This window comes from Oryctolagus cuniculus, chromosome 10, assembly GCF_051225735.1.
Source record: "Oryctolagus cuniculus isolate XC-2025 breed Fujian yellow rabbit chromosome 10, ASM5122573v1, whole genome shotgun sequence".
Taxonomy (NCBI): domain Eukaryota; kingdom Metazoa; phylum Chordata; class Mammalia; order Lagomorpha; family Leporidae; genus Oryctolagus; species Oryctolagus cuniculus.
The window spans coordinates 78,135,517-78,278,502 of NC_142876.1; the positions used below are offsets into that span (position 1 = coordinate 78,135,517).

Consider the following 142,986-nt stretch of genomic DNA (forward strand, 5'->3'; position numbering starts at 1 on the left):
AGTGTTTGGAGTGTTTTGCAGTGGCCTTACAAGATGAAAATGCTCTGCTTTGGTCTGGATGGTGGGTCCAGGCACAGAGCTGCTAATGACAATCTGTGTATTTCCCTCTACATAGATGGTACTGGTAAAGTCAGCCTGCTGGTCGCTACCTGTGGCTCCCTTCTACCCAAGTTCCCTCCCCTGAGGTCACTCTTCCAGCTGGCATTTCTTAATGTCCCTTTTCATGCGCAACCTTCACGCCAGGGGCAGAGTCCTGGAAGCATGCCAGGCAGGCACGGGAGGCCATGGCTAGCGAGCTTGGCCCTTCACTTCTCGGCTCTCTCTTCTTCCTCCTACCCTCCGTCCCCTCCTAAGGGAGGCAGCCGGGCCAGCCCTGGAGGCTGCTGCTGCCCCTTGCTAAACTGTTGCTCCTTGGGCCCTCCAGGGTGTGCCGGCCTGGAGAGAACGTGATGTGCTGATTGAGCTTATCGAGGACACAGTCCCTCCCTCCTTTATTCTCTCTGTTGGGAGCCTTTGAGCTCTCCAGGGACTTTCTGCTCCCTGCGGGCTCTCCTGTCCCCTGTGCCCCTGCTTCCCTTCCAGGGCCAGTGCTGAGGACAGCTGACCTGTCTTATCTTTCCTCCACACCCCATTCCCATCTCCCTAGGTCTGGCATCAGCTATAGCCCTGTCCCATCCCCCATCTGTGCCTCTTTTCTTATCAGCCAGGGTCCTCCCCCTGCCATGCCTCCCCCAGGGCCCGAGGGGTAAGAGGACCCGTGACGTGACTCCCGTTCAAGTCAATTTGGCAAGCATTCTTGGAAGTGGGGCAGAAACTGATGGGTACTACCTGTTCTTCAAACATCTCCCAGCGCGGGGAAGCACAGCCAGGGCCTAGCCATACCCGCTCCCTACCCAGTGCCTGCCCAAGTGCCAGGATCTCACTGCGCGCTTTCCACGCATCTGTCTCTAAGGAGAAGGGTTATTAGCCTCATTTTGGAGACACAAGGTTAGAAGGCTGGCCTGAGGTCGCCACGATTTCAATAGCAACTTCCCTAGGGAAACGCCTTATTTAGGCGCCCGGGGGTCCGAGAAGTCAGAGCTCCGCGGCCAGCCCCGGGCAGTGAATTACGCCACACCCTTTCTGCAGAGTTCCCTCCCGCAGCGGGGGCCCCGGAGGGCTGCGGGCTAGCGTCTCGGCGTGGGGGGGGGGGCAGGGACTCCCGGAGAGGCAGCTACAAAGCTCCGCGTGGCAGAGGAACACAAGGGCGCAGGGGGGGCCCGCGGGCTCAGCGAAGCCCCGCGGTCTCCCGGGGCGCAGCAAGCCTCGAGGCGCTGCGGGCGGCGCGGCTGTGGCCAACCCCCACCGCGCGCGCAAACTGCCTGGAACTACTTCCCCGGAGCGGCTGCGGGGCCCAGGGCCGCGCGACAGCCGCACCGGGCGGCCGCGCGGGGCCCCGAAGCCCGTTGCCGGCGCCCGGGCGCGGCCACGTGCGCCCCGCCGAGCTCGCACGCTCCGCCGCGCCGGGCCGCGGGGCCAGCGGCAGGCACGCGCGCCCCCAGCGCGCACACACTCCCGGGCACGCACACCGACGGCCCGGCCCACGTCCGCCACGCCCCGCCCTCCCCCGCGCCCCGCCCCCGCCCTCGCGGCCCCGGCCGCCGCCCTGCCATTGGCCGCCAGGCGCGTGACGCGCGGCGCCCGGCCCCGCCCCTCGTCAGTCACTCGGCGGAGGCGGCGCTGGCGGGGACTAGTCTCGTCCGGAGACTGGCGGCGGCGGCGGCGGCGGCGGCAGCGGCCGGAGCTCGAGCCCCAGCGGCTGAGGGAGGGCGGGCGCGGGGGAGGGAGGGGGGCCGTTCCGCGACGACTCCCCGGACGGCGTTTCTCCTCCGAGCGGCGCGGGTTTCGGCTTGGGGGGGGCGGGGGTACAGCCCATCCATGACCATGGGCGACAAGAAGAGCCCGACCAGGTACCTGCTCGGAGCCGAGGGGCGGAAGGGGAGGGCGGGCTGGGGGCGGGCGGGGGCCGGCGACGACTAGGCCCCGGAGCCACCGGGCGGGGGGAGGCGCTGCTAAGATGGAGATCCGGGGGCGGGGAGGCGGCGGCGGCAGCGGCGGGCGGCGGCGGCGGGAGGCGGTGTCGCTCCTGCCCGGGGCCGGCGGCCGTGCGCGCCGCAGCCATGGCGGCTCCTCCTCAGCCGCCCTCCTCAGCCGCCGCCGCCGCCGCCGCCGCCGCCGCCGCCGCCGCTCCTCCCAGACAAAGGGAGATTTAACCAGGTGGGGAGGGAGGGAGGGCGCGAGCAGGGGAGGGGAGCGGGAAGGAGCCGGCCCACTCCCCGCCGCCGGCCTCGGGCTGCCCCTGCGCGCCCCCTCCAGATCCGGCCCGCGGCTCCCCTCGCGGCCCCCCCAGCCCCGCGCTCGGGTCCACAAGTCCGCCCGCTTCCTGCGCCCGCCGCGGCCCTTCCCGGGGCGCCGCCGCCGCCTGGCGAGCGCGAGGCGATCCGGCCCGGCCCGCGGCCGCCGCGGCCGGCGGGGGCGCCCGGTTCCCGTGCCCGCCCGGTTCCCGTGCCCGCCAGCCTGCTCGCTCGCTCGCTCACTCGCTCGCCCTTCCAGTTCCCGGGAAGGGGGGTGGGTGGGTGGTCGCGCGGGCGAAGTTTCCAGCGCCGGATTCCTGCGAAATTACGGCGGCTCACAGCGCCTGTGTTTTTGCTGTCTCTCCCTCTTTTTCCCTGCTCTCGGTCTCTTCCCTCCCCTTCCCCCGGCTCCCGACTCCTCCGAAGGCCGAAAAGACAAGCGAAACCTGCCGCCGATGAGGGCTTTTGGGATTGTAGCGTCTGCACCTTCCGAAACAGCGCTGAAGCCTTCAAATGCAGCATCTGCGACGTGAGGAAAGGCACCTCCACCAGGTACCTGCCGCTCTGTGTTACCTTTGTTGACGGACTCGGCCCGCGGTGCGGGGACAGGGTCCTGAGCCGGACTTTGCTGCCCTCTTTCCAACTTGTTGATTGCGGCCTTCGTTGCCTTTGGGGGTGGCTGATGCGGTGGTGTGGGTTCCGTGTATTTCGTGTGGGTGCATTGCCTCGTGTTGCCCGAATGATTTATGGGAGGGAGTTTTTCCCAGCTTAACTTCACACAGCCTGCATCTATTTGACACTTGTGTCCATTGGCTTGGAAGGAGAGGAGAGAGCGGCACCATGGCTGCGGATTTGGGACAGGAACCTTTTTATTTATTTTTGCCATGTGCGGAGTGGCTTTGCTTTGCTTGCCCTAAGTTATTTTTCTCTGAGCAGTTTGGTGGTGGTGGTAGTACAATAAGGCTGATTGAGCTTTTCTGGTAGGGAGCTGCAAATGTCTGTTACTTTCTTGCACTTGAAAATGACTGTTGGGGTTTGATAAGGAAAGTGCATTTTTTTCTTTTTTTTTGGCTGAGCTGTTCAGTTTTTTTCCCCCCGTGGTGGTGGTTGTTTTGAGACTGTTTATTTGTTTTTGATGAGCTTACACCGATTTTGCAGAATGGTGAAGAGTGACTGTTGAAGTCTGTGTTTAAACCTTCATTATAATAAAGAATGTTGAAAGAATTCCTTTCCATTTCGATGAGGTGGTAAACTGCAGGTGTTATCAAAACGAGTTCAGCAACTTTAGATTGGACATTTAGATACACTTGGAGAGAATGTCAAGACTGGCTTTGTGGTCTGTTGGTCATCTTTTAACTTCTATCTGGAATTTGTTTCAGTAGTGTTAGAGTTGAAGTTAAACTGTTGGTCGCATTTGATGGACTGACATTGAAGGTGCGAGAGTGAGAGTGAGTGCTTGGTGAATAGAAGTTCTTGGGGACTAAGAATTGATTTCTTTGAGTCTCCTAGTCTCCTTCCACAGGTCTTCTGGGCTTGAATTGGTGGCATTCCTCTGTGACTGTGTAGTAGTACCCTGCATGTCCAGCTGAACATTGTTCTCTTGGCGAAATGAATGTATCCTGTTAAGGTTTCGTTGCTTCATTTATATCTGGTATTAAATAGGATATTGGGCAACCTGAAGGAATGTAACTCTGAGATTAATTGCTCTCATTACTGGTAGAAGAGTTCTGTGAATTCCACTAACTCTAAATAATGGGACCTTTGAATAAAAATACCCAAGAACTACAAATATTTCCCCCATAAGTAGTTTTTAAAGTAAACGCATGTCAAATTTTTGTGTTCGTGGCTTTGTAGGTTTTGTTTTGCTGTCTTCAAAAGTGGGAATTCCATCGAATGGCATGAAAGTTTAGAAATGTATTTGTTATTTAAAGCAATGATGATTGTGTAGCATCTATGAGTAATGTTTTTTTTTTTTTTTTTTTTACGTGTAGAATCCCTCAGAGGCCAAACCTCTTTATTGTGGTTTTGCTTTGAGTGTTACTGTAGATGATGTTCAAGTAAATGACTAGGAAACTCAGAAGAACTTGAAAACCTTATTGATGAAGAGAAACTTAAACCGAATTCCAAGAGTTCATATCTGATTTAATGCTGGGAATAATTGTAACGAAATGCGTTTCAGTTTCTACATGTATTTTTAAAAAACCTGACTCATCAACTTTTTGGAAACATGGGGAAGGCTTTGACTTTAAAAATAACATATATGCTTAAACTTCTTTCGGAGCCACAGATGACAGTAAATTAACATTATTAAACCATTAGATTTTTAAGAAGAATATTTTGGAGGGTTCACGAATAGGATAATCCACCTAACTTACTATCTTCAAGAGTTGTTGTGTAACTTTGATGTCTGTTATTGGGTAGGATTTGAACACAGATCTGAGGACTTATATTTATAATACTCTCACCTGACCAAATTGGTTTCATTTTGGTTACTGCCAGTACATATATTTTGCTGTTTTCAGTTCTATGTAGAAGTTATTAGTGACCAGAACGCGAGTAACATTTTGGTTTTCTTATGTTATAAATGGGCTTTATGTGGAGAAGTGCATTTGACAGATTTTCATTCTGTCCTATCCAGTATGGTGTTGGCTAAGTACTCTGGTACTGCTTATTGCTATGTTTTCTGCTTGGGCCTTTGCCTTGTAATTTTCTTTTTCTTTCTTTCTTTTTTTTTTTTTCTTTTTTGGTATTTCAAAGTCTTGGTATGAACTTGACATTTTCTGTTTTGGGTAGTAGTGATCAGACTTTATTGATGTCAGTAAAAGACATGATAATACTGGGTTTGGGATATTGGGTAATGGGCAAAATTTGTGATTTTAGAATAATGTGTTGACTGTCACAGAAATTGGTTTTACTGCTTGTTTTTATATTTCTGGTAGCCTTGGCTAGTTGGCTAGCTGGTGGTTATTTAGGAAATTGTGGCCATTTTTGTTACTGTTGTCTCATCGTCTACCAGTCAATCAAGGAGACCTGTGCTGAATTAGTGGTAGTCCAGTAGGACACAGAACTGTATTTGCCCTTTGAAGATAAAGTTGATATTCCTCAGTGTGATGAGAAAAAGACTGCCATTCATTCAAACAACATTTATTAAGTTCCTAGGATGTGAGAGATAGTACTGAAGACATTGGGAATGAGGGAGTATCAAAAGGTTGGTGGGACATGTACCCAGATGCTCATTAATTCAATTACAGACATGCTACTGGAGCTATAGATAGGTGCTGTAGAAGTTTGGAACAGTTTGGCTTGGCCAGTTAGAAGGGTCCCCTCCCTCCTATTTCTTATGGACAATGACAATTGGTTTCTACAAAATCACCTGCCAGCTTTTCATCACTGTTGCCATGTGCATCAGATATATAATTATTTGTTGAATTTATTTACACAGAGAGCATGTACACACTTGCTCCCATCTCCTAGATCGCTCTCCAAATGCCCACAGTGATGGGTTGGGCTGGCCCAAAGCCAGGAGCTGGAAGCTCCATCTGGGTCTCCCACGTGGGTGGCTAGGACTCAAGTACTTGAGCCATCATCTGCTGCTTCCCAGGGTGCACTTTATCAGGAGCTGGGACTTGAGTCCAGGCACTCTGGGATGTGGACATCCCAATCCAGTGGCTTAACCTCCAGGCTGAACACCTGCCTCAGCATCAGATGTGTTAATTGTGCAGGTGGAATTGTGAAGGAAATTTAGAATAAGATGAGTTTTCTCTTTGGAACAACTTAAAGCAGGTGAAATGAAAGTTAGAAGGTCCTAAGAACCACAATGAAGGAAGGACACTTAATAGGCTACTTTGAGGCTCAGTGGGTAGTCGAGATCTATATTTTAGATCTGTTATCAATTTTATTTGGGTCATTGATACATTTACTTTTTCAGCTATACTGTCTCATTTTCTAACCCTTGCTGGTTATGATTTTTAGCCTTTGATCATGGAGGGGGAGGGATAGGAGATTGGAAGGTTGCTTCCCCACCATGCCGCTATATATATTCCAAGGTTTTCAAGGTAGAAGATAGGGTATGTATGTAAGATGGCAGGTGGGTGGGTAAGAAATACTATCTCTTTCCAGTGTGATATCTAAAGTAGCAGTCTTTTTAAAAGTTGGTACTCAGGATATGAATTGAAGGGTTAAAGAAACAGTGGTTTTGTGTTTATTCAATAACTCCATGATTCTTGGAAATTCTAATGTTTGATTTTTCCTCCCTCCTCAAATTCAGAATCATGGTTATGATCATGGTTATGATCTTTGCTAGAAGTTTAAAAAACACCTCATCCTGTGATACTTTTCAGATGGGAAAATTTGCTTAAAGGAAAGGAGTTAGGTAACTACCCTGGGAGCAGAGCCAGGCCTGTTAACCTGCATTTCCTGGTATTCCTTAAGAGTGGTTCTGCTCCCCAGGTCCCGCTGGTTTTATTGTAGCGTTTGTCTTTCATAACAGTTCCCTGTAAAATACATCGAAAAATTACTTCTGTCTTCCAACGCATCAAAGCTTATCAAACCTGTCACCCTCAAAGCTGGTACAAAAGCTGGTACAGTTTTAAAGATTACTCTTATCCAGAAGTGAAGTAATAATTTATTTTGTATTTGCTGTTGCATTGGACTTACTGATTTATTGGTACTGACTTGATCTTATGTGTACTTGGTGACCCTAAAGTAAATTACCTGGGTAGTTGTGGTCATTTGACAAGTTTTTATTGAGCATACTGCCATCTAGGCTGTGGATATAGGGTAAAGACAGGTCCCTGTTCTCATGCAGTTTAAAATACCATGGAGAGACAGAGAAAATTAACAAGCAAACAAATAAGTTCAACTAGTGACAAGTGCTGTGAAGAAATGAGAGCAGGGTAAGGTGCTGTAGTGATGTGAGCTGGTGGAGTGACCACTTAAAAGACAATGTTGAGATAGACATTTGGCTTTTTTGGTAAGCAGCAGTGCTACTTTCTTTTGGAGCCAGAGGATAGTTCTTGGCATAGACTTACCTGTGCCATTTAGAAAGCTCATTTGGTTCGGACCTTTAGAGTTAGAGCCTCTGTACAGCTTACATGTAAGCTTAAAGGTTTGATGGACTTAGAGGAAGTAAGCGCATTTTGGTAACTGACACACAGGTTCTTAAAGAGAACCAGAAGCCCCAGTACACTATCTCCACCTCTTGCTATCTGATTTCTAACACTTGAGATTAGTTTCATTTGTTTTTGAACTTTGTGAGTCATACTGTATGTACATTTCTGGGTCTGGCTTCTTTCACTCATTATATTTGCAAGATTCATCATGCTGTTGTGTTGTTTTGTGCTTTGCATTCAGATCTTTATACTAGATTCTGGAGAGAAGATCCCTCTTCACTCTGTGTTCAACAGTTGTCTCCTTCCTCAGTAGCATGAGTCCATACATCTTTATGTGAATGGAATGAAACCTGCTGTGTACAACTTTGTAGAAGTCATACCAGGAGTCAATTTTTGCTTCTCATAAGTGGGATTGTTCATCTGTCATTTCTGTTTCAAGGCATTGGTTAAACACATGGAAAATTCTTGCTTTCAAGGAACTTAACCTGCTTGTTGAAAAGATAGCCAGTGTAATAAAGCACCCAGGGATGTGAACATCCTAGGAGGGATGGAATGAGTGAGACAGGGGAGAACCTTTGAGGAGGTTAGAGACAGACAGGCTGGACCTTTACCCAGGAAGACCTCTCTAGGTCTTAATCGAGGCCTTCATGATTCTTCGATGTAGAATTTATTGTCCAGGCTGATTCCAAGTTAGTTTTTTGTTCCCCCCCTCAACCTCATTTTAAACTGTTCACTCTATTTGGATGATGCCATCTACACCTTTTCACTTGTCCCTTAGACAAGTGATTTCCTGATACGTTTCTTAACCACCCATCCACTTCCTCCATGCATGCATCCATGGAACAGACCAGCCCACCTGCTTCCCTAGGCTTCTCTCCACATGGAAAACCTAAAGACAATTTGAATTTCACAGATTGAAAAATAGTTCATCTATCTTAGTGCTTCTAAAATGCCAAACAGATCCCGTCCCATTCCTGCTTAATTATATCCTGCTTGTTACTGCCTTTAGGATAAAACCAAAATTGTGAGTGTCAGAGTGGGCTTGTGATTTGGTCCTTTATTGTATCTTTCTCTAGAATTTTTGCAAGCAGCCTATAACAGCCCCATACAGCATGTGTGTGTTTTGTATCAAACCGCTTATTGTTTTCTGAGTGTGTACCAGGATGTCTCACTTTCATACCTTCACATCCTTTTTTTTTTTTTTTTTTTTTTTTTTTTTGGTATTCTGAAATGCTTTTGCTTGGTTTTGAGTCCAGGCTGACTTTTATTTCTCCTTCTAGATGTCTCAGGAAATCCATCTCCCTTGAGTCATGCAAACCCCTGTTAACAATACTTAACCTTATTATTATTTGATTTCCAACCTGCCTTTGTTAGGTTGGCACCTCTTTGGAGGGCAGGGACTTTGTTTTAGCTTTATTTTCTTGTGTCTATTACAGTAGTTGGCACTTGGTAGGGTTTCAGAGTGTATAGAATAAATGAATACGGGGGAAAGGAGTTGTGTTTAACAGTTGTAATAATTGTTCTTTCGTATTAGTGCATTTGTCTTGTGTGTTCAATGTTTATGGATTAGAGGAAAGTTTTCTTTGTAAAGTGTGCCCTTAAAAGTAGTATTCTTGCTTTTCTGATTTTTGTTTTTAAAGATTTATTTATTTTGAAAGTCAGAATTACAGGGAGAAGAACAGAGATTCCATCTGCTGGTTCACTCCCTACATAGAAGCAATGGCCAGTGCTGGGCCAGGCAGAAGCTAGGAGCTCCATCTGAGGTTCCCACATGGGTGGCAGGGTCCCAAACGCTTGGGCTGTCTTCCTCTGCTTTTCCCAGGCCATTAGCAGTGAGCTGGATTGGAAGTGGAGCAGCCGGGACTGGAACTGGCACCCATATGGGATGCCAGCATAGCATGCTGCAGCTTTACCACAATGCCAGCCCCCTGGTTTTGCTTTCTAAACAAATATTAGTTCGAACTTAAAAACAGAACCAAAGCTTTGCAGCCTGTAAGCAGTGAATTTAAAGTACTTTTGGAGTGGTTTTGAGCCTCAGAGCTTTGGCAGACTTACCTAAATGACATTGACTATGACAGTTCTCTATTCCTGTTTGGTTGCCCATTTGGTAATTTCAGTAGCCAGAAGTCAAAGTCTGGAAATAAAACAGGGGATCAGTGACATACACAGCCAATTTGGAGAAGTCTCAAGTAAAGTAGGATAAGGCACTAGATTGGTGTGTTTGTAAGCTGACACCTAAGGTGAGATATTAATGGTTACAGAACATTGAGTATTGCTGGGAATGCTAGTGCTGTCCATTGTGTTTCCGTGTTAGTATACTCAAAAGTTGATAGTTGACCTTGTTATACTTAATAGTCCTACATTGGGTACACTACTATTCTGTTCAACTGTTTGGATTGGTTACTTCTGTTAAATCTTGACTCATTCACTTCATTCATTTATTTAGTTGTATTTTTAGCTCCATGCAGTGATTGATAGAGACTGAGGTGCCAAGAATGAATTCTCAGTAAAAGCAAAGCAAATACCAGTACTGTGTTACTCAGAAATCATAAATAGGGGCTCGCGTTGTGGTGCAGTGGTTTAACCTACTGCTTGGGATTCCCACTTTGCGTATCAGGGTCCTGGTTTGAGACTTCACTGTTCTGCTTGTGGTATAGCTTCCTGCTTATGTGCTTGGGAAGGTCCCTGATGCAGTGCTTGGTCCAGAATTGGCTGTTGTGGCCATTTGGGGAGTGAACCAGTGGATGGAAGATATCTCTCTTTTCCTCTTTTCATTCCTCCTATCAAATACATAAATATATTTTAAAAAATCATGACTAGTTGTAATCACAAGGTAAATAGATGAACATTTTATTTTTAAGTGTACTAGCTATGACTTCTCCTCTACCTCTGCCAGTATAGAAAAATCTGCTTAATATCCTGTGGTTATGAAAAGAAACCGAGTGGAAGGGATGTGTAAAAAACAATCTTATTTAAACCTTGCTCAATATGTGTTTCTACAACTTTAGAGCATTTAGAGCATTAGCAATACAACTTGAGATGAAACTTTGGGTAGGACAAGAAACTGAAGAGTGGTATATTGAATTTTACTCAATGCATGGTGGTAAGTAGGAGGGAAAAGTTAAATCTGGTGCCTGCTCTCTAAAAGCAGACCAGATTTTGTATGTATATTTTGTATGTATATTACAAGTTTTATTAACTGTTCTCTTTAATTTTTTTTTAAACAAAATTAAACGTTTACTGCCATAAGTAGTATGAGATTAGTTAAGGTTATGAGACTAGGGATACAACTTGAGCTACTTTAAGCCAAAAAAAACAAAACAAAATTTTCTGGTTTACATAGCCAGTATAATGATAAGTATACCATTCTGAATTTGGAATCAAAGTAAGAACTGCAAGAATCAGAACTCCTGTTTTCTTTTCTTTTCTTTTTTTTTTTTGACAGGCAGAGTGGACACTGAGAGAGAGAGACAGAGAGAAAGGTCTTCCTTTTGCCGTTGGTTCACCCTCCGATGGCCACTGCGGCCAGAGCGCTGCAGCCGGCGCACCACGCTGATCCAAAGGCAGGAGCCAGGTGCTTCTCCTGGTCTCCCATGGGGTGCAGGACCCAAGTACTTGGGCCATCCTCCACTGCACTCCCTGGCCACAGCAGAGAGCTGGCCTGGAAGAGGGGCAACCGGGACAGAATCCGGTGCCCCGACCGGGACTAGAACCCGGGGTGCCAGCGCCACAAGGCGGGGCATTAGCCTACTGAGCTGTAGCGCTGGCCCCTGTTTTCTTGCCTAATCTCTGACTCATTCTTGGTTTCTTAGAAGTTGGGCTACCATGATTGGTGAAACCTAATTCACTAGAATTTGTTAGTTGAAGAAGGAGATGGGTAGAGGGGACTGTGTTGTGGCATAGCATGTTAAGCAGCTGCTTGCAACACTGGCATTCTACATGGGCACCACTTGGAGACCTGACTACTATGCTTCTGATCCAGCTCCCTCCTGGTGTGCCTGGGAAAGTAGCAGAAGTCCTTGCACCCACTAGGGAGACCCGGAAGAAGATCCTGGTTTCAGCCTGGCCTTTGTGGCCATTGGGGAGTGAACCAGTAGATGGAAAAATCTACTCCCCACCCCCAAAACTCTGCCTTTCAAATAGGAAGATGGGACACCTATTAGGTGGACAGAAATTTGCTATCATAGTTTAATATACCATTTTTGTTACCAGGATAATATGTATGATCAGTTCTGACTTTGAACTACAATGATGGGCATTTGGCACAGTGGTTAACTCATCACTTGGGACACCTGCGTCCCATAACAGAGTGCTTGGTCTACATCCTGGCTCCTCCACTTCGAGTCCAGTTTCCTGTTAGTGAGCATCCTGGGGGGCAGCAGTGAAGGCTCAAGTACTTTGGGTCCTTGCCACTGACATGGGATACTCAGATTGAGTCCCTGGCTCTCAAGTTTGATGTGGTTCAGCCCTGGCTGCTGTGGGCATTTAGAGTGAACTAGCAGATGGATACTCTGTCCCTCTGTGAGTCTGCCTTTCACATTAAAGAAAGAAAATACATTTGAACTATAATAAGTTGTTGAAGGTGGGGGAGCTGTATTTCTGTCTGATGCCACCCCAGAATCTTGTAAATTACTTAAAAAGATGTTTATTGTGTGGGTAAAGGAGAGAAAGAATATCATTGGAGCTTGGTAAAATCTAAAGATACTGATGCTTTGAAGATTATTATTTAAAAAAAAAATTTTTTTTATTTGACAGGCAGAGTGGACAGAGAGAGAGACAGAGAGAAAGGTCTTCCTTTTCTGTTGGTTCACTCCCCATTGGCCGCTGCGGATCCGAAGCCAGGAGCCAGGTGCTTCTCCTGGTCTCCCTTGCGGGTGCAGGGCCCAAGGACTCAGGCCATCCTCCACTGCACTCCCGGGCCACAGCAGAGAGCTGGTCTGGAAGAAGTGCAACCGGGACAGAATCCGGTGCCTCGACCGGGACTGCTGGCGCTGCAGACGGAGGATTAGCCTATTGAGCCGCGGCGTCAGCCGATTATTTTTCTTTACATATTTTACTGAAATACAGTACACATACTAAGATACACATATAAGTGTACATATAAATGTAGGGTTTTTTTGTACTTGGTCACAACTCATGGCCAGCGCCCAAATTAAGAACAAAGCATTGGGTCCCATGCCGTAACAAGTGGGTAAAGCTGCCACCTGCAATGCCAGCATCCCATATGGGTGCCTGTTCCAGTCGCGGCTCCTCCACTTCTGATCCAGCTCTCTGCTATGGCCTGGGAAAGCAGTAGAAGATGGCCCAAGTCCTTGGGCCCCTGTACCTGCGTGGGAGACCCGGAAGAAGCTCTTGGTTCCTGGCTTTGGATTGGCCCAGCACTGGCTGTTGCGGCCAACTGAGCAGTGAACCAGTGGATGGAAGACCTCTCTCTCTCTCTCTCTCTCTTTGACTTTCAAATAAAAATAAATAAATCTTTTTTTTTTTTTTTAAACAGTATTATAGGTCCCCCCTCAGTTCTTTGTAACATGTGAATAAGTATACTGTCATTTGCATGGTATGATTCAGTGAAGCACTGTGTATAACTTTATACTGGATGATATGACACCCACACAATTTTTAAAATTTTTTTAAATATCTATTTAAGATTTATTTATTTTACTTGAAAGTCACAGTTACACAGAGAGAGGAGAGGCTTCCATATCTTAGCTATTGTGAATTGAGCTGCAGTAAACATGGGAATGCAGGTAACTTTCATATGCTGATTTCATTTCCTTTGGAGTCAGAGAGCTGGGTCATTTGGCAGATCTATTTTTAGTTTTCTGAGAACTCCCCATACTGTCTTCAAAAATGGTTGTACCACTTTGCATGTCCACCCATAGTCTATTGGGATACTTTTTTATTAGATTTTATTTATCTATTTGAAAGTCAGAGTTACAGAGAGAGAGGAGAGGCAGAGGGAGAGAGGGGTCTTCCATCCGATGGTTTACTCCCCAGATGGCCGTAACGGCCAGAGCTGTGCCGAACTGAAGCCAGGAGCCAGGAGCTTCTTCCCAGTTTTCCACGTGGGTGCAGGGGCCCAAGGAGTTGGGCCATCTTCTACTGCTTTCCCAGGCATAGCAGAGAGCTGGATTGGAAGTGGAGCAGCTGGGTCTGCAGTTGGCGCCCATATGGGATGCTGGCGCTTCAGGCCAGGGCATTAACCCACTGCACCACAGCGCCGGCCGCTTGGGATACTTTTTTCTCCACATCCTTGCCAGAATTTGTTATTTTTTTATTTTTGTATGACAGGCATTCTAATCTTTCTCATAGGTTATTTTCTTTTATAGCCTTTTTTGGTCATTGGTCTTTTGCACTTTAGTTATGAAGGTAATCTATACTTACAGAAAATTTGGGATAAAACAAAACAAAAAAAAGCACAATTTTTTTGCAATCTTGCCACTCAGAATTGTTTTATTCATTGAGCAATGTATTTATTCCTTGGATCCACAAATATTTGAGTAACTACAGGTTTCCAGGTGTTGTGTTTTAATATGCTATTTCATTACATTTTCAAAATGATTTGGGTAGTAGTTCCAAGTAAGTACAGTTCTTTCTGATTTTTTTTTTCATTTGGAAAGGATCAAGATGTTGAAATCTGTAGCATAATTAACTTTACCCAAGTCCTCTGTTAAAGATCAAGTATGAGGGGATCCACTTTTAATGTTTTTATTCTGCATTTGTTTAGAATGATAGCTCTCAACTTTTCGTGTATGTCAGTCATCTAGAAGGCTTGTTTAAACGCGTTTCTGGATCTTACCTTCAGGGTTTCTGATTAAGTGATACTAATGTAGGAGCCGAGACTTTGCTTTTCTAAGAAGTTTCCAGGTAATATTGATGCAACTAGTTCCGTACAGCACAACTTTGGAAACTGTTGGTTTTGATGACCTTAAAATTTTTCTACACATGAAGCTGGCCAGCTTTCCTGATAATTAAGATGAAGATTTTGATATTACAGAAAAATTATATGTTGGCATTTCCAAGTGAACTTAAGAGAAATAAGAAGACATCATTCAAGGAACTATTTTTTTAATCTAGATTTGGCATTGGAGAGGGTTCCTTAATTAATACATTGTACATAGAATAGGAATATCTGTATATTTATTGATTTATTGAAAGGCAGAGAGAGATAGACATATCTTCCATCCGCTGGTTCACTCCCCAAATGACCACAACAGTCAGGGCTGGCCAGGCTGAAGCCAGGAGCCAGAAACTCTATCTGGGTGGGTCTCCCACATGAGTGGCAGGGGCCTAAGAATTTGGGTCATCAGCTGCTGCCTGCCGGGGGCATTAGCAAGAAGCTGGATTGGAAGTAGAGCAGCCAACAGTTGGGTTGGATTTCATATTCAAGTGAAATGTTTATAAAAATCCTATGTCTTTGTTCCACATGTTAGATGGAAACCAAGTCTTATTATTGGTAAACCAATATTCCAGTGAAAAGAACTACAAAGTAAGTAATGGTGAGAACATGCAGTCTTCCCATGATTCAGAGTTACAAAATAAGAGAACTTTTTTTAAAAAACATTTTTTTATTATTTTTTTTGACAGGCAGAGCGGACAGTGAGAGACAGAGAGAAAGGTCTTCCTTTGCCATTGGTTCACCCTCCAGTGGCCAGTGTGGCCAGCGTGGTGCGGCCGGCGCACCGCGCTGATCCGAAGCCAGGAGCCAGGTACTTATCCTGGTCTCCCATGGGGTGCAGGGCCCAAGGACTTGGGCCATCCTCCACTGCACTGGCGGGCCATAGCAGAAGGCTGGCCTGGAAGAGGAGCAACCGGAACAGAATCCGGTGCCCCGACTGGGACTAGAACCTGGTGTGCCGGTGCCGCAGGCGGAGGATTAGCCTATTGAGCCATGGCGCCGGCCGAACTTTTTTTTGCAAATTAAATTTTAAAGATTAAAAAAATTTTAGTGAGGCTGAGGAACATACCTTTTGTGGGTACGTTTAAGTTTATTTAAATTTTATGGAGGACCAATATGGCAGTTGATAACAGGTAACTTTTGAAGTATTTGTACCCTGGGGGCTGGTGCTGTGGCACAGCAGGTTTAAATCACTGCAGTGCTGGGATCCCATATGGGCACCTGTTCGAGTCCCAGCTGCTTCACCTCTGATCCAGTTCCCTACTGATGTGCCTGGGAAAGCAGTAGAAGATGGCCCAAATCTTTGGGCCCCTGCACCCACCTGGGAGACCTGGATGAAGCTCCCGGCTCCTAGCTTCGGTCTGTTCAGCTCTGGCTGTTGTGGCCATTTGGGAAGTGGACCAGTGGATGAAAGATCTCTTTGTCTATCTGTAATTCTCTCAATCAATAAATAAATCTTTAAAAAAATAAGAAATATTTGTATCCTGTAACCCAGTAACATAACTTACACAAATTTGTATGCCCTGCATGTACAAATTTCTGTGTTAGGTATACTAATCACATCATTATTAATAAAAAGGACATTACCTAAGTTTAAGAATTAATAGAGAATTATTAAGAGTTTGAAATAACCATGAGGGAATTATTTTTCAGCTATTAAAAATGTAAAGGGGTGTGGGAGATTCTTGTATTCAAGTAGCTGTTGACTCGAGTTTTGTGTTGACTCTGGTGGGATTTAGTAAACATGCTAATATAGAACGGGCATGAGAGAATAGAGTGGTGGATGATGCATACCAAAATATGGTTAGGAAGAATAAGTCTTAGTATAGTTCACAGAAACTTAACTGAGAGGTGGTATTTGTTTACTGTTGAAGAAGCTGAGGCTCAGAAAAGTAGCTTAGCTGTTTTTATAGCTAGCAGAATAGAAGAAAGGTGATTAAAATTACGTGGCATCAGAGCATTGTAACTGCATTCTACACACACACCCACATCCCCACACCTCCCCCCTTCCACCTTGCCTTCTCCAGGGAGAACACATCAGCCTCTCCCAGGCCATTCAGATTAGAGGAGGACAATAAAATAAAGCAAGCTGAATAGTTACCTGCTCAGAGTCAGCCTGAGATTAACCTCATCAGATCACCTATGATACAGAAAGTGACCATGAGCTTGTTTGGACTAGGTGGTTTATTTTTCTTGTTGTGATGTTTTGCTTAATAAAGTTGAGTGTTTCTCATCTATCTCTTGGATAAACATAGCCATAAAAAAAATGGGCTGAGAATAAGCAGTATTATGCGACTGCCTTAAAGTCAGTCCTTGAAGTGCTGTTTGCTGCTTGGTTTACTCAGAAAGTTGCACAGTTCTTTGAAAGAACAGTGCATGCCACGAAAAATCACTGGTGAGAGGCAGTGAGTTTGTGAACGAATGATTGCCAAAGCGGTGGTGCAATGGAAGGCACTTGTCTACTGGGCGGAATCAGACGGAACCGTACATATATCATTAGTTACTCAGGCTCTGGGTTCTGGATAGGTAGGTTCTGCTTTTGTAGTATGCATTGCTAGCTTTATTTACAGCTCCTCCTCTAGTTAAAATACTGACCATGTCTTATTTCTGAGTCATAAGGGACAAAATGTATGATGGTGAGCTGTCAGCTCCTCTTGGGGAGAGTATTTTTGGTGTACATATTTGAAACATGAGGATACATCAAAAAGTTTAGGAAATATGGAATTTAAAGGATTTATTTTGCTGCAAAAAGTTTTTAAAACTGCATATGAGGTTTCCAGAACGTTCATGGAAAACGTATATTTTGAAAAACTGCATAATCTCAAAAATTTTGCACCAAATAAAGTAAAAGTTTTTATTTTTTATTTTTATTTTTATTCATTTGAAAGCATGACACAGAAGTTTTCTATCGCTGGTTCACCCTCATACCCCCTACCCCCTAAATGGCATTTATTGGTTTGAGAGGCAGAGCTGCAGAGAGGGAGAGACAGAAGAGAAAGGTCTTCCATCTGCTGGTTCACTCCCCGAATGGCTGCAATGGCCAGAGCAGTGCAGAGCTGAGCTAATCTGGTTGAAGCCAGGAGCTTCTTCCAGGTCTCCTAAGCGCTTGGGCCATTTTCCACTTATTTTCTAGGTTATAGGAGAGAGCTGCATCAGAAGTGGAGCAGCCGGGACTTGAACCGGCATTCATATGGGATGCTGGCACTGTAGGCAGCAGCTTTACCCACTATGCCGCAGCGCCGGCCCCAGAGGGTCTCTTCTAGTTTAAAATACTGTGATTTATGTCCATTCTGGCAATTTATAATTCTTTTATTTAAGATTTATTTATTTGAAAGAATTAGAGACAAGAGAGGGAGACAGATCTCCCATCTGCTAGTTCACTCAACAGTTGGCCGGAAACAGCCAGGGCTGGGCTAGCTGAAGCCTAGAGCCAGGAACTTCTTCCAGGTCTCCTATGTGGGTGCAAGGGCCCAATGCACTTGAGTCATCTTCCACTGCTTCTCCTAGGCCATTGGCAGGGAGCTGGATCAGGAATGGAGCAGCTAGAACTCAAACCTTGGCTCCCATATGGGCTGCTGGAGTCACTGGCTGTGGCTTTACTTATTATTTCACTATGCCGGCCACTATATAATAATTCTTACACATCATGATGTCAATTACTTGTTTAGAAATGTACATGGAGGAGCCACTACCTGCAGTGCCGGCATCCCATATGGGCGCTGGTTCATGTCCCAGCTGCTCCACTTCTGATCCAGCTCTCTGCTATGTATAGCCTGGGGAAGCAGTAGAAGATGGCCCAAGTCCTAGGGCCCCTGTACTCACGTGGGAGACGTGGTAGAAGCTCCTGCTCCTGGCTTGGGCTTGGTGCAGCTCTGGCCATTGTGGCCAGTTGGGGAGTGAACCAGCGGATGGAAGATCTCTTTTCTCTCTGCCTTTCCTTTCTCTCTGTGTAACTCTGACTTTCAAATAAATAAATAAATATTAAAAAAAGAAATGTATATGGAAAAATAATTTATTTGTGATGTACTCTTCCCCAGTGATATATAAATAGGAATGTATATGTTTGGAGATCTCTGGAAAACATTCCTCTCAAAAAATTTTTTTGGTTAAGGTTGAGTTTATGTGTAACTGGGCAATTTTCTCATGTAAATTATAGTTTTATAGTTTTCAGTTTTTATTTTGGAATTCTGAATTTATAAATTAATAAGTATTTTCCCATGATCTTCCCATCCTCAGAAATTAAACTCAATACAGATTGGCAAACAGCTAGATTCAGCTAATCTCCTATTTAGGATTTCTTAGATTAGGGCTTCTCTTCAGAACACCTGGTATAGAATAAAAGTGTGTTTTTAAAGTGGGGGTACACTACAGCCCTGTGGCTATTCTTACTTAATCCTTGTTATCTATTACTTAATTTAAAATGACAGTTGCTCTTTTTAAAGTATTTAAAATTTTATTTTATTTAAAAGACACACAAAAAGAGTGGGATAGAGACAGACATAGAGAGATAGATATACCCATTGAGGTTTATTCCTCAAATGCCTGTAACATCCAGTGCTGGGCCAGGTTGAAGCCAGGAGCCCAAATCCAGGTTTCCGCCATGGGGGTCAGGGAACCAATTACTTGAGCCGTCACCTACTGCCTCCCAGGAGGATGTGCATTAGCGGGAAGCTGGGATTGGAAGCAGAGTCATGACTTGGGATATGGCCATCCCAAGGAGCATACCAAATGTATCTCCTTAAAACATTTTTATTCCCGGGGCTGGTGCTGTGGCGCAGTAGTTTAAAGCCCTGGCCTGAAGTGCCAGCATCTCATATGGGTGCAGGTTCTAGTCCCGGCTGCTCCTCTTCTGATCCAGCTCTCTGCTGTGCTCTGGGAAAGCAGTAGAAGATGGCCCAAGTCCTTGGGCCCCTATACCTGCGTGGGAGACCTGGAAGAAGCTCTTGGTTCTTAGCTTTGGATTGGCCCAGCACTGGCTGTTGTGGCCAACTGAGGAGTGAACCAGTGGATGGAAGACTTCTGTTTCTCCCTCTCTGTAACTCTCTCTTTCAAATAAATAAAATAAATATTTAAAAAATTTTATTCCTAAAATATTAATACTGAATCATGCCTCAAGGCAAACCTTGGTTTGATGGAACAGGTGCACATCGGATGTTTTCTTTGTTTAGCATTATTGAACATCAGTTGTCTAGTGAGTATGCTGTGCTGTAAGTGTAATACAGACTCCAGGGAAACTTGATTGTTTAGAGCAGTGGGACTGGGTCGGTGCTGTGGCACAGCGGGTTAAAGCCGTGGTCTGCAGTGCCAGCATACCATATGGACAGTGGTTAGAATCCTGGCTGCTCCTCTTCCGATCCAGCTCTCTGCTACGGCCTGGGAAAGCAGTAGAAGATGGCCCAAGTCCTTGGGCCCCTGCACCCACATTGGAGACCCGGAAGAAACTCCTGGATCCTAGCTTCGGATCAGCTCAGCTCTGGTCATTGTGGTCATTTGGGGAGTGAACAAGCAGATGAAAGACCTCTCTCTTTCACTCTCTTTCTCTGTAACTCTTTCAAATAAATATAATAAATCTTCAAAAAAAAAAAAAAAACAGTGGGACACAGTTCATCAGAGTTCTTAGGTCCTAGCTTACCATATTGATAGAGACAATTATTGAGCATTTAACAATCATAGACACTATGTTAATCCCATTTCATCCATTGTCTACTCAAATACTTAGAAGATTGATATATACATAGGTGTATTCCCATTTTACAGATATCCCAAGTTACATTTAACTTCACAGGATTGCTTATTGTTCTATTTAGTGTTTTTTTCTGATAATGACATTACCTTCTGTACAGCCATACAGTATATAGACATTACTTTAGATGCTTGCCCATAGGTTCAGAGCTATACCAAATTGTACTGATGATTTTATTCCTCTAGTATTCTTAGCTACTACTACCTTAATTTAGGTTCTCATTTCACTTTTTTTTTTTATCAGTATGAACTTAATTGCAAGTTCATACTTGTCACCAGTTTCTGTGCTGTCCCAGTGGCCTTGAAACTGGTCTACCAAGTCTAGTAGGTGTTTCTTAAAGACACCTCGAGAACCACAGATCACGTTGTAGCTATTCTGCTTAAAAACTTTGTGTGCTCCCTTATTGTTCAAGGAGGTCTTTCCTTTCTTAGTGTGTGCGTTCTTGTCATCTTGTTCAGTGCTTCTCGAACCTGTTCTCTTATGCCACTATGCAGGCTGCCGTATGCATTTTTTTTAAGGTTTATTTATTTATTTGAAAGTCAGAGTTACATAGAGAGAAGGAGAGGCAGAGAGAAAGGTCTTACATTCGCTGGTTCACTCCCCAATTGGCCACCACATCCAGAGCTGCACCTATCCAAAGCCAGGAGCTTCTTCCGGGTCTCCCATGTGGGTGCAGGGGCCCAAGGACTTGGGCCATCTTCTGCTGCTTTCCCAGGCCATAGCAGAGAGCTGGATCGGAAGTGGAGCAGCCAGATCTCTAACTGCCGCCCATGTGGGATGCTGGCATCCCAGGTGGGGGCTTAACCTGCTACACCACATCCCCCATATGCACTTCTAAAAGTGCCTGAAGACTTTATCTCTTACTGCCTGGTAACTGCCAGCTTCCACTTAAATAAAGACCCAGCTCATGTTAACTTTTGGGGAAACCTTCCTTGATTCTTCCAGGGTCATTGATGCCCTTTATGCTATATCTCCAGCAGAGAATTATTTTGTACTGGAACTTCTTGCTTATATTTGTTGCTCCATATTTATATTTGAAGCTCTAAGGAGCAGAGGCAGTGACCTACTGTTAAGCTTCAGAGGCGGCGTTTTACTGTGTCCTCATTGTACCTTCTTATACTGCAATCAATCTATTCTCCTGATCTCTTAAGATTTTTTTTTTTTTTCGGACAAGCAGAGTTAGAGAGAGAGAGAGAGAGAGAAAGGTCTTCCTTCCATTGGTTCACCCCCCAAATGGCCACTATGGCTGGTGTGCTGCGGCTGGCGCACTGCGCCGATCCGAAGCCAGGAGCCAGGTGCTTCCTCCTGGTCTCCCATGCGGGTGCCAGGACCCAAGCACTTGGACCATCCTCCACTGCCTTCCCGGGCCACAGCAGAGAGCTGGACTGGAAGAGGAGCAACTGGGACAGAATCTGGCGCCCCAACTGGGACTAGAACCTGGGTGCCAACACCGCAGGCAGGATTAGCCAGGTGAGCTGTGCCGCCGGCCAAGATGTTTTCTTTTTAATATAAATGTGTTCTATGTTAGTTAATCCTCTTTGCAAGTGGGAATATTTTAAAAAAATAAGAACACTTAGTAGTAAATACCTCAGAAATACTTCCACATTAGTTTCCTTCCTCACTTTAGTTTCTAATTTTATTTGTATAGGCTCTGTTACTTTTAAGAAAATTTCCTTGATTATCTTCCTTTGAGATTCTTTTATATATATATATATATATATATATATATATATATATATATATTTTTTTTTTTTTTAAGATTTGTTTATTTGAGAGAGTTACACAGAGAGAGACAGAGAGAGGTCTTCAGTCCACTGGTTCACTCCCACAATGGCCAGGAGCTTTTTCCGGGTCTCCCAAGCAGGTGCAGGGGTCCAAGGACTTGGGCCATCTTCTACTACTTTCCCAGGCCATAGCAGAGAGCTAGATCGGAAGTGGAGCAGCTGGGACTCGAACCAAGTCCATATGGGATGGCAGGACTGCAGAGGGTGGCTTTACCCAGTATACCACAGCGCTGGCTGTATAATTCTTATATGCTCTTTTGCTCACAACTGAGACAACGATTAATTACAAAGTAAGATTGTTCTGAAGCAGTGATTGTTGTTAAAAAGTGAAGACTCTTACTAGGAAAGCTCCCAAGGAATTCTCTCCTCTGAAGTTCTGTTGCATTCTCTGCTTGCTGGCTGAAGGTTTTAGCAGCACAGTGACTGGAGTACTGTAGATTCAGAACATGGCTCAAGGAAGCAAAGGTGGACCAGAGTCCACAAGATCAGGAAGTCTTTTTTTCTCTCTCTCTCTTTTTTTTTTTTTTTTTTTTGACAGGCAGAGTGGACAGTGAGAGAGAGAGACAGAGAGAAAGGTCTTCCTTTTGCCGTTGGGTCACCCTCCAATGGCCGCCGCGGCCAGCGCGCTGCGGCCGGCGCACCGCGCTGATCCGATGGCAGGAGCCAGGAGCCAGGAGCCAGGTGCTTTTCCTGGTCTCCCATGGGGTGCAGGGCCCAAGCACCTGGGCCATCCTCCACTGCACTCCCTGGCCACAGCAGAGGGCTGGCCTGGAAGAGGGGCAACCGGGACAGAATCCAGCGCCCCAACCGGGACTAGAACACGGTGTGCCAGCGCTGCGGCTCACTAGGCTAATCCTCCGCCTAGCGGCGCCGGCACACCGGGTTCTAGTCCCGGTTGGGGCGCCGGATTCTGTCCCGGTTGCCCCTCTTCCAGGCCAGCTCTCTGCTGTGGCCACGGAGTGCAGTGGAGGATGGCCCAGGTGCTTGGGCCCTGCACCCCATGGGAGACCAGGAAAAGCACCTGGCTCCTGGCTCCTGCCATCGGATCAGCGCGGTGCGCCGGCCGCAGCGCTCTGGCCGCGGCGGCCATTGGAGGGTGAACCAACGGCAAAGGAAGACCTTTCTCTCTGTCTCTCTCTCTCTCACTGTCCACTCTGCCTGTCAAAAAAAAAAAAAAAAAAAAAAAAAAGAGGTGGTCTAGAAAATTTTTTGAACTAGTAAGTAATTTAGACACTGTAATTTATTCTTCAAGGGTAAAGTTTTACATCTTTCCCTTTCAGCTGGTACTGTTTTATAAGTAAAGCCTCTGAATTGTTTGTTAGTATTTTCAGAGACTTAATGCTGAACTGCAGAATTGGTTTCTCAATAGATGTTACATAGAAATCTCAATACATAGTTTTTAAAATGTTTATAAACAGGAAATGTTCTTTACAACACTTAGTAAATTTCTTACATAGTTATGAGATTAATCCCTAGATAGGGAAAGTTTTTCTTGTAGTTAACTTGACTAATGATAACTCCATGAATCATTCTGATTCTTTTGTGGTTTTCAAAGATATATTTCAAAATTAATTTTATTACTCATAACACTGCTTATGGCATGTTTTCATAAAGATGCCGCTTTGGTTTTCTTGGTGATCAATATATTTCTTTTAAAAATTTTTTAAAAATATATTTTACTTTTTTTTTTTTTTTTTTTTGAAAGAGTTACAGAGAGAGGTAGAGACAGAGAGAGAGGTCTTCCATCTGCTGGTTCACTCCCCAGATGGCCGCAATGGCCGGAACTGCACCAACCTGAAGCCAGGAGCCAGGAGCTTCTTCCAAGTCTCCCACGTGGGTGCAGGGGCCCTAGGAGTTGGGCCATCTTCTGCTTTCCCAGGCCATAGCAGAGAGCTGAATCTGAAGAGGAGCAGCCGGGACTAGAACCGGCGCCCATATGGGATGCTGGCACTGCAGGCCAGGTTAACCCACTGTGCCCCATCGCAGGCCCTTAAAATATATTTATTTATTTGAAAGGCAGAAATACAGAGGAGAGAGAGAAAGAGAGATATCTGGCATCTGCAGGTTCATTCCCGAATGGCTGCAACAGTTGGGGCTGGAGCCAGGAGCTTCTTCCCGGTCTCCCATGTGGGTGCAGGGGCCCAAGCACTTGGACCATCTTCTACTGCTTCTCCCAGGTGCATTAGCAGGGAGCTGGATCGGAAGTGGAGCAGCTGGGACTCAAACCAGTGCCCATATGGGATGATGGCACTGCAGGTGGAGGCTTAACCCGCTTGCCACAGTGCCGATCTCACCAATATAGTCTTTTAAAGTGCAATTTTTACTATAGATTATCACTGGACCTATTTATTTTCAGTTTAATGATCATGTCAAGGAAGCAGATCCTAATTGTGTAATCCTGTTCCCTTATCATTTATGCAGGCTATATAGTTTTATGTGAAATAATACATTACAAATAAGATTTTTGGGGCCAGCGCCTGCAGTGCCAGCATCCCATGTGGGTGCCGTGTCGAGTCTCGGCTGCTGTACTTGGAATCTAGATCTCTGCTGTGGCCTGGGAGGTTATGGAAGATGGCCCAAATCCTTGGGCCCCTGCACCTACATGGGAGACCTGGAGAGGAGGCTCCTGGCTTTGGATTGGCACAGCTCCAGCTCTTGTGGCCAACTGCGGGAGTGAGCCAGTGGATGGAGGATCTCGCTCGCTCTCTCTCTCTCTCTCTGCCGCTCTTTTCTTTGTAACTCTGACTTTCAAATAAATAAAAAAAAATTTTTTTTTTTTTACAGGCAGAGTGGACAGTGAGAGAGAGAGACAGAGAGAAAGGTCTTCCTTTTACCGTTGGTTTACTATCCAATGGCCGCCGCGGCCTGCGTGCTGTGGCCGGCGCACCGCGCTGATTTGATCCGAAGCCAGGAGCCAGGTGCTTCTGGTCTCCCATGCGGGTGCAGGGCCCAAGTACTTGGGCCATCCTCCACTGCACTCGCGGGCCACAGCATAGAGTTGGCCTGGAAGAGGGGCAACTGGGACAGAATCCGGTGCCCTGACCGGGACTAGAACCCAGTGTGCTGGTGCCGCAGGCGGAGGATTAACCTAGTGAGCCGCGGCGCCAGCAACAAATAAATAAATCTTTAAACAAAGATTTTTATTGTAATTCTTACCTTGTTCATTTGTCTGTAAAATGAAACTCAAATCTATAGTAATTTATTATTTGACTTCATTGTAGTAAGCAGTGTGGTGAGGTGAAAGATCTCTTCAAACTCTTAAAATTATGATAAATATATCTTGAATTGTTTTGTGTATAGTTGTCATTTTAACTTTTTTACATTCTCTTGCTAATCACTCATAACTAGAATTTGTGGTAGTATCTGTTACTCAGTCTTTCATAATAAAACTCTTCTAACTGGCTTATAAACTAAGTAAACTTACCTGGATCATAGATTTTGTTTTTAAGAAAGTTACATGATCATTGTTTTTTGCTTTACAAAAACATGATCATATTTTGCTTTCAAGAATAGGCCTTGGACTAACTGGTTGTTCTTTAGAACCAAGGTATCAATAGTGTAGATAAGTCAAAATTGTTCTATAGTTTTGTGTTTGTATTTTGTCTATAGTTTTGAATTTGACCTTCAGTTTATTAGCAGAATATTTGCATTTAGTTCATGTCATTCATTGTGAAAGGGAACTTTAAACATTTTTGGGAAAGTGTAATTAAAAGATAAACTTACTTTGGCGCAAAAAATTTGCACAGTGTTTTCACAACCCACATTTTCCATGAACTTTTCAAAAGTTTATATATTTATCTGAAAGAGTGATGGGGTGAAGAGTTAGAGAGAGACAGAGACCTGTGACAGTGGGAGAGGGATCTTCCATTCATTGGTTCACTCTCCAAATGCCTGCAACAGCCAGGAACTCCATCTGTGTCTCCCAAATGAGTGGCAGGAACCCAAGCACTTGCACCATCATCTGCTGCTTCCCAAGCCTATTAGCAGGAATCTGAATTAGAAGCAAAGCTAGGACTTAATCCTAGGCACTCTGATACCAGGATATGAGTCCCAAGTGTCAGCTAGCTGTGCCACAAGACCTTTTCCTTCTGTGAACTTTCTGATGAACTCTTGTATATGAATAAACGTATTTTTATTTCTTGCCCTGAACTGTGTTTAGAATCAAAGAAAGTTAAATCTTTTTTACAAATGAAAAGAACCGAAGAAACCAAGGCCTGCTGCTCACTTTGCTTCATTCTGTTTTTACTGCAGAAAGCAATGTAAGAATGGTGAATGCAGAACAGTTAGCAGCCAATTTCACTATCTTACAGGATTTGGAATTTCCTCATTTAAATTAAGAATTTGCTTTAATCATTAGGTTTAACCTTTACACTGCCTCCATCCTGCCCCTGACACCGCCCCCCCCCCCAAATAAACCCAAAATCTCACCCTTAGAATTAAACTTGTTGAAGAAAAAAATTTTTGACTTTTCTTCCCTTATCTCTGTCCTTTCAGGACTCAAAAGTAGTGAAAGAAGTTATCCTTCTCTATTTCTTGCCTACAAAACTGTCAGGTTATGTGAAGCAAGAAAAGAATAATTAGATAATTGAGTTTTAAATGAAGTCAGGCTGGCTGCTTTTCTTTTTTTTAAAGGTTTATTAATTTATTTGAAAGAGTTACATAGAGAGAGGAGAGGTAGAGAGAGATCGATCTTCCTTCTGCTGATTTCACTCCCCAGATGGCTGCAACAACCGGAGCTGTGCCGATCTGAAGCCAGGAGCCAGGAGCTTCTTCCAGGTCTCCCATGTGGGTGCAGGGGCCCAAGGACTTGGGTCATCTTCCACTGCTTTCCCAGGCCATAGCAGAGAATTGGATTGGAAGAGGAGCAGGCAGGATTAGAACCGGCGCCCATATGGGATGCTGGCACTTCAGGCCAGGGTGTTAACCTGCTGCGCCACAGTGCCGGCCTCTGCTTTTCTTTTCTTGTGCTAGATAGAAAACATTTGGGTTAGATACTGGGGTGGAGGTAGAGAAGAGTTGGCTTCCTCTACTGTTGAGAACTTTGGAAATAACATAGTGATAGGATCCATGAAAGATTTATTTCAATGCAAGCAGAGTATGGATAAGATGGCTAAAACAACTAGGGCTGGACCAGGGAGAAGCCAGGCGCTTCCTCCTGGTCTCCCATATGGGTGCAAAGGCCCAAGCACTTGAACCCTCTTCTGCCGCTTTCCCCAGGTGCATTAGCAGGGAGCTGGATCAGAAGTGGATCAGCTAGGACTTGAACTGGCACCCATCTGGGATGGCAGCATCACAGCTGGCGGCTTTACTACTGTGCCACAGTACCAGCCCCTAAGAATATTTTGAAAAACCTTGAAACTGTTGGGAAAAATCTTTGCTGAATAAAAAATTGATTTATTGACAGTATTTCTAGATTATATCTTCAAATAGCACTAACTAGACTTTTATCTCCTGATATAAAAGATGGTAAACAATAAAATTGTCTAAATTTGTAGATCAATGTATAATTTCTGTACTAGTCTCTGTACAGATTTAAGAAAACCCAAAATATACTGCAATTGGAGGAAACACCTAGTATTTTCTCTTTAATTTTCTTTACTTTCATTATAATTGGCATGTAAGAAACTTCATGTTTAATATATCCTGGGGGCTGGCGCTATAGCGTAGCGGGTAGAGCCACTGCTGGCAGTGCTGGCATCCCATGTGGGTGCCGGTTCGAGTCCCGGCTGCTCCACTTCCAATCCTGCTTTCTGCTGTGGCCTGGGAAAGCAGTAGAAGATGGCCCAAGTCTTTGGGCTCCTATATGCATGTGGGAAACCTGGAAGAAGCTCTTGGCTTCAGATCGACACAGCTTTAGCCGTTGGCGGCCAATTGGGGAGTGAACCTGTGGATGGAAGACTCTCTCTCTCTCTCTCTGCCTCTCCTCTTTCTGTGTAACTCTGACTTTCAAATGAATAATTAAATCTTTATAAAAAATACATATATATGCTGGGAAACCACCACAGAGTGAAGAAAATGATCACATTTATCTGTTATAAAAAAAGTTTCCCTTTATCTGTTTAAAAAATTTTCCCTTTCTGCTTCTTTCTGTTCTTGAACAGCCACTGTCTGGTTTCAGTCACCGTAGGTTGGTTTGCATTTTTTGTATTTCATGTATTATTCTTTCTAAGCAGATAATCTAGTGGCATCTCTTTAGGGTTATAACTGCTTGATAACTAATGGTGTGCAGCATGTTTTCATGTACTTAATTTGCCATCTGCATATTGTTTGTTCATCTCCTTTCCTTGATTTTAGATTTGATTGACTTAAATGAATTGTGAGAGTTCTTCTTTTTGAGATTTGGAGGTATGTTTTAAGAGTAACTTGGCCACCGCCGTGGCTCACTTGGCTAATCCTCTGCCTGTTGTTGGGGTGCCGGGTACTGGTCCCTGTTGCTCTTCTTCCAGTCCAGCTCTCTGCTGTATCCCGGAAGGGCAGCGGAGGATGGCCCAAGTGCTTGGGCCATGCACCCGCATGGGAGACTGGGAGGAAGTACCCAGCTCCTGGCTTCGGATCAGCGCAGCACGCTGGCCTTAGCGGCCTTTAGGGAGGTGAACCAACGGAAGGAAGACCTTTCTCCCTCTCTCTCACTCTCTCTCTCTGTCTCTGTCTGTCTCTCTCACTCTCACTGTCTAACTCGGCCTGGCCAAAAAAAAAAAAAAAAGAAAGAAAGAAAAAAGAAAAAACTTTTGACGGGCTGGCACTGTGTGGCTCAGTGGGTTAAGGCCCCAGCCTGCAACGCCGACATCCCATATGGGTGCCGGTTAGTCCTGGCTGCTCCTCTTCCTATCCAGCTCTCTGCTGTGGCCTGGGAAAGCAGTAGAGGATGGCCCAAATCCTTGGGCCCCTTGCACCCGCGTTGGAGAACTCGAAGAAGCTCCTGGCTTCGGATCAGCTCAGCTCTGGCCGTTGAGGTCATTTGGGGAGTGAACCAGTGGAATGGAAGTCCTCTCTCTCTGGCTTTACTTCTCTCTGTAACTCCTCTGTCTTTCAAAATAAATAAAATAATTATTTAAAAAAATAACTTTTGAATGACAGACCTTAATAGTTTTGATAATATCCAATTAATATATTTGTAACTTTGTGATTTGTATCATATCTAAGAAATCTTTGTCACATCCAGGATTTTTAAGATTTTCACATAAATTTACATTTTTAAGTTCTGTAGTTGTTTTTTTTTTTTTTTTTTTTTTTTTTTTTTTTAAGGATTTATTTTATTTATTTGAAAGAGTTGCAGAGAGAGGTAGAGACAGAGAGAAAGGTCTTCCATTCGCTGGTTCACTCCCCAGTTGGCCACAACGGCCGGAGCTTTGCTGACCGAAGCCAGGAGCCAGTAGCTTCTTCCAAGTCTCCCACGTGGGTACAGGGGCCCAAGGGCTTGGGCCATCTTCTACTGCTATCCCAGGCCATAGCAGAGAGCTGGATTGGAAGAGGAAAAGCCGGGATTAGAACTGGCTCCCATATGAAATGCTGGTGCTTCGGGTCAAGGTTTTAACCCGCTGCGCCACATCGCCGGCCCCAGCTCTGTAGTTTTAACTCTTATACTCTTTATACTCATTTAAGTTAGGCTGAATGAGTGTATCTATGAATCTGGTTCTGGATTTCAGCTTTGTTCCATTAATCTATTTTTCTTTATGTCGGTACTTACTTACACTATGATCTTGATGTAGCTTACAGTAAACTGCAGAAATATCGGTAATACCAATATCAGAAATATCAGTGTTCTTTTGCAGCAATTTTGGGTGTTCTAGGTCATTTGCATATCTATAAAAACTTTAGAATCAGTTTTTCAGTTTCCCTGTGGAATGCATTTTGGGATTTTCATTGGGATGCATTGAATCTCTGGATAAATTTGGGGAAAACTGATAGCTGAAAGCATTGTATTCAGTTTTCAAATCTATGAATGTGGTATATCTCTCCATTTGCTTAGGTCTTCTCTCAGCAGTGTTTAATAATTTTCAGTCTTACATGTTTTTACATTTCTTTTGTTAAGTTTTCATTAAGTATTTGATATTTTTGATGCTATAAAATATCCCTAATATCACAATTTCAGTTTGTGGTTGTATGTGGCTAGTTCATAGAAAACTTACGTATTCTGCTAGCTTTTAAAAAACAGATTCCATAGAATTTCCTATGTAGACTACCATGTCTGTGAATCTAGACAGTTTTTCTTCTTGCTTTCCAGTTTGGATGCCTTTTAATTCTTTAACTTGCTTGTTGCTATGTTACGGATATTAGTGTGGGTGTTCCCTAAAGGCTCATGTATTAAAGTTGACAATGGAAATCTAATTCAGTTTGTGGTGTTGAGAAGGTAGGTGGTCCTTGGGTCACTGGGGCCATGCCCTCAGAAGGTAGTTTTCATGAAAGGTTTGGTTATATAAACTGAATTGGACCTAGCTGTTCTTTCTCTTTCGTGGCTTGCCCTGTGATTGTTCTGCTGTGCAGTTGCCACCCTCCAGCTTCATTAGACAGCCGAACCAGTAAGGCATGCCCGATCTTGGCCTGTGAACTTCCAAAACCATGTGCCGAAATAAACTTCCTTTCTCCATAAATAGCTCAAGTATTTAGTTGCAGTGAGAAGCTAATACAGCATTAGAACTGGCAAAACCTCTTCCAGTACAGTGTTGAATGGAATTTTTGATAGTGGACATCTTTACATTACTTCAAATTTTAGAAGTGATAAAGCATTTGATCTTCTACTATTAAGTATGATTATGTTGGGGCCGGCGCTGTGGTGTAGTGGGTAAAGACGCACATAAACACCAGGCCAAGACGGTTTTTCTTTTTAAGAATTCCAGTGCCAGCATCCCATATGGGCACCTGTTCGAGTCCTGGCTACTCCACTTCCGATCCAGCTCTCTGCTATGGCCTGGAAAAGCAGAAGATGGCCCAAGTCCATGGGCCTCTGCACCTGCATGGGAGACCTAGAAGAAGCTCCTGGCTTCAGATCAGCACAGCTCCGACTGTTTAGGCCAATTGGGAGTGAACCAGTGGATGGAAGGCCTCTCTGTCTCTCTCCCTTTCTGCCTCTGTTTCGCTCTCTGTGTAACTCTTAACTTTCAAATAAATAAACAAATCTTTTTAAAAAATGATGATGTTATCTACAGGTTTTTTTTGGTAGGTTTAGGAAGTTCTCTTCTATTTCACTTTGTTGATAGGAGTTGGATTTTTTCAAATGGTTTTTCTTCATTTATATGACAGTCATAGTTTTCTGTGTACAGCAGTTTTTCTCTTTTAAAGTAAAGTTATCTTTAATTCCATTTTCTTTGACCCTTGCGTAAATATTTTATATTGAATAAATATTTTGTTTATTTTCATCTGCTTGAAAGGAGAGAAGCAGATTAAGAGAGACCTTCATCTGCTGGCTCACTCTTAAATACCTGCAATAGCCAGGGCTAAATCGGGCCAGAACCAGGAGTTTGGAACGCCATCTGTGTTGCCCACTTGGGTGTCAGAGACCCAAACTTGAGCCATCATCTGCCTCCCAAGATGCATTACCAGAAAACTCAATCAGAAACAGAGTATCTGGGACCCTTAGGCTACAATGCCTGCCTCTGTAGCAATTACTGATTTTGGAATTTTAGCACAATTTGGGTTTTCTGTGTTAAATCTCACTTTGCCACTAGATATTCTAGCAATAATCCTTATTGGTCTGTAATTTTTTTACCTTGTGTCGCTTTTGTAATTAGGGAAATGTGAGTTTCCTAGAATGAATTGGGAACTATTACCTCCAGTTTTCTAGAAGAGTTTGTATAGAATTGGTTTTATTTTCCTTGATTAATAATTTACCAATATAGGGATGGTACCTCTCATTCTTCATTAGTAGTTTCTTCCTTTTTTTTTCTTTCGGCTTACCATGATGTAAATGATCTCAAAGGTTTTTTTTTTTTTTTTTTTTTTTTTTTTTTTAAGATTTATTTATTTATTTGAAAGTCAGAGTTAAACAGAGAAAGGAGAGGCAGAGAGAGAGGTCTTCCATCCGATGGTTCAATCCCCAGATGGCCGCAATGACTGGAGCTGAGCCGATCAGGAGCTTTCTCTGGGTCTCCCACGTGGGTGCAGGGGCGCAAGGACCTGGGCCATCTTCCACTGTTTTTCCAGGACATAGCAGAGAGCTGGATCGGAAGTGGAGCAGCCAGGACTCGAACCAGCTCCCATATGGGATGCTGGTGCTTCAGGCCAGGGCGTTAACCCACTGCGCCACAGTGCCGGTCCCTCAGCAAGCTTTTGATTTCACTGCTTTTCTCTTTGTTTCTGTTTATTTCATTGGTTTTTAGTTTGATCTTTATTTTCTTTTGCACATTTTTAAGTTTTTTTTTGTGTGTGTGCCTAGTTTCTTAAGCTGTTAACTGGGGCTCTTGATTTGAGACCCTTTTCTCCAGTTCTTCATCTTTTACACTGTAAACTTCACTGTCATGTACTGCTATAGTTGCAACCCAGCACATTCTGGTATTGTGATTTCATGTTAATTTATTTCAATATACTTTCTAATTTTTCTTTCCATTAGTTTTTTTTTTTTTTTTTTTTTTTGGACAGGCAGAGTGGACAGAGAGAGAGAGAGAGAGAAAGGTCTTCCTTTGCCATTGGTTCACCCTCCAGTGGCTGCTGCGGCCGGCGCACCGCGCTGACTTGATCCAAAGCCAGGAGCCAGGTGCTTCTCCTGGTCTCCCATGCGGGTGCAGGGCCCAAGGACTTGTGCCATCCTCCACTGCACTCGCAGGCCACAGCAGAGAGCTGGACTGGAAGAGGAACGACTGGGACAGAATCCGGCGCCCCGACCAGGACTAGAACCTGGTGTGCCGGCGCCGCAGGCGGAATATTAGCCTAGTGAGCCACAGCGCTGGCCTTCAGTTAGTTTTTTTTTTGTTTGTTTGTTTAATAAGTTATTTAGTATTATGTTAGCTTTCAGATATGTGAGGATATTCCAAATACTGTTTTCTAATTTAATCCAGTTATGCCTGACTTTGTTTTTAGGTGCATAAACATTTAAAACTGTTAAGTTTTCTTGATGAATTTGCCCCTTTATTTCTGTGAGATACCCCCCTCCCCCTTTTTTTTTCTTTAAGATTTATTTATTTGAAAGAGTTGCAGAGAATGAGAGGGGAAGAGTGAAAGAGACAGCTTCCATCCTCTGGTTCATTCCCCAAATGACTACAATGACCAGGACTGTGGCAGGCTGAGGCCAGGGGCCAGGAGCTTCTTCTGGGTCTCCCACATTGGTTCAGGGGCTTAAGCACTTGAGACATCTCCCCTGCTTTTCCCAGGCTGTTAACAGGAAGCTGGCTATCAAGCAAAGCAGCTGGGACTTGAACTGGTATCCATATGGGATACTGGTGTCACAGGTGGTAGCTTTACCCAGTACACTACAATGCTGCCCTGAGATAAGCCTCTTTATGCCTGTTAATATTTGCTCTGAAGTGTATGTGGCCACTGTTAATAATGCTATTCCAGCTGTCTTTTGACTAGTGTTAGGATGGTAGTCCTTTCCCCATATTTGTGACTTTATAATAGCTTCTTATAGGCAATACATAATTTTTTCTTGTCATGTGATGGTACCTCACAAAGCTCATGTAAAAATAATTAAAATATGTATATTTGGGGGGGTGTAACATTTTTCTAAATTATGCATAATTTTTTCATAATATGCATTTTTCATGTAGTTTTTGAAGACCTTGTATGCGTGGATTTAAAAAAAATTATGCCAAAACAAGCTTTAGTTTTACTTCCATTTCCATGAATTTTTGAAGTGCTTTTGTATATCAATATCTTCATTTTAGTTGTGATATTTAGTCCATTTACATTTAATGTGACTTGATATGATTTATTTTAAACTGTAGTCTTGCCATTTTTTCCCACCTAGTCTTTGTTCACTTTGTTCTTCTGCTTTTTGTTGGCTTGTTGAATTATTTTTTAAAACTTATGTCATTTCTTATCCTAGCAGCTATAATTCTGGCTGTTTTTTAAAGAAAGTTATTTATTTATTTGAAAGGCAGAGTGACAGATTTTCTATTTGCTGTTGTGTGTTGTGTGTGTGTGTGTGTATATATATATAAGAGAGAGACACAGTGTGTGCATGCCTGTGAGTTTGCTGCTTCACTTCCCAAATGCCCACAACAGCCAGGGCTGGGCCAGGCCAGAGCCAAGCACCAGTAATTCCTTCTAGGTCTCTCACATGGGTAACAGGGACCCAAGTACATGGGCCATCATTTGCTGTCCTTCTGGGTGCATTAGCAGGAAGCTGGATCAGAAGTGGAGTAGCCAGGACTCCACTCAGCGCTCATGGGATGCCAGTGTTCTAAGCAGCAACATAAGCTGCTATGCCAAAATTTCTTTCCCCAATTCTTCAGTTGCTGCCCCAATGTAAGTCTTTCTTCAAGTGATGTTATACTTCATCACATACAAGAACAGTACCTTTTTCTCTTGTCCTTTTTGCTGTCTTAAACTCCTATAATAAGTTGTTCTTAAAGTTGTCATATTTTATTTATTCATGTGTAAAGATTTGTTTATTTGAAAGTCAGAATTACAGAGCGGGGCAAGAGACAGAGAGAGAGAGAAACTTCTACCCACTGATTCACTTCACAGATGGCCAAAACCTGGAGCCAGAAAATTCACCCAGGTTTCCCATGTGAGTGACAGGGACCTGAATGCTTGGACAATCTTCTGTTGCTTTCCCAGGTGCATTAGCAGGGAGCTGGATCAGAAGTGGAGCAGGCAGGACTCCAACTGGCGCCTATATGAAATGCCAGCATTGCAGGTGGCAGTGCCAGCCCTTGACTGTTGTATTTAAAATCGATTTTAAAAGTATAACAAAAGAAACCTTTCTTTTTTCCCTTATTTGCCATTTTAAGTGCTGTTTATTACTTTGTATAGCTCTAAATTTCCATTTGGTAATATTTTCCTTTTGCCAGAGTGACTTCTTTCCAAGTAATTCTTATGGTGCAGGTCTCCTGGTGATTGATTCTTTTTTTTAATACCTTAAGTTATTTTTGCCCCTTTTCTGATACCAGCTTTATTAAGGTATAATTAGAGTATAACCTTCACATACAGTTTGTTCTTTTAAAGTATGCATTTCAGTGGTGATTAGTATGTTCAGAGTTAGGAAACTTAGGAACCATTGCTACATCTTGCCCCCCCCCCCCCCAAGAAATCCTATACCTTTCAGCTATTCCTCCAGCCTTCCCCTGCTCCTTTCTGTACCCAACCTCAGAGAGCATCAGATGGATTTTCAGTCTCTGAAGATTTTTCCTAATCAGAGCACTTTATATTAATGAAGTCATACAATGAGTGGTCTTTTGTGATCTTTTTGCTAGCATAATGCTCTTGAAGTTCATCCATGTTGTGACATTTGCATTATTGCCTCATTTCTTTTCTGGCTGAGTAATACTCCATTGTATGGGTATACATTTTGTTTATTCGTCAGTTGATCACATTTACATTGTTCCTCCTTTGTACTTTTTTTAAAAATACTGCTTATGGGGCTGACATTATGGCATAGTGGGCTGCCAGCATCCCGTATAAGTGCCAGTTTATGTCCCTGCTTCACTTCCAATCCCACTTCCTGCTAATGGCCTGGGAAAAGCAGTGGAAGATGGCACAAGTGTCTGGGCTCCTGCCACTCACGTGGGGAGACATGGATGATGCTCCTAGCTTTGGCCTTGGCCAGTGTTGGCTGTTGAGACCATCTAGGAGAGTGAACCTGCAGATTTATGTTTTTTTCTGCTCTCTGTAATTCTGATGTTCAAAATAAGTAAATAAAATCTTTAAAAAGAGTTTCAAGAAGTAAAAATAATGCTACTTACTATGTTAATGCTTTTAAAAAAATTATATGAGTGACTAGTAGTTGGTTTAATCCCCAAATGCCCAGCTGGCTAGAGCCAGACCTGTCCGGTAGTTTAGTTCAACTCTCTTACATAGGTGGCAAGAACTCACCTATTTGAGCCATCACTGTTGCCTTCCAGGGTCTGAATTAGCAGGAGGCTGGAATCGGGAGCCAGAGGTAGGAGTCCTACCCAGGGCACTGTGATGTGGGACACCAGCTTATGTGTACCCTCTATGTGCCCATTTTTGTGTGAATAGATATTTTCATTTCTTGGGCATATATTTAGGAGTAGAATGGCTGGGTCAAATGGTAAGTATGTTTAGGCTTTTGAGGAACTATCTTCACTGTTTTCCAAAGGGGCTTCATCATTTTATATTCCTGTCAACAGTATTTGAGACCTGTCAATAGTGTTTGAGACCTCCAATTTCTTGCTGTTGTTTCAAAAGATATTTTCAACAAGCATTAAGCCTAGTCCAACCTAGCTGTTGGGGACATTTGGGGAGTAAACCAGTGACTGGAAGATCTCTATTTCTTCCTCTCTTTGTGTCAGTCTTTCTCTCAAACAAATAAATAAATCTTTTCAAAATTTAAAACTAGACCTTGAAGATAATTCTATCCATCATTATATATAAGAATGCTAAAATCCAATGAGGTTAAGTTACTGGCCTAAGGTCGTGGAGAAGGTTATAATAGTGATAGAACCTGGATTAGACTCCTATTCTGTGTTTCATTTGTTCCCATCAAATTGTACTGTCTCTCTGACAAACCAAGCATTAGTAAAGTCAGTAAGGGTTTTGCTGTGAACTCAATGGAGTGTGGCTGCTGCTATACTCTTGTTTTAGGAGTCCTTTACTTCTGACTTTAAAAAGTAGTATGCTTCTCCTTTTGTGTCACCAATTGTTCATCTTTCTGTTTTTCATAACTAGGGTAGAAATGTATATTTCTTTTTTTATTTTTATTTTTTGACAGTCAGAGAGAGAGAGAGAGAGAAAGGTCTTCCTTTTTCCATTGGTTCACCCTCCAAGTAAGTGGCTGCTATGGCCGCAGCGCCAGCCAGCGCACTGCACTGCACCGATCAGGAGCCAGGTGCTTCCTCCTGGTCTCCCATGTGGGTGCAGGGCCCAAGCACTTGGGCCATCCTCCACTGCACTCCTGGGCCAGAGCAGAGAGCTGGGCTGGAAGAGGAGCAACAGGGACAGAATCCGGCGCCCCAACCGGGACTAGAACCTGGGATGCTGGCGCCACAGGCGGAGGATTAGCCTAGTGAGCCGCGGCGCCAGCTGACATGTATATTTCATAATTAAATAGGAACTGTTTTCTTCTCAGTTTCCAGATCTCACATTTCTCCCAAACTCTTCTTTGAAATATTTCCTATCATAGTCCGTAAGCAATGATAACTATTTCATACTTCTAGTTCCTGTTTGTGTTTTGATTTAATATTTATTTATTTGAAAGGCAGAGTTGCAGAGGGGCAGAAGCAGAGAAAGAGATCTTCTATCTGCTGGTTCAGTCCTCAAATGGCTGCAATGGCCAGAGCTGGGCAGATCCAAAGCCAGGAGCTTCTTCAGGGTCTCTCACGCAGGTGCAGGGTCAAGCACTTGGGCCATCTTCCCAGGCCGTAGCAGGGAGTCGGATCAGAAGTGGAGCAGCTGGCATCTATATGTGATGTTGGCATTGCAGGCAATGGCTTTACCTGCTGTGCCACAGCGCTGGCCCCCTATTTGTTATTTTTAAAATGTCTATGATTTGGTTTTGCTTGCGCAAACAGGCAAGCTTTTTGTTTTGTTTGAGGGTTTCAGGGTGTGAGCTTGCTTTCCCTTATGTTTCTGCTATTCTGCCCACCTAATTTCTCCCAGTGTTAAGCCTGTATGTGTGGATTGGTGATTTTTTTTAAGTTACCATCTGTATCACATCCATAGTACTTACGTTGCATTTGTAAGGTTTCTTTTTAGAATTCTTTCATATTGATTAATTCTTGATTACTTTCTTTGTAGATAATTGTGGAACACCTGGGCCATTTTGGCAGGGGTGGAATGCATTTTTACGTCTTTGTCCCTTTTGAAGCTTATCTACTTGGTTGTACCCCATACGTTAGAAACAGATTGTTTAGTAATGCAGAACATTCAGTCTCCATATCGTGCAGAGTTTCTTTGATGAAGCTCATGAAGTGAGACTCTCTGAACACTATTTAAAGTACCTGGTTAGTTTTCATTGGAAAACTGAAATGTTACAGCATTTTACATAAAAGAGAAAATTTGAGAGTGTTTCTTGTCGGATTTATTGAGGTATATTTACATATACATAAATATGTAAAGATTGTCCTTTTACGGTATACAAGTCTGAGAATGTTGATGAATGTAAGTCTTGTCACAATAATTAAGAAAACATATTCCTGTGATCCTAGATATTACCATTTTACCTTCTCAACAACAGTGCTAAATTCCAATTTCTGTACATTGTCCCCAATCTTTGTTATTAACCAGCTTTTTTTTTTTTAATTTTTTTTTATTTTAAAGGTCTTCCTTCCATTGGTTCACCCCCCCGCCCCCAAATGGTTGCTACGGCCCGTACGCTGTGCCGATCCGAAGCCAGGAGACAGGCGCCTCCTCCTGGTCTCCCATGCGGGTGCAGGGCCCAAGCACTTGGGCCATCCTCCACTGCTCTCCCGGGCCACAGCAGAGAGCTGGACTGGAAGAGGAGCAACCGGGACAGAAACCGGCACCCCAACCGGGACTAGAACCTGGGGTGCTGGCGCCGCAGGCAGAGGATTAGCCTAGTGAGCCGCGGCGCCGGCCATTAACCTGCTTTTTAAAAGAGTAGTCATAGCCATGCTAGGCTGAAGCCAGGAGCTTCTTCTGGGTCTCCCATGTAAGTGGCAGGGGCCCAATCGCTTGGGCCATCTTCTGCTGCTTTTTTCAAGCCATTAGTAGTGAGCTGGATCAGAAGTGGAGCAAACAACTGTACTTGAACTGGTGTCCATTTGGGATGCTGGCACTGTAGGCGGTGGCATTACCTGCTGTGCCACAATGCTACCCCTTTTAGTTTTTAATTCATCAGTGTTTGGTTTTTGGTGTGTGGTTTGTTTTTTTTTTTTTTTTTTTTTTTTTTTTTTTTTTTTTTTTTTTTGCGGCATGCAAATATTGTTAGATTTATCCCTGAATATTTTATATTTTTCAGATACTATTCTAAGTGGTATTTTTTCCTTCCGTAATTTTTTTAAAGATTTATTTATGTATTTGAAAGTCATAGTTACACAGAGAGAGAGGAGAGGCAGAGAGATCAAGAGATTGATCTTGCATCTGCTGGTTCACTCCCCAGTTGGCCGCACGGCTGGAACTTTGCTGACTGAAGCCAGGAGCCAGGAGCCTCTTCAGGTCTCTCATGCAGGTGCAGGGGCACAAGGACTTGGGCCATCTTCTGCTTTCCCAGGCCATAGTAGAGAGCTGGATCAGAAGAGGAGCAGCCAGGACTCGAAGAGGCGCCCATATGGGATGCAGGTGGTGGCTTTATCTGCTGTGTCACAGCGCTGGCCCCCTCCTTCCTTAATTTTAACTTCCAGTTACTCATTGTTAGTCTGTAGAAAGAAAATTGATTTTTTATATTGACTTTTGTATCCTGTGACCTTACTAACTTCAACTTCAGTCATTCTAATACATTTTTAAAATAGATCCTTTGGGAATTTTCTGTATAGACATTATGTATACTACTAGTAAAGACAGCTTTATTTCTTCCTTCCCAATATTTGTACTTTTATGTATTTTTTTTCCTGTTATTGTATAGGCTAGGACAGACATTACAGTGTTGACTGAAAATCTCTTTAAGATTTATTTATTTAAAAGGCAGAATTATAGAGAGAGGGGAAGAGCAATAAAGAGAGAGAGATAATCTCTCATCTGTTTGTTCACTCCCCAAGTAGGCACTGTAGCCAGTGCTGGGCCAGGTTGAAGCCCAAAGCCTGCAACTCCATCTGGGGCTAAGGCACTAGGCCCATCTTCCACTGCTCTTCCAGGTGCGTTAGCAGGGACCTCGATCAGAAGCAGAGAAACCAAGACTCATGGGATGATCGAGCTTAACCACACTGTACCATAACAGCAGCCCTATCACTGAATTTTTGTTGATGCTTTTATTGCATCTGTCACCATGTTCCTATATTTTTTTCTTTAGTTTGTTGATATGTTGAATTTTATTCTTTGTAATTGAACCAACTTTGCATTCATATCATAAAACTCTGCTTTATTGTCACATGTAATCCTTTTTTATGTATTGCTGAGTATCTCCCCCTCTGAAATGCTTTGAACCCAGAAATGTTCCAGATTTTGGATTTTGAAATATTTGCAAAAATCTATACTGAAATATTTTAGGGATATAACCCAAGTCTAAATATGGAATTCATTTATCATTTGTATGTGTGTGTGTATTAAAGATTTATTTATTTATTGGAAGAAATAACTCAGAGAACAGAAAGTGAGAGAGAGGGATCTTCCATCTGCTGGTTCACTCCCCAGATTGCTACAATGGCGGGGGCTGGACCAGCTTGAAGCCAGAAGCCTGGAGCTTCCTCCAGATCTCCCATGTGTGTGCAGGGGCCCAAGGACTTGGGCCATCTTCTGCTGCTTTCCCAGGCACATTAGCAGGGAGCTAAATCGGAAGTGGAGCAGCTGGGTATTGACTTGGCACCCATATGGGATGCCAGCTTCAAAGGTGGTGGCTTTACCTGCTGTGCCACAACACTGGCCCTCATCTTTTGTATGTGCCTGCCTTTTGAGTAAAACCTATTGCATGGAGTTAAATGTGGAATTTTCTACATGTGACATCATATTGACACTCAGAAAGATTGAGATGTTGGAACATTTTGGGGTTTTCATAATGGAAGCGCTCTGTGTAATTTTTAGATTCATGTTCTGGATGGAGATTGGTTTGTAATCTCACATTGTCTTTGTCTAATTTTGGTATTCTGGTAATGCTGGTTTGTATCATTGAGGTAGAGAGTGTTCACCGTCACCACCTTGCTCCTAGAGGTTGTGTGGAATTTTTTTTTCTCTTTTTAAAGCTTTATTGATTAATTTGAAAGTCAGAGAGAGAGAGGGAGGGAGAGAAAGGTCTTCCATCCGCTGGTTGACTCCCCAGTTGGCTGTAACAGCCAGAGCTGTGCCAATCAGGAGCCAGGAGCTTCTTCCAGGTCTCCCATGTGGGTGCAGGGGCCCAAGGACTTGGGCCATCTTCTGCTGCTTTCCCAGGCCATAGCAGAGAGCTGGATGGGAAGTGGAGCAGCCAGGACTCGAACCGGCACCCATATGGGATGCTGGCAGTGGAGGCAGCAGCTTTACCCACTGTGCTACAGTGCTGGCCCTGGAATTCTTTTCTTAAAAAGAAAAACCGTCTCAGCTTGGTGTTTGTGTACATCTTGTTTTGTTTGTTGAACCTTTATTTATTTATTTATTTATTTGAAAGACAGAGAGAGAGAGGTCTTCCATCTACTAGTTCACTTCCCACAAGGGCTGGGGCTGAGCCATGTCAAAGCCAGGAGCTTCTTCCAGGTCTCTGACTTTGGTACAGAGGCTCAAGCACTTGGGTCATCTACTACTTTCCCAGGCACATGAGCAGGGAGCTGGATTTGAAGTGGAGCAGCCAGGACTCGAAACCAGTGCCCAGATGGGATGCTGGTGCTGCAGTCAGTGGCTTATCCCTATAACACCATGGCACTGACCCCTGTTGAAGCTTTTTAAGCATGAGTCAGTTGATTTTATAGGAAGGAGTATATGTTATCTGTTTCTTAAGTGAGCATTTAGGCAGGCACCGTGGCTCACTTGGCTAATCCTCTGCCTGCTGTGCCGGCACACCGGGTTCTAGTCTCGGTCGGGACGCCGGATTCTGTCCCGGTTGCCTCCTCTTCCAGGCCAGCTCTCTGCTGTGGCCCGGGAGTGCAATGGAGAATGGCCCAAGTGCTTGGGCCCTGCACCTGCATCGGAGACCAAGAGAAGCACCTGGCCCCTGGCTTCGGATCAGTGTGGTGCACCGGCCGCAGCAGCCATTGGAGGGTGAACCAACGATAAAGGAAGACCTTTTTCTCTGTCTGTCTCTCTCACTGTCCACTCTGCCTGTCAAAAAGAAAAAAAAGTGTTAGCATTTATAGTTCTTTTAGGGGACATGCATTTTATCTGTCAACCTTAAAATATAGAATTGTTTATAATCTTCCCTTCAGTAAGTTTCTAAGACTTGTAGTGATGTCTCTGCCTTCATTCTTGATACAGAGAATTTGTATCTTCTGTTTTTTCTTGGTTATTATATTGCCCTTCTCAAAGCTTAAGAGAAAAAGCAAAATGCTGCAAATAGAAAAGCCCAAAAAGCATAACTGTATGCTTACTGCCTAACGTTCATAAGTGTTGACATTTTCAGATTTACTTTAGTTTTAATTACTAGTTTTCAAGCAGTACATATGTAAAGGGACAGCTACTCTGACTCTTCCTATTCTAGTGCTGTTCCCAGCCACTATTATTTAAGGTAGATATTATTCCTATGCATATTTTTTGTTTTTGATACTTGCTTATATGACTCTATCATGGATATGTACCTTTCTTTATTTAGAAAATAAAGTTATGATTTGAACATGACTTGGTAAGGAAAGTATGTGTGTTGTGTGTTATATAGCCTTGAAGGCATGGCTCCCTTCTTCCACACTGCACAAAATAACTATGATGAGATTGTTGTCATGCAGCATAGTGTAAAAATCATTACATGCTGGATTTCTTTCTTCCTCCCTTTTCTCTTTGTTTTTGGGAATCAATGGTTGATTTTTATTGTGTCATTTCCTACTTCTGCTTACGGTTTGGAAAAGGTTTCTGTTCTATAAAATAGAGTAACATATTACTGGACTTAAATATAGTTCAGCAACAGAGTATGTCAGGTTTTGGTATTCCATACAAGTAGAATTGCAAATACAAGGCATTGAATTATGCTTTAATTTTAAATAACCCATATGTGGAAATAATTGTAGATTGACATGCAGATATAAGAAATAACTAGAGAAAAATCTCATATAACATTTTCCCTGTTTTTCCTAGTGGTGACATCATACACAACAGCTATAGGACAATAACACATCCAGGAAACAAAAATAATGTAATCCAAACTTTATTCAAATCTCACCATTTTTGCCTAAACTGTGTGTATATTTTTAGGTCTGTGTAATGTAACCATGTGTGTTTTGTGTGACTACCATCACAGTCAAGATTTAGAATAGTCCCATTACAAGAGTCCTTCACACTACTGTGTTGTAGCTATAATCACTGGGCAGTGCATGGCATTTTTTTTTTAACCCTGTTGATAAGACTGGCTCATGTATGTACTTGGTTAGAAATTTTTTTTTTTTTTTTTTTGGACAGGCACAGTGGACAGTGAGAGAGAGAGACAGAGAGAAAGGTCTTCCTTTGCCGTTGGTTCACCCTCCAATGGCCGCTGCGACCGGCGCACCGCGCTGATCCGATGGCAGGAGCCAGGAGCCAGGTGCTTTTCCTGGTCTCCCATGGGGTGCAGGGCCCAAGCACCTGGGCCATCCTCCACTGCACTCCCTGGCCACAGCAGAGGGCTGGCCTGGAAGAGGGGCAACTGGGACAGAATCCGGCGCCCCGACCGGGACTAGAACCCCGTGTGCCGGCGCCGCTAGGCGGAGGATTAGCCTAGTGAGCCGCGGCGCCGGCCAACATCATGTCTTAAATACTGTTTTCTTGAGTTCTTTGGAATTCTGCATAAAATTTGTTCTTGAACATTAATGACAAGATGTGAGACTTTGAGAAATTGCTAGTCTCCATAGTAAAAATTTGTGGAATATTAGTTTGTTAATTTCTGACAGTTTTATTGTAGTATAATTACATACCATACAAATAGCTCAACCAAGAGTTCAGTGTTTTTTTGTGAATATATACAGTTGTGCCACAGCCAAGTATTAATACACATCATTTCCACAAAGTTAATGGTGGCTGTTTGCAGTCATTCCACTCTTACCATATCATCACTGATCTGCTTTTAGCTTTGTAGACATTTTGTGTCAGGGATCATATGCATAGTCTTGTGTCTTGTTCACTTAGTGTTTTCTTAGGCTTTTCTGCCTTCTTGCATTAGCCGTGTTTCATTCCTTTCTGTGGCTGTGTAGTGTTCTGTTGTCTGATAAACCACATTTTCTGTGTTCGTTAGTTGATGGATTTTAGGATTGTTCCCATTTTTTTTTTTTTTTTTAACTGTTAAGAACAGTGCTGCTGTAAAGAGTTCTGTAGAAGTCTTGTAGACACATGTTTTAGTTTCTCTTGAGTAGATACCTAGGAGTAGATGGCTGAGTTGTATAGTAGTTGTATGTTTAATTTTTGAGGGAACTGCTGTAATTTCCAAAGTGGCTTAATACCATTTTATATTACCACCAACTTAAGAGGGTTCTGATTTCTCTGTGTCCTCATCAACACTTGGTATTATCTTTTATTGTTACAGCCTTTTGAGTTGGTGTACTGTGAAACCTCACTGTGGTTTTAATTTGCAATTCTCAAATGACTAGTGATGTTTGGCATCTTTCCCTTGTGCTTGTTAGTCATTTGTGGGTCTTTGGTCAAGTTATCTCTTCCAGTGTTTTAACCATTTAAGAAGTTGAATTGTCTTTTTGTTGTAAGTTGTAAAGAGTTCTTTGTATAGTCTAGATATATATCCTTCCTAAGATATAAGTGTCTTGTCATGTTCTTGCTGCTATCCTTTGAAAAGCAAAAGTTCTTAATTTTGATTAAGCCAGCTGTGGCTTTAACGTGTTTCCCTCCAAAATTCCTGTGTTGCAGTTTAATCCCCAGTGTGCTGTTATGAGGAAATGTGTGACATTCTCGAGGTTTTTAAGTCATGAGGGCTCTACTCATGAATAAAAAAGCCCTAATGAGTATTTTTGCCCCTTTTCCCCATGTGAGGACACATAGTAGCAATGAGCCCTCTTCAGATACCAGTCCTACTGATATCTTATTCTCAGACTGCTCAGCTTCTAGAACTGTGAGCAATAAATTTCTATTTTTATAAATTACTCAATTGAAGATATTTTGCTACAGCCTGCTTCAGGAAAGTACCTTTTTAAGGAAAATAAAAACCTTTGGAGATTTTTTTTTATTTATTGCAAGGCAGAGGGCCCAGCAAACTTAGCTGCTGCTTGAAATGCAGGCATCCCATACAAGCTCTGGAGTTCCCACTGCTCCACTTCTGATCCAGTCCCCTGCTAATGCATGTGGGGGAGCAGTGGAGACATGAAAGACCCAGTTGGAGTTTCAGGATCCTGGCTTTGGCCTGGTCCAACCCTGGCCATTGTGGCCATTTGGAGAGTGAACCAGTGGATGGAAATTTTCTCTCTGTCTCTCTATCTCTCTGTAACTCTGCCTTTCAAAATAAAGAGAAGAGAGCAGTATCTTCCATCTGCTGTTCACTCCCCCAAATGCCTGCACTCAACAGTGAGCAATTTATAGGTCTTTGTGTTCTAGAACCTTCAGTGTGTTATAAATCTTGAGTGAAAAGTTGGGTTTTCATTGTATTACTTTGTAGTGAGAAAGCAATAAATACTTGTTTAGTCCTACTTAAGACATTTCATTTTTTAATTTGGTAGACAGAGACAGAAACACAGCTTCCATCTGCTGACTCACGCCCCAGATGCCCACAATGTCTGGAGCAGTGCCATGCCAGGTTAGGGCAACTGGGAACACAATCTCTGTCTTTTACCTAGGTGGCAGATACCTAATCATTTGAACATCACCTGCTGCTTTCCAGGGTCTGCATTATGAGGAAGGTGGAGTCAGGACCCAGAATTGTAAATTGAACCTAGGTACTCCAGTGAGTGCCTTAACTGCTAGTCCTGCTCCTAGGACATTTTCTTTAATTAAGCTTGATAGAGATACACATAGTTTTATATGTATTACAACTAATGCCATCTGATTGTTGGAAATGCAGGCTTGTGGGAGATCAGTGTTTGTATCTGAGGTCTATTGTGTATCCTCACTATACACTACTAGTGTATAGAATCTAACAGCAAATGAAATAAAAAGAAAACTAATTTCTTCTTTTGCAGCTTTTTTTTAAAAAAAAAAAAAAGATTTATTTATTTGAAAGTCAAAATTACACAGAGAAGGGGAGACAAAGAGAGAGAGGTCTTCCATCTGCCAGTTCAATCTCCAGATGGCCACAATGACTGGAGCTGTGTTGATCAGGAGCCAGGAGCTTCCTCTAGGTCTCCTATGTGGGTGCAGGGGCCCAAGACTTGGGCCATCTTCTGCTTTCCCAAGTCATAGTAGAGAGCTGGATTGGAAGTGGAGCAACTGGGACTTGAACTGGTACCCATATAGGATGCTGGCACTGTAGGCAGCGGCTTTACCTGTCAAGCCACAGCACTGGTCCCTCTTTTGCAGTTTTTTTAATGCAGGCTTTATTATCGGAAATTTAAGTGCTTAGAATAGCCTTCTGGAGATCAAGTACAACAGTGTCGTTCTGGTTTGAGAGCTGTCAAATTTTGGCGGCCCCCCCCCCCCCCATTAGCTCACTTGTAATAAGTTATCTAAGTACAAGATAGATCTTGAGTATATATATTAAAGATATTTATTTATTTGAGAGGTAGAGTTACAGACAGAGAGGAAAGACAGAGAGAAGTCTTCCATCTGCTGGTTTAACTCTCCAAATGGCTGCGACAACCAGAGTTGGAAGTTCTGAAGCTAGGAGTTTCCTCCAGGTCTCCCCTGTGGGTGCAGGGGCCCAAACATTTGGACCATCTTCTGTTTCCCAGGCCATAGCAGAGAGCCAGATCAGAAATGGAGTTAAAAACTGGTACCCATGTGGAATGCTATCGCAGCAAGTGGAGGCTTAGCCTACTACGCTGCAGTGCCGGCCCCTTGAGTATATATTCTTAAATACAGCAAAAGAAGAGAAAATCTGCTAAAGGAGGGACTACAAATATATCCTTAATTATAGCATTTTCTGCCCCCCTTCTTCATTATCTTCACATGGCAAAAATCAGCACAATAATAACACACTTAATTGGAAGTGAGTCTTTCAGTTGGTTTTCAAGGTGGATGCAAGTTAGAGATCTGTGCCTGTGTCCCTTTGTAGAAGTCTCCTGGCTTTGGGGGAGTCTGTAAACACATGGACCACATGCAATGTGAATGACCCTGATAATAAAGATGAGAAGCTACAGGGACCTGAGCTCACCTCAGGGTGTGATGATGTGGACTATGGAATTATCTTAGTGAGTTTGTGCTTTTATAACAAAATACCTGAGTCTGGGTAATTTTATTTTCTCACAGTTTTGGAGTCTGGGAACTCAAAGATCAAGATGCCAGCAGATCGTATCTGATGTGGGGTTACTCTCTGATTTCCAGCCTGGTTGCTCTGTTCTCACGTGGCAGAAGGTGGAAGGGCAAAAGAGTCTAAGCTTGTTCCCTTTAACTCTCTTATGAGGCACTGATCTCATCCATAAGGTAGAGCCCTCATGGACTCATCGCCTCCTTAAATTCCACCTTTTAGTGCTGTTGCATTGATGGTTGTGACTCAGTGTGAATAATAGAGGAAACACACATGTAAAACCATGGTAATTTCCTAATTCATGAGCATATTTTTGCCTGTAAAAACTGTAGATTTTTCTTGCTAAGTAATATGATGCATCTGAAATTGGTGGTAACATGGGGATAAGTTAAAAAGGAATTCTGTTTGTAATTCATGGAGAATCTACTTAAATGAGAATTTTGTGATGGGGAAAGTATGTGTGCATTTGGAACATAGGTAGAGTAAGACTTTAAACCCTTGGGTGAGATATTCTCATCAGAGAATTAGCTGTGCCTTTTGGGAAGGGGTCTCTTTTGCATTACACACAGCTATATGGAGGTCCATCTGATGAATGGAACAGCTGCCTTTTTATGTTTAAATTATAATCTTATTAGCAATAATTATATTTATGGGTGAGTTTCTTGCAGACATGTAACAACACAGTTTTTTTTTTTTTTAAAGAAAGCTTTTATTTAATGAATAAAAATTTCATAGGTACAGCTTTAGGAATATAGCGGTTCTTTCCCCCATATCCCGCCACTCTTGTCCCCACCTCCTACTCCCTCTCCCATCCCATTTTTCATTAAGATTCGTTTTTAATTAACTTTATATACAGAAGACCAACTCTATATTAAGTAAAGATTTCCACAATCTGTACTCACCCAGGCACGCAGTATAAAGTACTGTCTGAAAACAAGTTTACAGTTAATTCTCATAGTACAACTCATTAAGGACAGAGGTCCTACATGGGGAGTAAGGGCACAGAGACTTCTGTACAGCACAGTTTTTTAAAGGAGATATATTTCTTATTTATTTTACTTGGAAGGTAGAGTGACAGCATGAGCTCCTGTCTGCTAGTTCATTCCCTGAATGCCCATGATAGCTGCAGTTGGGCCAGGCCTATGTCAGGAGCCTGGGACTCCATCTGGGTCTTTATCCCATGTGGGTGGTAGGGACACAAGTACTTGAACGAACAATCATCTGCTACCTTCCAGGATGCTGGTGGCTGGATCAGATGCAGAGTCACCTGGACTCAAACCAGGCACAGATTGTAGGCTTCCCAAGCAGCAGCTTAACCTCAGTCCTGTAAGTTTTTTTTTTTTTCCTCCCAGTGTAGATGAGGCACAGAAGTGCTAATATGGAAACTCCAGAGTTTTGTTTTCTTTTTCCTTTCCTTTCCTTTCCTTTCCTTTCCTTTCCTTTCCTTTCCTTTCCTTTCCTTTCCTTTCCTTTCCTTTCCTTTCCTTTCCTTTCCTTTCCTTTCCTTTCCTTTCCTTTCCTTTCCTTTCCTTTCCTTTCCTTTCCTTTCCTTTCCTTTCCTTTCCTTTCCTTTCCTTTCCTTTCCTTTCCTTTCCTTTCCTTTCCTTTCCTTTCCTTTCCTTTCCTTTCCTTTCCTTTCCTTTCCTTTCCTTTCCTTTCCTTTCCTTTCCTTTCCTTTCCTTTCCTTTCCTTTCCTTTCCTTTCCTTTCCTTTCCTTTCCTTTCCTTTCCGTCTCCCTCCCTCCCTCCCTCCCTCCCTCCCTCCCTCCCTTCCTTCCTTCCTTCCTTCCTTTGACAGAGTGGACAGTGAGAGAGAGACAGAGAGAAAGGTCTTCCTTTTCCATTGGTTCGCCCCCCAATGGCCACTGTGGCCGGCGCACCATGCTGATCCGAAGCCAGGAGCCAGGTGCTTCTCCTGGTCTCCCATGAGGGTGCAGGGCCCGAGGACTTGGGCCATCCTCCTGCACTCCCTGGCCACAGCAGAGAGCTGGCCTGGAAGAGGGGCAACTGGGACAGAATCTGGCGCCTCGACTGGGACTAGAACCTGGTGTGCTGGCGCCACAGGCGGAGGATTAGCCTAGTGAGCCATGGCGCCAGCCACTCTAGAATATTCTAATAAGCGTGTTGTAACCTTTTAAATATCCATTGTCAGTACTGGTGCTGTAGCACAACAAGCTAGCTGCCATCTGCAGTGCTGGAGTCCCATATGGGCACTGGTTTGAGTCCTGGCTGCTCCTCTTCCGATCCAGCCTGCCATCCACCCCTCCCTTCTGCCCCTGGCCCCCCCCCCCCAAGTTCCTGGGAAAGCAGAGAAAAGATGGCCCCAAGTCCTTTGGTCCCCCTGCCATCCACGTGGGAGACCTGGAAGAAGTTCCTGGCTTTAGCCTGCCCTAGCCCTGGCCATTGCAGCCTTTTGAGGAGTGAACCAGTGGATGGAAGATGTCTGTCTCTATATTTGCCTTTCAAATAAATAATCTTTTTTTTAAAAAAAAAATCTGGAGTTTGCCTGAAACAGATTAAGAACTCTCAGATCTTCTGAGGTATTGGAGCCTGCCGAGTTACCCATAGGCTTTAGTTAGGCTGTAGTTAGCAAAGCAGCATGTTTTGTCCTTTTACCAACCACAGTCTAATGAACTGAATGAGCCAGTCCATGCCCTTTTGCTGATTTGGATGCTTTCCCTAAATTATAAAGTAGAAAGCATGTTTTGCAGATTGTTGAAGAAATGTGTATTGCAAGTGAGTGGAGTTAACTTCTTTTAGTCGTTTCTCAAACATGACAGGTGTTGCTTGCGTTAGCCACATTTTTACTATATAAATTAGATTTTCTGCACAGCATTTAGTGCTAATGATATGCTTTATTTTTCTGTTTTTGAATAGTACCCTCTGGTATGCTTGTTTGTCAGTGTCTTTCTTGGGAGTGTGGAGAGGGGGCATTTTTGATTTGGCCAGGAAACTTGGCACTGCTTCCTTCTCTCCAGGCTGCTGTATCTCATATGAACATGGTGTGCCTAGAAAGGTAAATCTGCTAACAAATAGTGGGAGTCCCGGTTAGTGCAGTGTAGAAAGAGGTTTTGGGTTGGAACTTTCTGCGTCTGAGCCTTAACCAGCCTCACTTTGACCCCCCTACAGATTTCAGCCTTGAATGATATGAAGGTGCATCTGCAGTCCTGGGTACCTGTGAAATGGTTTCATGGGACATGGTGGGGATTGGGGGAATCCTTCTTTTACATTAGTTTCTAAAGAGAAACACTGAAGTGGTTTCTTGCCATAGATCTATGAATTGGCGAAATCATCCTTAATCTTTGCTGTTTGCTGCTCTAGAAGTTGTTCTGTAGGTTGAAGTAGTTTGCTTATTTGCCTTATATATGAAATATATTTAGGCTTACAATATACTGTCATTCCCAAATAGCTTGTAGCAAAAGAACAGTAAAAACCATTCTTTCAACCTATAGCATAGTGAAAATACTATTACTTTTTTTGCTTGAGCTAACCAAGTAAATTCAAACTTTGCTTATTCTCACTGGTAAAGTGAAGACATAGATAAGACATGATGTTACTGGAATTGAATTTTTTAAATATCTTACAGAATTCTTAAAGTTGCAAATAATTTTTATTTTTAACGTTAGAAATTGCTACAGAATTGGTGTCTGTATGTTAGATGTTCTTAGCAGATAAGAAGATGCTCTTCATGGGCTGGCACCGTGGCTCCTTGGTTAATCCTCTGCCTGCGGCGCTGGCATCCCATATGGCACTGAGTTCTAGTCCCGGTTGCTCCTCTTCCAGTCCAGCTCCCTGCTGTTGCCCGGGAAGGCAGTGGAGGATGACCCAAGTGCTTGGGCTCTGCACCCGCATGGGAGACCAGGAAGAAGCACTTGGCTTCTGCCTTCGGATTGGTGTAGCACTGGCCGTAGCTGCCATTTGGGGAGTGAACCAACAGAAGGAAGACCTTTCTCTCTGTCTCTCTCTCACTGTATATAACTCCACCTGTCAAATAAATAAAAAAAAAAAAAAGAAAGAAAATGCCCTTCATAACTGCGTTCAAGTGGTTATAAACGCCAAGTTTGGAAAGCATTGTTAAGTAATGCTTTTTCTTCCCCCTTATTGCTATTACTAATTATTACCCAAGGAAAACATCTGTCTTCTCCTTGTTTTGAAGTTGGGTTTTGTGGATTCAAAGCAGGACAAGAAGTAAACTCAGAGAGAATGCTTGGAAAACTCTTGAGCACCATGTGTGATTTCAGTCAAACTGTGTAAACCTTCCTTGCGTTCTCCGAGCTATAAAATGAAAGACTCAAACTTTTTAGATGTTGGCAGTGCAATCCCCACTTTAAATATATAAAGTTGACCCACTGTATCTGTGGTTTCTGCATCCTTGGATTCAACTAATCTTGTATTGAAAGTCTTAGAGGAAAAATTGCATCTGTACTGAAAATGTAGACTTTTTGTTTTGTGTTATTCTCTTAAACCTTTGTTTAAAGTCATTTAGAGGTGATTTAAAGTATACAAGAGGCAACGTGTACATAATGTGAATGCTATGCCATTTTATGTAAGGAGCTTGAGCATCCACGGATTTGGAATCTGCAGGGGGTGTGGAAGGCCCTTGTGGCTAATCTCCCATGAATCTGTATATAACTGTATACTGTCCAGTATGCTTCACAGTGAAGTTATTTGCAAATATATTGCAGATTGTGCTCCCCCCCACACACACAGGAGAATGTAGCAGCAAGTGAAAGTTCCTTGCCTTTTAGTAGCTTTCCTATGACAACCCAGACCTTGAGTTGATTTATATAAGCCTACTGTCTTCAGTGTGAAGATAACTACAGAGACAGTTTTATTAACTCTGAGAACATTAGACTCTGCTGCTCTAAGACTCCCACGTGGGTAGTCACCATTTCCCCGTCTATTCAGAACCAGCTTTTAGGTCCTTGAGAGAATTGAGATTTTTTTTTTTTTTGGGAGGGAAGCAGGTGTTCTGTACTTCAGGCTGAGAAAGGCTGTGAACCTAGAAGAATATATTGTGATATACTCAGTTTTTGTGCCAGTATAAAAATGCAAAAACAAAACTGACTACAAACATGTTTTTTGTACTTGAGATGTCACTGCCTGTCTTTGTGTGTGTGTGTGTTTGTTTTTCAGTAACCCAAATACTCAGAGAACATTTGTAGTCTTTTTTTTTTGTCACTAGTGTTAGTATGCTTTGGCTGTCCACACTGCACATAGAGATCTGTGTACTTATGTGGTGCATGTGAAAGGCAAGAAACAAGTAATTATGCTGCCAACAGTGGGCCCCACTTTGTCTACTTATTTGAGAGACAGAAAGAAGGCGGGAGAGAGATCTTCTGTCTGCTGGTTTACTCTCAAATGGCTACAAATACCAGGGCTGAGCTAAGCTGAAACAAGGAACCAAGAACACCATCCAGGTCTCCTACATGGGTAGCCAGAACTCAGTACTTGAACCATCATCTGCTGCTTCCCAGGCTCATTAGCAGGGAGTTGGATCAGAAGTAGAGTAGTTGGGACTCTATCCAGAGCTCTGATATGGAATGTGGGTGCCTCAAGCTGTGACATAGCATGCTATGACCCACTGTGCTACTCAGGTGCCCCTAATACATTTAGGAATACTGTGTTACAGCATTGTCTCACTGCTCCTATCCCTTTTCTCTTCTCTTCTCTTCTCTTCTCTTCTCTTCTCTTCTCTTCTCTTCTCTTCTCTTCTCTTCTCTTCTCTTCTCTTCTCTTCTCTTCTCTTCTCTTCTCTTCTCTTCTCTTCTCTTCTCTTCTCTTCTTTTCTTTTCTTTTCTTTTTTGACAGGCAGAGTGGACAGTGAGAGAGAGAAAGAGGTCTTCCTTTGCCGTTGGTTCACCCTCCAATGGCCGCCGCGGCCAGCGCGTTGCGACCGGTGCACCGCGCTGATCCGATGGCAGGAGCCAGGAGCCAGGTGCTTTTCCTGGTCTCCCATGGGGTGCAGGGCCCAAGTACGTGGGCCATCCTCCACTGCACTCCCTGGCCACAGCAGAGAGCTGGCCTGGAAGAGGGGCAACCGGGACAGAATCCGGCGCCCCGACCGGGACTAGAACCTGGTGTGCCGGCGCCGCAAGGTGGAGGATTAGCCTAGTGAGCCGTGGCGCCAGCCCGCTCCTATCCCTTTTCATCCCTAGAGACTGTTATATTTGCTAACACCTAATATATGTTGGAGGAATCATTCATTTGCTCTTTTCCTACTAAGTAATGATGGGCATCTCCAGTAAGGTTTTGCTCTACTCACAGCTCTGTGAGCAGCAGAACACCTTGGCCTACACGGAGTTAGAAATACAATCTTGGTCTCTTTAACATCACAGTGAAATCAACAGAGTTCACAAATACAACCTGATAGGAGCGTAAAAACATCAAAACACTCTGAATGGGCCAGTGGTGGTATAGTGGGTTAAGCTACCACCTGCAGCCAGCATCCCATGTGGGTGCTGGTTTCAGTCCTCACTACTCTACTTCTGATCCAGTTCCCTGCTGATACACCTGGGAAAGCAGGGCTGGTAGATGGCTCAAATGCTTGGGCTCCTGCCACCCATGTGGAAGACCTGGTTGAAGCTCCTGGCTCCTGCCTGGCCCAGTCCCAGCCCTAGACATTGTGGCCATTTGGGGGAGTGAACCAGCCAATGGAAGATTTATCTTGCCTTCTCTTTTGTAACTCTGCCTTCCAGAAAAAATAAATTAATCTTTAAAGAAAAAAGTTCTGAATGATAGAAGAGCATATAATACTGCAGATTGAGGTATGCGGTTAACTTGCAGAAAATGAGCCAGCAAATTTAAAGATAAATAAGAGCTTCCAAGGAGCTCTGTACCCAGAAGACAGAAATTGAGAGTCACTGGCTAATATACTAAACGGTCACTACCATCTACTTGTCCCTTATTCCATTTTCTCATTTGTGCAGATTGTTTGGAGAAAATTTCTTGAATATATGAGCAAGTGGGTTGAAAGTGAGAAAGCAACAACAAAAAAAGATGTGTGAATTGTAGTGAAACTTAACAAAATTTTAAGTTTGAATTGTTAAGCTTTCTGGCTATCACTTGTTGATCAGAGAGAGTCTAACAAAGCCTTGTCTAGTGGGTGTTAAATAAATATTTGCAGAGTCAGTAGAAGAAGTGAGAGAGACTTCAGGTTATAATAAGAATTGACACTAAAGGTAAACTAGAGAGAAAGCATAGTCTAGGCAAAGATGCTTCTGGATAAGATCTGAAAGCACCAGAGATATTTGAGAATGGGTTGGGAAGTTTGGAGACCTTAGATCTGGCCTATAGTGCATTGTAGGAACTCTTAGTTTTGAGGGAGAGAGTGGTGTAATCAGTGAGAGCGGAGTAATAAACTTTGATACTCTTTTTTTTTTTTTTTTGATAACTAAGCTCAGGTGAGCTGTACTTTGATCTACAGCAGGAGGTGGGATAATAACCATTTGAGAGGTCATGATAAGCCATGCCCGGTACAAGTACAAGGCATTTTAAAGATAAGTTTTATCTTTACAGCAGCCTTGAAGACACTTATTATTACATACCTCATTCAGAAGATGAAGGCATGAAAGTAAGCCATCCAGAACATACATAGAAAAAAGTATGATATGGTAAGAAGAAAGAGTTACATGAAAAGGAAAATGAGAATGGGGTGGTAGTTTGTGTTATGAAGGATTGTCCTTCACCCTGGAGCTCTTAAGCACTCTGCAGACTTGGTGGGGGCAACTTGATCAGAGGCAAAACTGCTTTTGCTTCCTATGGAAACCATTTACTTGTTTTTACTCTAGTTACTTACCAAAGCCTTTAAATTTGTTGAACCTTGTTCCTAGTATGAAGAAGGATAACACTTATATAATGCCTTTCACCTATTTTTAAAAAAATCTTTGGTGGATGTGTGGTAATGCATTGTAAAAGCACTGAATTTTTAGAGGGAAATAAACAGTTACATGCTTTTAAATTAAAATTAAGAACTCTATCCAGTAGTTTAATCTCTTAACTTCGAAGAATTAACCATATTAACCACTCAAAAAGACATGAAAATTAAATTATTTAAATAGTATTGGACTGTATAGATTGTACCTGTTTTTACATTTGGAAGCCCTCACTATTGGACTTACAACATTTTTTCTCTACTGTTTTACTTTATCTTCTATGAAAACTGGTGGAGCAATTCACTTCATTTTTCTGTATTCCTGCATAGGAGTTTCTTTCTAATTGTATTTATGTCTTATTTTTAAAAGATTTATTTTATTTATTTGAAAGCTGGAGTTAGAAAGTCTTCCATCTACTGGTTCACTCCCTAAAGAAGCTTCTTCCAGGTCTCCCACATGGGTGCAGGGGCTCAAGGACTTGGGCCATCTTCTGCTGCCTTCCCAGGCACATTAGCAGGGAACTGGATCAGAAGTGGAGCAGCCAGGACTTGAACCAGTGCCCATATGCGAGCCAGTGCTTCAGGTTAGGGCTTTAACCCGCTGCACCACAGCGCCATCCCCAATTGTATTTATTTCTGAAATAACCTTACAGCATCTTGTCAGATTTTTTACCTCACCATTCTGAATCAAATAGATTTCTTTTTCTTTTTCTTTTCTTTTCTTTTTCTTTCTCTTTTTCTTTTTTCTTTTTTTTTTTTTTTAATTTGACAGGCAGAGTTAGAGACAGAGAGAAAGGTCTTCCTTCTGTTGGTTCACCCCCCAAATGGCCTCCACGGCCAGCACGCAGCGCTAACCTGAAGCCAGGAGCCAGATGCTTCCTCCCAGTCTCCCATGTGGGTGCAGGGGCCCAAGCACTTGGGCCATCTTCCACTGCCTTCCGGGCCACAGCAGAGAGCTGGACTGGAAGAAGAGCAACCAGGAAGTGAGCCACAGCGCTGGCCCCCAAGTAGATTTTTTTTTTTTTTTTGGACAGGCAGAGTGGACAGTGAGAGAGAGAGAGAGACAGAGAGAAAGGTCTTCCTTTGCCGTTGGTTCACCCTCCAATGGCCGCCGCAGCCGGCTCGCTGCGGCCAGCTCACCGCGCTGATCCGATGGCAGGAGCCAGGTGCTTTTCCTGGTCTCCCATGGGGTGCAGGGCCCAAGCACCTGGGCCATCCTCCACTGCACTCCCTGGCCACAGCAGAGAGCTGGCCTGGAAGAGGGGCAACCGGGACAGAATCTGGTGCCCCGACCGGGACTAGAACCTGGTGTGCTGGCGCCACAGGCGGAGGATTAGCCTAGTGAGCCGCGGCGCCGGCCCAAATAGATTTCTTTACACCAAAAAATAATCAGTTATTTTATAGGAAGTCATGATTGTTTTTTTCCAACATAATGCTGTAACTCCTTCACCTATTCATTCCACTACTGGACTACTTAGTGTGTTATTAAGTATTTTTTGTTTGCTTTGTTTTTACTTTGTATGCCCTTGAATATATCATGTTCTTTATAGGATAGGCTTAGATCATACTCTCCAAAGGGAGTTGTAATATCTAACTTGTTCAGTATTGAACTTAGCCCACAGTTTATTTAGTAGTTTAGTGTTTTAAGTGATATTGGTTGGATGAAATACTAAAAGAAAATGGTTTTGGAGTATTAAATTGCTGCGTTTGTTGAAATAACATAAAAGTACCAGTTGAAGAGAAACGTATTTGAAAAAGACGTGCAATGTATGATAAAATAATTGTGTTATATCTGCCAGCCCTAAGATTCATAAGTTAATACTTTAAAGACATACTATTGCCTTAATGATGATCATGGCCCAGCTCATGTTTCAAAAAATATAGCTATTGTGAAAAGAAGGATTTCTATTAGAAGACATTTTAAGGTCATCCTTCTTTTTAAAGTGTAACTGTTGAGGAAAAAAATTTAAAAAAAAAAGAAAGAAATGTGTTTTAAATGATGTCATCAGAAGGTGGAATGATACGTTTTTGTTCATAGATTTTTTTTTTTTTTTTGAGAGGCAGAGTGGACAGTGAGAGAGAGAGACAGAGAGAAAGGTCTTCCTTTGCTGTTGGTTCACCCTCCAATGGCCGCCACAGCTGGCACCTGCGGCCGGCACACCACGCTGATCCGATGGCAGGAGCCAGGTACTTATCCTGGTCTCCCATGGGGTGCAGGGCCAAAGCACTTGGGCCATCCTCCACTGCACTGTCTGGCCACAGCAGAGAGCTGGCCTGGAAGAGGGGCAACCGGGACAGAATCCGCCACCCCAACCGGGACTAGAACCTGGTGTGCCTGCACCGCAAGGCGGAGGATTAGCCTAGTGAGCCACGGCGTCGGCCGTTTGTTCATAGATTTTTAAGAAACAGTGTTTTGTGTGTGTTTGAAACTTTGAAGTTGGCAAATGTAGACAGACATTGTTTTTCTTCTCTTTCATTCATTCATTCTTTTATTCATTCAAAACTATGTGACAACTGTCAGACTGACAGATCCAGATGTGTTATGCAGTTTAGGCACAATGCCAACTGTTTAACCATTAACAGACAGTAAGTGAAAACAATAAGAAGCCAAACAATTCTTGCATCAGTCTCTGAATACTCTGTACAGGTGTAGGTGTGGAGAGATTGTGGGCATTAATAAGTGAGATCAGTAATAAAAGGTACTTCTGGCATTGATGTGACTCTATAATTGTTCCAGGCTGGTGTCATTTACAGTTGGCCTGGATTCATCTTGGAATGGGAAGTTCTTAGAACTAATTTATTTTTTCTCATTGTGGTTGGTCCTTGTAATTTTTACTAGAATGGGTTTAGTTTTAAAATGGAGGAGAAAATTCTGTCTTCTATTGACATACGTTTTGGTAAACAAGGGTTTTTTATGTAAAGTTGCTTATTAAATGGTTTAAATCTCTTCATACTTTAATGTAAACATTTGTAATCAAAGATGCACAGCAACCTGATAGTGAACAGATAATCCAAAGCAGCCAGGGAAATCTTAAAGTTATGCATAATGGGCATGTAGTTTTGAATTATAAACATTACTTGTTTATAACAAATATTAAGAATAGGGTCCTAATATTATAGTAGTATTGGCTGGATAAAACAGCCAAATTGTTTCTGCTTAAGTTTAGACAATTTTAATATAGAATTTAATTTGCATTTTTTTAAAGATTTACTTATTTATTTGAAAGTCAGTTACACAGAGAGAAGGAGATACAGAGAGAGAGAGGTCTTCCATCTGTTGGTTCACTCCCCAAATAGTCACAACAGGAGCTGGGCCGATCTGAAGCCAGGAGCCAAGAGCTGCTTTTGGGTCTTACATGCGGGTGCAGGGCCCAAGGACTTGGGCCATCTTCTACTGCTTTCCCAGGCCATAGCAGAGAGCTGGATCGGAAGTGGAGCAGCCAGGTCTCAAACCATTGCCCATTTGGGATGCTGCCCATTTGGGATGCCAGCACTGCAGGTGGCGGCTTTATCCACCATGCCAGACCACCAGACCCTTAATTTGCATTTGTGCTATAATTCTGATAGTCCTGCAACATCAAGAGCGTTGGATGTACTCTCCCTCCTCCAATTCTTTGGTACCTCAACATCTCTACCACTTTTTATCGCTCTCCGAGAAAGTCTTACCACTTTCTCAGATGTCTTTTGCCTGCAACACAACAAACATTATTGCAGTGGGTTCCCTTTCCCTTTTTTTTGTGATGATGGTGGTTGGGAGAAAGTCACTTTCTTGTCATTTTGTCCATCACTTTCTTTTTCTTTTTTTTTTTTTTTAGAGATATATTGTTTCAGCACATTCATATCAACGTTTAACTTACTCTCTAGCAAGTGAATTTTTATTTCACAAGCAGGTAGTATGATAGTGGACAATATGGGGGTTTATAGTAACTGAATACACGATCTTTAAATAACAGTGCTGGAACAGGTATTCAGCCTAGCGATTATGAAGTTTGTGTCCAGACCAACTCATAGGGTCTGGGTTCATTGCCTTACTCCACTCTTGAGGATATATCTTCCTGATAGTCCAAGCAGTTGGGTCTCTGCCATGCATATAGGAGACCTGCATTGCATTCCAGGCTCCTGGCTTCAGCCCAGCCCAGCCCCAGCCATTGTGGACATAGGGGGTGAACTATTTGATGAGAGGTCTCCCCTACTCACCCTGCATCCCAGCTCATAAATTAATTAACAGTCATGCTCTGCCTGCCTGCCTATTGTGGCTGTCTGATCTATTTATGCCCAGTCCTTAATTCAGCCATCTTGGCCTTTCAGAATTAACCAATAATTTGTGATATTCTTTCTGGCACAGCACTGTTTTTTACTTCTGCTCCAGAATACCCAATATCAACCATCCCCTAATTCTGAATAGCTCCCTCATCCTAAACATGACCAGTTTGTTTAATATGCCCCATTTCTTGCTCTCAGTTGCAACTTTATTTATGTGATTATTTACTTATTTGACTCTCTTAAAGGTCAAGCTCTTTGTATTTCTAGCATCAAAATAGCAATTAAGATACAACGTGTATTGAATGAATGAGTAATTAAAGTGTAAGGCATCTGAACAGAGATTCCTTATGTATCTATAGAACCAAATAAATATGAGAGCAAATATGCAATAATAATACAAAGGCTTCTGGGGTTGGAGATAATGTTGTAGACAGCCGCGGCCCCAAAAGACATTAAATCTGAGGTAGAAGATGGGAGAGTTGAGTAACGGTTGACAGGTTTGGGAGGATGAGGCAAGTAACCAGACATTACATGTTGAAGATAAAGTAATCATGCTGAGAAAAGGCAGTCATTAGATTAGTATCATGGTGCCTAGGGTTTAGGCTTTGATTGAAACACATTGAAGGTTTTAGAGGAAGAATCAGTGCAATATTTTGAAAGATGAATTTGACATTAGGGTCAAGTTTAAAGGGGAAGGAATTGGAAATATTAGACGCAACTTTTTGAATGTAGTTTTGTGAATTTTGAACTCTGTTTTTGCTCTTGTTATGTTTCCTCTTGGTTTGTAAGGGAGAGTATTTATGCTGTGTATATATCATCTCTGGACTTGGAGGAATGACTACAGGATGAATGGTAAGGAGTCATTGAGAAACCTTGTGAAGAAAAATAGCCAGTGTTTATAGAGTGATTAGTTTTCAGATGAGTTGTTATTAAATGATAGCTAGTACTTGTTGAAGCAAAATTGACATGAGTGAGGTAGTTCAGATGTCTCTGGGTTGCTTGGTTGTTTCTTTCTTTTCCTTCTCTTCTCTTTTAGGTAGGAGTTAATCCAAACGTTCTAAAGTTCCAAATTGGAAAACTAATTGTTCATTAATTATTTGAGGTTTGTTAACAGCAGATGAGCTTTATGACAAATCTAATCATTTGGGAGTGTGTTTTTTACAGATCTGAGAACATCAATTGTAGATAAGTTACATGAATTTATAAGGCAGGCAGTGTGATGGAATTTAAAAAGCTATACCACTGTACCCAGGGTTTAGAAGGCACTAAATGGCAGTAAAACTTTTGGCAAATCACCGAGTATTTGCATTTCATTTTTGTCATCTGTAAAAGCAGAATTAGCTAAATACATTCAAAGCAGGAAGACCCAACAGAACATGGTTGCTTACTATTCTTTATTGTCGAATTTACCCCACAGCTTGAAAGAAAGCACATCCTAAATATGAGAAGAAAGATAATTATGTTGTCTTTTTTTTTTTCTTCCGTTTGTTGTTCCTGTGTTTTAATTGTCCTGAGAATAAAATGCATGGGGACTTATCCGTGTACTTTGCTAACGACTACCCTTGCAGGAAGCCTAAGCCTACTTAGTGGTTAATCTCCCTGGAAAGCATTGTCAAAGCCAAAATATCCATTGCAGTATCTTGAAGGCTTTTTTGTGATCCTGGGAAGCACCTGCTCTGAGTATTTGGCGTACAAAGATTACCTTACATTTAAGGTTTGTGGTATAGAACTTCTTAGGGAGTCAGTTTAGTACTTGGATATTTGCTGAGCTGGGCTCTCCAGATAACAAAAACTGAGAAGTGGGATGGTGTGCCTGATTTTTATTTTATTTTGCCATATTCAGTACCTACCTGTGTGTAGTTTCTAGTATCTAGGCCTTTGGGAAATATCTCTCTTAATTGCTTCCTATTCTATTACTCACTTAAATTTGGTACGCATTGGTTTTCATGGAAGATTAATTACTTAGTCCATTTGTACTTGATCCTTAAGGAAAGCAGAGCTAACCAGCGGTTGTTAAACCCAGTGGGTTTCACAAGTTCAGGGATCTATCTTTTCTTACCGTAAGGAACTTGGTTGCTTTGCCAGGTGTGTCCTGTGGGCTCCCCACTTTTGAGTCCTCTCATTGTCTCTGCTGTTCCATTGGAGCTACTTGGAAACTCAGAGCCAAAATTTTCAAGTTCTGCTAACAGTAGCTAAGTAAATGTTCTTTTTCCTAGTCCTATTTTTTCTCCCCCATTTTTAAAAACAGTTATCTGTGATTTTGCTTGTTCAGCTGCTTCATCCTTTTTTAGAAAATAGAAGGGGAATACTGGTTAGATTAGATTTTAAGTTTCATATAAGCACATTTAAATATTAATTTCATTTCTACACTGAAACAGTTCTGTTGCCATACCTTTCCTTATCACCCCCCAACCAAGAAAGTGACAGAATAGATTTATTGGAAGGGGATTAACTATCCATGGACTAATACTAGTTTTATTCTTAAGATAACTTTTAAGAAAATTGTTTCCTTAAAATGATGAGCTTTCTTGAAGTATTTTTTAAGATTTAGATTTATTTATTTGAAAGAGTTACACAAAGAGAAGGAGAGGTGAGGGGGTGGGGCTTCTATCCAATGGTTCACTCCCCAGTTGGCTGCAACGGCCAGAGTTGTGCTGATCCGAAGGCAGGAATCAGTATCTTCTACTGGGTCTCCCATGCAGGTGCAGGGGCCCAAGGACTTGGGCCATCTTCTACTTCTTTCCTAGGCCATAGCAGAGAGCTAGATTGGAAGTGGAATAGCCAGGACTCGAACTGGTGCCCATATAGGATGCTGGCATTGCAGGCGGCGGCTTACCTGCTGCCAGCCCCTGAAGTATTTATTTGTTTTTAAAGAAGTTTATTTCATTATGGACTTTGTATTAATTGTATTCACAACTTTATGCTAAGTATGTCTAAAATAATGAAGACTTTAAAACATTTTCTTAATAAATATTGTGCTTGGATTAAGCTGGGTCTTTACCATCTACCAGATGCCAAATATAAGACATTGAGGGGACTGGCACAACAAGTTAACACCCTGGCCAGAAGCGCTGGCATCCCATATGGGCGCCGGTTTGAGAATTGGCTGCTCCACTTCTGATCCATCTCTCTGCTATAGCTTGGGAAAGCAGTAGAAGATGACCTTAGTCCTTGGGCCTCTACACCCACATGAGAGACCTGGAAGAAGCTCCTGGCTGTTGGATCGGCATAGCTCCAGCCATTGCAGCCAACTGGGGAGTGAACCATCGGGTGGAAGACCTTTCTCTCTCTCTCTGTAACTCTTTCAAATAAATAAATAAATAAATATTAAAAAAAAAATGACAGTGAGGTTTCCCAGCCTCCAAGGAGGAAACTGGGTAGCCAAGTGGATGCCAGGCTTTACATGTAATGTCACAGTGAGCACGCTTCTGTTTGTGGCAGATGTGGCTTAATTCTGCTCTTCTCTCCTGGAAATATTCAGGGCCATTGATTGGCCCACCAGGCTGATATGAAGTGCTTTCAGTGGTATTTTCATTTGAGAAAGGACTTCTAATGGGAAGCTTTTATTGGAGGGGAAAAGAATTCTGCTGAGATTAATGGTTCTATAATTTGAGAGACAGAGACAAAACTATCTTAAGACAAATTAAACAAGGAGACAGGCATTCCCTTTAGGAAAACATTTCACTAACTTCTTGGAAGGAAATTTTTCCCAATGTGAGAGCCTTAGCAAATGTAATGTTTTCCAGGCATTAGTTTCTTCATTTTCTTTCTTCTTTTTGGTATAAGAACACTCAACAAAATTAGATTATTTTGAGGCATTTTCATATTTGTTCATATTAAAATCATGAATTTTTGTCATCCAAGCTGTAGCATATGGACCTACCATGAATACTGAATCTCAGAGGAAACATGGCCAGGCACAGTTCATACAGCCAGTCAGAGTGTAAGGGCTAGGTGTTGGAGGTCACCTGACACACATTGTTATGAGGGTTGATTTAATTTGATTAGCCTCATTCTAGGTGTCCATTAGTCCAAATAAGTTGAATTGACAGAACTGAGTGCTCTTTATTCAAATAAATGATGAAGCTTTTAACTTGAGGAATTTTAATACCAGAGGATATGATAATGGCAATATTTGAAGGTAAATTGTATGATTGCTCACTGCGTTGGGTAACCAATATGTTAGTCTTGCTACTTACTTACTTGATTGGCTGGGAACATAATCGCTAATACCCTTGTCTTAGTTCAGGCTGCAAAAACAAAATACTACAGACTGGATATCCTATAAACAACAGTTCAGGAAACTGGGAAGCTTAAGATCAAGATGCCCACAGAGTGTGCCACAGATGATGAAGGCCTGTTTTCTTGTTCATGATGCATTTTCATTGTGTCCTTAGGTGGCAGAGAGGGGAGAAAAGCATCTCTCGGTCTCTCCCTCTCCCTTCTCCACTCACCCCTCTACTGAAAGGGCTCTGCCTTCCTAACCCAATCACCTTCCCAAAACCCCACCCCCACCATCATTTTGAGGTGCTAAAATGCGTGATGGATTTGGGGAGACAATCAAACTGTGGAGACCCCCTTTGTCCCCTCTATATTCTGACACAAATTTGCTTTTGTGTGTTCCTAGAGTTCTATTAGTTGACTGTATATCAAATACTGTTAACTTTAGAATGACAAACCCTACTCTCAATTGAAAAGCAGCTATTCAACATAAGTTTTGTTGCTGTGAGAACCTACATAATATTCTAGATTTTACCTTTTTACCTACAGAGCCCTTTACAGAGAAAACACTTGATTCCTGACCTAAAGGAATACAATAAATATTATTGAAAAAATTTGAATATCTGAAGAGGTAATTGTGAGGTCAGCTCTGGGTTACTAATACAGTCATGCACTTAATTGCATAATGATATTTCTGTCAACAACGAACCTACATATACAACAGTCTCATAAGATTATAATGCAGTTGGGGTTGGTGCTGCAGTGCAGCAGGTTAAAGCGACAGCCTGTAGCGCCAAAATCCTATATGGGTGCCTGTTCGAGTTCTAGCTGCTCCACTTCCTATCCGTCTCTCTGCTAATGAGCCTGGGAAAGCAGCAGAGGATGGCCCAAGTCCTTGGGCCCCTGCATCCACATGGGAGACCTGGAAGAAGCTCCTGGCTCGTGGCTTTGGATCTGCTCAACTCCAGCCATTGTGGCCATTTGGGGAATGAACCAGTAGATGGAAGACCTCTCTCTCTTAACTCTTTCAAACAAATAAAATAAATCTTTTAAAAAAAATATATAGTGGAGCTGGAAAGTTCTGTTCTCTGGGAACGTTAGAGCTGTCTCAACATTATGGCCCCGTGCATTACTCTTGTGTTTGGTGGTGCTGGGGTAAACAGCGTGTTGTGCTCTGCTGCCAGTTGTGTAGAAATACAACACTTAAAATTATGGATGCTACATAATACACAAGATTCACTTCTGGCTTCCTCAAAGTAGCCTTTATTACTCCCACCAGAGTAGCTCTGACCAGAATGTGTACATACTTTATAAGAGGTTTTGGGAGAAAATGGTAGATAGATAGATAGGAACGTACATTTTCTGTTCTAGACTTTTTGTTGTTGTTTCATTTAAAAAAAAAATTGTAAATGTGGGCCATGCCAAAGAAAATCTGTATGAATTGTCTGTTGCTGTTACCTCCACCTCCACAATTTAAAACAAACATCATCTCATACATTTTTTGAGAGTCGGGAGTCTAAGAATTTTTTAATCTTCTATTAAAAATTATTATTTATTTGAAAGAGTTACATGGAGAAGAGAGGCAGAGAGAAAGAGAGGTGTTCCATCCGCTGGTTCACTCCCCAGATGGCCACAGTGGCCAGAGCTGTGCTGATCCAAAGCCAGGAGCTTCTTCCAGTTCTCCCATGTAGGTGCAGGGGCCCAAGGACTTGGGCCATCTTCTACTGCTTTCCCAGGCCATAGCAAAGAGTTGAATTGGAAGTGGAGCAGCCGGGACTGGAACTGGCGCCCATATGGATGCCAGCACTGGAGGCAGCGGCCTCACGTGCCACACCACAGTGCCAGCCTCTGTTTATGCTTAAAAGGTGGAGTGACAGGAAGAGAGAGAGATCTTCCATTTGCTGGTTCACTCCCCAAATGGCCACATGAGCCAGGAATTCCATCCTGGTCTCACATGGGTGTTAAGGGCCCACGCACTTGGGCCATCCTCTGCTGCCATCCCAGGTGCATTAGCAGGAAACTGGATTAGAAGCCGAACAGCTGGGACTTGAGCCAGTACCACTGTTGCAGGAGGCAGCTTAATCCACTGTACTACAGCATAGCCCTAGACCTGAATCATGTAAAAATGCTTTGTTTTATAAGCAGTGAAGGTCCTTTTTATTGGCAGTTGATAGACATGGTTAATTTGGCCACCTCCCTGAAGCTTTATGTTAAGTATTAATAAATGTTAAGTATTATAATGTAATTGAGGGACAAAATTAAATCTGGCTCACAACTTTCAAGACTTCCAGTGGATGCATAGGTAGGTACCAAACCCTGTGTATCTTTACTGTGCTTTTTCCATACCTCTAATAAATAAATGAGGCATAGTAAAAGATTAGTAGCAATAATAAAACAGAAAAATACAGTAAAAAGTGTTTAAAAGTTATGAATTGTTGGCCGGCACTGTGGCACCAGCACACCAAGTTCTAGTCCCGGTCAGGGCACCAGATTCTGTCCCGGTTGCCTCTCTTCCAGGCCAGCTCTCTGCTGTGGCCAGGGAGTGCAGTGGAGGATGGCACAAGTGCTTGGGCCCTGCACCCTCATGGGAGACCAGGAGAAGCACCTGGCTCCTGGGATTTTCCATGTAACGTTTGTGGACCATGGTTGACTGTGGGTAGCTGAAATTGCTATTACTAAGTAGTTCACAATTAATTTGGTTTATGTGCAAGCACTTTGTATTGTTGCAGTGCTAGCTACTTTAGGCAAGTGTTAAGTGACCCATAGGAGTAAATAGATATTACTCTGTCTTGTTGGCTCTCTAACAAAGGTTTTCCACATTTCATTTTCCTGAAATTGTGACACATTAAAATCACTAAGTAGAAATGTGGAATACTTGTATGCAAATTCCTGACACCTGATAAAATTAAAAAATACAACCTAAGTTGGGGCTTAGGAGTAGATGACCTACTCCTAAATTAGTTAGGCTCTAACCCTTCTGTTATAGATGGAGAAGAAATTTTAGGAGTCTTGGTATGTTTATTAATGGCATTAAGACTCAGATTCTTGAGAAAATTCCTAGGTCTCTAAGGTTATTTATTCATCAGTAAAAAGGAGTTAATTTTTCATTATTCTGAAATAACAATTACTTTGAGACAAATCAAAAGAGGGAGAGCATTGCAGATACTCTCCTGCCTCTGTATTGTTAGCATTCCATAATACTGCTTCTAATGATGTAGCAGTTAGATTATCCTGAGCCTTGTGTTGTGTCATGTATATAAACTCATTACCCTGGTGGTTACTATCCCAAACATTTATCAAAGATACTTGGTATTATGGAGAAAACTTTTCTTGCTAGAGAAAGGGGAAACAATAAGCCACAATTTCATTTAGAATAAGAGAATACCACCTCCTCCTAACACTACTCCTGTCCCTACACAAACACTAAAGCACTTACTACTTATTCCACTAATGTAGCAAAGATACCCTTATTGGAGAATTTCAGTGCATATGTGCAGAGAAAACAAAACCAAAGAAGGTTCTGTGAGGAAATAAATATGGACTCAGTGGGTAAAAACAGAATTAATATAGAACTCTTCAGTCTTTGATGTTTACTGTGTTATGTTTGCTGCACCCTTCTCTTTGGTTGTTTTTATGGTTTTTACGTGTACCATACTGTACCACATATTATGGCCCCTGGTGGCTGCTGCTGCCTTTTTTTTTTTTTTTTTTTTAAATACTTATTTATTTGAAAGAGTTACACAGGCAGAGAGAGAGAGAGAGAGAGGTGTCTTCCATCCGCTGGTTCATTCCCCAGTTGGCTGCAATGGCTGGAGCTGCACTGATCTGGAGCCAAGGAGCTGCTTCTGGGTCTCCTGCGTGGGAGCAAGGGCCCAAGGACCCATCTTCCACTGCTTTCCCAGGCCGTAGCAGAGAGCTGGATCGGAAGTGGGATGGGATGCCGGCATGCAGGCAGCTGCTTTACCTGCTGTGCCACAGCATCCATCGACCCCAAGCCCCCGTCTTCTATACACCTTGATTTCTTCCCTTAGCTACGCAGCTTGCACAGGCAGAATTGTGGCTTCCAGCAGGGTCTAGTTGATTAAGATATGGGCTTTTCAGGAGCTGGATACACATGGAAGGGTTTGTCTATTAGCCCCTTAGTCCCCGAAGCTTGTGGCAAGGAAGATCTGCTGCAAGCTCCCCTCACGAACAGCCCAGTTGGTCTCATCATCGATTGTATTTTAAACATGTATGTATTTTTCTTAACTCTGGGGGACAATTTGATTTTTTTTTGTCAAAACCTTGTTAACAGAATATGTCATATTTAGTAGTTGAAGGCTGGATGAAGTTAATTCTGTTAATGTGCAATCAAGTTAAATTGATACTTGGTGTCTAGGCTTATTTTGAATTTTGCGCCTTTGTACAAACTAGGAATTGAATTTGCTGATCTTTGAGGGTAACAGGTCATTTGTTAGATAGGCCACACCACTTTCACAATTTAGGATTTTAATGGTTAGCCCTGGTATGTCCTTACCCATATCGCTACCAATAAAAAACAATATATTTCTGAGCTCTTGTTTGAAGGGAGGAGTTTTGGCCTGCTTAACTGTATTTATTGTTCTTGCAGTAGTTAAAAATGATAATTGATTAATGTTAGAATCTTCTTGAGTTTTTTCTGTATAGATTTTAAGTTTGGGATGTACAGGCATACTGAAATAACATACCTATAGCTTGTTTATGAAGAATAGTTATTTATTTGAAAGTCAAAGTTACACAGAGAGGAAGATACCTTACGTCCACTGGTTCACTCCCCTAGGTGGCCTCAAGAGCTTCTTCCAGGTCTTCCACATGGGTGGCAAGGGGCGAAACACTTGGGGTCATGTTTGGCTGTTTTTCCCAAGCCATTAGCAGAAAGCTGGATCAGAAGTGAAGCAGCCAGGACTCAAACCAGCACCTGTACTGGACACCAATATTGTGGGTAGTGGCGTTACCCTCTATGCCACGGTGCTGCTGACCCCTGACTGCTAGTTTTAATGTAGTAATGCCTCATTTAAGAAGATAATTCTTTTTGAAAGACAGGTGGAGAAGATATGTGAATTAGTGGCCAAAAACAGAACTCTGAATTGTGGTCTGCTTCTGAAACATGTTTTCTCAACTCCGGCATTTTAATTTAAATGCACTCTAGGGGCCGGGTTAATGCCCTGGCCTGAAGCGCCGCCATCCTATATGGGTGCCGGTTCAAGACCCGGCTGTTCCACTTCCCATCCAGCTCTCTGCTATGGCCTGGGAAAGCAGTAGAAGATGGCCCAAGTCCTTGGGCCCTTGCACCCACATCAGAGACCTGGAAGACGCTCCTGGCTCCTGGCTTCCGATCAGCACAGCTCGGGCCGTTGCAGCCAATTAGGGAGTGAACCATCAGATGGAAGACACTCTCTCTCTCTCTCTCTCTCTCTCTCTGCCTCTCTGCCTCTCCTCTCTCTGTGTAACTCTGACTTTCAACTAAAATAAATAAATCTTTAAAAAAAAAATTTAAATGCACTCTAGTTTTCCAGAAAGAGGGCTGGATGCTGATGTGGAAAACTTAGAATAACAGGAACCATGGATAGCTGTGAGTGTGCTGGAGCGAAGGCAAACCCTGCAAGGCGCTGTCCTGTGTACCATGAAAACAGTGACATGGTTGTCCAGAGTCGGGCAGCTCTGCATACTTCTTCAGGCAGCCTCACTGTAATAGCAGCCTGAAGCAGTCAGATGGACAAGTGTTTTCTGTGTTGTGTTTAATAAAATAAGGAATATGGAATACGATTCGTAAAAACTACAATCAATAACTGTAGTAAGGCAATTAAGGCTTACCTTTCTTTTTCCCCCTGCTGGAAAATCTCCTATGTAGCATCAGCCCTTACAGGATATATTTGATATTGATATTCTTCTATTTCACCAGAGCTTTTAAAACTTGTTTGCAGGACTGGCTTAATGGCATAAGGGGTTAAGCCACCACCTGGGATGCCAGCATTCCATATGGGCACAGGTTCAAGTCCTGGCTGTTCCCATTCCCCTGCTAATGTGCATGAGAAAGAGCAGAAGATGGCCCAGATGCTTAGGCTCCTGCACCCATGTGGGAGGCCGAGAAGATGCTCCTGGCTTCGGCTGTTGCAGATGGAAGGTCTCTCTCTCTGTCTCGGTCTCTCTCTCTCTAACTCTACCTTTCAAATAAATAAAATAAATCTTAAAAAAAAAAAAAAAAACAGCAAGCAGATTATCTGCATGAATATTGCTATCCAATGAAATCTTACTATTCAGTATCAAATCTATTATTCTAGTTCATTGAACTCCTTCGGATTTTGATTGTGTCATCAATAGTGCTCTCTTTCCAGTCTTGTCAGCTGTCTGCTGTGTCTACATCCAGATCACTGATTGTACATACAGACTTTATATCTTAAGTACACTCTTCCTCATCTGGGTTAATTGGTTAATTTTTTAAGAGTTGGTTGATACAGATTCTTACAAAAATGTTTAGCTCCGAGTATTACTCTATCCAAATGAGACAAGTAACTTGACTTTTCACTTCCTTTCTTTCTGAGTCTTTGTACCTCAGTTAAGAGGTTAAGACATTCTCTGGCCGTGCAACTTAATAATCTTCTAGATTACTTGATTATTTAAACTTGTTTTAATAAATATAATCAGAACACAAAAAGCACTGCCACCCAAGTTTTTTTTTTTTCTTTTTTTGGCCATATCAGCAGACTTTCTGATCTCCGTAAATATTGTATAAGCATATTGTTTCTGTTAAGCAGTCTTTGGCACTTGTATAAAAGTATGTTCTAGCCAAAAAGAAAATGGCTGAACATCTTTAGTCATCAGGGAATTGCAAATTAAAATCACATTGAGATGTACTGTACTTGAATGGCTCAAATTTATTTCTGACACTTGACAGTATCAAGTGTAATTGAGAATGTAGAGCATTTAGAATGCTCATCTGCTAGAGTTAACATTAAAAAAAGTACCTCTTTCCCCCAAAAGAAGTTAAACATCTCTTACTTGTTTTTTTGTTTGCTTGTAAGAGAAAACTCCAACCACTGTCTCACTACTCAGATGCCCACAACAGCTGAGAGTGAGCCAGGCCCCCACTGGCAGCTAGGAACCCAACCCACCACATGGGTGGTGGGAATCCAATTGCTTGAGCTTCATGCTGCTTCCCAGTGTGAAGGACTGGCCCCTAGGCTCTCCATTGTGGGATGTGGGAGTCCCAACTGGCAGCCCATCCACTAGGCCAAATGTACTCCCCTGTATAATTACTTTGAAAAAGGAGTTGAAGTTTATTATAAATTTGAACGTGCATTTCCAAGAGAAAGGAAAACATGTTCATGCAAAGATTTGTACATGAGTGTTCATCTCAATTCATGGTGGCAGAAACTAAGAGTCCAGTGACCATCAAAGGAGACTAGATAACAGAACACACATAATACGAGTGAGTCTCACAAACATCATGATCACTGAAAATAACCAGAGGACACACTTGAGTGTATTCCATCCTTGTGAAACGTGAGGAAAGACAAATTAATCCATCATGACAAAGTATATTAGTGGCTGCATAGTGCTGGGAGTGAGAATTGTCTGCAAAGGATTGAGCATTTGTCAAAATTTCTTAAGTGGGGGCTGGCATTTGGCACAGTGGATAAGACACAGCTTGGGCCAGCGCCGTGGCTCACTTGGCTAATCCTCCGCCTGTGGTGCTGGCACCCTGGGTTCTAGTCCTGGTTGGGGTGCTGGATTTTGTCCCGGCTGCTCCTCTTCCAGTCCAGCTCTCTGCTGTGGCCCAGGAAGGCAGTGGAGGATGGCCCAGGTGCTTGGGTCCCTGCACCTGCATGGGAGACTGGGAGGAAGCACCTGGCTCCTGGCTTCGGATCAGCACAGCGCTGGCTGTGGCGGCCATTAGGAGAGTGAACCAACGAAAGGAAGACTTTCCTCTGTCTCTAACTCTGCCTGTCCAAAAAATACAGACACAGCTTGGGATGCCCACATCCCATATCAGAGTGCCTTGTTCTAGTCCCAGCTCCTGTGCTTCTGATCCAGCTTCCTGCTAAAAATAAATAGCACTTAAAAAAAAAAAAAGCTTATTTAATGTACACTTAAAACTGTGCTTGCATTTTATTGTATGTGAATTGTGCCTTATTATAATTTGCCCTAGGCAAAAATCGGCCACGTCAGCAAACTGCAGCACCTGTTGTTAATCAATCTTAGCCCACTTTTTGGTGGTTTTTCTTTGGACTACAGGTGTTTGGATGCACCTACAAACAAGCCAAGAGTAATCTTGAAAATATCACTAGTCTTTAGTTTTATAAAGAGCTGTGGAGAGGGCTAAATTCAGGAATAATTTGTGCAGAACCTACATTTGAATGCTAAAATTAGTGACTGAAAGAAAGTTTGAGGAGAAGCAGCTTACTTCCATAGTCTTGAAATTATCTTTGCTAAGAGACTTCCTTGAAAGATATTTAACCTTAAGATAGAGAAACAAGACATGAGCCCCTGATAGGATATACTGCGGAAGGGTGCACCATCATTGCTTGCTATTGTCAAGAAGCATGGCCTCATTTTGAAATGAGCAAACATCAGATAGTCCTAAATTGAGGGTCTATAACAGAAAAACTGACCAGCTCTCTAAAAAGTATCAAGATAAGAGACAGACCTAGTAGTTAGCTTTCATGTAAGAGATTTGAAAAATGACACCATGCCACTTGAAGGCCTGGGTAGGATCCTGAGACAGAAAAAAACGGTAGTGGGAACACTGGTGAGATTCAGAAAAGGTCTATCCTTCATAGTATTTTGCAGGTATTGATGTTCTGGTTCTGATCATTATACTCTTTGGGTAAAGAGTATGTAGAAACCCTAAGTTATTTTTATAACCTTTCTGTAAGTCTAAAATTAGTTAAAAATAAAACATTTAAGTTTTCTACTTTGTTTTACATTTAAAAAAATTATTTTTGTCTTTTCAGTAATTAGTAAGTTTTCAGTAAATCTTTAGCAAGTGTTCTTGCAACTTATTTCAAAGGGAGGAGAGGATTCCTTAAAAAAAAAAAAAAAGATTTTTCAGAGTTATTTATGGATCATGCACACTCCTGACCTTGTTAGAAACTTTACAAGGAATAGGCAAATACCTATTTGGAGTAGAACCCCAAATTGAGAAGTTCTTAAAACGATTACATCCGTGCAGATGCTTTCGTGTATGCAGTATAAGATTATCCCAGTTCATCCAGATAAGCTAAAGATTGAATAAATCTATAATTGGAGATCTTGCTGGTAGTATGGGATCCTTCTTGATGTATAGTATTTACTCATAAAATAATTGATTTCTCTTCAGTTTAAGCAAGCAGGTTTATTAATTGTTCCATGTTTGGGGAGTTAGTTTTTACCATCCATACTCTTTACTTTGGTAGAGAAACAGAAGAGACCAAGAGCATTAGAATTCTTTACTTACTAAAAATTTTGTCCTAGTTTATTGGCCTCAGATATTTAAAAATCACAGGTACTGTAAAACATGGTGAGAGTCTGGTCCCTCCCCCCTCACTCCCTGGACACACACACACCTGTATTGTTGGGAATTTAGATGGGATATGTTTCAGTACTTGAGATATTTGAGATATGGGGAAAGAAAGTTAAGGGACTTACATGTGATATAGTGAAGGAACTGGAAATGGAAGGAATCTGTGCTAGATTCAGAAGCATATTCTCAGTTCTCATTTGCTGTGACTTGTAATATTATGATCCATTTTTCCTGGAATTTTTTTCTGTCCCTTCTAATAATGGTTGCCTGAGAGTGAGAGTAATGTTGCCCAGCAGGTTAAACATCCCCCATCCCCCCCCCACACACACACACCTGCACACTTGCACTGAAAGCAGTCATAGCTGCTCTGCTTATGCACTAGCTTCCTGCTAATGCACCTGGGAAGACGATGGAAGATGACCCAAGTGCTTGGGCCCCTGCCACCCAAGTGGGAGATCTGGTTGGAGTTCCAGGCTCTTGGCTTCAGCCTGGCCCATTCCAGGTGTGCAGCCATTTAGAGAGTGAAGCAGTGAGTAGAAGACCTCTCTGTCTCTTGTCCCTTCCTCCCTCTGTTGCTCTGCCTTTCAGATAAGTAAATAAATCTTTGGGGGGGGGGGGGCGGGAAGGAATCCCATGGCCTAAATAGTAAATACATGTTGGAGTCCTAGGTGGAATTCCTAATGTCTGGCTTTGGCCTGGTCCATGCTTGCTACTGTGGCCATTTGGGGAGTGAGGCAGCAGATGAATTTGTCATTCTGCCTTTCAAATAAATAACTAAACTTTTTTTTACATTCAAAATTATATCCTGTTCCCCTTTATTTCACCTTACCTTTCACTGGCTTCTGTTCATTTGTCTTCCTTTTTCCCAAGATAAGGGTCATTAGTGAAAAGAGCATAAACTTGGATTAAGCTTTACTTGTGCTACATTTACTGTTGGACTTTCAGCCTTTGATTTCTTTAATAACCTTAGAAAGCTGTAAGTTTTGTGAGAGATAACATATGTGAAACACTCAGCACAGTGCCTCTTCATAGGAAGCATTCATTACCTGTTAACTTTGTACTTCTTTCTCTTTTAAACTGGGAGCTGGTTTATCTCTGGGGAGTGGATATTTATATTCATTGAGGATCTACTATGTCCCAGGCTTTTCTGCTAGGGAATGTCAGCATAAAGGGTACACACACACCAGTCTGTAAAAGAGCCCTGTTCTGAGGCACAGTTAAGTACAGTGTGATAATATAGTGTTCAGCTACATGCTGATAAAGCATCTGCTGTTTGCACCACATTATACAGAGATCATATATTCTTGTAGCCAGCATCAACTGAGCTGTCAGGAAACAATTATTTTAAAGCAAGTTTGGAGTGCATGGCGTAACATTAAAGGTCAGGGCCAGTGCCGCGGCTCACTAGGCTAATCCTCTGCCTGCGGCGCCGGTACCCCGGGTTCTAGTCCTGGTCGGGGCGCCGGATTCTGTCCCGGTTGCCCCTCTTCCAGGCCAGCTCTCTGCTATGGCCCGGTAGTGCAGTGGAGGATGGCCCAAGTGCTTGGGCCCTGCACCCGCATGGGAGACCAGGAGGAAGCACCTGGCTTCTGGCTTCGGATCGGCGCAGCGCGCCGGCCGTAGCAGCCATTGGAGGGTGAACCAATGGTAAAGGAAGACCTCTCTCTCTCTATCTCACTCACTGTCCACTCTACTTGTCCAAAAAAAGAAAAAAAAAAAAAGGTCAGTACTGGGGCCAGCGCCGTGGCACCAGTTAATCCTTTGCCTGCGGTGCTGACATCCCATATGGGCGCTGGGTTCTAGTCCCAGCTGCTCCTCTTCCAATCCAGCTCTCTGCTATGGCCTAGGAAAGCAGTAGAAGATGGCCCAAGTTCTTGGGCCCCTGCACTACATGGGAGACTGGGAAGAGGCTCTTGGCTCCTGACTTCCGATCAGCGCAGCTCCGGCCGTTGCAGCCATTTGGAGAGTGAACCAATGGGAGGAAGACTTTTCTCCCTGTCTCTTCCTCTCACTGTCTGTAACTCTACCTCTCAAATAAATAAACAAAATCTTTATCAAAAAAAAAAAAAAAGGTCAGTACTATCCCAGACATGCTCATAATCTCATAGGGAGTGGCACACATAGGCAAAAAATTATGATGTAGACCATTACATGTATGTTAGGGTAGTTTGGGAGCTCTAAAACATGGCCACAGGTTATTACTTGCCAGGAGATGCTGGGGAAGAAGTGGCATACTTTTTTTTGTTTTTTAAAGATTTATTTATTTGAAAGTTAGAGTTACACAGAATGAAAGAGAGGGAGAGAGACAGAGAGGTCTTCCATCCACTGGTTCACTCCCCAGTGGGCCGCAACAGCTGGAGCTGGGCCAATCTGAAGCCAGGAGCTTCTTCTGGGTCTCCCATGCAGGTGCAGGGGCCCAAGGACTTTGACCTGCTTTCCCAGGCCATAGCAGAAAGCTGGATCAGAAGTGGAGCAGCCAGGACTTGAACCAGCTCCCATATGAGTACTAAAGGCAGTGGCCTTACCTGCAAGTGCTCAAAGGTGTCTTCTGAGAAAGTCATTAAAGTCTAGACTAGTATGGGTGAGCAACCCATGCTGGGGGTACACGTATGGAGGAAAGGCCAGCTGGTGAGGAATGTTGGAACAAAAAGAGATAGACTTCAGGCACTTTTAGAAGTGCATATGGGGGCCAGTGCTGTTGCATAGCAGGTTAAGCCCCCACCTGCTATTCCAGCATCCCACATGGGCGGCAGTTAGAGACCTGGCTGCTCTCTGTTAACTCTTGACTTTCAAATAAATAAATAAATCTTTAAAAAATTCTTATTTTTAGTCAAGTTTCTGTTCTTGCATTACTTTCTGGTGGTTCTGAGACAAATTGTATCCAAGTGTAATAAATAGGACCAACATTTAATTCCAGGATTACTGTTTAAGCATTGGCATATGAATTTTCCATCTACTTTTGCCACACTATCCTCTACCACCCTGGCAAAACAAAACCATTTTTATTTGAGTTGAAGGAATTCTCAAACTTAACAGAGTCTCTGTCTGTTGGATACTAGTAACTTAGAACTCTTCACTTTGATTCCTGTCTAATATTTCAACCATTTGAAATAATGAAGATAACCTAAAGTTTCCCTTCCTTTACTCAGAAGGTGTTTGCTTTGTAATTGTTTAAAGACCATCAGATGGTAAGGTCTTACCTCAAGAACAAAAAAAAATTATTATTATTTTTTTATTTTGAAAGGCACAGTTACAGAAGAGAGTTGTTTTGTTTTGTTTTTTGGAAAAGGGGAGTTAGGAGGAGAAATCTTCCATTCATTGGTTCACCCCCCCAAATGGCATAGTGACCTGGTCAGGGCCATGCTGGAGCCAGGAGCTTCTTCCAGGTCTCCCATGTGGGTACTTGGGGATCTTTTACTGCTTTCCCAGGCCATAGCAGAGAGCTGGATTAGAAGAGGAGCAGCCGGGACTCGAACCAGCACCCATATGGGATGCCGGCACTTCAGGCCAGGGCTTTAACCCACTGCACCGTGGCACTCGCCCAGGTTTATGCATGTTAAATGAGATCTTTGACAGCCATAAGTAATTTGCTGGGCAGATGGGATTATTTTTATGGTTTAGTATTTTTTGGAGAAAGACTTGATTTATCAAGTTTATTTGTATCTGAAAATACAATGAGCTTAAAGTTTCTAGTTTCTAGGATTCCTGTTAATCATTAAGCATGGTTTGTAAGGTAATTTGGTATGTCTTTAGGGGAGAAGAAGAGGGTCCAAGTCACTAAACCATCAGTTTATAGTTTGTAGAATGTCAGTAAAATGTGATGCTTATTTATGATTGTTGAAAACAAGCTGATGACTGCATAAATGGTGAGCTTGCCTGCACCTCAAGAATAAATAAATGCATAGTTGTCTTTATTAAATATGGAGTACAAGTGTCCGAGCAAAAAGGACTTAGAGATCCCTTGTTCCTAATCTTTTTTTTTTTAATCAATGAGGAAACTGAAGTTTGCAAAGATTGTGTAACCATCCGAAGTCAGAGTTAGTGATCCAAAATAAACACAAAGCAAAGAAGGGAGAGCTTTGGCAGCTCACCTATTAACATCTAATGTTCTGAGGCCTGTAAAGCTGCCACCTGCAGTGCTGGCTGGCATCCCAGATGGGTGCCAGTTGGTGTCCCAGCTGCTCCACTTCCTATCCAGCTCCCTGCTAATGCACCTGGAAAAGCAGCAGAGGATGGTCCAAGTCCTGGGGCTCCTGCACCCATATGGGAGACCTGAAGAAGCTCCTGGCTTTGGATCGTGTCAGCTCTGGCCTTTGAAGCCAACTGGGTTCAGTGAATGGAGGATGGATATCTCTCCCTCTCCCTTTTCCTGCCTCTCTGTAACTCTGCCTTTCAATAAATAAATAAATCTTTAAAAAGAAAAAAAAAAGTCCAATGTCCTAGCTTCTGTAACAGGACAACAGGACAAACTCCTTAAAATACAAAGCACCCTCACCAGAGGTTTTGGCCATTGAAATCTAATGCACACCTTGGAAAATGAGGATAAATCCAACACACATCCAGAACACACAGCCCCCCTTTCCCTACTTGTAACAGCCACCAGGAGAAAAGTTAGTTTAATGAATTTGAAAACCATAAGCCAGAATACAAAGGTGAAACGGAGCTAGCAGAGATACAGCACAGGGTCATCTTCGTCCCTTTACCCAAACTGCACCTGAGGAGCAGTGGGCGCTGACCTGGGAGTAGGGTTGGGTGTTCACCTAGGCTTTCCTCTTCTGAGCAAGGCAGAAGAAAAGAATTTTGTGCTATGCCCATGGTTGCAGGACTGGCAGTGGCTGTGGAACTGAACACTGCTTCATGTGTGACAATGATCCTGAAGTGTTTCAGACCCAATCTTCCCAGCAAAAGAGCCTAACACACTGGTGTAAGAATGCAGAGTAGGGCCGGCGCCGTGGGTCACTAGGCTAATCCTCCGCCTAGCGGCGCCGGCACACCAGGTTCTAGTCCCGGTTGGGGCGCCGGATTCTGTCCCGGTTGCCCCTCTTCCAGGCCAGCTCTCTGCTGTGGCCAGGGAGTGCAGTGGAGGATGGCCCAGGTGCTTGGGCCCTGCACCCCATGGGAGACCAGGAGAAGCACCTGGCTCCTGGCTCCTGCCATCAGATCAGCGCGGTGCGCCGGCCGCGGCGGCCATTGGAGGGTGAACCAACGGCAAAGGAAGACCTTTCTCTCTGTTTCTCTCTCTCACTGTCCACTCTGCCTGTCAAAAAAAAAAAAAAAATGCAGAGTAAAATTTATGTTGAAGATACTGAAGTGCTTTGGGAGATCTTTATACCTTCAGGGCATATTTATTTGGGGACATGTACTTAAAATATTTTAGTGACCACAGAGAAAATTCTGTTACTTTGGTTTCTCCCAGGGAGTAAAAATGGAAGGACGCCAGATTTTTTTTTTTTTAAAGATTTATATATTTATTTATTTATTGAAAGAGTTACACAGAGGAGAGGCAGAGAGAAAGATCTTCCATCCGATGGTTCACTCCTCAGATGGCCGCAACGGCTGTAGCTATGCCGAGACGAAGCCAGGAGCTTCTTCTGGGTCTCCCACATGGGTGCAGGGTCCCGGGGACTTGGGGCATCTTCTGCTGCTATCCCAGGCCATATAGAGAGCTGGATCGGAAGAGGAATAGCGGGAAGCAGAACCAGCACCCATATGTGATACCGGCACTTCAGGCCAGGGCTTTAACCTGCTGCGCCACAGCACAGGCCCCAGGAAGCCAGATTTATAGTCTGTGGTTGAAATACTTCAAGCCCACTTTTGAAAAGTTGTTTTGGTGTTTTGTAAGTGCAGATGTTTTTCTTATTTTCAAGGTGTTTTCTTAACTTGCAATTAGAGTTGATGTACCTTTTCAGTTTTCTTTTGAAGTTTTGCTAAGGAAGAATTTAAGCTTGAGATATTTTAGAAGTTGTATTCTCAAGTGGTTGTTGTCGCCCTGTTTCTGGCTCAGGCAGTGCACACAAGAGAAGTTTCACGCTCAGGACCAGGAGAAAAAGTTAGTTTAATGGTTAAAGACCCCAGGTACTATTCTTCATTGTGGTAGGTAGTTTAAATACCAGAAATTAAAACTGAGAAGTATTCAAGACCTAAGTAAGTATGCAGGCTGTCAGAGCAATGATATCACACATAAAGTTTTTTGAAAGCTCCATTGTAAAAAATGAAGGTGAAAAGACAAGTGGTGTTTTCAAATTACTGTGGAAATAGTTTTGACCTGAGACTCTCCTGAAAGGGCCTTGGGGACCCCCTGGACCAGCACTTGGCCAAGATAATCTGTCCATTTCTGCCCTATATGTTCATGAAATATGTGCTTTTGTTTCCTAGAATCTAAACCTCTTGTAGCCCTTTGTATTTTTTGAATATTTGTTCCTGAGTTGCAGAAAAGTGACAGTGCTTTAACCTGCTGATGCTTAAGTCCTGAGTGTATTTTCAGGGCATAAAAGGCAATTGAATATTCAGAACAAGAGTTTTGAATCTCGAGTAGAACACTTCATAATCTGCTGGTTAAGCATACATGTTGGTTCTGTTGGAGCCCATTGCTCCTACCAAACTGTGTCTGATGAATTTGCTTCTTGCCATGCATAGTGTACAGTTAAAGTCTGGTGGCCTCTCCTTTAGGCAAGGTGTGCAGAAAAATTGGCAGCCATGTTGTTGAGGCTCCCTTGGCTTATAGACAGCATAATTACCTTTAGGATTTTTAACCTGTGTGAAAAATCTATAGCTGTAACAACTCCTCATTCTGGCCCACCTCTTTCACTTGTAAATCTTTCCCTCCAGTGTCTGAGGTGGTAGTCATGTCTACAGCTAGGAAAGTATTGCTTTATAGTATATGTGGTTTTGTGGAGAATTATTTCACTGAATAGAATATCTGCATGTGCTGTGACAGAAGCTAAGTGAACTTTACCTCATTTCATCTTCATTTTAGCCCTGTTAAATTAGGTGTGGCTCTATTCCATTTCAAATAATTTACCCAAGCTCAGAAACAGCGCCTGGAGAAAATCCAAGGGCTGTTCTTAACTCCAAAGCCCACATTCTTTCCTTTATACTACATTGTTTCCCCATTACCTCTGAAGATCAGAGAAGGGAGGATGTTTGGGGAAAAGGGGAGAGCCTAGGTTGTATAGTTGAATAGTTGGAATCAGACTTTTTTTTTCCCTGACAGCAGAGGGATTCTCTTAAGTCAAGGAGGTATACTGGTGGGAAAGTGTCCTAGAATTGAGACCGAGGCCCCTCACCTGCTTTTCCTAGAAGGTGAGCCAAACGACTTGAGAAGGTAAAGACAAGAGTTTCTGTGAGAGAGAAAAGTACTGTTGAGGAGGAAAAAGAACTGTATAAGAAGAGATACTGTTTGGGAAATGGGGATTCATAATACCTGTAACTTATGATCCTAGTGAATATGTGCAACAGTTGAAGTTTTTAGTTGTCCATATTATAATGATGATTGGTTTCAATGATATCATAAGGTCATATAGGTCCTTTAGTATTTGAAATACATCATGGGTCAGAAGCAGCGGGTTCAGTGAACAGAAAACAAATTACACTAGTTATCATAGCCAGAGGCCATCAGTGTTGGGTGATGCTGTTGAGATAGAAAACTCTGATACAGACATTATCCATTTTAAAAATGAATTCCAAATCCAAAAATGTATTTACAGCTTGGAATACATTTTCTTATACAGAGTAGTTCAAGCAAAGATGAGATTTTTTTTTTTTTTTTTTAAGATTTATTTAGTTATTTGAGGGGTAGAGTTACAGACAGAGGGAGAGATGGAGAAGGGTCTTCCATCCACTGGTTTACTCCCCAAGTGACCTCAATGGCCAGAGCTGGGCCCATCCAAAGCCAGGAGCTTTTACTGGGTCACCCATGTGGGTGCAGGGGCCCAAGCAGTTGGGCCAAAAGATGAGATTTCTTTTAGCCATAGTGTAACTTTAACATGCACTTTGCAAAGAAAAAAAAGTACAGATCACAGAGCATTTTCACACATTTGGCCTATCCGATTTCCTGAAACTGGATTTGATCGGCAAGTACTGTTGAATAATGACTACACACAGAACACTTTGGTGTGTTCCAGCTGGGATAGGTACATTTTGGGGAGTGATACAGAGCTCCAGTCATTGCTGAAAGAAGGTACGATCCATCCAAACTGACCTTGTACATGTAGAGTTTTGGGACAGAAAAGCAGGTCACATGGACAAGGTTCCTTTTAATTGCAGCACTGTGTTGAGACCTATCATAAAGAATCCTAATAGAGTGTGCTTAGTTGAGGCTGCTTAGATTGGTTAAGTTGTCAAAGTTGCTCATTCTCAGCTGACAGATTGCCAAGGCAAAGAAAGGTTTAGGGGCATGTAAAGGAAGTGCACAGTGAGCCCTGAAGGACATTGTGAGCTGATTTGATGAAGACATTTTGTAGGTTGATCTCGGGTTCCCTTGAGTACACAAAAGGAAAAAGAAAAGAGAAGGTGTATATGGAAGAAATCTCTTAAAAAGACAAGATTTCGCCTGTATGACCCCAAAGTGGTGTGAATATGCCTATGAAAGCAAAAGGATTTTGCCTTGTGTTTTTATGTTCGTGAACACTTCTCCTTTGCAAAAATTAAAGATGTTCCCCGATAAAGATTTGCTTCTTTTTTATAGCCCAGGCTCATGTGAAATAAAACTAACTTTTTAAATGTAAACAATTAGACGTGTTTTCTTGATGTGTATGATTGACGTTTTATAGCACATTTTCATTTGTAAGCTATTGAAATAGCAACGATAAACCTATAAAATGTTTCCACAAAGATCTGCCAAACTTGTAAGGGAGACAGCACTGTTTACTCTCTTGTATATCTGGTAAGTAGTTTTCCTTTGTGGAGGTGTGTGGGGGGGGGGGTGTTGGTTTCAAATTGAAGCTTAGATGTCAGAAGCTCAAGTGGACATGTTTTGATCTAATATGTCCAGCATATGGTGAAGACTGTTAATTGCTTCTTTTTAAGGTTTATTAGGTGGGAAACTTGGGATGATCCTGGAGATTGAGATGTTCAGCTCCATTTTGAGGGATTGAGTTTCTACCACTTGTTGAAAGTTCTGCCCATTGACCAAGAGCTGTGTACACTATGTTATATGATACTTAGATGATATCATTGACAGTGAAAATTTGTGGAAGGTCACTATTTCTCACTGATGAACTGTGTTAAATGTAAAGGTAAGGGTTCATTCCTTACCCGTGGTATTCCAAGGACAGTGAAAACAAAGAGAGCAGGTTTTCCAGCTCCTCTGCCCTTTTTGTCTGCCACAGGACTACCAAGTAGTCCTATTCTTGATAAAGCAAAGCATAGTGATGCTAATAAAGGCAGTGGATTCTTGGGGAGATCCCTGGCTAAACTGGAATCTGAGTTGACCTGAGATCTCATCCCTGGTATCCTGTGCCAAGTCACATCACAGTCTCCCACCCCCACTCACGAACAGGAAAAAACAAGTCAGAGCTCTTCAAAGCGGGGAGACTAGTTTGAGGATACCTTTGTAGGAGAGTCCAAATGGAGCCAGGTTCAGATCTCGGTTCAGCCACTTAACTGTAAACCTTGGACAAGTTTCTCCATCTCTGCTCCTCAGTTGTCTTAATTTGCAAAGTGGAGATGGCAGTTACTCCTGGAGGGGCTGTTGCTCTGAGTCTAGCTTCCTGATGTGCCTGTGCCATGATGGCTACAGAATGACCCTGCCTTTTATGCTGCAGGTCCAATCTGTAATAGGCAGTCTGGAGAACCTGGTGCAGCCTCCACTGTGGTCACTGGACAGTCCCTGTTCTCCCACAAGCAGTCAGGAGAGCATTGCTGAGAGGCAGGTGGCACGAGCTGCTGGAGCAGTTGGAGAGGATGGCACCTTTATGAGGGAGGGCACACTGGTGGTCCTTCGGTTTCCCTTCCCTTCCCCTTCCAAAGGTGAATTTCCTCACCTCACCCCTCCTCCCAAACCTGGAAGTAATGTTGCACTTGCTGAAGAACTAGTAGTGAAAAATGACTACTGATTAATAAATCCTGTTGCTGAAGAAAAGGTTTTGCTGAGGAAGGGACAAATGATGGCTTCAGAGTTGGGTTGTCACTGGGGAACAGGGTGTGTGTAGTGCAGCATGTGGAACACAGCAGTACCTTTCAGGTGACACAGGTGGTTTAGCAGATGTTCCTCTTTCTCTGGGTAGTAATCGAATCCCAAATAGCCTTGGGCCCTTTTCTCTTGTGAAATTGCCTTTTGTTGTGTAAAAGGGAGGAATGTTAATTTCACCACTTTAAGTCAAACATTTTTTTAGGAGCCAGTGAGAAAGTGTGTATTTGTGCTCAAACACAGCAGTCCGGAATTAGAACTGGAGTTGAGCTTATTGTTCATGTAGACTTTGTCCTACAGATACTGTGCTGTGTTGCAGGCACTGAAGAATTCCAAGGGTGGATTTGCCAGCAGCAGAAGCATTTAGATGAACACCTTACTTCTGTGTACCAGTATACTGTTGCAAACAGTAGCCTTGGCAGCTAACTTTAAGGGAACGATCCGTTCTGCATAAACATACTTCCTGGGTAGCCAAAAACTACTTCTTGTAAACATGCCACATTCATGCCATTGAGAGTAATTCATGAGGTATTAGTAACTTCCTTTTTTGTCTGTTCATCGCTAACTCTCTTTCCTACTACAGTTTTACACACATCCAGTCTTCAAGTTTTATAATCTCTTTGATTTCTCATTTCCAGGTTCGCTCCCCACCCCAAGCCCTGTAGTATCCAACTGAGACAGCCTCCCCAAGTTGACTTTTTTTTTATTATTAAATTTATTTGTTTACTTGTTTGTTTATTTGAAAAACAGAGTCACAGAGAGACTTCCATCTGCTGGTTTATTCCCCAAATGGTTGCAGCAGCCGGGACTGGGCCAGAACAGAACCAGGAGTTTCAACCAGGTCTTCTATGTGGGTGCAGGGGCCCAAACACTTGGGCCATCTTCTGCTGCTTTCCCAGGCGTATTAGGGAGCTGGAACGAAAATGCAGCAGCTGGGACTTGATGCCGGCTCTGTAGGCCATGGCTTAACTGCTGCTCCACAGCACGGGTCCCAGAATTGACCTGTTTAACTAGAAAGACAGTTTACTTAGCATTCCTCTCTTGCCTCAGTAGAAAGTGCTTCTGTTCCTTTCCTCAGGGTTTTTCTGGATGGTTCTCTGTCCTTTGCCCCTTTCTCTTGCTTGCGCCCAGTCCTCCCTCCTTCAGTGTACTGCATGATTCAAGACCTCTTTGCTTTAGAAATCTTCCCTGGAGGGCCTGGCACTGTGGCACAGCAGGTTAATCCTCTGCCTGTGGCACCGGCATCCCATATGGGCACTAGCTGCTCCTCTTACAAGCTAGCTCTCTGCTATGGCCTGGGAAAGCAGTAGAAGGTGGCCAGGAACTTGGGCCCCTGCACCCTTGCAGGAGAACTGGAAGAAATTCCAGGCTTCTGGCTTCAGATCAGCCCAGCTCTGGCCATCGTGGCCATTTAGGGAGTGAACCACCGGATGGAAGACTTTTATTGACCTGGCCCTGAGCTGGCTAAACTTGGTGACAGAGGTGGGAAGAATGAGATCTTTACCATTGAGGAATATGTGGCTGATTGGCAGTTATGGGGCCATGTGGTAAGTGACATCCTAGAGCATCATAGGTATCCTGAAGTGAGACACAGCTTTCAGACTCAGCATGAGTGCTAATTAAGCTGCGGGTTCTCTGGGGCCAGGCATCTGACTTAGCTTTGAGTCTCCCTCTTTTTAGGGTCCTCTTAAATTGAAATCCAGGTACCTTCTCTTGTTCTTGAGTCATACTGCTCTGGAGTACAGTACACATACTGGCCCAATTGAAATTCTCCCTCAGAGTGTAGCTTTTCAAAAGTTTGAATGGTTTATTCATATTATTAACCCATTTCATTTTATTTGAAGCCCTGAGTGTTGATAAGTGTATGGCACCTTCACTCTAATTCACCTGGCTTGGTTAGCCCCTTAGCTGATGTGTTGTGTCTCTCCTGAGTGCTTAGAAGTATTAGAAGACTTTTCTTGTCATCCATATAAGAGACTGCAGAGGGAAACTTACCTGTTACATACAAGCGTCCTCCCTGTGTTTGAGGGGCAGGGGCTCAGAGGAAGGATGTTTCTACTTCCTATGTGTTTGAGTCTCTTGCTCAGTGGTGAGTGAGGCCACTTGGGTTCTTGGCAGAAGTGTGCTTTGAGGCTAGTGGTTTCATGGTGTGCTAACCTACGACCAAGGCCTGTGTTGTTGGAGGCTGATAGGAAGTTTGCTCTGAGATTGCACTTAACATCAGATATGTATCCTTGCAATCTGTGCTGCCACCCAGCCAGCACATAGGTCAACCTTAATGCAGTTGTGGAGTAAGCATGTGTCTGTTGCCAGCCACCTTAGACTCCCTTCCAAGAGATGCTCCAGGAGTAACCCTGCTTCACCCAGGGAATCATGCCATGTACCTAGAACAGCAGAACTGTAAAAAGGCAACCTTACTCTGTTTTCCTAGATGGGTGTTTCCTAATCCTTCAACACAGACTCCCCGCCATGCCTGAGCTAGATCTGCTGCTCTGCATTATTTTCCTCTGGGGGTGGAGAGAGCTGTAGGATCTGAAGGTGACCATTAAGTTGTGGCAGACGGTTGTTTCGCCTTGTTAAGGACTCACTTGGGTTTTGTGTTTGGGAAGTATCAGTAGAGATGTCTGTATAGATGGGAATGTCTTTGAAAACTAACATTACAGTAGCCCCTCCCCTCCAATCTAAGACTCCCTTTTCAATTGTGCACTGTACTAAGTATCACAATGAAGTGCCAGGTCCTCCCGTGCCACCCTGACCAGGACACTGATTGCCTCTTTGTCCTGTGTGTCCACGCTGTATCTGCTTCTCAGCTGTTGGTCACTTAGTAGCCATCTCTCAGATCAACAGTCAGAACAATAGTGTTTATACACACACACACACACACACACATACATAGGCTTTCATTCTGGGTTTTCAGGCATCCACTAGTGGGGGTAGGGGAGAGGGCTATAGTATATAGAAAGAATCCATAGGTATTCTTTTCTCCTTTTCTCTTTTGGGTGTATGAATGGCTAGGCCCTGTGAATAGTGTTTGGCACCACTTAGCATTTGTGAACAATAGTGCTGAGAGCCAGTGTCAGTTGGAGATTGGCACGATATGATGGTTGATGCCACAGTGAATGTGTCGTTTGTCTTGAGAGTTCTTCATGGTGACTTTGAACCTTCACGGCCCTTTGGGAGCTGGTGTGAACCAGTGTTACCTTTTATTGCTCTGGATGTGTTATCTATGCCAATCACAGAGCTGCAGGAGAGCAGACCAAGTCAGAATAATTAGATTGAGGAGTGAATGTCACACTTCTGATTTCATTCTCTTTTCAGGGGATTATCAGTGTTCATTTAATAAAATGAGATTAACCCTCTACAACAGAGTTATTTGAAAGCTGTCAGTCAGTATTATCTTGACAGCTCAAAAGAAGTAGTGTTCTCAGCACTGTTAGAAACACTGTCATGCTTATTGGCCAAAAGACTATTTTACCGTATGGGGCTACATGTGTTTGTGTTAGCACACGTCAGTGTTTCATTTCCGTTGAAAAAGAAACCATACTGTCTCAAAATAATAATGTAGAAATAAAACCATATAATGCATTTTCTGTTGCTGGCTATCAATCATGAAATACCTCAGAAGTTAGGAGATCAAACAAAAAATTCAAAGAAATACTTAAAAGCAAATAATGATACTATTTATAAAGCAAATAATGATACATCTTTTCTTGGTTATTTTAGGAAACCTCGAATCAATTCTCAGCTGGTGGCACAGCAAGTGGCACAACAGTATGCCACCCCGCCGCCCCCTAAAAAGGAGAAGAAGGAGAAAGTGGAAAAGCCAGACAAAGAGAAACCTGAGAAAGACAAGGAAATCAGTCCTAGTGTTACCAAGAAAAACACCAATAAGAAAACAAAGTAAGTCCCTGGGTAGCAAAGTACAGTATATTACTTGGCAGGTGAACCACAAGTATCTTCTAAATGCTGCTTTTTTGTATCCTCTCTTTCAGACCAAAGTCTGACATTCTGAAAGACCCTCCTAGTGAAGCAAACAGTATACAGTCGGCAAACGCGACAACAAAGACCAGTGAAACGAATCACACCTCAAGGTACTTTAATAGAAGAAGTTGTGGTTCTGGTGGATTTGTCGTCATCCGGAACTGCAGGGTGGTTTTGTATTTGTGGATCTCTAGGCTAAGAGATACGGGCGGAGGGGCAAGGTGTTTGTTGACCTCTTTATTACTTTAAACTACTTCTCTGTGAGGGTGGTGCAAGTAAGAGAGGGGTAAATTAATAAGAATTTTGCAGTGGATCCGAAGTGCTGCGAGCCCAGCAGTCATTTCCGTGATTGCCAGAGTTGACGCGCACACTCCGCAGCCAGCTTTGTCATGGTTGTTAGGAAGTTTGGATTCACTGCCGTGGTGTCGTGATGACTGTAGGTGTGTTGCTGGTGTTTTGCCAGCATGACTTACTTAATTGACTGTTCTTTCATGGTGTTGCTTTCAGGCCCCGGCTGAAAAACGTGGACAGGAGCACGGCGCAGCAGTTGGCAGTGACTGTGGGCAATGTCACCGTCATTATCACAGACTTTAAGGAAAAGACTCGCTCCTCCTCGACATCCTCATCCACAGTGACCTCCAGTGCAGGGTCAGAACAGCAGAACCAGAGCAGCTCGGGCTCAGAGAGCACAGACAAGGGCTCCTCCCGTTCTTCCACGCCAAAGGGCGATATGTCGGCAGTAAATGATGAATCTTTCTGAAGTTGCACATGGAGTTGTGAAAACTATGAATCAGGGTATGAAATTCAAATCCTCCACCTGCCCATGCTGCTTGCACCCCTGGAGAATCATCTGTGGACATCGACCTCTTAGTGATGCTGCCAGGATAATTTCTGCTTGCCATGGGCATCTGGCCACCAAGGAATTTCGCACCCTGACGATTACTCTTGACACTTTTATGTATTCCATTGTTTTATATGATTTTCCTAACAATCATTTATAATTGGATGTGCTCCTGAATCTACTTTTTATAAAAAAAAAATCTGCTGTGCACAATTTTCCATGTACATTACAACTGGTTTTTTGTTTTTGTTTTGTTGGAGGGAGGGTTGGGAGGGGGAGGGAACTTTTATTTATTGTGTTCACAAACTCCATCCTTTCAGCATATCCTTTTAAGTTTAGTTCTTTCTTCAAGTTATACTATGTACTATCAGTTTTGATATAACTATATATATATAAATATAAAATTATATCTAAAGGGTTATTTGAAACCAATCCATGGCAGCGCTGGTGCTTGATACACTGTGAAGTGAATACAGCATTGAACAGTCACAGAAAGTGCTGAAATTAAATTAAAGTCAGTCTTACATGAAGTGTGTTCCAACCCATGTGGGAACTGGACTCTCATCTGTCTAAAGAGTACTGGATGATATAAAAATATATATTTTTTCAAACAATGTGATCTCAAATTTAAAGACTGCTCCAGATAGCCTGCATTTGCGATGGAATAACTGACAAATCACAAGTGGTTTAGTTGGGGAGGGCTTTGATCACTCAAAAGTAACTAAACTAGCTCCAGAATGCCAAGTATTCGTGTACATTACGGTTACATGTTAACATTGCTGTCTTACATTAGCACTCATGAAAATATGGTATTCTGTAACTCGAATTCCATCCGTTTTCCAGACCTCTACTCATGTCTGAAGGTAAACCTAGAAATTGTCTCTTAGTTTTAGGATTGAAAGCGTCTGAGCTGTGTTTTTGGTCCATAGGAAGCAGCCCCTTGTTCCCACTCTGCACATGACATTGCAGTGGCAGTTGCTCTGATTGAAATGTGTGTGCCTCCATGTCCCCTCACTTTTCAAACTTTCACCTTCCCCAGTTCTGTTGTGAGAATGCTTTGTCTGTCTTTCTTGAAGCCTACTGTGGTTGGTTTTATGGAGCAAAGGTTATCTACCGCACATCCGGTCCTGACGTGGAGCTTTGCAGTGTTCAGAGACATTTCTCAATTCCCTGCTGTGGGAAGAACTCAAGTAGCGAATGGCTTGAGCTGTGGCTGCCAGAGGTGCCGGGAGAGCTCACACTGAACTGTGAGCGCCTGTGATCTTTTTCTTCCTCGACGTAAAGATAGCTTGAGCAAAATTTTCAAGGTTTTCACTCTTTTTTTTTTTCTTTACTGTCTTGAAAAAATCAAAGACCACTAGGATGATTCCACTTCTCCTCATTCAAACAACAAATTCTTTCGCTTCGCTTCTGTTTGATTGGAGTCTCTCTTTGACTTGCATTCATACCGACGGAGTTTGTAGTACTTCCGAGTCATTGCAAGCATGAGGACTGATGTCACCTTCCTTTATTTGGTCATACCTTTAAGGGCTCACGGGAGGGCAGGTAATGTAATGAAGCACCATGTTTTGGTGTGAAAAGCCTGGTTTGCTATTAATCAGGATTAATTTCTGTCTGGAGGCAACAAGTTAAAAAAAAATTAACAGCTTGAATTGAGTAGCCAACAGGAAAGGTTCCTTTCACATTTACATTAAAACTATTGTGCAGTCACTGATGTTCCATACTTTAGATTCTGTTCTGGAAGGTCTAGGTAACGAAGCAGTGCCATTTGTTGCTGTGATCCTACTCTCAAATGCATGGACAATGTTCCCTTCTTTTTAAAAGTAACGCTTGTGTCTGGGATGCAAGCTATGCTTATCTTTTTAAATACATTTTTAAAGTATTTATTAATGAACCAAAGGAAATTAGATGCTTCCCATAAGCATCAGAATATATAATACATAGTAATTTGACTATGAATTTTAAATCCACATTTTAATATTAGTGGGATATTGCAAAGACATTCCTTCTAAAATTTTAATAGTCCTTTTATTAAGGGTCTCAGGGAGGGTAAATTAGTCAGCCATATTTATTTTCCAGAGGTGTAAGGGATTGCTAAGTTTTTTAATTAACTTTTTAAAAGAAAAAAACTTAAATACCACCAAACTCATATGTGGGTTGCACTGCTTTTTGAACCAATTAAGTGTTGGTATGCACTTTGTTCAGAAATACTGTGTACTTTTTCAAAATTAGTTTCATGTAAAGTGATTGGACCCCCTAGATTAGTGGAAAAAGCTGATTAACCAGCTACTCATAGGCTGCTAATTAATTCATTGCCAATGTCTTGGTTCTTCAGTTTTGCCTCCGTGATAAATTAAAGAATGGGGCGGGGTGGAGGGAGAGGAGTAGCTCTAGAACAGGTGGTAGGAGCGGCAGCCAGTGGTTGGTGTCATAAGCACTCAGGTGAGAGTGCGGAGTACCCCTCTGCTGCTGCTGTGCGTCCTGTTGGCATCGCGAGGGGTAGGGACCTCGGACTTGGGATTCCTGAGATTGATGACATCCCTCAGGCATGCATTCTGGAAATGGAATTCCTGTAGACTTCGCATTTGCTGTTTGCCCTACAATTAGTAGGCAGTGCGTAAAAACACTAGTGTAGATGATGAGGAGATATATTAAAAGAGGACCAGAAATATTTGGTATTCAGTGGCACAGAAAGCAGGTTACAAGACACAACAAAAAGCACAGTGTTAACGCTTGCAGTTCCCCAGTTGTTTTATTACCACACGATCGGTCACGTTTGTGCGTGCATGCGCACACACATAGCTTACCTGACTTGCTCTGTTTAGTCATGCAGCTTAAAAAAAAAAAGACATCTTGACACCCACAAAATATGTTAATCTGAACCTTTCTGTTTCAGTCTGGTTATTTAAACAATATTGGCGAAGCTTCTGTGAGTTTAGTTCCACTAAGACGTTTCACCTGCCTTACCAAGACCATTCTCAGTCTACTTTTTTAAGCTACCATATCTTAAATTATTGAAAGTTTATTAATTGCTGAGTATATAATAACCTTTGCTTGTATGTAACCGGAAATGGTTTAAGAGCCAACATTTAGAGTATGACAATGGAGCTGAACAGTTTTTAATGCGCAAGCCGTTCTGTTCTTGTGTATGACTTGTAACCTTAATTTACTGTGTAAAGATGGTTACATTATTTCCTTAGCTTTGTTTGTTGGAGACAAATAGAGAATGCTTGTTAAGTATGTCAAAACATAATCTTATCTTGTGAATTTTTGTCAATGTATTATACGAGCTCTATTTTTCCTTTGCCCAGAAAGACAGCTTGTATAGCGCTTCTGGAAGTTTCTGCTCTGCAGCGTCTTTAGAGCGGGCGGTCTGTTGGGTTTGGTTTTCCTTCATGCTAAAGTGTCAGTTGGTGGTTTTGTGAACTGGTCAGAAATTCACAGGTCTTAAAGGTTTGGGGGAGATTTATATTGGACACTGCTCTTTGTCTAGCAAATAAAAGATGTTAATATATTCCTGTTACTGGCATGTGCACGACCATGTTATTAGAAGCCACTTTATCATTTTCCTGCTTTAAATAGAAATGTCTATTTATGAATTCTGCTTGTAGTTTTTTCACAAATAAAATAGTAAAATTTACCTTGGAAATCTTTATTATTTTTGCATGTGTGGATTTTAGCCCTTAGCAAGAAAAAACAGCTCCTTGTACCCAGAAATTCTAACTTAGAATATTTCCAGTTTGACCAGTTTTTTAGAACTTGAGGTGTTGGATCAGAAGCTGAAGTTGCTTTGGGTGTCTTAATGTGTGTGTGTTTCAAGGATGCCACGAAAGACATCGCTGAGGAAGGGAGTGTGTCCTACAGATGGGGCGCGGTGCTGTAGAGAAACGGGGGTGGCAGCTAAAGGTGACTCGTCCAGGGTTCGTGGGCAGTTGCATGCAGGTGGCGGGCCGAGAATAGCAGGCTGGCACTCAGCCCACCCCGAGGCCCTGGAACCTACTGGGAATCCGGGAACCACTTAGATCCGTCCCTGGGTACTCTTTGCCCTGGGTCTGCACTTGAACTGGTGCTGCGAGGAAGACGGTGAATTGTGCAACAATGTGTCCTGGTGAAACCTAGTGCAAGCTCTGCTTCACAGCCTTCACAAGTGTGAGGAGGGCTTGAAGGGGAGGCGAGGATGGGCCACAAGCCACGCTTTGCACACCGACAGATAATCTTACCCTCAGCCTTCTGTTTCAGAGGGTACCTGAGGGGTCCTTTGTGAGGGTGCCCACTGCTGGTGACATCCTTCAGGGGATGCCAGGAGCTTCTCACTAGGTGTGGGCGCGCAGTGAGTGCTGGGCCCCTGCGGTGGGAGCTCAGGAAGTCTTGTAACATGGTACAGGAAGGAAGGTAACAGGAAGGAAGGTGGAGGTTTTCTCTGGTCCTCAGCTCAGTGCCAGCAGTGACACTCCTAGAGCAGGGTACCGTGCTCAGGCTGTGACTCCTGGTTTTCTTTTTAGACTGATTTATTTGAAAGGCAGAATGACAAGAGATCTATCCACTGGTTCACTCCAAATGACCACAATGGCCAGAACCAGGCCTGGCTGAAGCCAGGACCCCAAGGACTCCGGCCATCTTCCTCTGCTTCCCCAGGCGCATCAGCAGGGAGCTGGAGTGGAAACAGAGCAGCTGAGACTCAGAACTGGCAGTCCAGTATGGGCTGCGATGTCAGAAGCAGCAGCTTAACCCACTGTGCCACGATGCCAGCCCCTCACTGTGTTGGTTTGGATGAAGTGTGGAATGATGTTTTTTGGCTGGGGAGTGCCCAGGCTGCTGTGCCGCTGTCACAGTCCGGTGGCATGAGAAGGTGAACCAACCAGCCTCAGCCCCTCCGGGGAAGAGGAGCAGAGGGAGGCCCTTGGCGATTTTGCCCCAGCCTCCCAGCAGTCCATGTCCTAGCAAAGCCATGCTCCCCAGGAACGAAGTTCAGGAGCAAAGCCCTTGCTGGTTGAAGGAAGCCAGGTTCGAACCTGACAGTCTACGGCTTTTGTCAGGAGGGTGCAGTGGAGCAAGGAAGGCTCTTGTTTTTTTTCTGGAAAAGATGATTGGCCACATCTGGAAATGGGAGAGGCTGGGACCCGGGTCGACCCTGGGGCAGAAGTAGTTGGGCAGGTGTTAGGTTCTGCCTGATGATTAGTTCCTGGAGTTAACCAGCAGCTGGGGACCGGCATGGTCGCTGAGCACTTACATAGTCCCTGTGATGCACGTTATGCTGTGTTCCTTTTTTTTTTTTTTTTTTTTTTTTAATAGAATGGGAGAGTTAGAGGAATAGACAGGTCTTCCATGCGCTGGCTCACTCCCCAAATGGCTGCAACGGCCAGAGCTGGGCTGATTCGAAGCCAGTTCTGCTGGGTCTCCCAGGTGGGTGCAGGGCCCTAGTACTTGGGCCATCTTCCACTGCTTTCCCAGGCCTTTAGCAGGGAGCTGGACCAGAAGTGAAGCAGCCAGGACTCGAACCGGCGTCCATATGGGATGCTGGCGCTGCACGGGGAGGCTTGACCCACTGTGCCACAGCAGGGATGAATGTGTCGAAGGGAGGTCCAGGCTGGAACTGGCCCACTTGTGCAGCTGCTTTGGACCTCGCCTGGCTGCAGTTGTTCCCGTCCCCCCTGCAGCTGTGCCAGACAGCACACGTCAACCACAGGGCTCTTCTTCAGCTGCATCCAGACGCAGAATCCTCAACGCAGCTAGTAGCAAAGCCCTGTGGTAAAACCCAACTGCCATTTCCACTCAGGACAACTGGGGGCCCACGAGGCAGTGTTTTGTTGACTCTTGAATTGCAAAGCCTAGAGGTGCAAGGAGACAGCCATTTGGGAGGCTTGGAGGAGTCGGGAAGCAAGAAAACCAAGTGGTCCAAGCCCCAGCTCTTGGAAGAGCTCAGTTTCCTGTGCCAGCAACGGGGTCAGCCTGGCGTACAGCCACCTTGAACACAGCCTTAAACCCCAGGTCCAGCGGCCTGCCGGCCAGCGTGGCCATCTTGCCTCATGAGGCCAGCCAGGACCTGCCCAGGCTGTTGCACCAGTTCTGTCAACCTCAGACTCTGAAATAACAAGGCCAGACACCAACCGGATATGAGTCCCGGAAACAGCAGGATGCACCTTGGGAGTGAGAACCAGGCAAGACTTCTCCCACTGACTTCGGTGACCTTGGTCAGTCCCTCTTCTGGGCTCATTCTCCTGTCAAGCGCAGGCTGTCCTCGCCAGCCTGGCTGTGTCTTACCATGTTCTTAATGGGGTGTACGTGTGTGTGTGTGAAAATTTTTTTTAAAGATTTATTTATTTGAAAGAGTTACACAGAGAAGGAGAGGCAGAGAGAGAGAGAGAGGTCTTCCACCTGATGGTTCACTCCCCAGTTGGCCGCAGCAGCTGGAGCTGCACTGATCCAAAGCCAGGAGCCAGGAGCTTCTTCCAGGTCTCCCACGTGGGTGCAAGGGTCCAAGGACTTGGGCCATCTTCTACTGCTTTCCCAGGCCACAGCAGAGAGCTGGATCGGAAGTGGAGCAGCAGGGACTCCAACCAGCGCCCATATGGGATGCCGGCACTGCAGACAGCGGCTTTACCCGCTACACCACAGCACCAGCCCCGTGTGTGAAATTCTTTATCTGAACTTTCATGCTGATGCTCCACTGATAACGCCAGGAATGAAAAGAGTTTGTTGCGCCATACTTTTTGATTCTTATTTATTCCCTTTCCTGGCCCCGAGGACGGAGCCATTGCTATAAGACCACATGTCAATCATGAAACCCAGGGGGTATTTTCAGTAGCTCTGTGATGTTTCTGTGTCTCCAAACCAGTGTGACCATGAATATGGCTTTTCTTTTTCGTGATGAGAAGTTTGATCTTTACGTGACGTGTGCTGTCCTGTCACTAACAAAGAAGTCCAGAGTCTCTGGGACACTTAGCTGTCTCACACGGGACAAGCTTTGAGCATGAGCTACTGGGCTGCAAATGATTCTGCCAACACCAAAAACAACACAACACAGGTGTCTCCTGTTGACAGTGGGACCTCTTTGCTTTCATGCATAAATCGACCAGTGCTAACACAGAGAATTTTGAGCCACAAGCTACTAGATTGGCCCATCACACACACTGATGGCGAGGGAACACTGCACGAGAATCGGCTTTTTTCAGCATGCCAGAGCAGTCCCGGGATGAGGAGATGAGTCCCACGCTTGGCAGCAAAGCAGATGGAAGCCATTCATCCTTTGATTTTAGAGGACTTTGTAGAAGTCCCCCAAAGCACAGGTAATCTAATTGACGAAGATTAACACCACAAGGGAAAGGCGTGAATCTGAGGCATCCCCAAGAGGCAAGAGCCGCTAATAAATTCTGCTGTTAGCCTTGCAAGCAGCTCCTGCTGGCAGAGATGGTTCGGACAGTGCGGACGGAGGCAGCAACCAGACAGGGTGGGAAGGGGGAAGAGTTGTGAGTGGCTCCCGTTCGGCTGGACCAATCACAGGGTTGTGACACAGGCTAGACTGGAGACCGCAGAGGCGGGACTGCCCAGTAGCTGGGCTTGCCGCTGCTCTGCTCCTGGGAGGCGGAGAATTCCCCCCAGGGGAGAGAGCGACCTGGTGTCCCCGGATGGTGGCAGATGACAGGCTTTCCTTCTGTTCCCAGCACTGTGACAGTTCCTCACTTTGGTCGACCCCTCCATCAACCAGACTTATGCAACATGGACAGACACCCTCGCAGCGTAGTATACCCAAAGAGTAAGAACGGCCAGGTGTTTTGTGCAGGTATTAACTTATTTAATCCACACAATGTCTGTAGGACATAAGCAGGGCTGAGAAACTGGCATCCACGGGCCATAACCATCCCTCTGCCTAGTTTTTTTTTTTTTTTTTTTTTTTTTTTTTTTTTTTTGACAGGCAGAGTGGACAGTGAGAGAGAGAGACAGAGAGAAAGGTCTTCCTTTGCCGTTGGTTCACCCTCCAATGGCCGCCATGGCCGGTGTGCTGCAACTGGTGCACCGCGCCGATCCAATGGCAGGAGCCAGGTGCTTCTCCTGGTCTCCCATGGGGTGCAGGGCCCAAGCACTTGGGCCATCCTCCACTGCACTCGCGGGCCACAGCAGAGAGCTGGCCGGGAAGAGGGGCAACCGGGACAGAATCTGGTGCCCCGACTGGGACTAAAACCCAGTGTGCCGGTGCCGCAAGGCGGAGGATTAGCCTAGTGAGCCACGGTGCCGGCCCTAGTTTTTATTTTTTAAGATTTTATTTATTAGAGAGGCAGAGTTACAGACAGAGGGACAGACAGAAAAGGTCTTCCCTCTGCTGGTTCACTCCCCATACGGCTGCCGATCCAAAGGAGGAGCCAGGAGCTTCTTCCAGGTCTCCTGTGCAGGGGCCCAAGGACTTGGGCCATCTTCCGCTGCTTTCCCAGGCCATAGCAGAGAGCTGGATCAGAAGTGGAGCAGCCAGGACTTGAACCAGCGCCCATATGGAACTCTGGCACCACAGGCAGAGGCTTAGCCCACTATGCCACAGCACCACCGCCCCACCCCACCCCACCCCACCCCCCACCCAGCTTTGTATGGCCTGCGAGGGAAGAAGAGTTTTTACAGTTTAAATAGCTAAAAAACATTTTTAAAGGATCATATTACTGACACAAAGATTATGTAAAATTCAACTTCCAGTGTCTTAACCAAACTATGGATAGCACACTGAACAGCCAGTGACTTTTTTTAGAATGCGGTACTTCATTCGCATATCTGAAAAGTCCTACCTACAAGGAACACATCATTTAACTTAGTGATAGTTTGGGAAAGGCTTTAAGTTAAGCGATGCGAGGTCCTGCGGTGAGGGTTTGTGTGGCAGTTAACACACAGCTTGGGACACCCGCATCCCACATCAGTGCCAGGATCTGAGTCCTGGCTCCTCTTTGGATTACAACTAACTACCACTGTGCACTCTGGGAGGCAGGAAGACCACTCAAGTAGTTGAGTTCCTGCCCCTCAACGTGGGAGATCTGGCTGGAGTCCCTGGCTCCTGGCTTTAGCCTGGCCCAGCCTGGGGCTGTTGTGCACATTTGAGGAGGGAACCAGCAGATGGGAGAATCCCTCCATCCCTCCTTCATCAATAAATAAAGACATGCGAGGTACACCTTTGCTCTTTGTGACATTAAACAAGGCATGGGGCTTCTCTAAAGCGCAGTTTCTTCTTCTAAAATGGAAAGGTGGTTGTAAGGATTTAGTGTGCTGATAAATCCCTGGCTCCTGGTAAGCCCTCAGAAATCTTGAGTTCCCTGCTCTGCCCTGGAGGCGGCCACCTGCTGTTGCCGGGCTCAGTGCGGAGACAATGCAGCCCTGCAAAGTGACAGCAGGCAGGTGCCTCAGATAGGACCCCAGCAAACAGAAGAGGGAAGGTGTGGACTCCTAGCTGCCGGCAGGGACATGACCCGTGGCTGGGCACAGGGCAGGCAGCAGTGCTGGCCACCCCGTAGGTCACTCGGGCGAGAGCTAGCGTGTGCTCTGGCTGCTGGCAGCCTCTCCAGCCGCTCTCGTCTTTGTCACACTTCGTCTTAAGCGACTCGTTCTTGAGTCCCTGGACACCTGAAGCCTTTCTTCTGGACAGCAGTGAGACACGGGCTGGCCCCCGACTTCAGCGCCTGTGACAATTCCGGCCGCCCCCGCGGCGCAGACACTGGAAGACTTGGCTTAATGGATTCCGCGGCTGCAGGAAGGAGGCGTGTGCAGCCTAGCAGGTTCCTCTTGGGTGCCTGCCTTGGCCCCTCGAGGGAAAGCCGCACTCCCCTAGGGGTGGAGCAGGGGTACCACCCGGCAAGCAGCAGGAGCCCAGTGTGCAGTCTCCCTGATCTAGGGTACAGGGACTCAGCACGTGTGCTGGGAGCCAGGCGGCACCTCGGAGACCTGCCCAGATGGGTGCTGTGGTTGGAAGGCTTGAGAGAGCCGGTTATCCTGCCATACTTCCCCCCACCCTCCCCCCCACCCCCCACCCCCGCCTGCCTCCGGCCCAGGGGGGCGGGGGAGGGGAAGTATATACCAGGATAGTTTCAAAGAGTTCCCGGGAAAAAGAACTGAAGGGGACAAAAAAGTTTTTTCATTCATGCATAGCAGGGTCTTTAGGGACTTCATGCTTATTCTGAAAAAGCTGCCCGTGGATTTCAGAATTTTTTGGTACTAAATTAAGCTTTTTTTTTTTTTTTTTAAGATTTGCTTATTTATTTGAAAGGTAGAGTTACAGAAAGCGAGGGAGAGACAGACAGACAGGTCTTCCATCCACTGGTTCACTCCCCAGATGGCTGCAATGGCCAGCCTGGGCAAGGCTGAAGCCAGGAGCCTGAAATTCTAGCCTGGTCTCCCACGTGAGTGGCAGGGGTTCAAGGACTTGGGCCATCTTTCACTGCTTTCCCAGGCGCATTAGCAGGGAGCTGGATCAGAAGTGGAGCAGACTGGACTTGAACCAGCACCCATATGGAATATTGCTTAAGCCACTGCACTACAATGCTGGTCCCCAAAATTTCTCATTATCTGAAAGACAGAGATCTTCCATCCACTGGTTCACTCCCCAAATGCCTGCAACACCCGGAACTGGGCCAGGCCAAAGTCAGGAGCCCAGAACTCCATCTGAGTTTCCCATAGGGGTGACAGGGTCCCAACTACTTGAGCCATCACCTGCCACTTCCCAGGATGCACAGTAGCAGGAAGCTGAATCAGAAGCAGAGAAATTGAGACTTGAACCAGGCGCTCTTATATGGGGCACAGGTACTCCAAGTGGCGGCTTAACCGCTGTGCCCCACACCTTCTCCTAAACTTATCTTTAAATTCCATTTTCCCAGGTGTGGGGAGCAACTCAGACTAGACTGTTACTGGAATTAAGACTTATTCTATGCATCTGCTCTCCCACAATATGGCGCTGGGAGAGGAGGAAACAGCTTCTACACAGCTGCCTCCAGTTCGACCAATAACCTGCAGGAGCTGATCCTGCTCCTGATTGGAGGAGAGCAGCGTACTCGGCGTGTGGGCAGCTGAGTTGGGATTGGCGGAGGAGGACTATAAAGGAGGAGAGAGACAACATGCACCAGGAACATCTAAGGGGAACATCCGGATAACATCTGAGCAGCCCCCGAGAGAGCCGGCTGGCGGTGTGCCGCTCCCCCGCAGAAGTGGGGAAAGTGGCAGGGGGAGCCACCCTTCCACGGAGGTGGAAGGGACGGTAGCCAACCCGGGAAGAACCAGCAGCAAACCCGGGGAGGGCCGAGCAGACAAAAGAACAGCGCAGGGTCCTGTGTCGTTCCTCCATGAAGAGGGGGAGCGACACCCAGGAACCTTTTGAAGGACCTCGTATTTGATGAGGCATGATGTAGTAACTCAGTCTGTGAAATAAGTGGACAGTCAGCAGATGAACAGGGGCAAAACCATCTTAATGATGTGCATACACACGGTTGTCCTGCAAAATAGGAGAGCGTAAGACAGGCCAGGTGATTGAAGCTTCTACAGCATCCTGAACTGCAGAGAGAAATTGGGGCTCGGACTTCTGGGGTAGGGGGAGGGTGGAGGAGGACATGGAAGCGGGGACAGCCCTCAGAACAGGTGCGCTCCAGGACAAAGCTGCGGGAGACCTTCCATCTCCCCCTGAGACACAAGGCCTCTTCCCTGGCTGAGCGGAGAGCCAGGTCCAGGCTGGGGACTCTCCGCAACTGAGTTTCTTTTTGGAGGATCTGTCTCTAGGAAGATGTGGGCATTGCGGAGAGAGAGCACCCCTTCCCCCGACACTGCTGCGGCGAAAGAGGGTGGGACCTGCAAGAAGCTCTTGGCTCCTGGCTTCATCCTGGCACAGCCCCAGCTTGGGGCCATTTGGGGGAGTGAACCAGCAAATAGAAGAGCTTGTTTTCTCTCTCTCTCTCTCTCTCTCTCTGTAACTCTTTCAAATAAATAAATCAACCTTAAAAAACATGGTCATAGTTTCGTTTCCTAGAACAACAAGGTAGACTGAGTGTTAGAGAGTAGATTGTACCCTGCCCCACGCAACACCCAGTCTGACTGTATTTGGAGACAGGGCCTCTAAGGAGGTGGTTAAGGTTGAGTGAAGTCCCAAGGATGGGGCTCTCCGCAGCTGGACAGGTGTACTTATGAGAAGAGGAGGAGTCACAAGGGATGGCCTTGGAGGCCACCGTGAAAAGTCAGCCATCTGTAAGCGAGGAGAAAAGCCTTGGGGGAAAAAACTGGCCTTGCCCGCACTTGATCTTGGACGGCCATACCTCGGAGCTGTGAGAAGTAAATTTCCATTGTTCCAGCCACACGGTTGGTGGCGTGTTGCTGGTGCAGCCCCGGCAGAACAACCCATTGAGAAAACCAGCAGCCCAGCCCCCACCCCACTTCCTTTCCCCCCTGCAGAAGAAACATTTTATTCCCTGTCACTCCAAGGCAACTTTGAAAGGTTTGTGGAAAAAAAATGAATCAAAAGCATGCATTTATTTTAGTGCAAAAAAAGTTTGAAATCCACGCAGCGTCTCATAATATGCATTTCCCACGAGCTTTTGAAGACGGCTCCCATGCTTTTGATACTTCTAAAGAATCCTTCCCAGTGCTCTTGGGGCATTTTCTGTCTTCTGTGTTATCTCTGGACTTTGTCAAGTAAAATTGCAGGAGGCCGTTGTCCTGGACTAGACTCTAGCACGAGGCCCCACCACCCTGGGCTAAAAACCAAAATGCAGTCCCCAGCACTAAACTCACTCTAAAGTATTACTCTGGCCTTCCAGGAAGTCAGGATTAGAACACTCACACACAAAGGTTGGTTTCATTGGCGTCCTTCCAGACAGCCGTAACCGGACGTTAACTAATGTGTGGGTTTTCTATTATTCTGTCTCTCTATCCCACCTTATAAAAGAAGTAACTTTGAGATGACTAATCTGCTTTTGTCTTTTTTGTCGCTTACCGATGGAGACCAGTGTGTAGGGAGAGGTGCAGGGGTGCAGCGAGGTAAGCCGCTGTCTGTGGTGCCGGCATCCTATATGGGCACCAGTTCGAGTCCCAGCTGCTCCACTTCCAATCCCGCTCCCTGCTATAGCCTGGGAAAGCAGTAGAAGATGGCCCAAGCCCTTGGGCCCCTGCACTCGCATGGGAGACCCGCAAGAAGCTCCTGGCTCCTGGCTTCAGCTTGGCCCAGCCCTGGTCCTGGCAGCCATTTGTGGAGTGAGCCAGTGGATGGAAGATTCACTCCTTCTCTCTCTCTGTAACTCTGATTTTCTTTTGTTTCTTGGAGATTTATTTATTTATTTGAAAAGCAGAGTTACAGGGAAGCGGAGACAGAGAGAGAGAGAGAGAGAGAGAGAGGTCTTCCATCCGCTGGTTCACTCCCCAGATGGCCGCAATGGTTAGAGCTGCACCCATCCAAAGCCAAGAGCCAGGAGCCTCTTCCAGGTCTCCCACGCGGGTTCAGTGGCCCAGGGACTTGGACCATCTTCTGCTGCTGGTACTTGCAGGCGGTGGCTTTATCCATATCCACTACGCCACAGCACCGACCCTGACCCTGACCCTGACCCTGTGTAACTGATTTTCAAAACAAATAAGTAAATACTTAAAAAAATAAAAACTCACCAAGCAGTGAGCTAGAGTGAGCAGAGCTGGACTCATTGAACACACAGCAGGAGAGCAGCAGGCTGGCTGCACAGCTGGAAGCAGAGTGCTGCTGGCCTATTCCAAGGGCAGGAGAGTCAACAGCTGTTTACTACACATACTACAACCCAGAAAGCATACTTGTAACTGCAGTACCTTCGCAGTTAGGGTGAATTTTTCCCATGATCCAGCAGGGTTTCCCAGGTAGGTGATTTGCATTTCTGGGCAGAGGCGTGGAGCCTGCCGCTGCCTTTAGCTTTGAGAATTTCCCAGTGCCCTGGGAAATTTTGTTTCTGCATTCTTTAGCTCTTTTCTATCTGTAAGACCGGCCTTTTCTGCTCAGCTCATTGGAACATTTATTCTATTTTATAGAACGGAGGGTTCCCAATTCTAGAATCAAAAGTAAAGCCAAAGCAGACTTGTACGTGACTGTGACTTTGAACTGTGGCAGCTTCCACCGTGGATGGTGAGATTTTTGGCCCTCTGTCCTCTGCCCATCCTCATCCCACATCAGCACCCATGTTCCTCACCCCCTGCCCAGCCTCATGTATCATGTTTTAGTGGATCAATGTTCCATATTATATGACTTATGTACACCTATTGCAGTGGAGTTTCACAGCAAAGCAACCATGATCCTTTCTCCCTTGCACCATTTCGGTTTCCAAGAGTTCTTCATTACTTTCGTCTGTTTGCTTACTTACCACCAGTTCAACCGCAAACACACACAGGCCTTGTCAGAGCCCTGGCTCAACACAGCATTTAACCCAAGGGACTGCAACCGAGTGGCTCCTGAGAGATGCGTGGGAGAGGATGGAGATGCCCCTGGGACGTTGGCGACAGTGGGTGGCTCTCCACAGTGCCAGGCTTGAAGTGCTAGGGAGTGAAAGAGTGCTCCTAGGACCCAGGAGATTTGGAGCCGGGAGAAGGGGCTGTGCCCGCCAGGTCTGTGGTCAGGCAGGGGAAAGGCAGCTGCTATTACAATGGTGGCATCCAAGCAGGCAGGTAGAGGTGCGGAAGATCCTTGGCCTCTCTCTCTCTCACTCTTGCTCGCTCTCTCTATCTCCCTTCCAGCTTGCCAGGGCCTCCCTTAAGCCAACTCCAACCAGAGCCTGGAGGGAAGGAGCCCAGAGTTTCAGTCCCAAGAGGCGAGGTCACTGCTGGCGGGACCCGGGGGGCAGATCTGGGAACCCGGGTGCTTCTGCACCAGCTCTGGAACAATCCTGCTTCTCCAGTGCTCCCCACACCAACACCTCTGCTTCTGTACCTAGATGAGCATGCAATCTTGACCTTTTGAGGTGTTGGGTTGGCTTTTTTTTTTTTTTTTTAAGTTTATTTATTTTATTTGAAGGGCAGGATTACAGAGCGGGAGAGACAGAGAGAGAGGGGGGAGAGAGAGAGAGAGAGATCTTTCATCCACTGGTTCACTCCCCAGATGGCCATAATGGCCAGGGCTGGGCCAGGCCAAAGCCAGGAGCCTGGAGTTTCTTCTGAGTCTCTCGTGAGGGTGCAGGGGCTCAAGCACTTGGCCCACCTTCCACTTCTTTCCTTGGCTCATTAGCAGAGAGCTGGATTGGAAGTGGAGCTGCTGGGACTTGATCTGGCGCCCATATGGGATGCCGGCGTTGTAGGTGGTGGCCCAACCTGCCATGCCACAGTGCGGCCCCAGTTCTTGCTTTTTCTCACTTGGTTCTAGACTTGGCTTTCTCAAGGTCACGGCCACCTAGCCCTGTATTTTCCAGCTTGAAATATTTTCTTGTTGCTGTCTGCCTCTATTCTCCCAGCCCTAGAGGTTTCTGCAAATAAATAAATAAATGTTTTACTCTTGTTTAAGTAATTTTCCAAGAAGGAACAAGATGGTACATGTTCAATGCTTCATCTTTAACTGAAAGTCCTAAAGTCTCTTTTCTAAAGCTAACAATCACCTTCATGATAGAAACAGGCAACAAACTAGGACTGGAAGCAGATTTGCTCAACCTGATAAAGGGCAGCTATGAAAAATCCACAGAGAGCATCAGGTACAGAAGGGAGAGGCTAAGTGTCTTCTGATCCAGCTCTCTGCTGTGGCCCGGGAGGGCAGTGGAGGATGGCCCAGGTCCTTGGGCCCCGCACCCGCGTGGGAGACCAGGAGAAGCACCTGGCTCCTGGCTTCGGATTGGCACAGCTCCAGCTCTTGCAGCCAATTGGGGAGTGAACCAATGGTTGGAAGACCTTTCTCTCTCTCTCTCTGCCTCTTCCTCTCCTTCTCTCTGTGTGTAACTCTGACTTTCAAATAAATAAATAAAATTAAAAAAAAAAACTGACTACAAAGAAACAGTAATTGAGAGTTGTGGTATGAGCATAAGGGCAAACATTTATCAATGGAACAGACGTGACAGCCTAGAAATAAACCCTTGTGTATACTGTTAATTGATTTTTTACAAGGATACCAAAAGCAAATGGGGAAAAGGAGACTTTTCAACAATTAGTGCTAGGACAACAGACATACAGACACACACCTGCCCCAAATCTCACTATCTGCAGATTAATTCAAAAGGATCAAAGACTTGCATGGAAAAACTAAAACCATAAAGTTCTTAGAAAAGGATTGGCAGTGGTTCTTACTTAAATTGGACTCCATACAAATTAAAGCCTTTTGAGCCTCAAAGGATACCATTAAGAAAGTGAAAAGACAACCACAGAATGAGAGGTAATATTTATACATCAGGGACCAGCATGGTGACAGTGGGTTAAACCACTGCCGTGACACTGGCATCCCATGTCAGAACGCTGGTGAGTCCCAGCTGTTATGCTTCTGATCCAGCTCCCCACGAATGCACTTGGGAAGCTGGCCCAAGTATTTGAGTCACTGCCACCCACCAGAGAGACTTGGATGGAGTTCTTTGCTCCTGGTTTTGGCCACCCTGGCCGTGTGGTCTTTTTGGGGTTAAGCCAGTGGATGGAAGATCTCTGTTTCTCTGTGTGTGTCTCTCCCTTTCTCTTTGTCACTTTGCCAGGAAAGAAAGGAAGGGAAGGGAAAGGGAGGGGAGGGGAGGGGAGGGGAGGGGAGGGAAAGAAAGGAGGGAGGGAGGGAGGAGAAAGGAAGGAAGGAAGAAAAATATTTACAGAACGCATGTCTGATAAGGAACTTGTGTATAGAATATATCAAGAACTCTTACAATTCAATATTAAAATAACCCAATTAAATTGAGAAACACGTATGAATAGATATTCCTCCCACAATTATATACAAATGGCCAGTCAGCTCAGCGTCCTCAGTCTTCAGAGGATTACAAGTCAAAACCATAATGAGAGACACCTCGCACCGGTAACGACGGCTGTCCTAAGAGAGACAGACGACAGCAAGTGCTGGGTAGGAGACACTGGAGCCTTCACACGATGCTAACGGGATTGTAGAGCAGTGCAGCCACTCCACAGAATAGTCTGGATGTTCCTCAAAAACTGAACCAGAGAGTGACCGCATAGCCCAGGAATTCCTGGGCAGATGATCAAGAAAGGGAAACACACAAACGCGCACACAAATATTCGTAGTGGCGATCTTCATAATAACCAAACAGTGAAAAGGACCAGACATCCTCAGCTGAATGGATCAATGAAACATAAGGCATTGTCCAATTTTAATGTTAGCAATAAAAGGAGGCAAAGTACTGATATGTATATGTGTGTGTGTGTGTGTGTGTGTGTTACATAAGGGGTGGAAAACTTTTCTTCTGCCAAGAGCCATTGATATTTATAACACCATTTGCAAGCCATATAAAATTATCAACTTAAAGATTAGCCTGGGGTTGGCGTTGTGGCGTAATGGGTAAAGCTGCTGCCTGCAGTGCTGGCACACCACATGGGTGCCTGTTTGAGTTCTGGCTGCTCCACTTCCGAAGCAGCTCCCTGCTAATGGCCTGGGAAAAGCAGCAGAGGATGGCCCAAGTGCTTGGGCCCCTACCACCCGTGTGGGAGACCTGGATGGAGCTCCTGGCCCCTGGCTTTCGCCTGGCCATTGCAGCCATCTGGAGGGTGAACCAGTGGATGGAAGATCTCCCTTGCTCGCTCTCTCTCTCTCTCTAACTCTATCTCTTTCTCTATCTCTGCCTTTCAAATAAATCTTTAAAAAAAACAATAAGCCTGCCATAGGTTGTATTGAATTTGGAGTCCTGCCTGCAGTTGCCTTGGCAGGATCAGACCAAATGCTCTCTTGGGCCTTATGCGGCCTGCAGGCTGGATGTTCCATGAGTGAACCTGGACAAACTGTGAATGAAAAACTTCAGACGGAAAACTCACATATTGCTTGATTCTGTGGATATGAAATGTGTGGATCTGGCAAAGTTAGGGAGACAGGCGGTAGCTTAGTGCTGGGGAAGGAGCTGGAGAGAAATGGAAAGTGATGTCAATGGCGCAGTTTCTGAGGGGAGCTGAAAATGGTCTTTCAGTTTGTTGATGATGGTCGCACTACTCTGTGGACATATTTCAAACCATTGGATTGCCACTTTTTAAAAAATTTTTAAAGATTTATTTTTACTTATTTGAAAGGCAGAGTAACAGACAGAAAGGGAAGGAGAGAGAGAGAGAGAGAGAGAGAGAGATCTTCCATCCACTAGTCACTAGTTCATTCCCCAAATGGCTGCAACAGCCAGGGCTGGGCCAGGCCAAAGCCAGGTCCAGGAACTCCATCCAGGTGTCTCACATGGGTGGCAGGGGTCCAAGCACTTGGCCCATCCTCCCGCTGCCCTTCCAGGCACATTAGCAGGGAGCTGGATCAGAAACAGAGCAGCTGAGACTCCAGCCAGTTTTCTGATATGGGATGCCAGCATTGCAGGCAGTGACTTAACCCCTAGGCCACACTGCCAGCCCCCTGAATTGTCAACTTTAACATGCTGGATTGTGTGGTATGTGAATTGTATCCTATAAGTAAGTCAGATACTAAAAAATTAAAATATTTTAAAAAATAAAAGGCTACTTTTCACTGTCCTGCTTCTATGTTTCTACCACAACCCTTGTGTTAATTGGGGGTTATGTGTTAATGTGGGGATTACACACCACAAATCAGCAAATGATGCTGAACTTGAATGGAGGAAGACAGGGTCACAGACATTGGGCCAGGCAGACCCGAAGGATTCTCACATCACGTGTAAGCTATAGCTCAGACAGATGCCGGGACCTCTTTGGACCTCTTAGGTAGAATGAGATTAATAAGAGAACATTAATAACAGATTAATAAGATACGCCTACTGCCCTAGGCATAGCCCCGTTTAATGGACAGTAGGCAACACTGAGAAGATTTTTGCCTGTTTTCCATCCAGGAATACAATGTTGGCGCCAGACTTCTCTGGTTGCAAGACACAGCCAAACAAAGCAGCGCCAGCAAACCAAAGGAATGAATGGAGAAATGCGGGGTTGCTCTGGGCATGGTTGCATCCGGGGGCTTAATGGATGTCACCCCTTCCTGTGTCCCTTGCTTGCTCTCTGGTAGTGGTCAAGGGTGAAGGTCATGGATCCAGGCTGCTGACTTTGGCTCCTGTTATATGATGTTGGGCAAATTATTTAATCTTTGTTTTTAAAGATTTATTTATTTATTTGAGAAGTGGAGTTGAGACAGAGAGAGAGAGAGAGAGAGAGAGAGAGAGTCTTCCATCTGTGGTTCACTCCCCAAATGGCTTCGACGACCGGTGCTGGGCTGATCTGAAGCCAGGAGCTAGGAGCTTCTTCCAGGTTTCCTACATGGGTGCAGGGGCCCAAGCACTTGAGCCGTCTTCCGCTGCTTTCCCAGGTGCATTAGCAAGGAGCTGGATTGGAAGTGGAGCAGGCAGGACTTGAACGCAGACCCATATGGGATGCCGGTGCTGCAAGATGCGGCTTTAACCTGCTGAGCCCCAGCACTGGCCTGGTCTAATTCACTCTTCCTATGCCTTGGTTTCTTCGTGTGTATGAAGGAGGAATGGTAAGAGGGCTGGTCTCAGAGGTGGGTCGCGGGACTGGGCGAGCTGATGTGTGTGGCGTGCGTAGAGTAGCAGCTTACAGGGTAAATAGTAGGTTCACTTTTGCTGTTATACCACTGTGGTGATTGTTTAGGATCCAGCTGAAGTCAGGAGCACTCCAGCAGGCAAGAGAGTTGGTCCTTAGAAACCTGGGTCTATGCCTGCACAGCCCAGAAATGTACCGGAGAAAAGCCACCGGACCGTTGTCACACGCCAGCAGTGTGGGTGCGAGCCCGTGGTCGGGCCAGCCCGACTCATGGATCCACAGTGGCCAGGGCCTGGTGAGATCCCGCAGAGACGCACGCAGTCGGAGAGGCCGGAGGAAGCAGGAAATCACCACCCAAGCCTGCTGCCAGGAGGTGTCCCTGCAGCGCCTGCTGGAGGCCGGAGGGGGCCGTGGCAAGTGGGGCGACCCTGGAGGAGCCCCACTGCTGAGGCGGGGTGGGGGTGGGGGGGCTTGGCCAAGGCGCTGGAGGCCTGCTCTGCCCCATGCCATTGCAGCTACCACCAGAATCCGCGTGGGCCCAGGAACCCCATGTGGGACGCATTACTCCGCGAGCACTGGGCCGCTTACCGTCCCCCAAGCCGCGAGCGAGCAGACCTAAGTAGGGGGAGAGCCCCACTGGAAAACGATCGCGTGTCTCTCCTCGGGGTCCCGGAACCCGAGACCCCTCTCCCTTTCGCCACCAGTATAGTATGTTTTAAAGATGGTGACCTTCCTCCTAAATGGAAAACAGTTAAAAAAAAAAAAAAGCAACAAGACCATGTTGTCGGCAGTTGGGGGACGGTTTGAAGTGGTTTCTGGCTGATCACAGCCCCATCGGGCCAGCGAAGAAGTTGGCTCCATCTGGGGCCTGCTGGAGGGAGGAAGCGATTTTGCTAAGCCAGCCTGCATCTTTGTCCCCAAATGTGGAGCTCAAGGAGCCCTCCCAGAGAAAATAAAACAGAAGCTTCCAACAAAGGCTTCTTGGAAGTCAGTTTGTAATTAACCTTTCTGTGTAACATGAGATTTCCTGACTAAATGAAGGGGAAAAAAATAGATTCGATTTTAATAATTAACAGACAGTGGCTTGCCGTGGTTCCACTGTGCCTTCCACAGGATTGAGGACTCACTGGCTGCTGGCCTCCGGCCCCCCGAGCTGGTCAGTTCCCATTCATTCTCTTCCCATCGGTGATGAGCCGGCGGGCCCGGCCTTGCTCCGTACTGCTCTCCCCGGCCTGGGATGCCAGCGCCACAGCCCGGCCCTGGCTCCCGGCCCTGCCTTCATTGCCTCTGTGACCTCCCGGCCTCGCCTCCAAACCATAATTGAATTCCCATTTGATCCGTCTGACCTCAGCCTCCCGCTGAGCTGATTCCTCGGGAAGCTCCCGGGGGCAGCAGGCGGCCACCTCCGGGAGACTCTTCTTTGGCCCACCCAAGGTTGACAAATGTTTTTGAACGTGAACGCTTTCAGGTGCTGTGTGTGCTCAGGAGGGTGCGCCGGCCAAGTCGTGCGAGCCCCTGGTGGCTGTGATGTCCTGGAAGCCGGGGGCCCCGGGCCCCAGGCCCCAGCCAGCAGCCCCAGTGCTTTCTCAGGGCTGCCAGGGATGCGTCTGTTCCAGGCCTCTCTGCTTGGCTCGCTGAGGGCTGTCTCCAGGTTGCCTTCCCTCTGAATGTGACTCTGTCCAAGCTTGCTGTTTTTGGAAGGATGCCCGTCTTGTTGCATGCCCTAACAACCTCACGTTAACTGCATCGCCTCTGTAAAGACTCTGTCTCCGAGCAAGGCCATGTTCGGAGGTCCTGGAGGCTGGGACTTCAGATGTGAATTTTGAGGGCCACATTTCAGTCCCTGATAGCATTTCTCCACAGTCCCCTCCATTCCCTAGTGTGTGCCCTGGACGCCTCTCCTTCCTGACATTCCCTCTTGGCCTCTGTGTGCTTTTGGATTGTGACTGCTCCCATGGTTAGAAGTCCATCTACTCAGGCATCCACCCACCTGTCCATCCATCCACTCACACCTCCACCCACCCATCCACCCACCTGTCCATCCATCCACCCATCCACCCACCCACCTGTCCATCAGTCCATCCACCCACCTGTCCATCCATCCACTCATACATCCATCCACCCATCCACCCACCCACACATCCACCCATCCATCCATCCACCCACCTGTCCATCCACCCACCCATCCATCCATCCACCCACCCACCCAGCCACCCATCCATCCATCCATCCACCCATCCATCCATCCACCCACCTGTCCATCCATCCACTCACACATCCATCCACCCATCCACCCACCCACACATCCACCCATCCATCCATCCACCCACCTGTCCATCCACCCACCCATCCATCCATCCACCCACCCACCCATCCATCCATCCATCATCCACCCATCCATCCATCCACCCACCTGTCCATCCACCCACCCATCCATCCATCCACCCACCCACCCAGCCAGCCAGCCATCCATCCATCCACCCATCCATCCATCCACCCACCTGTCCATCCATCCACTCACACATCCATCCACCCATCCACCCACCTACACATCCACCTATCCATCCATTCACCCACCTGTCCATCCACCCACACATCCATCCATCTACCCATCCATCCAACCACCCACCTGTCCATTCATCCACTCACATATCCATCCATCCATCCAACCACCCACCTGTCCATCCATCCACCCATCCACCCACCCACCTGTCCATTCATCCATCCACCCACCCAGCCACCCACCCAACCATCTACCCACCCACCCAGCCACCCACCCATCCATACACCCACCTACCCACACATCCATCTATCCATTCATTGCAGTACCTACTCCATAATATACATGAGAATACAAAATGAGGTAATATACTAGCGTACTTCAAAAAGTTCATAGAAAATGGAATTAAAAGTTGAGTTTATTTCGGGGGAAAACGTTGAAATCCATGCAAAGTTTTTCCTAAAATATGCATTTTCTGTGAAGTTTTTAAAAACCTCTTGTAGCAACTATCTCAATTTTTTTGGCACCAAAATAAACTTATCTTTTAATTCCATTTTCCTCAAATTTGTTGAAAAGCCCTTTATTTCCATTTTTAGCTTGATGGCTGGTATATAGTGGATATTCAACAGCATTTGCTCGTTCATTTGCTGGTAATTCTCAAGTACTTAACTAAATGCAGGGAACAGGGAGAGGCTGGCCATACAGTTGTGAGCAGAGTCACTGCCGCACAGAGTGCATGGTGAGGTAGGGGAGACGGACTGCTCCAGTGGCTACAGCACAGATGTGCAAACCAACGGTGATAAGTGCTCTGTTAAACTGTGGCCAGAAGCCTGGTGATCACAGGTCTGGAGCAGAACAAGAGAGGCAGCAAGGTAACAGGGAGGCTGCAAGGGGGCAGAGCGGCCAGGCTATGCAGAGCCCACGGCCCAGGAGAGGCATCTGGGCTTCCTTGGAATCTTCCAGAAGGTGCTATTGACAACCCTTCAGCGACTGGGATGTCAGCAGAGTTGCACTGAGGGAACTGAGTGGGAAGAGGGTAGGCAGGGACTCTGGGGGACTCCCTGGGAGGCTGCCGCAGTGCCTGGAGGAGAGATGGGAGCTTGGGTGGCAGGGGAGTGATGGAGATGGAGAACGGGTGGCCTTGGGAGATTAGGGGTAGGACTGGCAGGCTGTGGGGATGGGTTGGTGGGTGTGGAGGAAGGGGCCGGGGGCAAGGGGGCACCTGGGTTTACTGACCTGGCTCTGTGCTGTGGGGAAAAGGGAGCGTGGTATGAATTTGAGACAGAGGAGCATGGACTTAGTAAGGGATGGAGAGTTGCTGTCCCTCCTCGAGCCACTCATTCAACAGCTGTTTGGGGGCGCTTGTACCCAGCACGTGTGGATGCGTGCTGTCAAGATACTGCAGCAAACAATGCGAAGTGCCTCGTGCAATGCTTGTGCCCGTGGAGGGGCTGGATGGTAAACAAACCCACGCATAGGTAGGATTGTCGCACCTGATGATAAGGAAGTGAGGCGGGGAGGGAGGTGCTGGGGAATGGTCAGGTGGGCAGGGTGGGCTAGTCCAGTCGGAGTGGACAGCAAAGGCCTCTGGGAAGAGGTGACTTGAGCTGAATCCTGAGTGGTGAGAATGAGTTTGGTATAGAGGAGCTTGGGGGGACATCCCAGGCAGAGCCTGCAGCAGGTGCAAAGGCACAGAGGCAGGAGAGCGAGGCTGGACTGAGAGGCGGAGGCCAGGTCTGTAAGCAGGGTCGCCCCAGCCCCACGAGTGTGTGTCAAGGCCCCAGGATCACAGGACTTGAGTGCAGTCGGGGCTTCTGGGAGGAGCTGGGGAGACCACGCCCAGCCGAGCCCCGAGCTCCGTTCAGCGTGACAGCTGCTCTTTCATCAGCGTGCACCTGGAAGGCTGCGTGCACCTCCACTTGTGGTTTTCCTGCCTAAAAATGTGCGGCAATCACTGAGCTGAATTTGTGCCCCTCTTAGATAGGCGGAGAAGCTGAAGCCCAGGGAGATTAGGCCACCAGGCATGGATGTGTCAGGCTGGGGAAGCCTGCTGGGAGGGCAAAACGTTGGTGCCTGCCCTGAACAGGGCCAGCCAAGGCCCTAAAAAGCTCCCTCTTCCAGGAGGCCCCTCCCAGGAAAGGGGTGGGGCCAGGGGGCAATGTCCCCAGCAGGAGCCTTGAATGAGGGAGGCCCCCTTCTGGGGTTCCTACAGCACAAGATGGGCAAGAATCCCGCAGAGCCATGTCTCCTGGGGCTGCCGAGGCTGGGAAGGCCCAGGACTGAGCAGTGCGGCTCAAATAGAGATCTCGGGCAAACACAGTGGAATTGGAGCTGAGTTCAAGTCCCAGATCCGCCCCCAGTGAGTTGTGTGATGTGGATGCATCACTTAAAGTGATAGATTTATTTGTTACAGGGTTACAGAAAGAGAGAGAGGGAGAGATCTTCTATCCACTGGTTCACTCCCCAAGTGGCCACAATGACTGGGGCTGGGCCAGACCGAAGCCAGGATCCAGGAGCTTCATCCGAGTCTCCTACGTGGGTGGCAGGGGCCCAAGCAGCCCAAGCACTTGGACCATCATCCACTGCTTTCCCAGGTGCATGAGCAGGGAACTGGGTCAGAAGTGGAGCAGCAGCACTCAAATCAGCGCTCCTAGGGGAGGCCGGCGCTGCAGGCGGAGGCCTAACCTGCTGTGCCATAACTCCAGCCCCTCGCTCAAAATCTTTAAATCTCAGTTTCCTTCGTTGAAATAAAATAGTTGAGGGGCTTTAAAAAGTCTGTGGGAACACAAAATTCAAACACAAGTTTATTTTTGTGCAAAAATGTTGCAATCTATGCAGTTTTTTCATAATACACATTTTTCCATGAACATGCATGGGTTTCAACATTTTTTGCACCAAAATAAGCTTTCCACAAACTGTTAGGAGCCCCCTGGCCCAGCGGCCTCCCAGGAAGCTGAGCAGCTGCACGCCTCACACCTGGCACAGCACCTGGCACCTGGTTGGCACCCAATGGGCGCTCTGCTGCTCGTATTCCACAGTGGTCATTCTCTCCGTCCTATGCTGGGGACAACAGGTCCAGGAAGGCAGGGATCGATCTGGGACTGGCTTGGCAGTTGACTTTTTTAAAAAATTAATTTACTTTTTTGAAAGGCAGAGTTACAGAGAGGCTGAGGCAGAGAGAGAGAGAGAGAGAGAGGTCTTCCATCTACTGGTTCACTCCCCAAATGGCTGCAACTGCTGGAGCTGGGCTGGTCAGGAGCTAGGAGCCAGGAGTTTCTTCCGGGGCTCCCACGTAGGTGCAGGGGCGGCTTTCCCAGGCCATAGCAGGGAGCTGGATCAGAAGTGGAGTAGCCGGGACTTGAACCAGTGCCATATGGAATGCTGGTGCTGCGGGCAGAGGCTTTACCCACTATGCCACAGCGCTGGCCCTGGGGAGTTGACGTTAAAATCCCAGCCTCACTGTAAATTTCCCCTGGAAATGAAGTGCGAGCGTTCAGTGCTTCCCCACTTAATGGAATTGCGACTTTTCTTCCAGGCACGGTTCTTTCTCCTGAGTTTAAAGCGGTGGCAAATGCTGTCACTGTTCGCACTTCTTTGTTTTATTTTCACTGTGTGATGAACGATCAAGATAAATAAATTGGTGGTGTGATTTTAAGTGACTAAAACAAAAACCAGAGCAAGGAAAAAACAAACAAAAACAAAAACAAACCCAGACAAACCTTGTCTCTCTGTGGCCCAAATTTGTCTTCTGCGAGGTCTAGGTGCAGGGGGCTCTTTCTTGGAGGGAGACAGCTACATTTGGTGCATGGCATTGCTAAGGCTCTGAGGAGCGCACTGAACAGTCAGCTGTCTCTGAACTCTTCCAGTTTCATAGAAACAAATAAAGAGTACGTAGTGGATAAAGCCGCCGTTTGCAGTGCCAGCATCCCCTATGGGCACTGGTTCAAATCCCGGCTGCTCCTTTTCCGATCCAGCTCTCTGTTGTGGCCCAGGAGGGCAGGGGAGGATGGCCCAAGTGCTTGGGCCCCTGCACCCGTGTGGGAGACCTGGAAGAAGCTCCTGGTTCATGGCTTCGGATCGGCGCAACTCCGGCCGTTGCTGCCATCTGGGGAGTGAACCAGCGGATGGAAGACCCCTCTCTCTCTCTGCCTCTGCCTCTTTGTAACTCTGCCTTTCAAATAAATAAATAAAATCTTAAAAAAAAAAAAAAAAGTTGTGGAGGGTCCGAGAGGAGGCTGGGTGATTTCCACAGACTTCCCTTGGTGGTGCTGCGCTGCGGCTATTGTCCCAACTTCAGTGGCTGTGCCTTTGGGGTTCCCAGGCCACAGCTCAGAGCATGCTCCCCTCAGTACCCACACAGGGTGGTCCCAGGGTCCCTCCTCAATACCACAATCTGTAGGTCCACACATCCCTTTCATAAAATGTAGTGCTTGCATACGAGCAGGAGTGGGTGTTGTGGCACGGAGGGTTAAGGGGCAGCCTGGGACGTCGGCCTGCTGTGTCTGAGTGCTGGTTTGAGTCCTGGCTGCTCAGCTCCCTCCTAATGTACACTCTGGAAGGCAGCAGGTGCCGGCTCAAGTGTTGACAGAAGCTCTGGCAGACCGTGCTTTGGCTCCTGGAACAGCCTTCACGCCTGCTCCTCTGGGCTGTCCTGGAGTCAGGCTCCAGAGGAGGGAGTCGGGGAGCCCCGTGGGAAGACAGGCTCTCACAGTGGGAAGCTCTGCCTTTGCACCCTTCCTGGCCCCAGGAGCCCTACTCTGGGTTTGGGAGGGGGGAAGGGGCGGGCACAGATAATTTAGAGACCACGCCAAGCAACATTTTGATCTTTAAACATGCTTTATTTATTCGAGAGACAGACAAATAGAGAGGTTCCCAGCTGCTGGTTCACTCCCCAAATGCCTGCAAAGGTTGGCTGGCTGAAGTCAAGAGCCTGGAACTCAATCCAGGTCTCTTATGTGGGTGGCAGGGGCCCAGCTATTGGAACCATTGCATTAGCAGGAAGCTGGAGTGACAGAGGAGAGAGAGGGAGTAAGGGGGAGAGAGAGAGAGACAGAGAGAGACAGAGAGAGAGAGACAGAGAGAGAGAGAGACAGAGAGAGAGAGAGAAAGCTATATACTATTTCACTCCCCAGGTGCCCGTAACAGCCAAGGCTGATCCAGGAGCCCAGAACTCCATGTGAGTCTTCCACGTGGCTGGCAGGGACTCAGATACTAGAGCCATCATCTGCTGCCCGCCCAGGCCTATTAGCAGGAAGATGAATCAGAAATGGAGCAGGCAGGACTTGAAGCATGTCCTCCAAGGTGGGAGGCAGCATCCCAAGCAGCGGCTTAACCTGCTGGGCCACACGCTGGCTCCACACTGTTTGCTTTTGACAGCTGGGTGTTTACATTGGCGGCGATCCCAGCCCTCCCACACGAGTACCAGCTCCAGGAGGGCAGGTGTTCTCAGCCAGAGCCTTGGATAGCACCCGGGAGGTCGCCTGTGCTCCCTCACACGTGCTCCCTCAATGCTTCGCTGCTGGAGTGAATGAGAGGGAGGACGGCGCGAGGGAGTGGCAGGTGCTACGGTATCTCTCCCATCCCACTAGTGGGGAGTCATTTGCAGGAGAGCAAGTTAGGTCCATATTCGGGCAAATGCTCGGGGAAGAGCTGTGCAGGGCGCGGAGTGGAGGCAGCAGACCGGAGGAGCCTGCAAGCGAGCATGGATCCAGGCTGTTTCCGGTGACTGCCCGGGGGCCCTGCTGGCAGGAATTCTGTGATTCTCAGGAGTGCGTGCTTTTGGGAGCAGAGGCAAGAGGAGTCTTCTCTCCCCAACGTGTCAGTCTCCGGTGGCTGACACAATGCACCAACGACAACAGAAATGCGCCGGAGGCTCATCAAGGTGTCAGCGGGGCCGCACTGCGCCTGGAGGCCCTGGGGAGTCAGGGGTCCCTTCCTGGCCTCATCGGCTCCTGCCGTCCATCGCTTGTGGCTACATCTCTCCAGTATCAGCATCTGTCTTCTCTGTGTCTGTCTCTTAAAGGGACACTTGACACAGGATTTAAGATTTTCCCAGGTTATCCAAGGGGAGGGAGGGAGGGAGGGAGGGAGGGAGGGAGGAAGAGAGAGATCTTCCATCCACTGGTTTATTCCCTCAATTGGCTACAACACCACGGGTGGGCCAGGCCAAAGCCAGGGGGCTGGAACTCCATCTGGGTCTCCCATGTGGGTGGCAGGGACCCAAGCATCTTCCCAGGTGCGTTAGCAGAGAGCTGGATCAGAAGTGGAGCAGCCAGGACTTGTTGGTGGCACAGGCAGTGGCTTAACCCACTGTGCCACAACACTGTGCCCCACAAAGACCATTTTTCAAATAAAGTCATATTCACAGGTCCCAGGGGTTAACATCTGGACTCAGCTCTTTGATGATCATCATCCAACACTCCCGGGACCACACCTGGGAACTGTTCGCTGCTCAGCACACCCCACCCCTGCAGCCATGCCCTCTCCATGTCCCAAAGCCTCTTGATGATGGCGTTCTTGGGGACATGGGTGGGGTCTGGGTGAGGAGCAGCGGGATCTCCCGTAGGGAGGCCACTTGCCCCCATGCCTCCCTCGTAGGGGCCATTTCTGAAGAGGACAGAATTGAGCTGGGAGGGCCTGGCCCTGGGGGAATGCAGTGAGGGCAGGCACCTGGTTGTCCCCCTCTCTGCAGTCCTCTACTTCCTTCCAGGACCATGATGAACACTGATCTCTCAGTGCTTGGGGGAAGGCCGAGGGGAGAGGAGGGGCTGAGGGAATGCAGGTGCCAATCAGCACAGATCCAGAGATCACCCCGCTGCACGCCAGGCAGTGGAGCCAGCACCAAACACATGGCACTAGTCCCCATTCCCGAGCACTTGAACCCTAGGAAAGGAGAGGTTAGCACTGGACCGACAGCTCCAACCGTTCCCAGCCAGGATCAGGCTAAGAAGGACAGGGACCAGGTGGAGAATGACAGGGGAGGCTTCTTGGAGGAAGTGGCATTGGAGCTAAGACCTAAGGCTGGGGGAACAGCGTTCCCAACAGAAGGCCCTGGAGTTAGAGAGAGCTCACACAATTAAACAGGGAGAGAGCCGGTGCTGCCTTGTGCTTAACAGAGATGAGAGTGGGAGAGGAGTCAGGCCCTGTGGGCTCAGGTAAGGATTTGGATTGGATCTGAAATATTTTAATAGGTTGTGCTGTGACTTGAGTTCTGGCTTAGTTACAGGGGAGAGGTCCCTTCAGGGGATCAGGCGGAGAAAAGATTACAGGGCCATAATTGGGAATCTTTCTCTGTGAAGGCCCAGATGGCAAGCGCTTTTGGCTTCTCTGTTGTCATCCCAGGAAAGCAGCCAGGGGCACTATGTGAGCTACCAGGCATGGCTGTGAGCCAATAAAACTTTATAGAAACAGGCAGTAGCTGCCTTGGCTCCCGGCAGAGCTTTGCTGATCCCAGTTGTGAAAAATCAGGCCACCGGAGACCACCTACCCGCTAAAGGATGGACTCAGAAACCCAAAGAAAGCAGAAATCGAGGTGTTTATCAATACCCACTCTTGAGAGTGGTAACAAGCCGTGAAGATTCAGCTCCTGCTGTTCCTGTGAGCCGGGGATCCCTTACCCCACTTCCTCACTGATTGAGCAACTTGGGAGGCGCAATCTACATGGGAGATGATGCCCGGAGCAAGGGGAGGAGGCGGCGATGGGGGTCAGGTTTTGCTGGGCAGGTAGGAGCCGGGAGGAGGAGGTTATACATGTGGCCTGAAGAAAACAAAAGTTTCTCCTAAAAAGAATGCAACACCTTAGAAGCAGGTTAGCATTTTACGCTACAAAGTCCTGCCCATAGCCCAGTAGTCTTGCGGGTGGTCCCAGCTTATCCCCCAGGAAAGCCCCCCTGGGAGACCCCTTCTGCCCAGTGCCAGGTGAGTTACTGAGGCTGATTGCGCTGGGTAGTAAAACCTTGGGAGAATGTTCACCTAATTCACACTCAGCAAATCCTTTCTCCAGGAGAAGAGGAGAGGAAGTAGAAACTGTGGGAAGAACTGGACTCCTCTTCCTTAGAAACCCCAGCCTGATCGTAAACGAGGCTCTCTCTCTCTCAGATTCTGTCTGGGGAGGGGCTTGTCGGTTCTGTGGACACCCTACCTCATTAAACCTTTATACCTTGTGGACCACTCCTCTCCGCCTCGCGTCTGGGTTCTTTCTTGCACTAAGACGAGAGCCCATTGCATTCATCGCCGCTAAGGGAGCTCACCAGTTACCTACTTTGGGTTTTCTCCACTGAGCCCCCTTTGCAGCTGGGGCCCGGGCCCTGACATCATGGCTGTACTTGGGCTAAGCTAGGTTCTTATGCAAATATATCACTGGATCACTTTGTAACACCAAAATGGAAAGGAAGACAGTCCTGTGGCCCTGAGAAAATGACTAAACCTCTCTGGCCCTCAGTCTTCTCATCTCTAGAAAAGGCACATCTTCCTACATGGAAATGTGTGGAACTTCCGGGTGTTAATAAGGATGGGGTGCTGAGTGCAGAGTCCTGGTCTGGGGCAGGTGCTGAACCCTCAGGGGTCAGAGCAGCAACAGTGGCTGCTTTGATAACTGCTTTAAAAGATGTGTTTCTTTATTTGCAAGACAAAGTAACAGAAGAGAGGGAGACACACACACACACACACACGCACACACACACACAGATGTTCCATCTGCTGGTTCACTCCCTAAATGCCTGTAACAACCAAATCTGGACCAGACTGAAGCCAGATGTCAAGAACTCCATCCTAGTCTCCCCTGTGGGTGGCAGGGGCCCAAGTACTAGGGTCAGGTGCATTAGCAGGGAGCTGGGCTGGAATAGAGCAGCTGGGAGTTGAACAGGTGTTGCAGGCGGCGACTTACCCTGCCCTGCTGCTTGGCTGGTTATCCCACCCAGCCGAGTGATCACATTTACAAAGCACAGAGTCAGGGTCATCAACCACGTGCTGCTTCTCGTGGTGACTTAGTGACTGACTGGACGTCTGTGTCCAGAGCTGAATGAACACGGTGGCGACATGGATCGGAGCTCTCCGGTCTTTATTTGGGCCAATATTCCTTCCGCAAGTCCTGCTCTCTGGCTCTGCCTTCCAAACACTTTCCTTCAGTGTGGCATCTGTCACCTTCTGCTGTGGCCAGCCCAGGTGACCCTCCTGCCATCTTTTCCCTCTTTGAGGGATATCTTTGCAGCTGCAACAGGTGCTCCATGCTGCCCTTCTGTGGGGGCACGTGGAGATGAAGCAATCTTTGTCCCCACTTTTTGGTTCCTCTGTCCCCAGGGCACAGTTCAGGCGGAGGGACAGGGAGGCTAATGTGTGACCTTTTCCACCATGCTGTTCAGCCCACTGTCCTGGGCCCCAACCTCTGAGAGCAGGTGTGTCTGGGGGAGAGGAGGGGCATCCTCCCACAGCACTGCTGGGTGGGACAGAGAAGAGAGGGATGCAGAGAGAAGCAGTGACTGTGACCAGGACCTTGGAAAATGGAGGAGCCCTCAAGCCCACCTGCTACTAACCTTGCTCGCCCACAGCCCTGACCTCTATAGCACAGTTTGAGAAGGGAGAGGCCCTTGTGGAATGTTCCAGGACTGAGTCAAAACACTGGGAGTCTAGGAGCTGCTGTAGCATAGACAGAGAAACAGATAAGTGGATGGATGGGTGGGTGCGTGGGTGGGTGGATAGGTGGATGGGTGGATAGGTAGATGGATGGATGGATAGATGAGAGGACAGATAGGCAGATAGACAGGGGATACTAGATATGAGCAAATCTTCTCTATGCAATCAAATGAAAGCCACTCATTCAAAGATTCCCTGAGTGTGAAGGATGTGTCAGGCATTTGTCTGACACGGAGTTGGGCACTCTGTGTGTGCCACGTGAACTGAGCACGCTCCCGCCTCCCGCCGTGCCCTCAGGCTGCTGTAAGGTTTAATGCCCTCAGTGCCCCTGTCCATTGCTTGGTGTGAGTCACACAGCAGCCCTCAGTTCCCCAGGCAAACCTGCACCCACACAAGTAAATTCTAAGAGCCCGATCAGCATCGTTTGGCCAAGTCAGGAGGGTTTGGGAGTGAGGCCCCCTTGGGTGCAAACCCCTTGTTTTGCCATTTACCGGCTGTGTGACCCTGCACTTTGCCTTGTGGAGGTTCAGTCACCTCATTTGTTCTTTCATTGTTTATTTTGAGTTCTTTTTAAGTACTAGACACTGTTTTTTTTAATTAATTTATTTAAAAGGCAGAGTTACAGAGAGAGGGAGAGGGAGATCTTCTATCCGCTGGCTCACCCCCATGTGGCTGCGATGGCTGGGGCTGGGCCAGGCCAAAGCCAGGAGCCGGAGCTTCATCCAGGTCTTCCATGTGAACGCAGGGGCCCAAGGGCTTGGACCATCCTCCACTGCTTTCCCAGGTGCATTAGCAGGGAGAAGAATGGGAAGTGGAGCAGCTGGGACTTGAACTGGTGCCCATATGGGATGCCGGCACTGCAAGCAGTGGCTTTAGCCACTACACCACAGCACCAGCCCTTAGACACTGACCTAGCGGTTAAGGGTGAAGCAGTGAGTGAGCTACACAAAATCCCAGTATGTATACAGCTTACACTCGAGTTGTGGGCAGATAAGCAACAAGCACATGAACCTCTCATACCAGTTGGTACGGGTGAAAGGGAGGGGGAAAAAGGCAGGATCAGAGGAACGATAGCCCCAGGGTGGGGGTGAGGGTTCTATTCGGGCAGTCCCTGAAGGTCTGAAGAAAGGAAACATGTGGGTATCTTAGAAGAGCATTCCAGCAGAGGAAACAGCCCGTGCAAAGGCCCTGAGGCAGGCGGGGCTTGGCGGATGAGTTCAGGGTCTTGAAATGAGAAGGTTTTCTAGCGAGACCAGTGCAACCAGAACGAAGGCAATGCGACAAGGGAAGCAAGAGGCTGGAGGGATGCACAGACAGCGCGAGGTGCCTGGGAACGCCGGAAGTCTCTGGAGGTCAGAAATCACAGAGCGCGGTTTCTCCCCTGACGTCTTCAGAGCCAAGGCAGCAGAGCTGGCTGAGCACCCCCCAGGGCCCCGAGGGCCGTGTCCCTGGGAGCCGGGAGTGCGAGCTCTCCCTGAGGGCACCTGTTCTCACCTCAGCCTCCCAGGACCCTAGCGGCAGCCCTGCGGGTGGGCGCAAGGTACCCCAAGAGCTGCCACCCTCTCTCTGGCGTCTGGGCCTCTGCCTAGGCCCTGCCCTCTGCCAGCTGCTCCCACATGGCTCAGCCCAGATCCTTGGTGAAGCCCCGGATGTCTCTGGCCCCTTCCGTCCCTCTTTTGGGTTCACACCATGTCCTAACTGAGCCCTTGACCTTGGGGTTGAATGCTTGTGTCCTCTCCTTTCTCATCCCCTCTAAGGGTAAGCGAGTAGCTCTAATGCTTGAGGTCTCACCGTGTGCCACACAGGGCCACCAGGAAGAGCTGCACAAGCTAGGACCCATCCACCGCGATATGAAATTGCACCTGCTGGAGCTGTGCGTGGGGGCATTGTGCCCACTGCACAGATGGGGAGAGCGTTGTGGGGCACATGGGACCCAGGAGCAACTCTCTGAGACTCTAGTGTTTCTAAGCGCTTACTGAGCATTTTGGCAAGTCTTCCCTGCGACCCTGGAGGGGGTCCCACGACACCTGTAGTTTACAGATGAGAGAATGGAGGCTCAGAGGGCAGAGCCACTGGCCCAGGGTCGCAGATGTAGTGAACAGCAGTGTGTGTGTGTGTGTGTGTGTGTGTTTAAGGTGGGCAGTGGACTCTGACACAGCTCTGTGTGGCTCCTGAGCCTGAGGTCTGTGGTCTGTGCTGACCTGCGGACTGCGCGCCTTTCTGGGGTGGAGACTGAGCCCACTTCTCTGCAACACCTGAAAGTCAGAGTTACACAGAGAGAGCAGAGGCAGAGAGAAAGAGGTCTTCCACCCGCTGGTTCACTCCCCAATTGGCCGCAACAGCCGGGGCTGCGCCGGTCCGAAGCCAGGAGCCAGGATCTTCTTCCGGGTCTCCCACACGGGTGCAGGGGCCCAAGGACTTGGGCCGTCTTCTACTGCTTTCCCAGGCCATAGCAGAGTGTTAGATAGGAAGTGGAGCAGCCGGGACTTGAATTGGTGCCCATATGGGATGCCGGTGCTTCAGGACAGGGCGTTAACCCGCTGCGCCACAGTTTCGGCCCCAGGAGGTGACTTTTTGTTCCTTGGCCATGACCTGGGGGACGCTTCATTCCCTGATTTGTTGGCACTCACAGTTCCTGTGGCTGGGAAGGCCAGAGGAGCTCCCCTCCCCCAGCAGCCCAGTGAGAACCAGAGAGTGGTGGGACTCTCCCGGGCCACTCCCAGAGTCTCAGCTTCCTGGGGGGACTTCTGCCCCTCGGGCTGCCCTGGCTCCCCTCCCCTGCTTTGGCTCCGGAGGGCCTGAGACGTTGGACTTTCCTGGAAGAGGCTCCTGCCCCCGTCAAGCCCCACTCACGACAGCTGGGCCCTTGGTTCTTCCCAAGGGAGCTCCAGACTGTTCTCCTGTTTGTACCTCCTGTCCCAGGGGACCCAGCCCCAGCGGCTGTGGCTCCTTTGTGGGCAGAGGTGGTATTTTGGAGTGGCTGCGGAGGGCTCAGCTGGTCTCGCGGACGGGGCAGGTTTGGGCCCGGCAGCCACCCCTGGGGCTGAGTGACATCTGCCCCGGGGAGCTTGATCAGCCCTAGCCCATCGCCCGCGGGAAGTCCGCATTTCTTGGTTATTGACCACCTGCCAGGCCCTGAGCGGAAGTCTTTATCTGGTTGTGTGTGTGTGTGTGTGTGTGTGTGTGTGTGTTTTTCTCCTTGCAACTTGACAAGCTCATGACTGAGATCATTTCCATGTGTCAGTGGGGAAACTGAGGCACGCTCCTTGCTCCGTGAATTCAGCAAGGGGCAGAGGCCTCCCTGCACCCACTCTGACTTCCTATTAGCAATGAGGGCAACTGAGGCACAGGGCTAGGCTGTGACTTGCCGAAATCACTATCTCACCCTGGGAAGCCTGCTGCCCAGTGCCTTCTGGGAGAGGAGGGGACTGTGGCTGTCACAGTTTGGCCTGGGGGGCAGCCCCACGAGGGCTGGGTTTTGGGAGATCCCTTGGGCCCTTGAGGGCCATGGGGCTGTGTCCTCAGCTCTGAATGGCAGCGGCAGAGGCCCATTGCCCATTTCTCAGGCTTCTCCCGCCCTGCCCCACAAGGCAGTGTTTGGCCCCCAGCCAAGCCCCATAAACCGGGCAGCCAGCAGGCCCTGCCCCACCCCCACCAGGCCCGCCTGCCCCTCCCCTCCCTCCCCTCCTCCACCCCAGGCCTTCTAATTGCAGTCCTGTTGGTGACTTATGGGCTCAATATTTTTATAGGTTCCCCCAGCTTCCCTTCCCCGCTCTGCCCCTAAACAAAGGAGCTGTGAGACTGGAGCCAAAAACACAGCTCAGAGAGGCGGGCCAACGACCCAGTCCCTGTGAGGCTGAGGTGGAGAACTTTCCGCGGGGCCCAGCCCTGGGCGGGGCCTGTTCCTGTTCTCCCCCTCCCCCCACCTTCCTGCTCACTGAGGTTCCACAGAAGCCTCTCTGTCCCCTCGGGCTGAGCCGGCTCCCCCCTGGGCCACTCCCGGTTCTCCGCAGGGGGGGACTGTGTTTACAGGGCCACACAGCAAGGCACGGACACAAGACGTGACCCCGGGCTGTCAGGCAGTGGGCCGCCTGAGTTGGCTAACGCTAGCTAGTCAGCCGTGGCAGGTCAAGCCAAGTCCATCAAGGAGACCCCGAGGGCCCCAGCTGCCTCCGTGGCCATCAGCCCCGTGGTTGCCACAGTTTCTGTTAGTTCGGGAGTTGGTTCCAGCCAGGCACAGGAGCGCCAAGGCGGCAGCCCACCAACCAGGCAGTGAGCCCCAGAGACGGGGGTCTCCGTCAGACATGAGGGCATCCGGCCAGAGATGGGGCTCAGAGTCCCCGAGCCAGCGCCCCGGCCGGCGGGTCACGGTCAGCATGCAGGCAGGCAGGATCCTCACTCAGAGCCCTCGCCGAGGAGCTCATGGGCAGTCAGAAAAAGGCAGCCAGTCCCTCAGCCAGCTAGCCAGTCAGTCACGGCCAAGGGCACGCCTCCCGGCTGTCGCCAGGAGCTGTCAGTCCGTCACCAGGTGTCTGCTCAGCCTGCGCCAACCGACCAGTCTAAGGAAGTCAGGCAACCAACAAGTGCTGCCAGCCAGCCAGCCATGGCTGGGTTGGGGAGTTTGTCTCCTGGTCACCCCGTCACCCGGCCAGTCAGGCTCAGCCCCATCAGCTCGCCTGCAGGCGCCTCAGTGGATCCTAATTAGTCACAGGCTCCCACAGTCTGTGGCTGGGACCGACACCAGCCACAGCCGGCCAGCCATGCTGGAAGCCCGTCAGTCGGCCAGTCAACCGATCTTTGCCAACAAACACCACGACAGACTGGCTTCTGCCGGGACCACCTCAGAAACTCTACACCAGCCTGAGATATCCGGAATCAGCGGGGCCCTGAATCAGCCACCTGCTCCTGGGGTCCTGGGGAGAATCGGAGGGTGGGGCAAGCGGCAGCCCTGTGAGTTCAGTGGAACCCACTTGCGGCCAGGGAGAGGGGGCAGGGCTGGTGGGATGGTTCTCTACCCCTGACCTCAAGCTCCAGAGAGGGGCATGGTGACAGGATGAGCCCCCCCACCCAGTCCTTGCCACCAGCTTCCTGCCCTCCTCTGGTTCCTCTCCTCCCTCCCCTCCCCCCTCGCCCCCACCCTCGTCACCTTATGCTCTGCTCAGACACACACCAGCCCTCATTCACTCCAGACTCTGCAGGAGTCCCCACAGTCATGGCCAACCCCCTCCCCCCTCGCACCCACAAACCACACATACATGCACCGTTTGCCACAGGCAGAAGCACACACTATGCATACAAGCTCTGCACACTCACGTGCTCCCATCACACCCCATATCCCACATCCACATGCCCCATAGACTTGTCTACACACCATGCATAAGCACTGCATGCCTTGCATCTACATACACACACCCACATCACACCCCATATCTCACCTGCACATGCGCACTCCACCCACACACTCATAGCCTGCCCCACTCAAGCCACACCCACACCATAAACCACGTGCACGTGCATACCCCACGCACACACACACCACACGTGCACACACACGTATACACCATGCTACCCCATAGCCAAATGCATGTGCACTCACCACGCCCAGCCCACCCCCACCCCCACACACAGCCTCGCTGCTTGGCTGGCTGGCTCATTCAGAACATCCTGTTCCCAGCAGCCGCCAGCGAGTGCTCAGACCCCGCTCGCCCTGCCCTCACCGCTGCTTGCAAGCTTCCCGCCTGCCCCTGGCGGCCCTTGCTGGCTGCCCTTCCCAGCCTGCGTGTCAGCAGCTGGGAGGTAGGCTCTTGGGGCTGTACGTCCTCCATCATACTCCTATGGGAGAGACGGGAGATGGGGGGCAGGGAGCTGCTGGGAAGGGGCACTGCCTTTCTCCTGCCCCCCCTCCAGGGAGCCAGCACTGGCTGGAGGTGGCTCAGAGAGGCAGCCAGGGTTGCTAAGCCCAGGGAGAAGCTGCTCATATCCGAGCAGCTGCAATGGGCACACTCTGCCAGGGGGGACTTTCTGGACCTCTGCCAGTATCTGGCTCCTCGAGCCTGAGCTCCCTTATCTTTAAAATGCAGGTGAGGGGCCAATGTTGTGGTGCAGCGGGTTAAGCCACCACCTGCAACGCCAGCATCCCATAAAGATGCCGGTTCAAGTCCCAGCTGCTCCACTTTTGATCCAGCTCCCTCCTAATGGCCTGGGAAAGCAGTGGATGATGGCCCAAGTCCTTGGGCCCCTGTACCCATGTGGCAGACCCAGAAGAAACTCCTGGCTCCTGGCTTCAGCCTGGCCCAATACCAGCTGTTGTGGTTATCTGGGGAGTGAACCAGCAAATGAGAGATCTCTAGAGAGATCTTTTCTCTGTCTTGGTCTCTTCCGCTCTCTCTGTAACTCTGCCTTTCAAATCATTAAAGAAATAAATAAAAATAAAATGCAGGTGACCATAGCTGTACCTGCCAATGAGGACGCTATGGAGAAGACATGGCCCCTGTGACTGCCCAACCCAAAGGGGCCCCTTGGAACTTCTTTCCATGCTGCTTCTCTCACTCTGCTCCCCTGGGCCCAGGAGAATTCCCCCAGCCCTCCTGGCGGCCGGGAGTGGCCGATGACTGTCCTGGCTGATGGGAAATGACCACAGGGCTCCCCTTCTGTGAGTAAAAGAAAGCCTGGGGCTTGGCTGGCTCCTGGCTGGCAGGTCCCACGGGGCGGAGGATACAGTGCGTGCCAAGGCTCCAGTTCGGGGAACTTGAGTGGAGGCTGGGCCGCTGTCCCTACTTACCCTCCTACGCAAGCCCGGAGATGCATCAGCCAGCCTGATGGCTGTGTCCTGCTGACCCCATGCTTTGTGGGCCCACTCTTCTGGTCCGTGTCCCTCCCCTCCCTGCCCCCCTCCTCTCCACTCCTCTTTGCCAGCTCTCCCCCCTCTTCTCTACTTTCTGGCCCTCCCCTCCTCCCCCTGGCCCCTCCCTCCCCCTGTAGTCTCTCCCTCTCCTCTCTGCATGGCTCCCTTTGCCTTCGGCTTCCTTGCCTCATCCACGGACACATCTGTGGCTGGGACATTCTTTTAGCACAAGCTGCCTTGTGTTCTTCCAGACGAGCGAAGTCTAACTGCAGCTTCAGCGACTCGGCTAGTGGGATGCCCGGCCTGAGCCCACCTTTCCTGGGGGGCTTCCTGATGGAGCAGGACTGCCAGGGCCTCCTCGTGGCCTCCCCATTCTTCAGTGTCTGTATCCAAGCAGGTGCTGGGGCCGCTGCTGGGTAGCAAGCCCCAGGGTGCATCCTCCCTAGGGAAGCTCCAGGCCTGGCCACCTCCCTGGTGGGGCGGGGGAGGGGAGACCTGTGCAGCGTCTCATCCCATCCCCCTCCCAAGTACGCTTTCCTCTCTCCTCCCTCTGGGAGCCTGGCCGGCCTCATCTGCATTGCATGGCACCCTCAGAGTGGCCTGAGGTAACTTAGAAGGGCCTGTCCCGGCTGGGACTACAGAGACCATGACCGCTCTCTCATTCTTCATAGCACCAAAGACAGAGCAAACATGCCGGGGCCAAGTCCCCACATCTCACACCCACAAGGTCTCCAGAGATAGGTGCTTGCATCCCCGCGTGGGGAGGCAGCCCGCTTGTGTCACGGGGCAGGTGCACAGCAAGCAGGTCCCCCCTCCAGGGGAAGCCCATCCCTCCAGGCTCCACCCAGCCCTCCCTGCCCTGGGGCTCCTTCCAGGCCAGCCTCTGGGGGCTGATCTTGGGGTTTAAAGACAGCTGAAACTCCTGGAAACACTGGGTGTTTGCTTTGCTCCAGGTTCCCCTGGAGCCACTTTCGGTGTGTCTCCTAGTGAGGACCTGATGTGACGTCTGTGGCCTAGGGCTGTTCATTATAGATTGCTCAGTGCTCCTGGGGGGAGGGGGCAAGGCACTCCAGGGGCAGGGGCTGGGGGGTGCCCCCAGCCTGGGGGAAGCCCCAGGGACACATCAGACACTCTGGTGTAGCTGATGGAAAGACGGAAAGACTCTGGGTGTATTTGCTGGACACAGGGGCAGGAGACAGGTGCCCAGTTCCCCTAGGGTGCTTGCCCTTGCTGTGGATAGTGGGACTCATGGGAGGGGGTCGAGGGGTCTTGATCCAGGAGCCCTCCCGAGAACAGTAAGGACACGAGGGAGGACTCCACCTGGCGAGATGGTGGTGACAGGCCCCAGGGTGACACAGGAGACACAGATTCCCATATGGGACCCTCTGAGGGGTCTTCCAGCGTCTCCTGCCGCCAGCAACTGCCAGTATGCCTGGCATGGCAGAAGACAGCAAGCCGAGCCGGAGGGCACAGAACACTAAGTCCACGCCCGCTCTGCTTCCACCCTACCCATCAGAAAGCCTTGCTTTTGTCCAGGACCTGGGGAAGGGTTGCCATGTCAATATGTATATTAAACTCCCTGAGGCTTTTTATGGAGGGGTAATAAAATTCCCAGGTGACCGCACTACCTCATTAAAGCTGGTGCTGGCAGGTGCTCCGCCTTCTTTTGGCGGGGACTAAAGGGGATGCTGCTTCCCCTGCCCCACCCCTGTTCTCCCTTTCCACTCCTTCCCGGTACCCCCCACATGGGGGCTTGTCTTTTTCACCTTTGAAACAAACACTGCTACTTTGTGCACCCCATCCATTCCTGTGCTTGGAATGTTTCTCTAAGTAGAAGGCGAGGACCTGGAATAAAAAGCTAGACCCCACCCCTCCCACGTCACCCCCCACCCCAGCCCCCAGGCAGTGCTGGAAGGTCTCTGTGTACCAGGAAACACGAGGCAGGGAGCCATGGCTTCGGAGTGGGAGGCAGCAGCAGAAGCCCTTAATCCTCAGTCCCAGCGGGGCTGGCCGCTCCTCTCCTGCTGAGCACAGACCTCCCTCCCTCCCTCCCCACGCCCCTCTCTTCCAGCTCCCAGGAGGAGGCAGAGTGCTCGGCTCTCAGAGGCATCCTGCTGGCGTGACAAGACCGGGAGGAAAGCAGCAGATGGCTCCCCACTGCCCTCAGCCAGCGCCTGCCTGTCGATTGACAAGGACCATCGTCAGCCTCCACTGCCCCTGGGCCCTGCCCCAGCCCTGGCCTTGCCACGCGATCCTTCCAGCCTCTTGGAGAGTCTCCAGTCCTGGAGCAGCTCTCTGAGCACTCCCACGCTGCACCCTTGCCTCCCATCACCTCTCAGTTAACCCCACGCATCCTCTACCACGGAGATGTCTCTTCCTCCAGGAAGCCTTTTCAGAATGCCTCCAGGTAGAAGCAGGAGAGCTTAAGCTGGGAGTTCAGGAGCCCTTGGGTCAGAACCCCGCCCCCCCCCCCCCACAAGCTGTTTCCCAAAGCTGCCCTGACAAACTGGGTGGCTCAGAGGACTGATACTGATGACCTCAAAGCTCTGAGACCTGGAAGTCAGAAATGCAGGTGTTAACCAGGGCTGGTTCCTTCCCAGGGCAGCAAGGCTGTCTCCCCTCTTGACAGCCCTAGGGGCTCCCTGGCTTGTGGCTGGCCCCCTGCAGCTGGGGCCTGTGTTAACTGTCTCAACGCTGTTCGCCCCTGTCCATACTGTCCCCTGCTCGTGAGCACACCGACCACACCATGAAGGGCCCACCCTAAGGGCTTGATTCTGACTTCATAATCTCCAAAGACGGTCACCACGGGAGGTGCTGGGAGTCAGAGCGCCATAGGGAACCCAATCCCACCCATCCCACTAGAGCGCCTCTCTTAGCTTCTCTGGCCTCTGCCCTGCCCGTCTTTCAGTGTGAACTGTGGAAGGAAGAGGGATTGTTCCTGGATGCTGGGGGGAGGGTGGCTCAAGACTTGGTTCCACCGAGCAGCTCTGGGATCTAAGGCAAGTCCCTTAGCGTCTCTGAATCAGATCCCTACTGCTGCAAACAAGCCGCTCCCAAGCTTAGGGGCTTAAAACAGTGATCATGGGTTTTGCTCCTACGTCATCCATACTTGGGCAGGGTACACACCTTCTAGAAGTAGCTTCTGGCTGTCGGCTGGGCACTCAGCCCTGGGCAGCTGGTGGCAGACCTGGGGCCTGCACTGTGACCGGCTCTCCATGGGGCTGCTTGGGCTTCCTACATGACTTGGTGGCTGGGTCCAAGGCGGGGCATCCCAGGAGCACCAGGCCAAGCGTGCAGTACCTTCTATGAGTCAGCCACAGTGGCCCCTCCCCGGCAGCCACCAGGCGGCCCAGCTGCCAGGGGAGGGGACACGGACTCTGCTCTTGATGGGAGCAGCATCCCACAAGTTACTGGGTAGCCAGGCGGCAGGCTCACTGATCGCTCATGCAGCCCGAGGAGGCTGGTGCTCTTGGTATCTCATTCCACAGAAGAGCAAGCTGAGGCTTGGGCAGGTGGCTGGTCAAAGATCACCCAGCCAGACAAGTGACACAGTGAGGCTGTCTTGGCCCCCAGAGCCTCCTGCCACTCAGCAGCCCCCAGTCACCACTGTCGACAAGTTCTGCTTGCCCCTGTCGCCCTCCCCCACTGGATGATTTCAGGACTTGGGGCTCACGGTGTATTCCAACTTTTGTGCCCTGTTCTTTTCTCACATAAGAGGGGCCATGCTCTTTGCGGTCAAATCGCTCTGGGACACTTTCCATAGAAAGAGTGGTCAGGATCTATTCCACTCTTTTTCCAGACGCTTCTGGAAAGATAGTTGGAATCTGTTTTTACCAACAACCTCACCTTAATGGATATGATGTGTGTGGATGGATCTGGGTGAAGGGTAATTGTTAGACGCAGGGCTTGAGGTCTGATAAACAGTGTCTGAGTTCTGTTTCCGGCCAGCACGAGGTTTGTTTGTGACTGGAGCCCTTAGTGCTAATCCGCAGAAAAGTCTGCGGCTCAGAGGGTGAGCTGACCTGCGCGGGGCCACAGGATGAGTAAGGGCGTTAGTGATGCGCTGACTCTTGGGACGGAGCGCTTTGCATCTCAGCTCCTCCACTCTGGGCTGCTTGGCTGGCGGACGCGCTAATGACTACGGCTGCGTGGTGGCAGAGGAGCCTGCCTCCCCCCGCCCCAGGCTCAGTGCCAGCTGCAGGTTTGGGGTTAGTGGGGGAAGGAGCAGGCATGCAGCTCGATGGTTCCATCAAGGTTTGGCCGACTCGCGATTCCCAGGGAACCAGCTCAGGAGCTTGACTCTGCTATGGGCTCACTGCTGTGTCACCTTGGGAAAAAAAAAAAAAGCTTCATCTTCCTGAGAGTTCCACTTCCTGCTAATAATAGCAACTGTCCCCGGCTGCTGTGGGCATGAAACAAGAGAAGGTGCGTGGAGGTCCCGCACCGTGCCCAGCTGCGGCAGGTGGCCCACGCGTCGCCTCCCAGATGCTGCAGACAGACCTTGTGTGTGTTGACTGAATGACAATTCCCATGTTCTAGACATGGAACATGAGGCCCATGAGAACTAACTTTGTTTTGTTTGTTTTGAAAGGCAGAGAGAGAGAGAGAGAGAGAGAGAGAGAGAAAGGGCAACAGAGACAGACAGAGCTTCCTCCTGCTGGTTTACTCTTCACGTGCCTGCAACAGCTGGGGCCGGGCCGGGCCGAAGCCAGGAGGAGTTAGGAACTCCGTGCAGGTCCTCCATGTGGGTGGCAAGGACCCGTCCACCTGAACCACCACTGCTGCCTCGCAGGGTGTGCACTGGCGGGAAGCTGGAGTCAGGCCCCGTGGTATGCGAGGTGGCATCCCTGCTGGTGGGTTAGCAGGTGTTCACCTGCTCCAGGGGCTAACTCGTGCTCTCACAATGACAGACGTGCAAGGAGGACCTTTGTTCTAGATAGATGGATGGACAGATGGATGGACGGATGGAAGGACAGATGGATGGATGTTTGTGGCGTTAGGCTGGCTTCCCTCAAAAGCAGCCTGAGGTCAAGATGTGAGGATAAGTGGTTTGTTTGGGAGGTGACTCCAGGAAACACCGGCTTGGTATGAGGAGAGGAGATGGGGAAGGAGTACGGGGCTATGTTAATGAGCAGGTTACTGCTCATGCCCACTGGGCCCCCGGGGGGCAGTGCTGGGTATGTAACCTCCAGCCCCCGCGGGTCCCTGCTGGAGGCTGCTCCGGGAGGTACCAACTGCTCGGCATGCCCTGGTGGCCAGAGAGCACCCGTGGCCAGAGGACTGCGGGGAGTTCCTGGAAGCCTCTGGGTGCCAAGGAGCCGCGAGGGCCATGACACCGATCAGTCCCAGCTGCGCTCTGCGGGCTCCCTGAGCCTGGGCGGTCTTCAAGGGGAAGGGACGATTGTGAAACCCATCTGTCTGTGGCCCCTGCTCCCCTGCCCCTGGGAGGTCGTGAGGCTCCCTGCACTCTGGTCTCTGGAACGAGCCTTCCTCCCGCCGGCACCTCCCGCAGCGTTTTTCCCCTGGTGCCTCCCCAGCAGGGGCATCCTCCCTGGAGAGCCGACTGGGCAGCTGGGAAATGGGTGGGTGGGTATGGGAAGAGCTGGTTTGCCAGGAAGGCACTGGAGACGCTTTTGGCTGAGGAAGCAGGGCGGGCACCTCTGTACGGGTGCCCCGAGGTTGGCACAAGGCCATCGGCCTCGTGTTGGCCCAGTTCATCCTCCTGTAACCCTGGGGGCGGGCTCTGAGTCTTTGCAGGAAGGGGCGGTGAGTGGAGGCTGAAGTCACCCTTTCCTGTGGGCTGAGGGGATGAGCGTGCACCCTGCACTCGTGGCTCCACTCCGGCTCTGCTGTGTTCAGCCGTGACCTTGGTTAAATCCTGACGCTCATTCTTCTGTAGCTATAAAATGGGGATATGCCTTTCTTTTCTTTTTTTCTTTTCCATTTTATTTGAAGGGCAGGAAGTCAGAGACACACAGAGAGAACTTCCCTCTGCTGGTTTACTCCTCAAATGCCCGGGTCAGGCTGAAACCAGGAGCCCGGAACTCCATCTGGGTCTCCCACGTGGATGACGGGGACCCAAGTACTTGAGCCATCACCTGCTGGCTCCCAAGGCCCTTGTTAGCAATAAGCTAGAATCAGCAGTAGAGCTGGTGCTTGAACCAGGCCCTCTGATACAGGAAGTGGGCATTCCAAACAGCAACTTAACTACTGTGCCAAATGCCCGCCCTAAATGGGAACTGGTCTTAGGACCTACCTCCCAGGGCTAAGGTGCCACATCACTGGACTTGCACGCCTTTGGTAAATGGCAGAGAGTGGAGGCAATGAGCTGGATGAAGCTCCTGGCTCCTGGCTTTAACCTGGCCCGACCCTGGCCATTGCAGCCATCTGGGAAGTGAACCAGCAGGTGGAAGATCTCTCTGTCTCTCCCTCTCTCTCTCTGCAGTTCTGACTTTCAAAAAGTAAGCAAATCATAAATAAACAAAATAAAAACGATGGAGAGCCTCAAGATGGTGACAGCAGAGACGAACCACACCCGGGCTCCTTCTAAGTGCAGTCCCTGTGTGAGTGCTCCCGTTGGTGTTTCTGTTGTCGGCGCCGTTGCTCAGTTTCCGTAGCTCAACGTGCAAGTTTAGCCTGGGTCCAGGGGCGGGCGGGGGTTGGAGCCCTGGATTCTCAGCTTCTTGGCTAAGGACCTTGAACAGCTACTTTATCCCCTCGGGGCCTCAACTTTCTTATCTGCAAAATGGACCGTTGTTAGTTCTTGCTTATGAGCAGTGTTAGGAGCTGGATGCAGGTAATGGCAGAGCGCAATGCTGGCCCGTAGTATAGACCAGCAACACCAGGGATCAGAGTTCTTGGTCCCCACTGCCCGCCTCTCCCAGCTTGGGCTTGAACCTCGGGGGCTGCAGCCCCCCTGCTCTGCCAGTGCCTCTCTGCCTCCCCACCCCCAGGCTTCTAATCAGTTTAGTATTTTCATCAAATCATTCTTCCTACAACATAGGGCTGGGCGAGGCTAAAAATAGCTCCCCGAGCCACGTGATGGCTCCAAATGCGGAGGCTCCCAGCAAAGGTACAAGTGCGACTCCCTGTTTCCTAGGAAATGAGAGGCATTGTGATGCCTGCCTGCCGCCAGGCTGCCGCCAACGCAGCCGGGTGGCCTGCAGAGGCACGCTGCTTCCTGTGACAGCCCTGCGTGTGACAGGAGGGGGAGGGGAGGGCAACAGAGTTCCCAGATCTGGCAGATTCACAGCCTGGTGCTCTCCCATATGGGCCAGAGGCTGCCTGTCACCTTCAAGAACAAAGGGTCCCCAAAAGAGGGCTTCTTCCCAGCTGGACGTGCCCCACTGCCCCCACCCCCACTCCCCATCCCTGTCCCTTCCACCGGCAGCCGGTAGCATTGTGCTGGCAGGAGAGAGGCATTCTTGGGGCTGGTGTTGCAGCCCAGTGAGCCAAGCCACCACCTGCAACGCTGGCACCTCATATAGGAGCGCTGGTTCGAGTCTTGGCTGCTCCACTTCTGATCCAGTTTCCTGCAAAAGCTCCTGGGAAAGCAGCAGAAGATGGCTCAAGTACTTAGGCCCCTGGGCCCACGTGGGTGGGATGGAGTTCCAGGTTCCTGGCTTTGGCCTGGTCCAGCCCCAGCTGTTGTGGCCATTTGGGGAGTGAATTAGTAAATGGAAGATCTCTCTCTCTCTCTCTCTCTCTCTCTCTCTCTCTCTCTTTGTCCCTCTCTCCCTACCTCTGTCACTCTGCCTTACAAATATATAAATAAATATTTCTTAAAAAATTACAGAGCTTAGTTTCCTGCCCACTTGCTCCTCTCACCTATGCCTTGCAACTAGAGGTATTCTAGGACTTGGAAATGAACATGAATCTGTGGACAGACACTCCCCCACGGAAGCTTCTGGGCTCCTCCCTACCTCCCGCCGCTCTAGCCCCTACCCCCTGCCCCGGGTCAGTCTCAAGACTCCCAGACTCCAGGGCACCACACACCCCTGGAAGGTTTGCTGCACACAGAACGCTGGGCCCAGTGCCGGCTTCCCCTGCAGCAGGTCCGAAGCTGGGCCCAAGAACTCGCATTTCACCTAGCCGAGGCTGGGCTCCAGGGAGCTCAGTGTGAGAACCGCTGTCCTAGATGCTGTGGCCAATCCTGCCCGCCTTCTCCTTCCGGGCCGCATGGTGCCGCAACCCTAGCTCACTTCCAGTCGCCCCCATCCCCAAGGACTTCCGGCCCTGGGGTCTGTGCTCCGGCTCTGGCTGCCCGCAGGGCCCCTCCCTCCTACTTCGCACGTGGCTAATGGCTACTCTTGTTTACCTTTCTGCGGTGACGTGTACCTAGTGCTCACCAGCCACAGGTGCCTCACCTCTCATTATTCCACGTGTAAGCACTCTTATCCCCATTTTATAGGTGAGAACATTGACACTCAGGTGGAAAGTCATAACCCAAGTCCTAGAGCTAGACAACAGAACCGGGATTTAAGACAGTTCCAGTGTCAGGGCGGCAGGGGAACCTCAGCTGCAGGAAGCCTTGTCTACCTCTTCCAGGCTGGATCTCGTACTCCTGGGAGCTCTCCTCCACGCTACGTGTGTCTTCATCCACACGCTGACAACCCGGCAGCACCAGCGCCTGTCTTCCGACTCAGGCTGCTTGCTGGCTTTGTCTCCATCTTCACACCATCCCGGGAGTCTGCAGCAGGCTGCAGCACCAGTGCGTGCTCCGTCAATGCCAGCGTGCTGGTTGACCGGCTGAGTGACGGCCACTGAAATGTTTGTTGAATGAATAAATATGTCATCATTGCCTAAGTGAATACATACATAGCAAGTGCTCACTGCCCAGTCAGTGAATGAGATAGTAAGTTCTCTATACATACCGGTTGGCTGAGTGAATGAATGAATAGCGGCCACTAATACATATTTTGCATAAGCCAATTAGTCTACATGAATGGCCAAAAGGTGCCTATGAGTGTCTATTGTCTGTCTGGGTTGGCTGGTAGGTGATGCATGGATTGCGTTGATAGGTGGGTGGCTCCTTGGTTGGATAAGTTGGCATACAGGTGGATGGATAGGGGGATAAATGGAGAGATGGGTCAGCGGGGGGATGGGTTGATGGGTAAGCTGGTATAAGGATGGGTGACAGATGGATGAATGGTGGAGATGGGTAAGTGGGTTGGTGCATGGAGGGATACATAAGTGTGTGAGAGGCTTGGTGGGCCGGCGGCAGGCTGTGACCTTGGCATTGTTGGTTTGCAGTGCTGTCTGTGCAGTGCCACTTCTGCGGGATAAATGATGGAGGGAGAGTTACCCACAGGCCCCCAGGGCACGTGGAGTGAGCGAGCAGCAAGGGCAGCCTGCGGGTTCTGCAGGCCACCAGCTCGGACTCCGGAGCCCAGGGGGGCGAGGCACCATCAGCACCGGGAGGGGACGGCAGGGCTGTGTTAAATGTCAGGATGTCACCCAGCTGCGAGACTGGGGCCTGACGTTTGTCATGTTCCTGAGCACTTGTTTTAATGACTAATTATTTTCCCTCCTCTGACACGGCTCCTCGGGAAGGGATGGGTGTGGGGGGGGCTTTGGCTGGCAGCCGAGGCCTGAGCTCAGCGGCTGCATTCACTAACAAGCCAGAAGTGAGTTAACCCCGACCTGCCAGGTGCCGAGCGAAACCGGAGGCCCGGCTCCCAGGCCCAGCCAGGTGCTGCTCAGCCGGGAGTCCCTTCCGGGCCGGCTGGCGCTTGCAAAGAATCCAGAATGATTGAGCCAAAACCCAGAGAGGTGTCTGAAGGTCTGGGGAAAGGCAGGTTGTTGGCTTGGAAGGGGCTCGATTTTGGTTTACATCAAATGTGTTTATTTCTTTTTTCATTTTTGAGTCCTGGCTGTCGATGGAACTGGCTATAGATGCTTTCTCTGAATTATCACATTTCGTGCTTGCAACAGCCCCTAGAGAGAGATTCTTGTCGTCATCTTCCCCGTTTCACAGACGTGGAAGCTGACGGACAGGAGTCATTGCCGTGGTTCTAAGACTCGCCTGCAAATTTCTCTGATGCTCCCTTTCAGAGGGGACTTCCAATTCCTGATTTGATTCCAAGAAATTAGAATGATAGGCTGGCGCCGCGGCTCAATAGGCTAATCCTCCGCCTTGCGGCGCCGGCACACCAGGTTCTAGTCCCGGTTCGGGGCGCCGGATTCTGTCCCGGTTGCCCCTCTTCCAGGCCAGCTCTCTGCTGTGGCCTGGGAGTGCAGTGGAGGATGGCCCAAGTGCTTGGGCCCTGCACCCCATGGGAGACCAGGAGAAGTACCTGGCTCCTGCCTTTGGATCAGCACGGTGTGCCGGCCACAGCGCACCGGCCGCGGCGGCCATTGGAGGGTGAACCAATGGCAAAGGAAGACCTTTCTCTCTGTCTCTCTCTCTCACTGTCCACTCAGCCTGTCAAAAATAAAAAAATAAAAAATAAAAAAAGAAAGAAAAGAAAAGAAATTAGAATGAGAAAGGGAGACTTCTGAGACAAGGTCAAAATGGCGACGCCATTTCTACCAGGCTCGGCCTCTTTATTTTTCTTTTTTAAGATTTTTAAAAATTTATTTGAGAGGGGCCGGCACCATGGCACAGTGGGTTAATCCTCCGCCTGCGGCGCCAGCATCCCATATGGGCATTGGTTCTAGACCTGGCTGCTCCTCTTCCAATCCAGCTCTCTGCTATGGCCTGGGAAAGCAGTAGAAGATGGCCCAAGTCCTTGGGTCCCTGCACCCACATGGGAGACCAGGAAGAGGCACCTGGCTCCTGGCTTCGGATTGGTGCAGCTCTTGCCAAGCTCAGTCAGCCCCCAGAGCCATGCGAAGCAATGGTTCTTGTGAAGTTGGGTGGGTTTTTTTGTGTGCATCCAAACTGGAACAACCGTGCGCTCAGCAGCCCTGACCAGGTAGGTCTTGCAGCCAGAGAATGGTGGAACCAAGGTATGAACCAGGCAGGCTGGGGCTGGGGCAGGAGCTGGGGGGCGCTCAGCCAGGGGAGCTCTGCAGCTCCGTGGTATCTCCCTACACAACCTGCCCGCGGCACCCACTGCCCCGCGCTCCACCCAGCCTTGCTGGTTTGGAGGAGAATGCGGTGAATAATTCAAGTGAAGCCTTTGTATCCGGTGCTCACGCTGTATCAGGTTCACCATCTGCTGGGGTCCGAATCCCGTCCCCAGTGCTGCCATGTTGGAAACTCAGCCCTCGGCTGTGCTTTGAGAGCCTCTGCCCCCAGGAAGGGCTCAGTGCCATATGCATGGGAGCGGGTTTATTGTGCAGGGGCACTTGGTCCACTCCTGCTCTGTCGCCCGTGTCCTCTCTTGTCCATCTGCTCTGGCTCCTGCTGCTGAGAAGCCCTTGCCCGACATGGGCCCCTCTGTCTTGACTTCTCCACCTCCAGATACTCCTGCATCACTCACTGCCCCGGCTTCCGGGCGGGTCTCCCCTACCTCAGCCCCGGTTATAGCAAGCGAGCAAACAACCACACCGAAGTCACGGAGCAGGCGTTCAGCCTGCATTCCACAGCGCGGTGCCTGCTCCGATGCCCAGCTCCGGCTCTCTGCTAAGGGCACCCTGGGGGGCAGCAGGTGATGACTTAGACAACTGGTTTTTTTTTTTTTAATTTTTGACAGGCAGAGTGGACAGTGAGAGAGAGAGACAGAGAGAAAGGTCTTCCTTTGCCGTTGGTTCACCCTCCAATGGCCGCCGCGGCCGGCACACCACGCTGATCCGATGGCAGGAGCCAGGTACTTATCCTGGTCTCCCATGGGGTGCAGGGCCCAAGCACTTGGGCCATCCTCCACTGCACTCGCGGGCCACAGCAGAGAGCTGGCCTGGAAGAGGGGCAACCGGGACAGAATCCGGCGCCCTGACCGGGACTAGAACCCGGTGTGCCGGTGCCGCAAGGCGGAGGATTAGCCACGGCGCCGGCCAGGGTTTTTTGTCCAGATTGTCTCCCAGCTCCTGCCTCCAACTCTGGTCCAGCCGCTGCAGGCATTTGGAGAGCGAACCAAAAGGTGGATGCTGTTTCTCCCTTTCTCTCTCTTTCTCTCTACTTCTCAAACACATAAAAATGATTGCAAACAAACAAACAAAACCACACAACAGTCTGCAAGGCCGTACACCTCCTGCCCCTGTCTCCTTCCTGGCCCGCCCCGCCCCCCCCCCCCCCCCCCGCCCCGCTCCCTCACCCTGGCCCTGGGTGACCATGCATAGCTCCCTACTATTTCGGAAGCCGAGCAGCTGACCCCAGCTGGGACATCGTATCTGCTGTTCCCTTGGCCTGGAATGCTTGTCCTGCTGCTGTGTGCCTGGCTCCGTTCCTCAGCTCTTCCAGGCCATAGCTCAAATGTCGCCTTCTAATCGAGGCCTCGCCTCACTGCCTGTTTTAAATGACACCTGCTCCCGCTGTCTCCAACCTCACCCCTTCCCTACACCTGTTGCTCTGGAACACACTGATTTCTTTTTTCCTGTTCCCCACTCACTCCCTCCCCTCCCCCGCCGTCTCCCTCTGCTGAATTGAGCCCCACGAGGACAGAGATTTTTCTCAGTTTTATTTGCCGCCCTCAGGATGGTGCTGGCATGTAGTAGGTGCTCCGTGAATCACTGCTGAGTGAAGGGGTGGATGAGGGCTGCTGAGGGCAGGAGGCAGGCTAGGAACGTGGGCAGACTGTGCAGGGCAGGCGGGCGCAGTGGTGTGCGTAGGAGAGGAAAGGGGAGCCAGGGGACCCCGTACGGAGAGGGCAGCGTGATGATGGTCTGGGTGTTCTGGGCTCTGTCGGGAGCTTGGTGAACGGGTAGGGGTGAAGGGCAAGGTCAGACTGGCCCGAGAGAAGCTTGGGGTGCTTTTGGATTCAGTCCTTGATGGAAGCCGGGTTGGAGGGGTGCAGTGAAAAAGCCCAGCAGGAAGAAGCCTGAGCACCCCCAGAGGATGGTGAGAGTGGGGCAGAAGAGAAAGCAGAGCCCCCCACTCCCATCCCATGAGTCCAGTGGGTCACATCAGGGAGCAGTGGGGAGTGTGGCAAAGTAAGTGCCCATGTCAGCTCCCAAGGAAGCCACTGCCGTTACTGCAGCCACTCCCGTGGCCCGCTGCAGCCTTGTTGGGTGGGAAGGAGCTCTGGCTGCACAAAGTTTGCACCTGGGTCTCCTGCCTCATTGCTCAGCCGCTCACGCGAGACTGGGTAACACCATGGAGTCCCTCGCACCGCCTGTGGACTCTTCCCAGAGAAGCCAAGCTCGTCTTTAGCCGGGGGCAGCCCAGATGGAGGCGGGGTGCTGGGGAGCAGATCTGTTTGCTCACTGGCCCCACCCGCCGCCCCGTTCATCTGTCCCTGTCAGCTCAGCACTGGTTCTGCCGAGCTGCAGCCTTTGCCTGCTGCGGCAGTGAGCTGAGTGGAGAAGGCTGCATTTTGGTCTCAGCCGAGAACCACCATGTCCACGGATGTTCGGGGGTGGGTGTGGCTGGAGTGTGGGGTAGGGGTTGGGGGTGGGGTGGTTAGAGCATCGGGGTCTTCATGCCTGGGCAAGACTGGGCATCTGCACCGCCAGCCTGCCATGCTGGGACGGACGAGCTGGGGGAACTGCCCACCAGCCTTCCTGGTGTCTGCCGGCCCATCGGGAGGGAGCTGTCCCTCCTGGCCTTTGCCCTCTGCCCTCTGCCCTCTGCCCTCAAGAAACTCTCCTGTATCTATGAACGGGGGTAAAACGCATACCTTTTGAACTGCTGTATTATATTCCATTGCACGCAGTGGTGTGGCTGCTGCATTGGGGCAAGAGGCAGCCATTGATGGATCAGCCCAGGACCCAGGGGCCACAGGCTGGTCAGTGACTCCGAAGGTGCCTGGCAGGGAACCCTGTCCAACTGGTGTGACAGTATTCTCCTCGGAGCCACGACACACACTTCCCCCTGCAGCAGGGAAGGGGTCGGGTCTCACTTCATCCTCCAAATCACGCCCAAACCACTTTACAGATGGGGAACTGAGGCACAGAGCGGTTCATGAACTGGCCAGGCTCACCCCAGCTAGTAAGTGGCAGAGCTGGGATACAAACGCGGGCCAGGCTCACCTCCGAAATCACCTGTAACAACCACCTCCCCCGAGGAGGGACAGCACAGAGCCAGCTGCCGAGTCACCTCCCAGCCCCGTCTGCTGGAAGTTTGTGAGGTGGTGCTTTGGCAGAGAAGGTCAGAGGACCCGAGTGCTCCTTCCATCGGGTGTCTCGTAGAGGCCCAGGTGCCTCCATAGCCTCTCCGTTGGCACCCAGCAACCTCAAGTAGCCAGGCTGGGCCGCCGGCCACTGCCAGTGCCACACAGCAGCCGGAGGCAGAGGTGTTGCCTTTGGTTGTTTGCTTTTGCCTGACATAGCCAGATCATTACCACTGAAGCGAGTCACTCAGCTTGCGTTGCAAAAGCCAATTGCCTCCCTGCTGAACTTGATCTTGCCTTGGGAGGCCCTGGCTGCAAGGTTGCCCACTCTGGAGTGACCACTGTGAAAGCCAGGACCGAGAGTCCCAGCCTCAGCTGTCCTGCTACAGTCAGAGCCCCCTGGGCCTGGTGGCCTTAAGGACAGACGCTTGGTGGCCTCAGGGTATGATGGGGTAGGGGTATGAAGTTTGTCAGCTGAGTTCTCCCGGGCTCCAGCCTCCTGTGCGCAAGTGGGAGTGCCGGCGTAATAGGCCAGGGTGGCCCTTGTGCCTGGCAGCTTCCGGCCGTCAGGCTGAGGGAGGCTCCTGCAGGCTTGCTCTCTGCAGCCCGCGCTCCCAGGCTGGGCCAAGACTAATATTTACATTCAAAGGCAGGACTGCAGCTCTGGGCCGGTTTCCCTGCCGCTGAGGCTCTCCTGGGCCTGGGGAGTGGATTTGCAGAATGGGGTGCTGGGAGGTAGCTCGTGTGGGCTGAGCAGGAGCCACGGGAGAAAGCAGGCAGGAAATGAGTCCCAAGGCCTCAAATAACAGAAATAACTCCAGTGATAATAATAGCAATTGTTTATGAAGTCCTTACTCCAGGCCAGATGCTGGCATGAGACTTGCCCATGCATTTTTATTTTAGCGTCCCCCAAGTGCTCCGAGCAGGTGTGTCAGGGTCCTACAGGACAGAAAAGAGAGGCAGAGGAAAGGAAGCGGTTTGCCCAAGGTCACTCAAGCAGGAAGTTGAGGGGTCTGGGCCTGCAGCAAGCCCTTGGGAGTTCGCGCAAAGCCTGCGGATCTGAGGACCGGGCAGCTCCGTGCAACCTGTGGCACCTGCTAAGTGTTGGGCAATGGGGGTGGTGGGGACTGGGCTCGCCCTGTCTCGTGCCCAGCTCTTAGCTAAGTTGCTGCCACAATAAATTGCGGACTCAGCGGGGCCAGATTGCCGGAGTTTCAAGAGGAAATCCGAGCGTGTTTGTTTCTGTAAGGCGGAAGGGGGAGGGGGAGGGGGAGGGAGTGCGTATTTATACATCGACAGGTCTTCCCACTTAGATGTTGGCAACACATTCCTTTTCTAAAACAACCCCGTGGGAGCCAAGTCAAACACGTGCTCCGGTGAGGACTCCGCTCTGGCTGCTGAGCCCAGCTTGCTCCCCGCTACTTGCAAGAGGCAAGGCGGGCTGGGCTCCCAGGTGCCCCGCCTGGACCACCGGCTCGGAGCCACTTTCGAGGTGGATGCCAGGGTGCAGCATCTCAACACTTAGATCCAGACAGCCGGACGCCCGCAGGGACCCTCATCTTCAGGGCTTGGTCCCAGCCCTCTCCAGCTGGGTCTGGGCCTCGAGCCACTCCCAGGGCCTGTGCGTCCATTATCTGTAGCTGGGGCATGACTGTATCTCTCCCTCGAGCTCTCCCCTGGGCCAGGCAGGTGTGGGCTGGGCTGGAGCCATTCCCACAGCTGCGGCTGATCTGGCTGCGGTTGGGGCCCTGGGCTGGGGCCCTCACCCTGAACACCTGCACGGCCTGGCCACAGGGCTCTAGGAACTAGGACCCAAGACAGAGAGGCAGCTGGAGGCTGAGTCACCTGTTACAACCCAGCCTTGAGGTCACAAGTGCCACTTCACGTTCCCTCATGGGCTGGGGGAGTTGCAAATGTCTGCCTGAGCTCAGCGGGTGGAGGTGGAGGGTCTCGTCCTGGCTGGTGGCCCGGCAAGGTCACGGGCTCTGATGAGCTTTGTGCAATGGGAGGTTTTCCTCTTAGCGGCTTTGGAACTTGTCATCTGTGACAGCCTGCATGTTCCTCCTCCCCTGAGGGCCTCCTGAGCGTTAACCCTGCAGGTTGCCAGGGGCTGCTGGAGCAGGGGGAACCCGGATGTAGAGGGGTCCACACACTGTATGCAAGGCGCTTGACCCTTCAGTGCCAGGGGCAGGCTGCGTGGAGGCCAGGACAGCCCTGGGATCGGTTCTGAGAAGTCCCCACTGAGAGCCACATGAGGACAAGACAGCAGCTGGCACTGGGCACTGGAGCTGCCGAGGAGGAAGAGGGGAGGGGAGGAGAAGGCCAGGAGCTCGGTCAAGCCTCAAGTGCATCCTCTAATCTGCTGGCCGACAGCCACGGCTGAGGGTGGGAGGCAGGCTGGTCCATGGTCTGTCTCAGCAAGACTGGGTTATCCAACA

General features: G+C 47.5%; 1 protein-coding gene across 2 annotated transcripts; it reads left to right on the top strand.

The window, feature by feature from the left end:
- The first annotated feature begins 1,701 nt into the window (after window positions 1–1,701).
- Window positions 1,702–91,492, top strand: RYBP (RING1 and YY1 binding protein). 2 transcript variants are annotated; one of them, XM_051851475.2, is made up of 5 exons: window positions 1,702–1,949; window positions 2,760–2,885; window positions 86,754–86,930; window positions 87,023–87,121; window positions 87,519–91,492. In XM_051851475.2, the coding sequence occupies exons 1-5, from the start codon at window positions 1,918–1,920 to the stop codon at window positions 87,769–87,771; spliced, it is 687 nt and encodes a 228-aa protein (XP_051707435.1). In that variant the 5' UTR covers window positions 1,702–1,917; the 3' UTR covers window positions 87,772–91,492. The 2 variants fall into 2 exon arrangements, with proteins under 2 accessions (XP_051707435.1, XP_051707434.1); XM_051851474.2 differs by lacking the exon at window positions 1,702–1,949 and adding an exon at window positions 2,053–2,256.
- The last annotated feature ends 51,494 nt before the right edge of the window (window positions 91,493–142,986 follow it).

What these genes read in the sequence shown, in the direction of transcription:
- RYBP (XM_051851474.2), top strand. Translation starts at nt 2,057, where the DNA reads ATGGAGATCCGGGGGCGGGGAGGCGGCGGCGGCAGCGGCGGGCGGCGG. An exon ending in AGGAAAGGCACCTCCACCAG is followed by an intron (nt 2,886 to 86,753) that starts GTACCTGCCGCT and finishes TGGTTATTTTAG; the next exon opens with GAAACCTCGAATCAATTCTC. An exon ending in AACACCAATAAGAAAACAAA is followed by an intron (nt 86,931 to 87,022) that starts GTAAGTCCCTGG and finishes CCTCTCTTTCAG; the next exon opens with ACCAAAGTCTGACATTCTGA.